General features: G+C 40.6%; 4 protein-coding genes across 4 annotated transcripts; 2 read left to right on the forward strand and 2 right to left on the reverse strand.

The window, feature by feature from the left end:
- Positions 1–5,387: 5,387 nt before the first annotated feature.
- On the reverse strand, positions 5,388–6,055 carry LOC106095453 (pupal cuticle protein Edg-78E). The gene is made up of 2 exons (XM_013262694.2): positions 5,936–6,055; positions 5,388–5,873 (listed from the first exon to the last, which is right to left on the reverse strand). Exons 1-2 carry the CDS (start codon positions 5,945–5,947, stop codon positions 5,505–5,507), a joined length of 381 nt encoding a protein of 126 aa, XP_013118148.2. The 5' UTR covers positions 5,948–6,055; the 3' UTR covers positions 5,388–5,504.
- Positions 6,056–22,706: 16,651 nt separating this feature from the next.
- Positions 22,707–35,045, reverse strand: LOC106089689 (transcription factor Adf-1). The gene is made up of 4 exons (XM_013255642.2): positions 34,376–35,045; positions 28,450–28,570; positions 28,195–28,379; positions 22,707–23,216 (listed from the first exon to the last, which is right to left on the reverse strand). The coding sequence occupies exons 1-4, from the start codon at positions 34,539–34,541 to the stop codon at positions 22,897–22,899; spliced, it is 792 nt and encodes a 263-aa protein (XP_013111096.1). The 5' UTR covers positions 34,542–35,045; the 3' UTR covers positions 22,707–22,896.
- A 4,900-nt stretch (positions 35,046–39,945) lies between these two features.
- On the forward strand, positions 39,946–63,089 carry LOC106089734 (glucose-6-phosphate exchanger SLC37A2). Its single transcript, XM_013255703.2, has 7 exons — positions 39,946–40,050; positions 40,814–41,068; positions 50,689–50,846; positions 50,906–51,453; positions 51,515–51,841; positions 62,188–62,389; positions 62,451–63,089. The coding sequence occupies exons 2-7, from the start codon at positions 40,950–40,952 to the stop codon at positions 62,612–62,614; spliced, it is 1,518 nt and encodes a 505-aa protein (XP_013111157.2). The 5' UTR covers positions 39,946–40,050; positions 40,814–40,949; the 3' UTR covers positions 62,615–63,089.
- A 17,271-nt stretch (positions 63,090–80,360) lies between these two features.
- Positions 80,361–116,176, forward strand: LOC106089403 (probable chitinase 10). The gene is given in 10 exon segments (XM_059369878.1): positions 80,361–80,489; positions 80,545–80,718; positions 85,717–85,987; positions 92,900–93,117; positions 93,186–93,824; positions 105,181–105,286; positions 105,407–105,597; positions 110,169–110,439; positions 115,232–115,449; positions 115,515–116,176. Coding segments are annotated over 10 exon segments (2,814 nt in total). The 5' UTR covers positions 80,361–80,425.
- Positions 116,177–144,179: the final 28,003 nt, after the last annotated feature.

A 144,179-nucleotide genomic window follows, 5' to 3' on the forward strand; every position in this document is an offset into this window, starting at 1 on the left:
AAAATGTATCTATAAAGAAATTTCCATAACAAATAGCCAAAATCCGAGTCTTATATACCACTCACCATGAGTTGCATCTAAAGACTTTCATACAATACTAGTTGTCCCGGGCCCGCTCCGAAAAGTTTCCTTGGAATATTTATTTTCGACAATTTGAACAGCTTTTAGTGAAATACCATGCAACGAAAATATTAGGTTGCCCAAAAAGTAATTGCGGATTTTTCATATAGTCGGCGTTTTTTTTCACAGCTTGTGACTCTGTAATTGCATTCTTTCTTCTGTCAGTTATCAGCTGTTACTTTTAGCTTGCTTTAGAAAAAAGTGTAAAAAAAGCATATTTGATTAAAGTTCATTCTAAGTTTTATTAAAAATTCATTTACTTTCTTTTAAAAAATCCGCAATTACTTTTTGGGCAACCCAATAGTATATCGCTTGACTAACAGTTTAACAATATAAGTGCCTTTATCTGAATCCCATATGATCTTTAATGGTCCACGAATTTAAGTTTGGATGTAGGGTGTACTCCATTCTTAAAATACTTCATTTCAGCCCGATATTCTCATGATGTCTGATTTAGGGGTGTTTTCGGGGGTGAGGTGGTCCCCCAGGCACTTGGCCGTGAAAAAATATGAGCATCGTGCTCTTCTCTCAAATAGCATTTATTTATACCCCATATTGCCATTGGTTTAAGAGGAGTTTACAGGATGAGGCGTCCCCCAAACACATGGCCCCAAAATAGGTTATCAAATTCGTTTTCTAATCTCAAATACCTTTCATTTGAGCCACATATTGGCATGGTCGAAAAATTTTTTCCCTTTTTGGGGGGGAAAGGAGTGATGCCCTAAATACATGGTCCTACATTTGGATATCAAATTCGTATTCTACTCCCAAATACCTTTATTTGAGCCCCATATTGTGATGGTCACTAAAAAATTGCTGTTTGTGGAGTATTTTGGGTATCAATTCTTGTGAAAATCGTTATCAATTCTTGCTCTACCCCCCAATACCTTTTATTTAAGCTCCACATTGACATGGTGGGTAAATATGCCCGATTTAGGGGTGTTTTGGCGATTGGGGTGGTCCGCCAAACACTAAGCCCCGAAAATATATCAGCAACCTACTCTATTCTCATATATCATTTATTTGAACCCCATATTGCCATTGCCCTCAAAATTGGATATCAAATTCGTTTTCTAATCTCATTGAAACTCCTCATTGCAAAATGTCGGGTTTGGGGTATTGACCCTAAAAACTATGAATATTCCACTCTCTTTAAGACCGAAATTGTTTTGGTGAGCAAATACGTCCTATTTGGGGGTTGTTATGGTGGTGGGACGTCCCTAATGTTGCTATCAGATATGTGGTGTACTCCCACATACCTTTAATTTAAGTCCCATATTTCCATAGTCGGCAAACATGACCGGCTTGGGGGGTGTTTTTTGGGGAGATGGGCGGCCACTCAGTGAGTTGGCCTTGAAAATGTATATCGGATTCGTGTTCTACTCTAAAAACCCTCTTATTTGAGACTCATATAGCAAAATTCAGCAAATACTTCCTATTTGGGTGGTGTTGTGGGGGTGGGGTGGCTACAAAGACACTTTTCTGAATATTGACATCACATTCACAATATTGACCTTACTTCCAAAGACCTTTCATTTGAGCCCCATATTGATATGATCGTAAATTTGTCCCCTTTGGGGGATGTTTTTGGGGAGAGGCAGCCTCCCAAACACTTGATCCCATATTTGGATATCAGATTCGTATTCTACATTCAAATACCTTTTATTTAAGCCCCATATTCTCATGGTCAGTAAATAAGTCCAGTTTGGGGGGTATTTTGGGCAAGGGGTGGACCGCCAGAAACGAGATCCCACATTTGGATATCAGATTCGTATTCTACTCGCAAATACCTTTCATTTGAGTCCCATATTGTCATGGTCGGTAAATATGTCCGATTTAGGGGTGTTTTTGGGCTTGGGGTGGTCCCCCTAGCACTTGGTCCGACAATTGGATATCAGATACGTTTTCTTATCCTAAATACCTTTCATTTGAGTCCCATATTGTCATGATTGGTCTCAATATATGTTTGGTAGGTTTTAGGGTGGGGCAGCCCCTCTAGGTACCCCATCCGAAATTTGGATACCAAATTTTTATTTTTAGGGTACTATATGAGAGCACACAAAATTTCGCTTAAATCGCACCACCCATCTCCGACATCTGGCGTTTCTGAAAATTAGGGTAAGGGGGAGGGTTCGCCCCCCCTTCAGTTATCAAAAAATGTAGTACCCTATTTTCACCACGGGGTCATTATGCACTATCTGTGAAAATTTCAAGAAAATCGGTTCAGCCGTTTCTGAGTCTATAAGGAACACACAAACATACAAACAAACACAAATGGATTTTTATATATAAGATTTCGAAAATTTGTAAAAAAGCAACAGTTTTTGGTCAGTCAATCGGAAAACGATCTCAGTGCATGGATCCTCAATGTAGACCCCCAGGGCCTCTCTGTCCTCTAGCTTTGATCCATCCATGTAGCATGAACTTCCAGATGGCAATACCAGAGTTCAGTCAATCCAAGACTGTGTTGTCTAGGGTTAGTGGCTAGTGTTATCTCAGGTATCGGGTCCCAAACCTCTTCCTTTCAGTTTGATGGTATTACCTGCTCCAATCCTATATTCATTCCCCCATCGCCCTGAGTCTCATAAGTGCGGTAGCCGCCACATACTTAATTCAGTAGGCCAGAGCGGCGTGCTATACACATCCCAATAAACTATGGCCCTTTTATGTTGTTGTTGTAGCTCCATTTGTTAGTGGTGGTAACGATCCTCGTCAAGCTCTTATAGGTGAGCAAGCTCGTTCCGGTACAAATATCGACATGGGAACAAGGAGTGGCGAAAAAATGTCCCCCTGTGGCGTGCCTTGTGCCACTTTCTCCCTTATATTTATGCCCATGGGACACACAATTTATCCACCTGTTCCTTAGCATATGGTTTATCCAGTCTCTAAGGACCGGGTCCACCCGGTACTGGTCTAAGGATTGGATCAGTTTGTCGCTCCGCACATTCTACTATTTTATGCACAACCTCGTGCAGGGCCGTCTCCACCGACCTTCCCTTGACATAGGCATGCTGTTTGTATTTGAGCAGTTCGCTGGAAGTCATACTCTCTATCATGGTGTCCACAATACGTTCCATGGTTTTGAGTAGAAAGGACGTAAGGCTTATAGATCTGTAGGGTCTTAAGCCCTACGTCCTTTCTACTCAAAACCATGCAACGTCAATGGGTCTATCTCTCTTCCTTTTGGGTGTTACAAACTAATTCACCAAGTTATAATACCCTGTACCACAGTAATGATGTAGGCTATAAAAAACTATGATATTTTGTTAAAGTTTTTCACAATAATTCCCAAAACTGAACAGAATACTCTGCTTAACTAAACTCCCTACAGGATACCGAATTAGAGGATATTCAACAGGCAACGCTAGCATTTGGCAGCGACATAGACACGCGTGGCAGTCCACCTTTGGGCTCATTTCCAACATACGACAATGGATCAGAAGAAAGAAATAACCTTCGATGTGAAACTGGCAATATCTTGGCAGGGATACTTTAGGAAAGGCCATCGTTAGAAGCGTTTTGCATTTCCCCAACTTAAGGGCGGTATGAATCTCGAAGGAAACAGTAAAAAGGCGTAAAGTTCGGCCGGGCCGTACTTTGGATACCCACCACCTCGTGTATATATGTAAACCGCCTTTCATCAAAATTCGGTGAAAAATTCATAACTTATGTCCCATATCAGTTATATTAAAATATGTTCCGATTTTGACCAAATACTAATAAGTACAGTAGATATATCTAAAAATAAACCGATCTGAACCATATACGACACGGATGTCGAAAAGCCTAACATAAGACTTTGTCAAATTTCAGTGATATCGGATTATAAATGCGAATTTTATGGGGCCAAGACTTTAAATCGACATATCGGTCTACATGGCAGCTATATCCAAATCTGGACCGATTTGGGCCAAGTTGCATAAAAATGTCGAAGAGCCTAACTTAAAGCACTGTCTCAAATTTCGGCGAAATCGGACAATAAATGCCTCTTTTATGGGCCCCAAACCTTAAATCGAGAGATCGGTCTATATGGCAGCTATATTCAAATCTAGACCGATCTGGGCAAAATTGAAGAAGGACGTCGAAGAGCCTAACTAAACTCACTGCCTCAAATTTCAGCGACATCAGACAATAAATGCGTCTTTTATGGCCCCAAAGCCTAAAACCTAGATATCGGTCTATATGGCAGCTATATCCAAATCTGGACCGATCTGTGCGATATTGCAAAAGTATGTCTAGGGGCTTAATTTAACTCACTGTCCCGAATTTCGGCGACATCGGACAATAAATGAGCATTTTATGGGCCCAAAACCATAAATCAGGAAATCGGTCTATATGGCAGCTATATCCAAATCTGAACCGATCTGGGCCAAATTGAAGACTGATTTCGAAGGGCCTAAGACAACTCACTGCCCCAAACTTCAGCAAAATCGGATAATAAATGTGGCTTTTATGGGCTTAAGACCCTTAATCGGAGGATCGGTCTATATGGCAGCTATATCCAAATCTGGACCGATCTGGGCCAAATTGACGAAGGATGTCGATGGGCCTAACACAATTCACTATCTCGAATTTTATCAAAATCGGATAATAAATATGGCTTTTGTGGGCCCAAGACCCGAAATCGGAGGATCGATCTATATGGCAGCTATATCCAAATCTGAACCGATCTAGGCAAAATTAACGAAGGAAGTCGAAGGGCCTAACACAACTCCCTGTCCCAAATTTCAGCGAAATCGGATTATAAATGTGGCTTTTATAGGCCTAAGACCCTAAATCGGAGGATCGGTCTATATGACAGCTATATCCAAATTTGGACCGATCTGAGCCAAATTGACGAAGGATGTCGACGGGCCTAACACAACTCGTTGTCACAAATTTCAGCAAAATCGGATAATAAATGTGGCTTTTATGGGGCTAAGACCCTAAATCGGCGGATCGGTCTATATGGGGGCTATATTAAGATATAGTCCGATATAGCCCATCTTCGAACTTAACCTGCTTATGGACAAAAAAAGAATCTGTGCAAAATTTCAGCTCAATATCTCTATTTTTAAAGACTGTAGCGTGATTTCAACAGACAGACGGACAGACGGACGGACATGTCTAGATCGTCTTAGATTTTTACGCTGATCCAGAATATATACTTTATAGGGTCGGAAATGGATATTTCAATGACAAAATGAATATAGCCCCATCCTTCGGTGGTGGGTATAAAAATAGGACATTACTCCGCTCTAAAATAATTAAATAAATACTCGCACATATATTTGGATGTGTATGCAGTTTTTAAGCGTAATTTATTAAATTTAGTAGCCATAGATAAAATAAATATTTTTTTTTAAATAATTATGAATAATGCCCCAACATTCATGAACTAATCACTAATTCTTGTGACCATCTTTATGCGAATTATCAGCATCCTTGTGGGGATGGGTTCTAATGTACTCCAAACCCTTGAGAATAGCTTCTGGAATTGGTGGGGCTACTGGTAAAAGATCACTGTGGGGATGGAAACCGTCCTTATCGGCAGTGTAGGTCACTTTCATGACATGACCGTCCTTGGTGACATAATGATATTCACCGGTGACCTCCTTCTCATCGCCCTTTTCGCTGGCTCCAATGCCATTGGTGACATCAAAGCCGAATGCAAAATGTCCATGACCATCGTCTTGTTTGAAAGCTTTTTCCACATGCGCATGGGCATCATCGTCCATGGCTGCCACCAAGGCAATAAAAGTCAATGCAAAAAGCTGAGAATTTAAAAAGAGATGATTTATGGCATTATTCAAAGCCTTTCAAGAGGTTTCCTTACGAATTTTATCATTTCTTCCAATCGATTTTACGACTCTAAACACTGATATTAAATTTTTAAATTGAACTGATTTAATTACCGTGCAAGTTAAATATTTATATACGAGTGAAAACAAAAACAAAATTTTGTAAATTTCGTTTTTTCTTAATGAGAACATCTACCGATACTTAGCTGGATTGACAGTTGAGTGTATTAAAAATGATGGGCATGTCATTTTTCATTTTAAAACCAGTTAAGGTTCAATGTTTTGTTACTCGCTTCATTTAATTGCTTATGGCTTTTTGTTGTACTTGTAAAAGATGTTTATATTTAGAACAAGTAAAAGTGTGCTGAGTTCGACGGGGCCGAATCTTATATACCCCCCACCATGGGTTAGGCATTTGTCAAGTTCTTTGCCCGATATCTCCTAATAGGCAAAAAAGGAATTGCTATACTATTGGAGCTATATCCGGTTATGAACCGATTCGGGTCATGGTAAGTTTAGGCTAGGTTTAAGTGACAGTCTTCCATCAGACTCACTTAGACGTTTTTGTCCATTGTGATATAACAACCACAGAAGAAGGAAAATGCCTTCTAGTTCCTACCGTTGAACCATCCAGATCGCTTTAAAAACCCCAATAACCCGCTAAATCAGACAGGCTCTCGAAGAAATGAGATCCTAAAGTGGAACTCCTTCTGACTGCTAGTGCGGGACACACACACAGAAGGTGTTCTATAGTCTAATCTTCTTCGATGTCCTCACAGTTTCTGCAAAAGTCGTTGCTGGCAACCTTCAGTCTGTCAGCATTTTTTCCCATTAGACAGTGACCTGTCATGGCGGACACAATGACTGAGACGTCTGTTCTAGCCGATGACAGCAAAGCAGTAGACCTCTTCAAGTCTAGATTAGGCCACATAGTTTTGGAATGCTCACATCCCCCTTTTTGTGACCATCTCCTATCTATCTCCTGCTGAAAGGAACTACTTCTTTTTTGCACGGATTTATACCTAGACCACTTTCGGTAGCCCACTTTGCTGTTGCACGTAGAGCTTCCTGAAGTATATCTCTTAGAGTGCTGGAAAACTTTCCCCTAATTCGGGCCATACTTGGTTTGGATGTTGAAAACGATAATAGAAGTCATTGTGCAAAATTTCAGCCAAATTGAATGAGAATTGCGCCGTCTAGAGGCTCAAGAAGTCAAGATCCGATATTGGTTTACAGGGGAGCTATATCAGGTTATGAACCGATTTCACCCATACTTGGCACAGTTGTGGGAAATCATAACAAAAAAACACCTCATGCGAAATTCCAGACAAATCGGATAAGAATTGCTCGATCTTGAGGCTAAAGAAGTCAAAATCCAGAATCGGTTTATATATCAAAGCATGGACCGATATAGCCTTCTTATAATCTCAACCGGCCTACACTTATACAAAGTATTCGTGTAAAATTTCGAGAGCCTAGCTTTATTCCTTCGAAAGTTAGTGTGCTTTCGACAGACAAACGGATGAACATAGCTTAATAGACTTAGAATCTCAAGGCGATCAAGAAAATATATACTTTATTGGGCCTCAGAGCAATATTTTGAGGATTTACAAACGGAATCACGAAATTAGTATCCCCTATCCTATGTTGGAGGGTATAAATTAAAAGGAGGCTATAATACTAAAGACTAATAGGGTGTACTCTAAGAATTCCAACTCTCGACAGACGAAGATTTCACTATACAAGACACTGATACTACCCGTGCCGTTATATGGTTCTGAAGCATGGGTACTTGTGAAAGCAGATGAGAGAAAAATTATACATTTTTTTTCGTGGATAGTTCGGCTAGAGGTACAATTATAAAAAAACAATTTTTCCAATATTTCGATTACCGCCGGTAATCTTCATCAGCGAATGGATAACTAAAAAGATTATGGTAACATAAAACTGAATTTAACAAAAGCACCGAAACAAAATATAAATTTGATTAAGTGAACTTATTTCTTACACCACACAAGAATGACTGAAGCTTATTGTTATTGCTTATATTAGTCTATTTGGTCAGAGTGGTATGTATCCGTTTTGTAGTTCATACGTTCGGCAGTTGTGTGCAGCATTTCTAATGTGTATCTTCTTTTGTAGTTAATATTCTTGGGCTAATATCTTGACGTCCTTGAAATTTGGAACATGTCCTTGAGTTGCACAGTGGGCTGTGAGTGCAGTCTTCTGTTCTAAAGGCTTATCCTTTGCCTTTTGATCCGATTTATGAGCGAAAACCCTTGTCTTCAGTTTTGTCCCCTTCGCAACTTATCTTGTATACCACGTTCGATTTTTCCTCTTTCCTTATCCTGGTTTTGGTCTTGCTGAATAGGTTGTTGACGGTATTGCCGCTTTTTAGTGCCAGTTGGTATGAGTCTTTGTTGTAAATGTCGGAATTACCAAATCTCTCCGAAAAGCCTGAAATATATGTTGTCCTTTTATAAATTCTTGGTGCAAGTTCCTTCGTATGCTTGTCCTTTTTGTTCTTCACGTGTTTTATTAGATCCGTTGCCGTTTTTCTTGGGAAAGCATTTTGCTCTAATATGTTTCGGATTCTCTTCTCATTTTCGAAGGATTTGTCGCTTATTTTGAACACCCTATCGAAAAAATTTGTGACAGTGTTGATATTTATCCTCCTTGGATGCTTTGAATAGAAGTTAATGAGTCTTCCCGATGCTGTTTCTTTTTGGTACCAATCGAGCTTCAATCTGTTGCCTTTCCTATGGACTACTGTGTCAAGGTAGGATAGCATGCCATTTGTTTCGCATTCCATTGTAAATTGGATCTGTTTATTGAATGAATTCAATATTCGGAGTGTGTTTTCTACTTTATTCTTGTCGATTATGCAAAATATTTCATCTACATATTTGGTCAAAAATCGCGGTTTGCTCGTCAGTTTATCAATACAATTGTCTAGTAGTTCCTCCATGATTATGTCTGCTACAATCGGCGATAATGGAGACCCCATTGACATGCCCCTTTTCTCTTCATAAAACCTGTCGTCATGCATAAAGTATCTGGAATCCTTTGTACATAAGTTTACCATCTCTATACGTACATCCATTGGAATTTTTGTATATTCTTGAATAATTGTCCATTTCTCCTTTATTGTCGATATTGCCAGATTGACAGGAGCACTGGGGAACAAGGATACAACATCGAACGAGACTAGTAATTCCGTGTCTTTAATCTTTTGGTCGTTGATTCTCGTTTTGAATTCTATTCCGTCCTTTATGTTGTATCTCTGTGATGTATTTGGATAATCCGTATGTAGGGGAGTTTATGGAGGAACGTATCGGCCTAAGTGAGGTGCCTGTTTGATGGATTTTTGGTAGTCCATATACCCTTGGAGCGTTAGCAGTTTTACTCAATAACTTGTTTCTTTTCGTCTTGTTTATGATGTTTTGATTAAAAAGGGTGTCCACAATTTTGTTGTTTTTGATTTGAATTCCTGATGTTGGGTCTCTTTTCAGTCGTCTATATGTGCAGATGTCCCCTAGGGTGCATCTCATTTTCGCGTCATATTCTCCCTTTTTCATTGCCACAGTTTTTCCTCCTTTATCTGCGCTCAATAGATAGAAAGATTCTTCATAAAATATATGGACCAGTTTGCTATAATGGAGAATATAGGCGACGTATGAACCACGAGCTGTGTGACGACGATAGCATAGTTACACACATCAAAATACAACAGCTGCTTTGGGTATGTCATGTTTTCAGAATGGATGAAGAAGCTCCAGCAAAGAAGTTTTTTGGAGACACACGGTGGTACACGCAAACCGGGAAGACCAAAAGTCCGATGGAAAGATCAAGTGGTGGAAGACACCTCGAAACTTGGTGTCAGAGATTTTAGAATGAGCGCAGAAGATCGAGGCGCTTGGAACGCTATTCTACTTTCCGCTAGTGGAACAAATATTCTGTCATAGCCAATTAAAGTAAGTATTAGGGTGTACTCTAGATTAAAAATGTAAGAAGTAAAACAGAATCATTTTGAGCATCTTCCAAAAAACAATTAGATTAGGTTAGGCTGAAAAGAGGATGCAGATATTAATCCGCCCCGTGCCACTATGAATAAACACCTAAGCTAGTAATCGGCTTGTTGTGCGCTTCAATTACTAAAAAGTAACCTCGCAAAAATCTAAGTCAGTTTTGTGCTACTAACAAAATTTTGAATTGTTCTCCATACCACTCCCCAAAGTCGGTTAAAGTCTGGTATTGTGTCCCCACCTAAGTGGAGACAACGTCTCATCATCTTCCCCACATGTTATTACTTGCCGCACCTATTCTGCAAAAGTGGACCCGTATTCCTATGTGGCCCGTTATCATAAAAAAAGTTATACTGAGCTCCTTACTTCCTCTTGGTAAGAGCCTCGTCTTCTGACGATACGGATTTCGCCATAGGATTTTCGTCGTCCACCTAACGTTTCGCCGTTCGTTGTCCTTGCCCTTAAGTCGGACTGCGACGCCTTGAAAGGCTTCTGATTAACCAAGTTTATTGAAGGCAATCCTCTGGCCATCCCTGCCAAACCGCCTGCTATTTCATTCCTCTTTACTCCGCTATGGCCGGCACCCAAACAATGCGGTTCGTGTCATCCTTAGAGAAAACGTTAATCTCCTTCCTACATTTCAGAATATTCGTGACCTTATGCTCCCGGTAATTATTGCCATGATGGCTTGTTAACTGTTCGTAACGCTGTTCACACTCGAGGTCCTTGCGTTAAGACCATACCACCTCACGCATTCCGTTATCGACAGGATCTCCGCCAGCAAGACCTATTATGGTCAGGCAGTCGGAAATAGAGTCCCTGGGTTCTCAATGTAGACCTCCAGGCCCACTCTGTCCTCTAGCTTTGATCCATCTGTATAACATGAACTTCCAAATCGCAATACCAGAGTTCCGTCAATCCAAGACTGTGCGGCTGGTAGTCTTGGTATCGTTTCAGGTGTCATCTCAGTTATCTGATGGGAAACCTCTTCCATTCCTACCAGGTTTCCAAACGTTACCTCGATTATATTGCGATGGTGTGATCTGATCCTATCCTCTATTCATTCACAGTGAAAGAAAATCGAAAAAAAAACTAGTAAAAAATATGCCGTGTGAGAACAGTAGAGACGTGTCTTTGAATGATCGAAGCTGAGGTGTTAGCGAGATCGTGCACAACTTTAGGGGCCAGTTCAGTTTCCCATCCAAAAGCACTCCTAGGTTAGGTTAGGTTTAAGTGGCAGTCTGCCATCAGACTCACTTATACGTTTTCGTCCAGTGTGATACCATAGGAACAGAAGAAGGAAGATGCCTTCTAGTTCCTACCGCTGAACCATCCACATCGCTTTTTAAAGCCCAACAACTTGCGAATGTTCACATCCGCTAGATCAGGCAGATTCTCAAATAAATGCGAACCCAAAGTGGAACTCTTTCTAACTGGCAGAGCAAACTTAAGTCTATCAGAATGTTTTCCGATTACACAGTGCCCTGTCACGACGGACAGATGTCTGTTCTTGCCAGTGACAGCAAAGCGGTAGACCTCTTCAAGTTTAGATTAGGCCACATAGTTTTGGAATACTTACAGCCGCCACTTTTGGACCATTTATCATTCGTTGTCCTTCGGGCCTGGTCCTGAAAACTTAGCTTACATGTCGCTAGAGACATACCCACAGATTCCAGTATTCCTGGAATGTGTAAGGTAGTCTCTAATCTCGCAAGTTTGACAATTCCTTGGGATATCTCTGTTGCCAGGCACCCAGAACAGGTGAATTTTAAACTGTTCAGCCATCTCGTTGAGAGATTTGCCACAGTCGAGCGCGATTTTTGTGTTCAGAAATACGTTATCCAGGGATTTAATGGCTCCCTGGCTGTCTGAGAAGATATTTATGCCAATCGTCGTTATGAAATTATATGTTTGCCATTCCACCACTTTCTTAATTGCAAGGATCTCCGCTTGATACACACTGCAGTGGTCGGGTAACCTCTTCGATATGCCCATCTGGTAGTCGAGTTTGGAACCATCCGTAACTTCTATTACCAAGGATATCGTAGTTCCAATCGGTTCCATCAGGAATAGAGGTACAGTACTTTTTGTCAAAAAGTGGCTCAAGTAGGGTCTTATCCATACGCCTGGAACATCGGATATTGTATCAAGGATAACACAGTGTTCGTAGCCGCCACATGAACAAAGAGAAAGCTCCCTTAGTCTCCCGGCAGTGGTCGCAACAATTTGTCTAGCCACAATGTCCAGAGGCATTAGATGTAGCATTAAATTCAGTGCATCATTTGGTGTCGTCCTCAGTGCGGCGGTGATGCTATCCTTTGGATCCGGTTAAGTATTGAACAGAAGGTGCACTTTTGAAGCGCCGTCCAACAGACCACAACACCATATGAAAATGGCCTTCGTGTCCTTCCATCCCACAGGTATATATGACATTCTGATACAAGCAGAGAATATCGCTCTAAGCCAGGGAACCAGTCTATCAGCACAGTTTGTAATTCAACCGGCGATACATCATCAAGGCCAAGCGACTTAAAGGAGTCAAAACTTTTTATCGCCCAAAGGATTTTCGACGAATGCATACCAGTGACAACCTCTTCTGGCGCCACGTTGTCCGTTGGAGAATTTTTCGGCAAATGTATATCAATGAGAAGTTGTAGTGTAAAACAAAATGGCAAATGACTGGAGATTGCTCTATATAGAGGATATATAAAACTTAAATCCGATTTTGAGATCAAAAGGTCAGGTTTATATACAAAGATTACGAAATAATAAAAAATTGGTTTGAAAATGTTTCTATACCCAAGATATCCGCAACATTCCCCAATAAATTCCCAAATTAATACCCAATAAATTCCCTATCGTTGGGTTTTTGTGAAAAATTTTCTGATGTTCTCGCTAGGATTCGAACCCAAGGTAGACCACGGATTGCAAGACACTCTGGTCGACAGAAGGCCAAAGGAACTGCTAGAGTTATAATGCGGTACTGTTTGATAAGCCATATGTCGGCGAAGGGAATGAGGTGAAGATCACTTGCTTCGTTCATGTCCTTGTCTAAAGAGGCAAGGCAAAAAAATGAAAATTTGCCCACGGGATGCAACGGGGATGCTTGTTGTCTCATTATTAAGTGTTGTCCCATACATGTTTAATCTAGACGACAAAGGGCCTCTCTTTATTGACGAGTCCAAACGGTTCGGCGCAGAGATACCACTTAGTAGAGAAGCTTATAAGGCTGAATATCTAAAGTAAAAACCTTACAAGTATCGCCAGCACTAGTAGGGGATAGCCATCACTGAAAAAGTATTCTTGTGTTCTCGCCGGGATTTGAACCCAGGCATTCGGCACCAAAGGCGGACATGTTGGCCTCTAAGCTACGGTACCCTCCGGGGTCTACAGAGGCACATGCTTTTTGTCTTGGGTAGGTAGTTATTCTTCGATATGGTGACCTTGCAGTGGTATTTTCGAAGGTTTTCATTGATCCATGGCAAAAATTAAGCTGTTCTCTCTTCGGTACTCCCTAATACATGTGTATATTAAAATTACGACTTAAATGGAGCAAACGAACTTGAATCTCTTTTCATTAGCATTTCATACTGAAATTACCATTAAAGTTACGCGGGATTACTAATGATATGTAATTCGTTGGAAAACAACCAATTATTAAAATGAAGACAGGTTTAGTAAGATAAACGGGACAATCTACACCTTATGTCGGTCATTCCCATGAATAAAAAAAACAAGTAAAAGCGTGCTAAGTTCGGCCGGGCCGAACCATGGATTCTGCTAAAAATTTATACAACCTAAATTTAGTTGAAGCGCATAATTCTACATACCAAACTTCTGTCAAACCAGCAAAAATTAACGAGAGACCAGTTTATATGGGAGCTATATCAGGTTATAAACTGATTTGGAATGAAGTCCTAACACATAACCGCATGGAAGATTTCAAATCGGACAAAGATTGCGGCTTATAAGGACTCAAGAGGTCAAATCGGGAGATCGGTTTATGTGGGAGCTATATCAGGTTATAGACCGATTTGGACCGTACTAGGCACAGTTGTTGGAAGTCATAACAGAACACCACATGCAAAATTTCTGCCAAATCGGACAAAAAATGCGCCTTATAAGGGCTCAAGAAGTCAAATCGGGATATCGATTTATATGAGAACAAATTGCAAATTTTGCCCATGAACATTCCACTAAGGAACAGGGGCAAACTTCTCACATATCAATGAGTGCAGTCCGATTCAAGTTTAATCTCAATGATAAGGGGCCTCCTTTTTATAGCCGAATCCGAACGGCGAGCCGCAGTGCGACACCTCTTTGGAGAGAAGTTTTGCATGGCATAGTACCTCACAAATGTCGCCAGCATTAAGAGGGGAAAACCACCACTGAAATTTTTTTCTGATGGTCTCGTCAGGATTCGAACCCAGCCGTTCAGCGTCATAGGCGGACATGCTAACCTCTGCGCTACGGTGGCCTCTATGAGCTATATCAGGTTATTGACCAATTTGGACCGTACTTAGCACATTTGTTGGAAGTCATCGCGGAACACCACATACAAAATTTCAGCTAAATCGGACAAAAATTGAGGCTTGTAAGGGCTCAAGACATACACACTGGCGGTGTGCATTGACAACGAGGGGGCTTTTAACAATGTGTGGACCGACACACTGATCCAATCCTTAAACCACCACCGCGGGAAACCGGTCCTTAGAGACTGGATAAACCATAAATGACCTATTACGGATGCTGACTGAAGAGGGATTTGAACCCGTCTGCTACGAAGACGATGTTATATTACTTCTAAGAGGTAAGGATTCGAACCAGCTATGCAGAAGGGCCGAAAGGGTCTTGCATATGGCATATGTCTGGGTTAGACCCAGATGTGTTCTCAATGTTAACCCAGAGAAGACTGAAATATGCCTGTTCACGAGGAAGACGAAGGTGGGCCAATTTAACGCACCACGTTTCCTCAGTAAAACGATTTCGATATCAGACAAGGTCAAATACTTAGGTGTGATCTTGGACAGGAAACTGAATTGAAAATGTCACATTCAGGAGCGTACTGAGAAGGCTCACAGATGTTGGACACTATGTATGTAGACTATGTAGAAATGGGGCCTGAATCCTAGGGTAGTCCACTAGCTCTACAGGAGCGTGTTTAGATCAATACTTACTGACGCCTCAGCAGTTTGGTGGACTGCTATAGAGAAAAAGTGCAACATAAGGACCATACAACAGGTCCAGAGAATATGTGGCCTTGGCATAGGCGGAGCGCCGCTCTGCTAAGACCAATACTTACTTACGCCTCAGTAGTTTGGTGGACTGCGATGGAGAAAAAGTGCAACGTTAGGATTATACAACAGGTTCAGAGAACATGTTGCATAGGCGGAGCGATGAGGACCACTCTAACTAGGGCATTGGAGACCATTCTAGATATCCGACCCATAGACGTACAAATTAATTGTGAGGCGGCTATGAGATTTAAGGCGATGGGAGAATGGATAGAGGATAGGAGCAGGTCATACCATCGCGGTATAATCGAGGCGACGATAGGAAACCAGAAGGCATGGAAGAGGTTTCCGATCGGATACCTGAGACGACACTTGAAGTCGTATGCCAGGCACTGCTGCCTGACCAAAATACGGTCCTGCAGGCGGAGATTCGGGCGAACACGGTAAGGTCACGAACAGTCTTGCAGTGTAAGAAGGAGATTAACGCCTTCTCTAAGGGTGGAAAAATCCGCATCGTTTGGTTGCCAGCCATAAAGGAGTAAGGGGAAATGAAAAGACTGACGATTTGGTAGTCAAGGCCAGAGAACTGCCGTCAATTAACTTGGTTAAGCCGAAGACATTCGGGTCGACTCAGTCCGAGTTAAGGGCGTGGGTGATGAATGTGCATGCAACCCTGTGGAACAGCGATGCGGTTGGTATGGCGACGAAAATCTTGTGGGGACATCCAGATCGTGACAAGACGAGACTATTACTGAAAGGAAATAAGAAGGAGGTCAGTATAGCTCTCGGTATCATTACGGGTCACATAGGCCTACAAGCTCACTTATGTAAAATCAGTGCGGCAAGTGATACCATGGGTAGGGCATGCGTGGAAGATGATGAGACGTTGTAGCATTTCCTAAGTCATTACCCGGCTTTCGCGTCTAACCGATACCGGCACTATGGTGGGGACACAATACCAGACATTAACCAACTTAGGGGCGTGACATAGAAAACAATTAAGGATTTTGTAAGTAGCACGGAACTCGTAACTTAGATTTTCTTTTCCAAAGTTACTTTTTTAGTATTTAGAGCGCACAACAAGCCGATTACTGGCTTAAGTGTATGTTTATAGGGGTATGAGGTTTTCAACCTGACCTAACATAACTTTAACTTTTCGGCGTTGCTTTTGTGGGATTTGTTTGCAGAGCACAACGTTTCTTAACACTCATTCCGTATTGGTCTTAAGAGTTTAGCTGTCAGTATTTGCCCCATTTTCGTTTACGTGCAAAAAATTTAAAAAAAAAGAATTGTATGGAAGACATGTCCCACAGTCGAAAAATCCTTGGAATAATTCTAAAACATTTGAACGGATAAGGATATCTACACGAAACTTGACATAGTGAATGTGAAGATGGTTCCCAAAAAATATACAAAATTTGGAGACAATAATAGGGGCAGAATGAATGGGGCATGAATGTAGTTCTCTTCTAGCATTTCAAAGTTTGAAGTAATACCAAACAGGCATTTATAGATGATCGTCATGATTCTTTTTGCAAAATATGGTAAATACTACAAAAAACATGCCTAGATGGAATATTTAGAATATCTTTAACGATTTGTAAGGTATTGGAGTTGCAATTTTTTTTTTAAAGATTTCAGTCAAGTTATCGTCGGCATTTTTGGAATTGTGGCACTATTTCTTTACTAATTGCAAATCTGATCACACCATTGGAAAGGTTACAAAATTCACCGAATAATAACAAACTAAGGGGTCGATTTTGGATGGCAACTTTCAACCGTACTTGGCACAGTTCTTGGGAGTCATAACAGAACACCATGTACAATTTCAGCCAAATCGGATGAAAATCGAGGCTTCCAGGTGCTCAAGAAGTCAAATCGGGAGATTGGTTTATATGGGAGCTATATCCAAATCTGAACCGATATGGCCCATTTGCAATCCACAACGACCTACATCAATATAAAGTATCTGTGCAAAATTTCAAGCGGCTAGCTCTACGCTTTCGACCTCTATCGTGATTTCGACAGACGGAAGGACGGACGGACATGGCTAGTTGGAATCAGATTATCGAGACGATCAAGAATATATATACTTTATGGGGTCCTACATCAATATTTCGAGGTGTTACAAACGGATGTTATACACGTGTGTTGAAGGTCATGAGAGAAGCCGTTGTACAAATTTTCTGCCAAATCGGATAAGAATTGCGCCCTCTAGAGGCTCAAGACGTCAGAATCCCAGTTCGGTTCATATCGCAGCTATATCAGGTTATGTAGCGATTTGCGTCATACTAAGCACAGTTATTGAAAGTCATAACAAAACACCTCATGCAAAATTTCAGCCAAATCGGAAGAGAATAGCGCCCTCTATTGGCTCAAGAAGTCAAGATCCACTGTGCGACGATGCTCTTGCGGTTAAGGGGAAGTTTCAAGGCACTTTTAGAGATATCTTTCAGAAACCTCTATATGGAAGTCTAGGCATTAAAATAAAATACATTTAAAGTTCAATCCCAGGGCAGCCGTTTGTACATACCGGATTGACCCGGGCTGCCGCCTTAGCGTATAACACTGCAACAACAACAACATTTAGAGTTATTGGGTTGCCCAAAAAGTAATTGCGGATTTTTCATAAAGTCGGCGTTGACAAATTTTTTTCACAGCTTGTGACTCTGTAATTGCATTCTTTCTTCTGTCAGTTATCAGCCGTTACTTTTAGCTTGCTTTAGAAAAAAAGTATAAAAAAAGTATATTTGATTAAAGTTCATTCTAATTTTTATTAAAAATGCATTTACTTTCTTTTAAAAAATCCGCAATTACTTTTTGGGCAACCCAATATAATATTTTAAAAGGAAAGAATCTCTCCGAACCATTTAATACCAAACGAGGTTTCAGACAAGGAGACATCCTATCGTGTCATCTCTTTAATATCCTGCTGGAGAAGATTAAACGAGTTGCAGATGTGAATAGATATGGCACACTAATGCTAGATGCTACTTTGGACTAAGCAAGCAATTTAGAAACAGGGCCACCACTCGACAGACGAAGATTCCACTATACAAGACACTGATACTACCCGTGCTGTTATATGGTTCTGAAGCATGGGTACTTGTGAAAACAGATGAGGCAGTGCTTGGAGTATTTGAGAGAAAGATTCTTCGTAAAATATATGGACCAGTTTGCGTTAACGGAGAATATAGATGACGTATGAACCACGAGCTGTATGACGACGATAGCATAGTTCCACGAATCAAAATACAACGGCTGCATTGGCTAGGTCATGTTGTCAGAATGGATGAAGAAGCTCCAGCCAAGAAGTCTTTTGAAGCTAAACACGGTGGTACACGCAAACCGGGAAGACCAAAAGCCCGCTGGAAAGATCAAGTTGTGGGAGACACCTCGAAACTTGGTGTCAGAGATTTTAGAATGAGCGCAGAAGATCGAGGCGCTTGGAATGCTATTCGGCTAGTGGAACAAATATTCTGCCATAGCCAATTAAAGTAAGTAAAGTAAATATTTTAAAAACTATAAATATTTTAAAAATTACATTTATTTATTTACTTGTTTTTTTTTTATTTTTAACTAAAACTTACTATGCTCGGACAATTCAAACTTATCGCAATTCAAATCTTATTAAACCAAAACTTAAGCTGATTATATCTAAAGAGACTATGAATAGGTCTAATAATAGTATGATAACAACATTTGTAAGTGATTATATTTCAAATATATAAATTGCACCTAATACATTATAGGAAAAAAATATTAATAATAAGAACTTAAAATGTGTCCTATCGAACCCTAACCGTCAAAAGAAAAGGAAACAATTTGGCGTTTTGGTCACTTTTTTAATTAGATTTCAGTTTTTGTGGTTTATGACATATGTCTATCATATTTATGAAGTAATCAAATTATAGAATAGGGAAATTGATATTTTTAAAACATCATTATTATAAGGAAAAGAAGAAAAAAGCACACATATTTAATAGAAATAAGGTAACATATAAATTTTTTTCAAAAATCCTCTCGATTGTGCCAAAAATGACCACTACAGACATTCTATGGTCCATTTGTTTTGCATGTTTAAGTGACAATTTTTTGTTAAAAATCGCCACAAGTCACAAGTAATATATGAAATATTGGGTTGCCCAAAAAGTAATTGCGGATTTTTTAAAAGAAAGTAAATGCATTTTTAATTAAACTTAGAATGAACTTTAATCAAATATACTTTTTTTACACTTTTTTTCTAAAGCAAGCTAAAAGTAACAGCTGATAACTGACAGAAGCAAGAATGCAATTACAGAGTCACAAGCCGTTGAAAAAATTTGTCAACGCCGACTATATGAAAAATCCGCAGTTACTTTTTGGGCAACCCAATATGTTCACTTGGTATCTATTAGAATAGAAAAATCTCAATACGAGACCAATGCTTTAATAATTAATTAATAATTCACGGCACAAGAACGCATCTATTTACACGCCACAAGTGTATTTTTTTTTTTTAAATAAAAAAAAAGTAAATTTGAATTTTTTCCTGTTTAATTTATATCCTTATGAAGATGAAAAAAAACGTTTAAATTCACTTAAATAAAAAAGAAATGTTACCTACATGAAATGGTTTGTTCTTTGTAGCCGTCTCCTTAATAATTAATAGTTTACAAATTCGAAATAATAGCAAAATTTCAAAAAACTTCTACTTTTTTATCTGTACATAATGAAAACTTAAAAAACAATAAATATATATATATACAGCCTTATTCACAAAACTTAAGGTAGATGTAAAGTAGGTTTTTTTGACTGTTCTCTCTATAAAGGAAATCTGTCAAATAAACCTATTTCAAATCTACATTAAGTTTTGTGAATAAAGCCCATGGTATATACAGTGGCATAAAAAGGTCTACATACCTCACTCAAAAAACACGTTTTACAAAAAACAATAAATATATATACAGCCTTATTCACAAAACTTAAGGTAGTTTTGAAGTTGGTTTATTTGACAGTTCTCTCTATAAAGGAAATCTGTCAAAGAAACCTATTTCAAATCTACATTAAGTTTTATGAATAAAGCCCATGGTATATACAGTGGCATAAAAAAGTCTACATACCCCACTCAAAAACAGGTTTTACACAACGAAAATTTTGTACCAATGTCGCATGTAGTTAAAATTATTTTTAATTTATTACCAGTACAATAAATAGTTAAATTTTATGGGATTAACTCATATTCTGTCTGCTAACGTAGCTGCCTTTTAAACAGAAACACAAAAAAATATCGCAAAAAAAATTTTTCAATAAAAATTTTTATGGAAAATAAAATCATTTTCAATAAAAAAAACCAGTAAGGAAGGGCAAAAGTCGGGCGGGTGATGACTGTATAATACCTTACATCTACTTATAGGGTAAGTAAAATGTGGGAGCTATATCCAATTCTGAAACAATTTTGATGGACCTCGGCGGATGTTTTCAAATTTCGAGCAAATATATTCAAACTGTAATAACTGCAAATGCAAATTTTCCCATGAACATTCCATTAAGGAACTGGGGCAAACTTCTCAAAAATCAATGAGAAGTTTGCCCCAGTTCCTTAATGGAATGTTCATGGCCAAGTCCGAACGGCGTGCCGCAGAGTGACCCCACTTTGGGGAGAAGTTTTTACATGACAAAGTACCTCACAAATATCGCCAGCATTAGGAGGGGATAACCACTGGTGAAAAATTTTCTGATGGTTGTGACAGGATTCGAACCCAGGCGTTCAGCGTCATAGCCGAGTCCGAACGGCATGCCGTAGAGTGACCCCACTTTGGGGAGAAGTTTTTACATGGCAAAGTAGCTCACAAATATCGCCAGCATTAGGAGGGGATAACCGCTGGTGAAAAATTTTCTGATGGTTGTGCCAGGATTCGAACCCATGCGTTCAGCGTCATAGACGGATATGCTCACCTCTGCGCTACGGTAGCCTCCGTAGTAATAACTACGATTGACTAATTCTGAACCGATTTGGAGCAAAATTCTCAGATAATGTGGTAGTCGTCGAGGAAAGCGTTGCGCAAAATTTTGGCAAGATTGGTCAAAAAATGCGCCTGCAGTGGCTTTTGGAAAGAAAATCTGGCGATCTAAATCTGAACCGATATCCATTAAATTCACCAGTAATGTCGAGAATCATACGAAAATCCTTCGTGCCAAATTTCGAGAAAATCGAAGTGGCTCTTGGAGTGAAAATCGAGCGATATATATATGACAGCTATATCTTAATCTAAACCGATTTCTATGAAAGTCACCAGTAATGTTCAGAGTCATAAGAAAATCCTTCCTGCCAAATTTCGAGAAAATCGTTTAAAAAATGAACACTTTATTGCAATATTTCTCAAAATCGGGCAAACATATATGGGAGCTATATCTAAATCTGAACCGATTGTGAGCAAAATTCTCAGATACTGTTGTAGTTGTCGAGGAAAGCGTTTTGCAAAATTTTGTTAAAAAGGGTCAATAAATGCGCTTGCTTTGACTCCAGAAGTGAAAATCGGGCGATATGTATATATATGAGAGCTATATCTAAATCTGAAACGATTTCTATGAAATTCACCAGTAACAACGATAATGTCCTTCGTGCCAAATTTCGAGAGAATCGTTTAACAAATGAACACTATTGCAATATTCAGGCGAACATATATATGGGAGCTATATCTTAATCTGAACGGATTTGGAGCAACATTCTCAGATATTGTTGTAGTTGTCGAGGAATGCGTTTTGCAAAATTTTGTGACTATGACTCCAGAAGTTAAAATAGGGCGATATATATATGAGAGCTATGTCTAAATCTGAACCGACTTCTATGAAATACACCAGTAATGTCGAGAGTCAAAGGAAAATCCTCCCTGCCTGCCAAATTCCGAGGGAATCGGTTAACAAAAGACCATTTTATTGTAATATTACTGTAAATTGGACGAACATATATATGGAAGCTATATCTAAATCTGGACCGATTTCGAGAAAACTCTATAGCCATTGTTGAAGTCGCCAAGGAAAGCGTTGTACGAAGTTTTGAGATGATTGGTCAATAAAAGCGCTTCAGTGGCTCTAGGAGTAAAAATCGGGCGATATTTACAATATGAGAGCTATATCTAAATCTGATCCTGTATCCATGAAATTCATCACTAAGGTCGGGAGTGTTCGAGAGAATCGGTTAACAAATTACCATTTTATTGCATTATTACTAAAAATCGGACGAACATATATATGGGAGCTATAACCAAATCTGAACCGGTTTTTTCCAATTTCAATAGGCTTTGTCTCTAGGCCGAAAAATTTTGCAACAACAACCCAAATTTTTTGAAGAAACCCCCGCGGGGCATTTTTTACTTAAGCCGGTGCTCGCGGACCTTACAACGCACCACAAGTTCATGTTCCAGGAGGTAAACATATGTGTACCAAATATAGATATTAATTGGAGTTTTCAAAAAATTTCAATAATTTTTTAATTGGATCAATTAAAAAATTCACGAAATCAAAAATCTCAATCATTTTTTTAATTAAACATGCAACTTTTTTAATTGAAAATCATTTCAATTACTTTTTCAAAAACCGTTATTGATATTATCATTTTCGTGAATGAAGCAGCTTCAATAAAAAAATTACTTGGATCAATTAATTTCGTGATTGAAACCGATTTTTTTCTGTGTACGAAAGGGTACGTAGACTTTTATGTACCACTGTATGTTTTTCCCTAATTTTTGCCTAATTTTAGTATTTATTATGTTGAGCCAGCAACTGCATGTCGGTAAGATACTTAATAATATGAACTTTGGCCTCAGCTTTTTGTCTCACGCCCAGCGTATTTAGCATGTCTGTTACTACGACGCCAAACGATTGATCCTCGGCACTAACACCCTGAGAGTTTTGTTTAAATTTAAGGCTATTCAGCATACTTTCATGAAATATTTCATCTTCGGTGCGTTCTCGCTTCATGGGTACTTCATAGTAAAAGGTTTGTTTGGTATCTTTTCCAGAGGCCGGTGTGGTGGTCGCTGTTAATTGATTATCGCCAGTAACTGTAATTTCGACTAAAAGATTAAAGAAAAAGATTAATAGAGCTAAGCTTAAGCTTGGTTAGCATATGCAGCTGTTTGTGATAGAAAAACGCAAAACATGATTTCAGTTCACCTAACGAAAATGAATAAAAGGTAATCGGTTTGGGCCCAAAGCATTTAATGGGGGAAACACAATCGAAACTGTGGCCAAATAACACGATTTTCTTGTTTCGGCATCTAAGAGTATTTTGAATTTATTAATAGGACAATAATAGCGCCCCTGGGGCTCGAGAAGTAAGATCAGGAGTTTAGTTTATGTGGGAGCTTTATCTGGTTTTAGAACGATTTAGGCCATACTCTGGAAAGATGATGGATTCCATACGAGAACTCATAGTTCGTTGTTAATTTCAGCCAAATTGTATAATAATTGCTCCCTCTAGAGGCTCAAGAAGCATAATCCAAAGGTCGTTTCTGGCAGCTATATCAGGAGATCAATCCCTTGGCAGCCGGTTGTACGTACCGGATTGACCCGTTAAGATCCTTCATCGGCAAGGGCTACTGACTCAGTGTACAAAACACTGCTACAACAACAACATGGAAGTCATTACGAAACATTACGTGCTATATTTCGGATATAACTGCACCTCTATAGGCTCAAGAAATATTCTATGAAAGCTATATCAGGTGATGAACCGATTTGTCCCGACACTGGATAGCTGTGAGCATCACACAGGCTGGAACATAGGTCCGATCTGTGTGGTGTTCATTGCTGTCACGAGAAGCTTAGCTGTGAGCCACCGGGCGAGTCCACAAGTAGCGGATAGTGGAATGCTCCAATGGCAGTCGCGAACAATCAGCGGCGGAAAATCTCTGAGAGACGTCGGGCGGCACCGGCTCTTGCGCAAACACTGAGTGCCTATGATGCTCGATATGACAAGGCGAGTTATTAGCGCCTTTAAACAACCAATGGCGATGAGTCCTTGGTACCGGAACGAGTTTGCTCACCTACAGGAGTATAACGAGGATCGCTACCCGCACATGCAGTGTGGCTACAACAACATGAACTGATTTGAACCATATTTGGTGCGTTTGGTTGTTGGAAGTCATAGTAAAACATCAGGTGCAACATTTCAACCAAATCGGAACATAATTGCGCCCTAAGAAGCTCAAGAAGTAAAATCGGCGGATCGGTTTATGTGGCAGCTGTGTGACATAGACCATTTACAATCCCAACCGATTTGTCCCGACACTGGATAGCTGTGAGCATCACACAGGCTGGAACATAGGTCCGATCTGTGTGGTGTTCATTGCTGTCACGAGAAGCTTAGCTGTGAGCCACCGGGCGAGTCCACAAGTAGCGGATAGTGGAATGCTCCAATGGCAGTCGCGAACAATCAGCGGCGGAAAATCTCTGAGAGACGTCGGGCGGCACCGGCTCTTGCGCAAACACTGAGTGCCTATGATGCTCGATATGATAAGGCGAGTTATTAGCGCCTTTAAACAACCAATGGCGATGAGTCCTTGGTACCGGAACGAGTTTGCTCACCTACAGGAGTATAACGAGGATCGCTACCCGCACATGCAGTGTGGCTACAACAACATGAACTGATTTGAACCATATTTGGTGCGTTTGGTTGTTGGAAGTCATAGTAAAACATCAGGTGCAACATTTCAACCAAATCGGAACATAATTGCGCCCTAAGAAGCTCAAGAAGTAAAATCGGCGGATCGGTTTATGTGGCAGCTGTGTGACATAGACCATTTACAATCCCAATCGACTTTCATTAGTTTTTGTTGTTGTTGGAGCCACATTTGCATGTGGATTTGGCGATCCTCGTCAAGCTCCTGTAGGTGAGCAAGCTCCTTCCGGTCCAAAAACCAACAGCCGCGGGAACATGTTGGCTATTGGTTATTTAAAGGCCCCAATATTACGCCTTGTCACATCGAACATCATAGGCGCGCAGTATTTATGCCGCCCGGCCTCTCACTGAGACTCCGCTCGATACCGCCAATTGTCCGCGACTTCACCATCCGCAACCTGTGGACGAGTCCGCAGCTAAGCTTCTCGTGACCGCTATGAACACCGCACTGATTGGACCTCATTGTTCCAGCCTGTGTCGTGCTCACAGATATCCAGTGCCGGGGTTGTTGTTGTTTTAGCAGTTTGTTGCATACTGAGTCGGTAACCCTTGCTCATGAAGGATTTTGATGTTGTAGCAGTGTGTTGTGTTTGCTTAGTTCTGTTGAATATCCATATCCAAGAACTCTGCGACTAAGGTGGAGTAAGTCCAGATAGATCTGGATCTGAGTCTAGTGGTTCTGTCTTGGCAGTTAAACAGGTGACCTGTGTGGTGTGGTTCCAGGTCAGAACCGGAACACACATCCTGCAAGTTGACATCAAACTCTGTAGGAGTTGAGGCGGCTGCCATAACAGCCCAGAAGGTATTACTTGGACAGCATCATGTAGTATATTTGCACGGGTAGTACATTTGTCTCCTATTGGTAGTCCTCCTAAGAACTGAGGGGACAACCTGTCGCACAAGACAGACAGTAGCCCACTTATGTCGGGCTTTTGGCGATTAACTAAGTCACAACTACCAACCGGCGGAATGTACACGTTATATAGCTCTATCTTGACAGTACCGGGCTGCTACCCCGTGCACTCCATTTTGGCGCAGGCAAGATGGGTCTATACTGCACGGAATGGTGTATCACGAAGGCCCCCACCTCCACTCCTTATTCTTACGTAGCACATTGTATCCGTTACAATTGTGCAGCCTACATGTGTTGATCAGATTTGTCTTCTGGATCGCCGTAGCCAAAATGTGCTTCTCACTCATTAAATCCAGAGATCTCGACGATCTTGCATCTCAGACCATTGCAATTCATTTGCAAAAAGATACTTCCCGGCACTGGCCCGGCAATGGGATGCTGCTATTGCGTAGATTGCCGCACGGGAGAGCTCGGGTGCCACATAGTCCGACGACGAGGAAGCAGAAGGCGTCAACGGCGACGCGTGTGACCCACTACAGTCTAAGTTCGCACAGCACCTTGCAAAGTGTAATTATATAACCGTACTGACGTAAGGCCAGAGCACCTGTTACACCTAACCGACACCGACCGATGATGGAGGAGGTTCCGGCAAACCGAATAGAATCAGGGTCCGGGGTTCTTTTCAATCTCGGCACATCCCGGAGTCCGGAAAAGGCACTCCGGGATGTGTCTCATGACGAAAAAAGGACGAACACGTACACTGAGGCGGCAGCCCTTGCCGATGAAGGACTCCAGCGGGTCAATCCGGTACGTACAACCGGCTGCCATGGGATTAGGTCAGCTTTGTCTTCTGGTTGGCTGCAATCAATATGTTCTTCCGACTCAAAAAATCTGCAATCTCGTCGATCTTGCCTCGGAGACCAAGAAAGATGCACTTCCCGGCAATGGTCCGGGAAAAGTTACAAATGGCAACATTAGGGCTGGGGTGCTGATGTAGCGTATATTAACGTTAGTGAGAAGTGGGAAGCGTCAAATACTCCAACAAGGAGGACGCGGAGGCGACGATGATGACGCTTCAGTGTGGCTATACTCTCTAATGACGTAATGCCAGAGTAAGTTCGGAAATGCTCCCGCTTCATGCAAAGGTTACACCTAACCGACCGGTGATACACGCGGGTTTTGCCTAACCGAACAGAACCAGGGTCCGGACCGACAAAGACCGAAAAAAGGTCGAACACATAGACTGAGACGGCAGCCCTTGGTAAACGTTGTACAACTCAATGTTTTAATTTTCATCGAAATCAGGTAATAGATGCGGGTTTTATGTATTTTTGGGCGCTCTTTCTATATAAGTCCGACCATAGTGCAATGGCTTTCTTCACTTTGTCTTTCCATTGATGTTTCAGTCTACCCTGTTTTAGCTGTATATTCAAGCGCGTTGTCAGGTGTAGAATCTTTTCTTTTCATTCTGACGTCTTGCCTTGGAACTTTATGCAATGCGAGGGTCGTTTTTTCAACTCGGGTGGGTTCCATCATAGTCTTTGGTTGCTGTTGTTGTTGTACCCACATTTTCATGGCCATTGGTTATTTAAGGCGCCAATAACTCGCCTTGTCGTATCGAGCATCATAGGCACTCAGTATTTGTGCAAAAGCACGTGCCGCCCGGCCTCTCACTGAAACTCTCCGCTCGATACCACTGATTGTCCGCGACTGCCTGCGTACTACTACTCCGTATCGAACATTCCACTATGCGCAAACTTTGGACGCACCCGGTGCTCGCAGCTAAGCTTCTCGTGACAACAATGAACACCACACAGATCGGACCTCAATGTTCCCGCCTGTGTGGTGCTCGAAATATAGAACACAATAAATTGCCACAACATAACAACCAAAGCCTATCCCGTCACGGGCTTTGGTTATTGTTTTTGTAGCAGTTTGTTGTGTTCTATCTTTCGTCTGCTTGTTTCTGTTACAGTGTCCAGATTTAGGATCTCCGCGATTCAGATGGGATACATCCAGAGGAATCTGGGTCTGAGTCTAATGTGCCTGGCTGGGCAGTTAAACAGGTGACGTGTGGTCCCTGGTCACAATCGGGGCATACATGTTACACGTCGGCATCAACCCTTGCTCTGTAGGAGTTGAGGCGGCTCCAGAGCCAGACTACTGTGTTTTACTTTGGTTATTATTGTTGTAGCCACATTTGCATGTGGAGGTGGCGATCCTTGTCAAGCTCTTATAGGCTAGCAAGCTCGTTCCGGTCTATACGACTGATCGCAGCGGGAATTGCATATCATGGTCCTTGAAGCATTTGCGGCATTTTCAAGGTTAGCGAGTCCATTTTTAATTTTCTTCGAAAACTGTACCATTGCATGGTACTTTGCATTTTTTTAATTGAAAACTGGATGTAGTTAACTATAAACTTCCTGTGTTCCTAATCGTCATGACAATTTAAGTCGATTTTTCCAAAATTTTGCGATTTTCTACACAAACCACACTTGAAAAAATAGTCTCCACCTACCATGATGATTGTGCAAGGCCTGGTTAGATGATGTTGGAGCACCATTGAGGGGAAATATGGCATCAACTACATGTTGCTGTTGTTGGGTCTGTTGTTGATTGGGATCAACTTGGGCTACCTGATTGTTGGCAGGTTGTGTAGTGGGCAAAGGGCCACATTTGCCCAATAATGATTCGCGATATTGTCTGCAACATATAAGGAATGGTACATATTAGAATTTATGGTTTATTAAAGAAAAAATTAATTTGACCTTACCTTATGGACTCTACTAGAAAACTCATTTGTTTGAAGTAGCGCCATCGTGATTCTGTACTCAATTTCATTTCTCTGGCAAATTTGTCGCGTAAACTTTTCCATCGTTTGGTACATTTTTGTTCTATAAAGAAGCAAAAAGTATTAAAAAAAATGTGACAAAATAATAATGTGCCTAATATAAAGTGTGGGTATAATAATAAGCGATAACTAACATTTCATTTTTTTTTTCATCCTTTTATTAGCCCATGGATAAACCATTTCTGTTTTAACCTGCCTCGTACAAGAGCTAGTTGCAAAACCCAAAAATAAAAACAAAAAACCATTGCAGGCAGGCAGGCAGGCAACCAAAAGTTGCTAGCCAGCAAGTGTAAACGAATACGACGTACACGACTGACGTCGTCTGAAGTCTGCAGCGCAAAAGAGATGAACGAAGCAAGCCGTGAAGTTGACTACCACCAACGCGACACTGCCACACCACACACAAGCAGCAAAGGCAAATGCAAAAACTACAAAATACGTAAAAGCAAAACACCACACAATGAGACCAAAAGACCAACGAAAACAGAAAAAAACACAAATAGTAAATAAACAACTACAAAGCAGGCCGAGAGGTAGCCGAAGAATAATCGAAACGTTCGTCATATACAACGACGCCACAAACAACGTCGTGATTCAAAAGTATGAACAAAAGCAGCAAAGACACACGACAGAGTGTAGTACATTCATATACTACTACAAGAGAAAGAGGTGGTTGGTGACGGCGACCAGAGTTGCCATTTAAATCTTTTTTGACATGGGATTGGCATATTATTCGGTAGGCATATTATATGGACAATGATCACATTTATTTCTGAATATTTTAATTTCTAAGACCTATTAAAGCCCATTCAATTAATTTACAATAAGTACTACTCTGGAAACTTCTCAAAGCAATTATATGAAATATAAATATTGCAACTTAAGCTAAATTATACGACAATTTGTATGTAGTGTGTAACTATTTATCAAATATACTAATTATCAACTACGATCTATTTAATTTTATATTAAATTAAAAGTAACGATAATCAGAACCAAAAAGAAGGAAACAGCAAAAATGTACAAAAGGAAAATAAAAAAAGAGAAATCATGGTATTGTTGTTGTTATTGTAGCAGTGTGTTATACAATACATTGAGGTGGTACGTACAACCGGCTGCCATGGGATTGTCATAGAATTGTATGTCAATGTATATTGATGACATATAGGCCCAATTCCCTATTTGAGTTCCCTGAGTCCTTTGAGTCTTCTAAAAGGCCTATTTATTACCCAATTTTGTTGAATTTCGGAACAGTGAGTGGTATTAGAACCCCATTTTACCTGACCAATATTTCGCAAATAAGTGTCTGGAATTGATAATTTAATGTAGGTCTAAATTTGGATAAGCTAAATCTTAAGTTTGGGCCAACCGATCATAATTTGTTTTAAAGTTTTGTTTAACCGGATTTAATTTGTTTATAAAGTCATAATTGGCTTGGCTGTTTGAAAGTCGACAGAAATTCATCTCTTGAGCCCATATCCATTAACGCCTAACAAACGATTCACTCAGCATAATTTCAGAGACTAGTACGGACGCATACCCAAAGCAGATATTGTAAAGCTGAAATTGAATATTAATAAATCCCCGCAACCGCTCATTTTAGATGGGAGATGTATCAGGCTATAGACTGTTATGGGTCACACTAAACTGATGTTGCAAGTCACAAATCGACTTATCTAGGGAATAAAAATTTCCCCTCAAGAAGTCTGAATGATTATTTGTATGGAAGCTATATAAAGTTACATATAAACCTACCTATTCTGCTTTGGGAATAGCCGCTGAAATTTTAAATGTGTTGCGAGCTAAATTTGACCGCAATCAGATGTTTTTGTTTCCATACCAAAACACGTTTCTTTATCTGCACGTATTGTTTTCTCTATTTAATTTATTTTTTCGCAAATATTTAAAGAAAAACGACTATGGAAACCAATAAAACAAACAAAAAAATGATGCCGGCAATGGTTTCAAGGGTTGCCACTCGATTTTTTCGCCATTTTCCTTATTAAAAGCAAAGTAATACTTTTACACCTTTTTTTGGCCAACGTTTTTTATATGGAGTTTAGCAGCGTTCCGCTCGAAAAGGTGAACAGAATAAAGAGTGCAAAGTACACATCTGAAAATAAATTTTCGGTTACAGCCAAGAAATGTATAGCTCCACTGGAAAATATTTGTGCACATTACAAGATGGCGACGAACATCGATTTATCGTACGATTTTGTAATCATGTTCGGCTATTTTTTTTGAAAATCAGTTATTTCACTTTCATTCGCAGTTGCAAGAAAAAATCGATATTTTCGGTAACGGTATAATAAAGAAAAATTTCGTTTAGGATATAACAATGTATTTCTTACGGCAAAATTTCGTTTGAGGTGCATACCGCCCTTTAATTTAGGTTTAAAATTTGAAAATAACTTTAAGCCACATAGACCAACTTCTTACGTGCCAATGAGTGCTGTCTGTATCAAGTTTAAGATCAGTGATAAGTGTCCTCATTTTTTTAGCGGAGTCCAAGAGGTGTGACGCAGAGCGATAACTCTTTGAGGATACGTTTTTACATAGCATTGTACATCACGAATTTCGCTGACATTAGAAGGCGATAACCACTGCTGTTTTATCTGATGTTCTCGCCAGGATTCGATGCCATGTTTTCGCTTCACTTTCGGACATACAAACCTCTGCGCTACGGTGGCCTTTCGGACCTTTATTGAGTCAAATCAGAAGTCTTCAGCAAAATTGCAGGAGTTGCGCTAAGGAAGGCAAAACAGAGAATCGGTTTATAACGGCAGTTGAGTACAGTTTTTGGACTGCCGGGTCTATACTCAACGAGGATGTTCAAGTCATAATAACCCGCTCATATCATATCATCATAGACATTCAGTATTTAAGCAAGAACCGTGTCGCCCGGCTTCAATGGGACATTCTGCTCGATACCGCTGATTGCTTGCGACTGCTGCTACTACGTATGGAGCATTCCACAATACGCAACCAGTGGACGCGTCAAGTAGCTCGCAGCAAAGCTTTTCGTGACAGCTATGAGCAACACACAGATCGAAGTTCAAAGTTTCAGCCTGTGTGGTGCTCATAATTATCCCGAAACGGGGGACAATAATAAAATCCTACAGGTGTCCAAAAATATAAAATCGGTTATATACCCACATTCGAAGCATAATTGTCATGTATCTTGGAAGCCATTACAGAATGCAAATGTGCAGATCGATTTAAATGGTAGCTATTTAAAATTTTTGACCGACTTGAACAATAAACTGCACCTGCAGACTTAAGAAGGTAATTAGGAAGATTGCCTTATAAAGCAGAACAGCTGCGCAAAGTTTTGACCTATTTGAGCCATACTCAATAAGGATGACGATTTTTGAAAACATTCCAGATATCTGTCGTTAAAAAAGAGTGCTTGGATTTTGAACTTAAGTGTTCTACGCAAAATTTCTTATAATTAATCATTTCATCATGATGTGAAAAAAATTGCCCCCCCCTAGGCCCCAGACCCAAAAAAGGCTAAAGTACAGTTTACGGCGAAAAAACCAATTTATTATATACCTTGCTAAAAACGCCAAGGAAGACGAATGTGACGTACGTTAAAAAAATTGTACCCTCTAATTTGGACCCAATTTTAAGAAATGAAAGAATCATAAATCATACTCAAATTTTCCAAGGAGCATTGGATTACCCTCTTATAAATATTTTTCCACCATATTGGTGTTCTACACAAAATTTTCCTTAATTTTAGTACCATATGGCCTTTTCGATGTCATTTCAGTTCGTTGGGGAAAAATTATATTCGTTTTCCTGGGGTCATTTCGGGAGCATATGCAAAGATACCATTTTTTGGTCATTTTCTCTGTAGTCTGCACATTTGCCATTTCTACATTAAACTGTCCCTTTGTCTTTAAAATTGCAGTTTCCCTTATAAGTATATCCAGGAATTTCTTTTGCATTTCCTTGGTTAAAACTGATGTTGGAAGGGAAATTAACAAACTCATGGCAACACTGGTAACGGGATTGAACGACAGCACGTTGGAAACAGAGGGAGGGCGGAAAAGACCGGACGACACACATACACAAGAGACCAACAACACTAACAAACATGTTCATTCTTTGTGGGGGGAGGAAATTTTTCGATGTTTCGTTCATTTGTTGGACTGACTGACTGATAGGCACGCATACACTACAGACCGATTCTACAGAGAATCGGTTTATAACGGCAGTTGAGTACAGTTTTTGGACTGCCGGGTCTATACTCAACGAGGATGTTCAAGTCATAATAACCCGCTCATATCATATCATCATAGACATTCAGTATTTAAGCAAGAACCGTGTCGCCCGGCTTCAATGGGACATTCTGCTCGATACCGCTGATTGCTTGCGACTGCTGCTACTACGTATGGAGCATTCCACAATACGCAACCAGTGGACGCGTCAAGTAGCTCGCAGCAAAGCTTTTCGTGACAGCTATGAGCAACACACAGATCGAAGTTCAAAGTTTCAGCCTGTGTGGTGCTCATAATTATCCCGAAACGGGGGACAATAATAAAATCCTACAGGTGTCCAAAAATATAAAATCGGTTATATACCCACATTCGAAGCATAATTGTCATGTATCTTGGAAGCCATTACAGAATGCAAATGTGCAGATCGATTTAAATGGTAGCTATTTAAAATTTTTGACCGACTTGAACAATAAACTGCACCTGCAGACTTAAGAAGGTAATTAGGAAGATTGCCTTATAAAGCAGAACAGCTGCGCAAAGTTTTGACCTATTTGAGCCATACTCAATAAGGATGACGATTTTTGAAAACATTCCAGATATCTGTCGTTAAAAAAGAGTGCTTGGATTTTGAACTTAAGTGTTCTACGCAAAATTTCTTATAATTAATCATTTCATCATGATGTGAAAAAAATTGCCCCCCCCTAGGCCCCAGACCCAAAAAAGGCTAAAGTACAGTTTACGGCGAAAAAACCAATTTATTATATACCTTGCTAAAAACGCCAAGGAAGACGAATGTGACGTACGTTAAAAAAATTGTACCCTCTAATTTGGACCCAATTTTAAGAAATGAAAGAATCATAAATCATACTCAAATTTTCCAAGGAGCATTGGATTACCCTCTTATAAATATTTTTCCACCATATTGGTGTTCTACACAAAATTTTCCTTAATTTTAGTACCATATGGCCTTTTCGATGTCATTTCAGTTCGTTGGGGAAAAATTATATTCGTTTTCCTGGGGTCATTTCGGGAGCATATGCAAAGATACCATTTTTTGGTCATTTTCTCTGTAGTCTGCACATTTGCCATTTCTACATTAAACTGTCCCTTTGTCTTTAAAATTGCAGTTTCCCTTATAAGTATATCCAGGAATTTCTTTTGCATTTCCTTGGTTAAAACTGATGTTGGAAGGGAAATTAACAAACTCATGGCAACACTGGTAACGGGATTGAACGACAGCACGTTGGAAACAGAGGGAGGGCGGAAAAGACCGGACGACACACATACACAAGAGACCAACAACACTAACAAACATGTTCATTCTTTGTGGGGGGAGGAAATTTTTCGATGTTTCGTTCATTTGTTGGACTGACTGACTGATAGGCACGCATACACTACAGATCTAATGGATGGCGTTGAGGAAAAATAATATTTAAATATTCTTTAATGCCGTTATCTGTTTCTAACATGCCCATGTATGTATGTACTTTAAACCCTCTGCACACGCACACATCTGCAGGCAGCCATGCCTTCCCACCCTCGCTATACCACCCACTCATTTTATTCGTCACAGGCCTAGATACTATTTTTAGTCCTTCTCCTCTTCATCATCTAACACTTACCAGGCATTCCTAATTGCTCCGAAATCTGTTTCCAAACTTGGGCCTTTCGCACAAAGTGCTTATAATTATAGTGTGAGCGATCATAAATGACCGGATTCACTTTTACCGCCTCAATGAGACTCAAATCGAACTGTTGTTCCATGTTTGCATCCATTTTTGTTTCCATATTTTGAGTAGTATTTTTTTTATTATTTTTTAAGTGGAATTCAATTAGGTTTGCTGCCAATTCTACAACCGAAAATTGATTGATTTAATTATGGTGATGGTTAACTTCTCTGTAAACTTTAGCGCCTTTTTTTCTTTGGCTAAAATTGAAAAAATTCTCTTTCTATGATGGGTAGATTGTACGATACAATTAACGGCGACGTCACTGCCTTGACTGGCCGATGATGTTATGCTTGGCTGTGCTTTGTAGCCAGCTTCAGACAAAAGTCTCACTTTTAATAGCGACAGCACTAATTCCAATTGGAATAAACAAAAGCACACCTAAAGCAGTAAGCTTGGGGTTTGGAGTGCGGGGGGCTCTCATTCGCGCACACACACACAATTCAAACAGGAATTATTTATTTTTTCCCCTTCTCCTTAATTTTAATTAACCGAAGAACCAAGGAAAGGAAATTTTTTCACTCGCGCGCTAGCTCAAAGCTGACAACTGACGTTAACGACGACGTGTACGCAACTGAATCGACCGAAAATGACATTTTGTACAGCATACACGAACGACGATGTTGACGTCGTTTCGTTAAAGCAACAAAACCCAAATGAAAACAAAAAAACACTTAGCACACGCACACACACACTCAAGCATGTCTCGGCCAATGTAGACGTCGCCGGGGTGTCAATGCTGGGGCACGCCTCCCACTCAGATTTGCTTTTAATATATTTTTGACGCTTTGTGTATAGACTGTCCGTACTATAACAAATTAAAATTCTGAAATGAAATTCTTTTGCCAGTAGGCTTCGAAAAACATCTGAACTGTTCATAGATATGTTTTGCTAGTTTGATTTTACAAGCGTTAAACATTAATTTGAAAATGTATTTTATTTTACTAAATTCACAACAATGAAGTAAATTGAGTTTTTTATAAGATATTAGTTTTAATACCCACCACCATAGGATGGGGGTATACTAATCTGTAAGACCTCGAAATATTCGTCTAAGACCCCAGAGACGAACAAGCAGTCACGACGCCCTGAGTCGATCTAGCCATGTCTGTCCGTCTTTCGGAATCACGATAGCGATCGAATGCGTAAAGCTACCCACTTAAAATTTTACACAGGTACTTAAGGTTGATGTAAGTCGTTGGGGATTGCAAATTGGCCATATCGGTTCAGATTTAAATATGGCTCCCATAAAAACCGATCTCTTAATTTGAATTCTTGAGCTCCTGGAAACCGCAATTTTTGTCCGATTTGGATAAAGTTTTGAATTTTTTTTTTGTGGTATTCTGATATTACTTTCAACAACAATGCAAATTTTGGTCCCAATCGGTCTATAACCTGATTAAGCTCCCATATAAACCGATCTCCAGATTTAACGGATACGACTTCCAACAACTTTGCCTAGTACGGTCTAAATCGGTCAATAACCTGATATAGCCTCCATATAAACCAACCTCCCGATTTGACTTATTGAGCCCTTACAAGCCGCAATTTTTTCCAATTTGGCTAAAATTTGGCATGTAGTGTTCTGTAATGACTTTCAATAACTGTGCCAGATCGGTCCGAATCGATTTATAATCTGATATAGCTCCCTTGAGCCCTTACAAGCCGGAATTTTTATCCGATTTGGCTGAAATTGAGCATGTAGTATTTTATTATGACTTGCAACAACTCTGCCAAATGCGTTCCAAATCAGCCTCTCGATCATCCTTGTTCTGTTCCTAGAAGCTTTAATATTTGTTGGTTTGACAGAAGTTTGGTATGCAGAATAAAATTAAGCCCTTCAACTAAATTTATTTTGTAAACATTTTTTGCAGAATCCATGGTGGTGGGTTCCCAAGATTCGGCCCGGTCGAACTTAGAACGCTTTTACTTGTTTTTTTTTTTTTTTTTTTTTTTTTTTTTTAAATTAAATTGAGTTATTGAATTGAAAATAAGAGAACATTACGTGGATTGAGTTAAGGGACGGCTGTTCCACAGTGTTGCATGCGCATTCGTTGCCCACGACCTTAACTCGGACTGCGTCGACCCGAAAGGCTTCGGGTTAACCAAGTTTAGTGTGGAACAGCGTAACGGTCGGTAGGACGGCGACAATCCTATGGGGGATGAAGATCTTGCGAAAACGGGGCTATTACTGAAAGGAAATAAGAAGGAGGTCGGTATACCTAGTGGTATCATAACGCTATTGGTAGCTCACTTATGTAAAATCGGTGCGGTAAGTGATAGCATGTTGTTGTTATTGTTTTAGCAGCGTATTGTACACTAAGGTGGCAGCCCTTGCCGATGAAAGACTCCATCGGGCCAATCCGGTACGTACAGCCGGCTGCCGTGGGATTGTAGGTGATACGTAGTGTAGGGCATGCGCGAAAGATGGTGAGACGTTAGTTGGCACTTCCTATGTCATTGCCCGGCTTTCGCGTCTAACAGATACCGGCACGTAGGTGGGGATACAATACCAAACATGAACCAACTTAGGGGTGTGACATGGAAAACAATTAAGGATTTTGGAAATAGAATAGGAAACAGAGACATAACATAGATTTTCTTTTTCGAGGTTACTTTTTTTTGTATTAATGATGTTTTTTCATGAACATAAATTTTTCCTTCGCTTTCATTCTACTGTACCTTTCCTTTTTCTCTTTCTCCTACTGCGAATACAAAGGACCAAAGGTAAAACGGTTTTACATTAAGGTTGCTAGACGCCTGCCCTTCTACCTAACCTGGGGGCCTTTGCTGTAGAGTTTTTGGACGAGCTCCCTCTCCAGTAGAAGTACTTCTAGGTCGCCATTGAAGAAAGATCCGCCGGGCCGTCGCGTCACCTATACCACTTAGTCGTTCCCCACCAGTGGCTTTTCGTCGCACAGACAAATGTTCTAAATTCGATAAGCGTCATGTGCCAGACCCGGAGCTCTCCTCGCCTCTGGCCTCAACATTCTTTCTCCAGTTCATGTTTTGGTCAAGAATAACGCCCAGTATTTAGCCTCCCGAGAGAGTGGTAGCTCTACTGCTTCCAGAACCGATCCCTTTAACTCGCCATTACTCCTCCTTCTGGAGAGTAGCTCCTGCTTAGTCGATCTAGACAGCTTCCTCAGCTTTGGTAAAAAAGATATAAAAGCGTCCACTTCGAATATTGACACATTGCAAATTTGCACTACATTCCATTAAGGAACAGGGGGCAAACTTCTCACATATCAATGAGTGCTGTGCGTTTCAAGATTCAGCTCAATGACAAGGTACATCCTTTTTATAGGATACCACTTTGGAGACTATGCCATTTGTTCAAATGATTGCTCAATAATGTCGCCAGCATAAGGAGGGATAACAACCGCAGAACATTTGTTCGGATGTTTTCATCACACAGAAAAAATATTGACCTATATTTAACCGATTAAATATGGTATTGGCTAAAAAAAAAACAGGTAAAAGCGTGCTATGTTCGGTCAGGCCGAATCTTATGTACCCTTCACCATGAATCGCATTTGTCGATTTCTTTTCCGGTTTCTCTTTTTAGGCAAACAAAGGATAAAAGAAAATAATTGCTATGCTTTTGGAGCTATATCAAGTTATGGTCCGATTCGGACCATAATCAAATCGAATGTTGTAGACCATAGTAAAAGAATAAAAATTGCGCCCTTTAGGGGCTCATAAAGTAAAAAGGGAAATTGGTTTATACGGAATCAGGCTTTAGGCCGATTTAGACCATATTTGACACGTATTTTGGAGCTCATGGGAGAAGCCGGTGTACAAAATTTCAGTTTAATCGGATAGGATAATTCGATTTTCTTTTGTATTACGCCAAGTGATTGCTAAACAATGCATGCATTGAACATATTTTTAGATGTACGAATTAAATTGTTATTTAATATTATAAATTCACTATATATTCCTATTCACAATATTCCTATTGAAGTCCTTTGCTAGTGGTACGTTAATCATCCTGCCCATCAACATCGTATGAACTCAATTCAGGAGGCCACCAGAGAGTCATGCATTTGACACATGTAATGTGTGATCCCTGGCTGTAACAGAGACAAAAGTCTATGATGTTGGAATCAATCCCAGCCCCTTTGGAATTAGGCTAGAACTACCCTGGTCTACCGTGGAAGGTTAAATGCATTCTTGGTAGCTAGTTTACCGCTACAACAACCTAGTTAAAACTATATAAACCTGCCATCTTGATGATTTTGTCTGGGGCTAATAGGATTTTTTAAAATTTTTTCGTTTCAAGGTGAAAAATTTACCGAAATGTGTTCGTTTCGTCATAACATGTTTTTTCATCTAGGGAAAATTTACATTTCGGGACGCCCATTTAGAGCACCACCACAGTCGCTGTGCAACAAGTCATTATTTTACACAAAATAAACGCGTTCGCCAAACTTCTAGTTGTAACTAAGTGTTTGTTAGTGTAAGTGATGTTGCTTACATGTATTTACTCTGGGTGGAAAAAAATAAAGTATTTGCGGAGGCATAAATAAGAAAGTATTTTTTAAATATAAATAAATATACTGGAAAGAAAAATAAATATTTCTTTCACAACAAGCAACTAAATCAATCTGTACGAAATAAAAAGAAAGAATGTGATGAGTTTTTGGTCTGCAATTACAACAACAATATTTGGATAAAAGTGGAAGATGCTGACAAAGGCTTTTGGAAAGTTGCGCTTATTTAACTTATAACAGTAAAATACTACAAAATCTAAATATATGTACAATGATGAATTTGTCTCTTTTCAAATTGTTTTGTATTTAATTGGTTGAAATTTTAACAACATGCATGATTTTATGTACGACCCAAACACATGTGGTAACCTTGACAAATCACCGAAAGAACAATTTTCGTAATTTTTTCCACAAAAAAGAACGTAGTATCAGCCTTGACACTCAAATACTAAAAACTTCTTTCATTCGAACCAAATTTGCCGAAAATTTTAAATGTCACGACGAATTGATTTTTCTTTGCCCTGTTTACAAATTTTGACATATCAAGTTCTCAAAAACAGATGCTTTGTGGTAGCAATTCGCCGATGCGGCTATCTTATAAATACGCCTTGGTTTCGCCTAGTTTAAAGATTCCTTTAAAGTAGCTTATTGTGATTGTAACTATTGTGAGTTATTCGTTTGTCTTTGCTGTCAAATTTTGTTGACATTTCCATTGTTTTTGTTGTCCACAACCAGCTGCAAAGCTAGTTATAATGCAAAGAGGTATCAAACATTCAAAACTTTGAAAATATTTGTAAAAACTCTCTAAAAAATAAAAGCCAACAATTTATGATTTAATATAAATAAAACATTTGTTAAGCTTAAAGTGAAATGTCCTTTGATATGTAAAAGCGCTACCTATTGACTAGTTTTTATGTTGGACTCCAAAGTCGAGGTCTTAAAACTCCATGACACCTCTTTCGCATACACCTATTCGAAGATTTCTCTTTAGTATCGTGTAATCATTGAAAACATTAAACGATTTTCATTGCGGGCTTATCCTCATCTTTCTCATAATTATTATTACGGATGTGTGTAAGCAAATACATTTTATATAAAATGCAAAATAAAAATAAGCTTTGATTTTTGTGCAAGTTGTCGACAGAAAATGCCAACAAAGCATTATGAAAAAGAGCGCGTTTTGTTATTTGTTAGAGAAAAACTGCAATAAAAATGTAATTCTGTGAATACAATCCCAATCCACTGTCCATTGTCACATAATCAAGTGGGGGAGTGCATATAGTGGTATTGTTTGATAATTTTGCAGTGTGAGTTTCAATGTTGAAAAAGTGATCCAAATGAATCATTGCAATGAAATATGTTTTAATATAAACAGTGATAAGCCTTAGCAGCTCCAATGGCGTATATGTCATCGCAGTTGTGCAGTTTTGTTGTTTCCTTTGTTTTTTTTTTTTGTATGAATTTGAGTTTATCATCAGTTTTTAAGCGCTTTAGAAAAGGAATGCTGACGTTACCATCTTCACCATCACACACCCCCACCGACAGCATTTCTGTCACCATTGTCAACAGCGATAAGATAACTAAGAATCAAGTTGAAAACAAATATGCGGGAGTTTTCCTAATAAGCCAACAACAAGTGACACAAACAAGACCCCCATTTTTGCTGGCTGTTTGGTGTTTAGTTCTCAATCATATGCGAGCGGGCCACATTATCTCTTTGGCAATAGCGTCACAAGTAATCAAGCGGCACATTACTTATCGAGCTTCTTTTGCATTTATTTCGAAAAATAGATATTTAGCTATAATGGAGCCATTAAATTAATTCTATTTCTTGCAGATTTATAAAAATTTGAATTAAATCGTTTAGTAATTTTGACAATAACAACGGCTGTTACCAGTGTGTGTCTGGGTTTTGGACCAGTAATTCTCACTGGTCGTTATAGGAGATACTGTCGCCGCCGCTATTGAGCTCCATGAGCCCTCGTAGCCGAAGGATGAGCCACAATTACAATGACATCCCAGTGGGTGTATTGGCTGTTAAAGCATTAGCACACAAATGTTGTCCACAGCTAAGATGGAAAAAAGAGACTGTGTAAGTAAAACTATTTTTTTAAATTATTTTTTTTTATCGTCCCATTGAACAACATAGAATAGTGAGGAACAAGGAAAGACCTTCCTCACATCAATGAGGTTTTAAGGCAAAATTTTAGAGCAATAAAAGTAATATGATGTCAATTTTCGATCCCAACCTTTGTGTGATGTAGAATAATAGCTCTTGCAAAGAAAAGTCTGTCTTCAATAGCTGAGGAATCGCCGGTAGGATTTAAGTGAAAGTGTATCCGGCACGAAATAGCTGTGAGCAACACACAGGCTGGAACATTGAGATCCGATCTGTGTAGCCCGGGCTACCGGGCGCGTCTACAGGTTGCGGATATTGGAATGCTTTATACGGAGTAGCTGCAACGGCAGTCGCGAACAATCAGAGGCATCGAGCGGAGAGTCTCAGTGAGAGGTCGGGCAGCACCGGCTCTTGCACAAATACTGAGTGCGTATGATGATCGATATGACAAGGCGAGTTACTGACACCTTTAAATAACCAATGGCTACCATGTTCTCGCGGCGATCGGTCTTTGGACCGAAACGAGCTAGCTCACCTACAGGAGATTGACAAGGATCACTACCTGCACATGCAATGTGGGTACAACAACAACAACAATAAGAGAAAGTATGCAGTGCGCTGGCTGCACCGTGGATCTATAAATACGAGGCTAATGCAAATTTGCCCATGAACATTCCATTAAGGAACAGTGACAAACTTCTCTCATCAATCAATGAGTGCTCTCCGATTCAGGTTCAAGCTCAATGATAACTTACTTTGCTTTAATTGGCTATGACAAAATATTTCTTCCACTAGCCGAACGTAGAATAGCATTCCAAGCGCCTCGATCTTCTGCGCTCATTCTAAAATCTCTGACATCAAGTTTCGAGGTGTCTCCCACAACTTGATCTTTCCATCGGGCTTTTGGTCTTCCCGGTTTGCGTGTACCACCGTGTTTGCCTTCAAAAGACTTCTTTGCTGGAGCTTCTTCATCCATTCTGACAACATGACCTAGCCAACGCAGCCGTTGTATTTTGATGCGTGTAACTATGCTATCGTCGTCATACAGCTCGTGGTTCATACGTCGCCTATATTCTCCGTTAAAGCAAACTGGTCCATATATTTTACGAAGCTCAATGATAAAGGGACTCTTTATTACAGCCGAGTCCGTCCGGCATGCCGGTTACATGGCATAGTAACTCTAAAATTTTGCCAGCATTAGAGAGGGATAGCTACTGCTGAAAAATGTTGTTCTTGTCAGGAATTAAACCCAGGTGTTCTGCGTCATATGCGGACATGCTAACCTCTGCACAATGGTGGCCTCCTAGTGGCTATAGATTCCTTTATTCTGCCAGTGACAAAGTTGATCATGGAGTAGAGCTTCTAATAACCAATAAACAGATTTCTTGTCGTCTTTAAATCTGCCTCGGATCGGGCTATCGTAGCTCGATTCAGCAATTGTGCAACAGCGACTCAGCAAAATACGGCTTCTTTTTAAGACCCTCCACCATAGGATGGGGTTTATTCTTATTTCGTCATTCTGTTTGTAACTCCTCGAAATATGAGTCTAAGACCACATAAAGTATAATGTTCTTAATCGTCATGACATTTTAAGTCGATCTAGCCATGTCCTTCCGTCCGTCTGTCTGTATGAAATCGGTCCATAAAACCGATCTGGGAACTTGACTTCTGGAGCCTCTAAAGGGCGCAATTCCCATCCGATTTGGCTGCAATTTTGCCTGACGTGTTTTGTTATGACTTCCAACAACTGTGCTATGTATGATCCAAATCGGTCCATAACCTGATATAGCTGCCATATAAACCGATCTTAAATCTTGACTTCTTCAGCCACTAGAGGGCGCTTCTCTTATCCGATTTGGCTGAAATTTAGCATGACGTGCTTTGTTATGACTTCCAACAACTGTGCTAAGTGTGGTTGAAATCGGTCCATAACCTGATACAGCTGGCCCATAAACTCTGCAGGGACACGGCATTTTATGTCCGCATTAATGGAGCAGAGGGCTTACCCTTCTCAACAACTCCAGAGATAAAATAGAGCTGTGTCCAGCTTTTACCAACATAAAACCAACAGTGAAGCTCCAAGAGTTTAAACATTCGGTTTAATGGCATTGACTACTCAGACGACATCAGTCTAATGTCTAAACGTTTTGAGGACATCCAAGATAAACTCAACAGTCTAGCAGAGAACGCGGCAGTTATTGGGCTTCGAATAAACATCAAGAAGACAAAATTAATGCGATTTATCACAAGCGTCACAACACCTCTGATAATCAACGGCGAAACTATCAATAACGTTGAATCATTTTGCTATCTTGGAAGTTTAATATCAGCAAACGATGGATCTTACGTCAAACAATATTAGCCGCAAAATCAAAGTCTGCTTCTTTAATGGCAGCGTTAAATCATTAGGGATCTGCAACATGGGGCCTTACTCAAACGAATATGAAAAAATTGCAGGCATTCGTTAACCGATGCCTAAAACGTTTATTGCGCATGTATTGGGTTGCCCAAAAAGTAATTGCGGATTTTTTAAAAGAAAGTAAATGCATTTTTAATAAAACTTAGAATGAACTTTAATCAAAGCACTTTTTTTCTAAAGCAAGCTAAAAGTAACAGCTGACAACTGACAGAAAAAAGAGTGCAATTACAGAGTCACAAGCTGTGAAAAAATTTGTCAACGCCGACTATATGAAAAATCCGCAATTACTTTTTGGGCAACCCAATATTAACCCAGTTCCTTGCAGACTCACTTTGGCAATTCGTTCCTCATTGTATTACCACAATAGCGAAGGGCCTCTGGTGTGAATCAAATCCCCACCAGAGGATTCTGACTTAGGCAATTCGTTACCCATTGTCTTACCACAATTGTGAAAGGCCTCTGGTGGGTATCAAATCCCCACTCTGACAAATAAATATCAACTCCACCTCAGCCTCCACGGCTCTTGCTGTTGGGCATAAGATGCCATAAATTAAGAATTTTTTTACATTTCTTATCAATTCTTATTTATCTTGCCCATTTGATATTTTTATAGGAGCTCAACAGGTCTATTGACCTTATTCTCATAATTTATTAGATAAAACATTTTATTGTTTAATTTTTTATATATATTCACCCTGAATATTTTCGTATGCTTTGGAAATTAAACAAAGGATAAAAGAAGAGAATTAAAGGGTGATTTTTTTGAGGTTAGGATTTTCATGCATTAGTATTTGACAGATCACGTGGGATTTCAGACATGGTGTCAAAGAGAAAGATGCTCAGTATGCTTTGACATTTCATCATGAATAGACTTACTAACGAGCAACGCTTGCAAATCATTGAATTTTATTACCAAAATCAGTGTTCGGTTCGAAATGTGTTCATTCACCGTAACGTTGCGTCCAACAGCATCTTTGAAAAAATACGGTCCAATGATTCCACCAGCGTACAAACCACACCAAACAGTGCATTTTTCGGGATGCATGGGCAGTTCTTGAACGGCTTCTGGTTGCTCTTCACTCCAAATGCGGCAATTTTGCTTATTTACGTAGCCATTCAACCAGAAATGAGCCTCATCGCTGAACGTTGAATGAACACATTTCGAACCGAACACTGATTTGGGTAATAAAATTCAATGATTTGCAAGCGTTGCTCGTTAGTAAGTCTATTCATGATGAAATGTCAAAGCATACTGAGCATCTTTCTCTTTGACACCATGTCTGAAATCCCACGTGATCTGTCAAATACTAATGCATGAAAATCCTAACCTCAAAAAAATCACCCTTTACTTTGCTAATTGAATTGAATGTTGGAGACCACAGTAGAAGTATATGGGTAAAATTTCAGCCAATTCAAATAAGAATTGAGCCTTTTAGGGGCTTAAGAAGTAAAATAGGGAGATCGTTTTATAGGGAGCTGTATCAGGCTAACGACCGATTCAGACCATATTTGACACGTATGTTGGAGGTCATGAAAGAAGCTGTTGAACAAAATTTCAGCCAAATCGGATAATAATTAGGCCTTCTTGAGGCTCAAGAAGTCAAAATCCCAGACCGGTTTATATGACAGCTATATCAGGTTATAGACTGATTTGAATCATATTTGACACAGTTGTTGGAAGTCATAACAAAACAACACATGCAAAATTTCAGCCAAATCGGATAGGAATTGCGCCCTCTAGTGGGTAAAGAAGTCCAGATTCAAGATCGGTTTATATGGCAGCTATATCAGATTATGAACCGATTTAAGCCATTCTTGGCACATTTGTTGGAAGTCATAGCGGAACACGCCATGCAAAATTTCAGCCAAATCGGATAGGAATTGCGCCCTCTAGAGGCTCGAGAAGTCAAGACCCCAGATCCGTTTATATGACAGCTATCAGGTTATGCATCGATTTGAATCATTCTCAACACAGTTGTTGGAAATCATAACAAAACACCTCATGCAAAATTTCAGCCAAATCGGAGACGCATTGCGTCCTCTAGTGGTTCAAGAAGTCAAGATCCCAGATCGGTTTATATGGCAGCTATATCAAAACATGGACTGATTTGGCCCATTTAAAATCCCAACAGACCTACACTAATAAAAAGTATTTGTGCAAAATTTCAAGTGCCTAGCTTTACTCCTTCGAAAGTTAGCGTGCTTTCGACAGACAGACGGACGGACGGATATGGCTAGATCGACTTAAAATGTCATGAGCATCAAGACGAGGTCTTAGACGCATATTTCGAGGTGTTACAAACAGAATGATGAACTTAGTATACCCCCATCCTATGGTGGAGGGTATAAAAACGGGGCTCCCATGAGCTGGGGACCAAATTGAACACTTAACGGTTGTAAAAACCAAACCAGGATTCGAACCCAGGCATTCAGCGTCTTAGGTGGACATGCTAACCTCTGCGATGCGTTGGGTTGCGGTAAGAAAGAAATGTGGGAGGAATTTAGAGAAGATATATGACCAAAACCTATGGGGACTCAGCTTTAAAATTGTGATGGAAAAACACGGAATTCTTTTGAGAATTTTCAACCGGTGCCCAGGTGCTGAAAGGAGTTTTTCCGGATGTATGGAAGAAACAAAAGCTGGTACTCATAAGCAACGGCAATGGGTGCCGCGGTAGCCGACTTGGTAGCGTGCTTGGATTACCAGTGCAGGGGTCTGGTGGGAATCAAATTCCCACACTGGCAAATAAAGATCAACGCCAACTCAGCCTCCACGGTGTTTGTTGTTGGGCATAAGATGCCATAAATTAAGACATTTTTTACATTTCTTTTCAATTCTTATTTATCTTGTGCATTTGAGATTCGAACCTAGGCATTCAGCGTCATAGACGGACATGCTAATCTTTGCGATGCGTTGGGTTGCGGTAAGAAAGAAATGTGGGAGGAATTAAGAGAAGACATAAGACCAAAACCTATGGGGACTCGGCTTTAAAATTGTGATGGAAAAACACGGTATTTTTTATGAGAATTTTCAACCGGTGCCTAGGTGCTGAAAGGAGTTTTTCCGGATGTAAGGAAGAAACAAAAGCTGGTACTCATAAGCAAGGGCAATGGTCGTGAGTTCGATACCCGCCAGAAGCCTTGGTCTGTCGCTACTGTGGTATCACAATGGACTTAAAATTGTCTAAGTGAGTCTATAAAGGACTGCCACTCTTACCTAACCTAACCTAAGCAAGGACTAATGTGATCCCACATACTTATATAGGCTCCTCTGTATGCTGGATGCCGAAACCCATGGGCGGTGGTAATAAAGATAGCTGAAAACAGACCGGAATTTCCTCTGTGATTGTTCAACCGGTGCCTACTGGAAGGAGTTTTTCCGAATATATAGAAGCAAAGGTGATCCCACATCCTTATACATGTTCCATCAAGCCTAGGATGCCATTATTATAGTGGGTGCACCCTCAATGAGACAAAATGGCTTAAGGATGGTAATGTCTACGATCAGAGCTCTCAGATATGTAATGGGAATAGTAGAGGCGTCTAATACTTCGGGGCTATTGTGTCTGCATAAATGTTGTCTAGACCCGCTTCATACGTCGCTTGATCTGGAGGCTTTATTGCTTAGAAAGCATGCAGTTATGTCTTCGGGCGGGTAGGATCTTTTTCTCCTGATGGAGGTGGTCCACATGAGAACTGAGAAGATATCCCGTCGCAGTTCGAAGAGCGGGATTCTGACACGATCTGTATACGAGTATTATGGAGGCCACCGTGGCGCAAAGGTTGAGCCGAAAGCCTGGGTTCAAATCCCGGCATGACCATCAGAAAAATTTTCAGCCGCGGTTATTCCGTTACTAATAATGGCTACATTTGTGAGGTATCCTGACATGTTAAAACTTCTCTTTCAAGTGATGACACACCGTTCGGACTCGGCATAAAAAGGAGGGCCCTTATCATTGAGCTTAAACATTAATCGAACTGCACTCATTGATACGAGAGAAGTCTCTCCTGTAAGTGGAATGTTCATGGGAAATTTTATAGAGTCATAGAGCTGACGAGACCACACTGACGCTGCATAACTGACCACAGACCGGCCAATTGCTTTGTACGTGGTCAACAACGTTTCTTTGTCAGCACAGCAGACGCAGCACCCCAAGTGATGTCGGAAAGTGACTTGAGGACCTTGTTTCTACTTTTGGCCTTATAGCAAATTGCTGTGGCATATGGGGAGAATGTGTAAGTTAGGTTAGGTTTAAGTGGCAGTCTGCCATCAGACTCATATAAACGGTTTCGTCCATTGGAATACCACAGGAAAAGAAGAACATTCGCAATAACTTGCGAATGTTCAAATGCGCTAAGTCAGACAGGTTCTCAAAGAAATGAGAGCCTAACGTGAAACTCCTTTTAACTGCTAGTGCGGGACACACACTCAGAAGGTGTTCTATAGTCTCTTCTTCTTGGATGTCCTCAAAGCTTGTGCAAAAGTCGTTGCTGGCAACCTTCAATCTGTCAGCATGTTTTCCGTTTAGACACTGACCTTTCATGACGGACACAATGAATGTTCTAGCCAATGACAGATCTGCGACAGTCGAGGACGGTTTTTGTGTTCAGAAATTCGTTTTCCAGGGATTTAATGGCTGTCTTAGAAGATAGGAGAATGTGTAAGAGCTACCAAATATAATACCAAGTATATTAGGACACTTGATAGTCGGACTCGTTGCTCCATCGACTTCACATTCAGCTCGTTTTTTTTAGTGAACCATGTGGCTGAAGATTTGGTGGCAGATGTCTTCAGATCTCTTGCAGCGAAATAAGCGACAAGTTCTTTGAAGTAAGTGTTTACCCTATCGTAGATGCCAACAATGGTTGTTGTTGCAGCAGTGTGTAGTACACTGAGGCGGCAGCCCTTGCCGATGGAGAACTCCATCGGGTCAATCCGGCATGGGATTGCCAACAATGGTTGGGTGGCCTGATGCATATGATACCATCTCTATGCCGTATGGAGTGAGTGGAATGGAAGATAGGTAAAAGTTAAACTATGCCGGAGATATCACCCTGTCTCCCTGTTTCAATCTACGGTGTTTCAACTTCTTATTCCCAAACTCCTCAAATGAATGGCGACCACACAGGATAATTTGCGAGCCAGCGTCTCAGGGGGAGAAATCCCTCAAGCATCTTGGCTACTGATGAAAGAAGGGGAAATCGGCCTGTACGGCTTCCCCTTACTCGGATTCTTTTCAGGCTTCACTAGCGGGGTCAGCCTGTCCATCTTCGAGACATCTGGTACCATAAGAGTGTTGAAAGATATATTGAGGACAGTTGTATTCGACTCCAGGTAGATCCAGGTTCTTCAGAATCAGTGCAGAGATTCCGTCGGGGACCAACGCCTTGGATGACTTAGCGCTATGGATGACATTCGCAACTTCGTCCATGTTTATTGTTTTTGTTGAAGCCACATTTTTGTATGTGAGCAAGCTCGTTCCGTTCTATATGACTCATCATCGCGGAAACATGATGGCCATTGGTTATTTGAAGGCGCCAAAACTCGCCTTGTCAGATAGAGCATCATCGGTACTCAGTATTAAAGCAGGAACCGGTGCCAGCCGGCCTCTCATTGAGACTTTCCACTCGATACCGCTGATTGTCCAAGACTGCAGTTGCAGCTACTCCGTATGGAACATTTCACTATCCGCAACCTGTGGACGCGCCCGGTAGCTCCCAGCTTAGCTTCACGTGATCATCCTCTCCAACCTTCCACCCTTCTTATTGGAGGGTTTCTTGGCGATGCTATTACGGGCGCCCCATCTCTGTAGTGGCGATGCTATGGCAGTCAAATCCCTCTATAATGGAGCACCTACGAGTTTTGCGGCCGCATTGTTCAATTGATCGTCTATAGAGGGGGATTGGACTACAAATCTTTGAGTTCTTTTACACTTCAGGATATGTCCCCTTGCACCGCTGTTCAGTTAAGTAAGATTAGTCGCTTCTCCTTCTATGTGATCTAGTTTTCGCTCATACCTACTTCCCTTCGCAGGTGAGCCAAGTCCTTTATACCTCTCTTTTCTAGCCTTCGACTTGTTTTTACCTTTTGGGTGATCTTCACTTGACATGTCAAGATCCAGTGAACTTTGACTTGTGAGAACTAGCTTTCGATCGCTCGGTAGCCACCTAGGCGGTTGGCAAGACTTTTAGAGATGAAAGACACGCCATTGCAAACCTACAAAATGCATGATTTGTAGATTTTAATTTTGCAGAATAGGAAACTGGGATCATAGGGAACTCCAGATCCTCTTTTGACAAGTTTATATAATTCTGCATATCCACTGGAACTCTCACTACTTGATTGATTTCAAATGAAGACTCATTGTTATTCTTCTCTAAATGACGCTTCTTTGGCTCGGTATATTTTGAGGTTAGGTCCATGTTCAACATCGCAAGGTCTTTTAGGACAGGTAGTTACGCTCTAAGTGTCTCAAATATTGTGAGATCTGGAGGAAACAGGCTCTTGTCCTTCAAGCAGATGGGCTGCGAGGTAGGGATAATACATCTCAAGTGTATTTTTTAGGCTCAAGTTTCTAAACGCCACCTATCGAATAGGTTAGGTTAGGTAAGGTTGAAAAGAGAGTGCGGATATTAATCCGCTCCATGCCAATATGAACATACACCTAAGCGAGTGTCAGGAATTACTTGCTACTAACAAAATCCCTAATTGTTCTCCATTCCATGCCCCTAAGTTGGTTCAAGTCTGGTACTGGTACTGTAACGTCTAATGAGAAACAGCATTAATAGACCGCACTCAGTCCCTTCTTGACTCTCTTCTTCTATAGAGGAGCAGCTGCGAGTTTTGCGGTCGCATTGGTCAATTGATCGTCTATAGAGGGGGATTGGACTAAGAAAGCCAGTGTCAGGAATTACTTGCTTCTAACAAAATCACTAATTGTTCTCCATTCCATGGCCCTTAGTCGGCTCAAGTCCTGGTACTGTAGCGTCTACCGAGTAACATCATTAATAGGCCGCACTCGGTCCCATCTTGACTCTCTACTTCTACTCTACGTTTCTTTTGCAGCTCAATATTTGTTCGAGAATTGCGCCTGGATTTTACTTCCTTGATTGCCTCTCTAAAGAGGCTAAAGTTCCGTTATATTTGCTAATTTCTAGTTTTTTCCCATTTCAGATTTAAAATCTCCATCTTTGCACTGACTTACATGGCCTACACCTGCTATCATATGGCACGTAAACCAATATCGGTTGTGAAATCGGTATTACATACAAATTGCAGTGAAACAGTTGTGCATAATTCCTCCTCCAGTGATTGTGGCTATGCTCCATTTGGTAACTATTGACCAGGTATTGGCGTGTCATTCTATTTTAATACTCAAAAATATTTAAAGATGACTCCAATGCTCCCGCTTTGTTTGCTGCCTTGGATTCAGCTTTTCTATTTGCCTATGCTGGGGCAATGTTTTTGTCTGGATTTGTGGCCGAACGAGTATCGTTACGCTACTTTTTGGCCTTTGGCATGATCTTATCGGGAGTTTTTTCCTATCTCTTTGGAGTGGCCAAGACATGGGGTGTTCATGCCATGGCATATTTTGTTCTTGTCCAAATATGTGCGGGCATTACACAAACAACTGGTTGGCCCGGTGTGGTCACTTTGATTGGACGATGGTTTGGCAAATCTAAACGTGGTCTGGTTTTTGGCATATGGAATAGTCACACATCGATTGGCAATATTCTGGGTACCCTCATTGCGGCCTATTATGTGGAAAGAAATTGGGCCATGTCATTTATTGTGCCGGGTATAATCATTGCCATGGTTGGATTTATTCAATTTCTGTTTGTGGTTGATTGTCCGGAGATGGTGGGTGTCAATCCCGAAAGTACTCCCCACCATGCAACAGACGTATCACCGCCCAATGATTCCGATATAGAAGACTACGTAAGTACTGGAGAATATTTTGAACATGAATATAACTAAAAAAAGTTTCTCATTTGTACAGGATTCAAATGGCGCAGAACGTACACCAATTCTTAGTGGTCATGCCAGACAACGTCCCATAAGTTTAGTCAATGCCCTTTATATTCCTGGTGTTGTGGAATTTTCTTTGTGCTTATTTTTCTCAAAGTTGGTGAGTTATACATTCCTCTATTGGCTGCCCTTGTACATTCAATCATCGAGTACATTGGGACCCAGTCTATCGGCTGATCTCTCCATTTTGTTTGATGTTGGTGGAATATTTGGAGCTATTGTTGCTGGCATGATATCTGATGCCACGGGCATGTCAGCGACAACCTGTACCGTGATGTTATTGCTCGCATCACCGGTGGTAAGTATATAAGAATAATGAATGAACGAAGATCCAATACCCCAGGCTAAGTTATGTTGAAATAAGGACCTACACCTATGCAGGTGATGTTTTTGTAGCCACATTTTCATGTGGAGGTAGCGATCCTCGTCAAGCTCCTGTTTGTGAGAAAGCTCGTTCCGTTTCAAAGGATCGATCGCCGTCGGGAACAAGGTGATCATTGGTTATTTAAAGGCTCCAATAACTTGCCTTGTCATATCGAGCGTCATTTCACTAAGCATTTGTGCAAGACGTGGTGCCGCCCGGCCTCTCACTGAGACTCTCCGCTCGATACCGCTGATTGTTTGCGACTGCCGTTTCTGCTACTCCGTATGGAGAATTCCACTATCCGCAACCTATGGAGGCAACCGGTAGCTCGCAGCTAAGTTTCTCGTAACAGCAATGAACATCACACTGATCAGAACTCAATCTTCCAGCCTGTGTGGTGCTCACCGTTATCCCGAGCCAGTGATCGGCATGTTGTGCGCTCTGATGGGGTTTATACCAGACGATAAGCCATGATCGAATGGTAGTTGAGCCGAAACTACTCTAGTTTCTTGTTGAGATTAACTTCTTCAGATGCTATGTCAGGCAGATGGTCTCCAAGAACGCGGATGGAGGCGACGTCGGAAGGAGGTGAAATATGTAATAGGCATAAAATATATGGACCAGATTGCGTAAATGGAGAATATAGGCATCGTATGAACCACGAGTTGCATGAGGTATATGACTACGACATTATTGTTACACGTATCAAAGTATAACGGTTAAGTCATGTTGTCAGAATGGATGAAGAAGCTCCAGCAAAGAAGTCTTTTGAAGGCAAGGACGAGAGACACCTAAAAACTTGGTGTCAGAGATTATAAAATGAGCGCAGAAGATCGCTTTCTACATTCGGCTAGTGGAACAAATGTTCTGTCATAGCGATTTTAGGAAAGAAAGAAACAGAGTTGGAAGTATCGCCCACCTTAGGTTATGTTGAAGTAGTTCTGCCCTTTAACCTCGTCTTCACTCAGAGAAATTAAGTCCATCGTGTACGCCCAAGATAATGAAAAAGTATAAAAAAGTAGAGTGAGAGAGAACCTGAGCGCGAGGCAAGAACGAAGAAAGAAATTCAATCCCATGACAGCCGTTGTACGTACCGAAATGAAGCGATGGAGTACTTCATGGACAAAAGCTGCCGCCTCAGAGTACAACACACTGCTATCCCGGCACCCTGTCACGAGAAGTATTGCTGCGATCTAACGGGGGCGTCCACAGGTTGTGGATAGTGGAATGTTCCATACGGAGTAGCTGTAATGGCAGTCGCAGACAATCAGCGATATCGAGCGGAGAGTCTCAGTGAGAGGCCGGGCGGCACCGGCTGTTGCACAAATACTGAGTGCCTATGATGCTCGATATGACAAGGTGAGTTATTGACGTCTTTAAATAACCAATGGCCACCTTGTTCCCGCGATGATCGGTACTTTGGACCGAAACGAGCTTGACCAGAATCGCTACCTCCGCATGAAAATGTGTCTACAACAACAACAAGAAAGAGTAAGATTCCGGCAAATCGAAAGAGATGTCTGATCTGTGAATCCGGTAAGCAATTTTAAACCCTCACAATGGTGCTGAATGACGGGAAAGCTATGTGTCTGAAGAGAATCTAGACAAGAAATACCAATCTTCAACTCCTCATCCCTACAAGCACTGCAGAAGTCTTCCTCTCCTTTCGTCCAGAGCTACATCAGCGAACTGACTCTGCAATGACCAGTCAAGGGGTCTGTCTGTAGGCTGAGGTCATGATTTCTTAGCCCTAAGATAAGCGGCGTTCTTTTTCATAGGAATCACAACCAAAGTGCCTTGGCGACTTTGACACACATAATGCACATCCTCCGGCATCAATTTGCACTGTAAAAGTTGAGGCGGCTGCATCTATCGGAACGTAATTGAGCCAGAACTACTCTGGTTTGCCGGGGCAGGTCAATTTCTTCAGGTGCAATGGGAGGCGGTCGTTCTCCAAGGACTACATTCACCCGGCAGGCATTTACCGCATCTGCTACTGTGTCCGCGTGAATGTTGTCTAGACCTGTTTGATATGCCGTTTGATCTAGAGGTTCTCTCTTGTAGCGCTGAAGATCTTGAGGTATCCGGACGGGTAGATACCTATCTCTAAGATTATGATGCGGATGATCCCTGCGATAACAGCTCAGTAGGTTTTGCATGTAGTTACGTCTTCGTACGGGTAAGATTTTCGTCTCCGGGTGGTGGCGGTCCACGTGCGAACTGAAGAGACAGCCCTTCGCGGTTCGAATAGCGGCATTCTTACAGATCTGAATATTGGTCGGTCTGTGGTTAGACCGGCCACTTGCAGCTCTTTCAGCGAAATAGGCGACAAGGTCGTTGTGGTAGACATTTAATCCTTCGCAAATGCCAAAAATGGGTGAGAGGCCTGATGCCATGAACGTACAATCGTCCGCATATGATACGAACTCAAAGCCATCTGGGGGGTGTAATAGAGGATAGGTAAATATTAAATACTGCGAAGATATCACCCCGCCTTGGGGAACACCCTGTTGCACTCTACGGGGAATCGACTTCGTATCTCTAAATTCCTCAAACAACTGGCAATCACACAGATAATTCGCGAGCCAGCTTTTCAGGCCTGGCTGGAGGAACGTGTTGGCGATGTTCTTAAATAGTTTGGCATGGCTGACTGTGTCGAATGCTTTTGATAGGTCTATCATGGCATGGGCTGATTGAAGCCATGGCAAATGTGTGCGGTGATAGTGTAGGGCATTTTAATTGCCGCAGTTTTAACCTCTCTGAGAGGTCATCTAAAATTAACGAAATAAGAAATGTTGTTGTTGACAGTTTGTTAAGTGTAGTAGGTGTTTCCGAAACTTGGCTAAAACCAAGTATACCGTCTAGTCGATTTGAAATTTCGGGATATTCTTGTTGCAGAAATGATCGTCCATGTGTGAGAGGTGGGGGCGTTGCTTTGTTTGTCTCTAAGTCTATTAAGTACAAAGTTGTTTATAGTGGTAGTCAATATGGGATTGTTGAATGTTTGTTTGTAGAACTTTTACTTGGTTCTAGAAATGTTCTTGTTGGTGTTGTATATCTTCCGCGGGGAAATTTTCGGGCATTTGAAAGTGAAGTTGCTGATGTTTTGGTGAGATACTCTGACGTCATAATTTTAGGAGATTTCAATAATAATCTTTTTGATCTGTCGTCTTCTTATAGTGTGCGCGAAAGTTGTAGGCGGCTTAATGTTTCAATTGTCCACAACTCTATACCTACTCATTTTAGTGATGTACATAATTCTACTTCTTTACTTGACTTTGTTCTTGTAAGTGATCGTAGTTGTGTCTGTGTTTCTAACCAGGTTGTTTGTCCCAGTATATCGGATCATGCGTTTATTTTCGTGTCCCTTAACGTTTCAGTCCTTAATGTTTTGCAGTTCTATGAATATGTTGATTATAATGCTTTGAGTTGTGATGATTTGCAGGAAATTGTTTCGTCTACTGATTTTTCCGCTTTGTATTCCACTAGTGACGTTGATTTTCAATGTAGTAGTTTTAGTAGCTGTCTTGGGTCTATCCATAATGCGTTTCCTATAAAAAAAAGGGTGATAAGGGCTAGGAGTGAGGATTGGTTTAGCAATCCCCTCATTTCATATCATCTATCGCTTCGAGATTTGGCTTTTAAATCTTTCTTGGAGAATAGATCCAATGTTAAGTGGCGAATTTATTGTAGAGCCAGGAATAAAGCCAAATCTGTTATAAGAAAGGTTAGAAGGGAAGCGAATGTACTGCAGTTTGAGGGCAATAAAAGCACAAAGCAGTTATGGTCGTTGTTAAAATCCAATGGACTTGGCAGTTGCAAGTCGTATGATTGTGATTTGAATGTGGAGGATTTGAATACGACCTTTAATAAAAACCAATTGGACTCCCAAAGTAGTTCTCTCGGGGAGTATGACTATAGTGGTTTTGCTTTTCAACGGGTGGAGTTGTGGGAGTTGGATAAGGCTTTTTCTGCCATTAAGTCCAATGCAGCAGGTGTAGATGGTTTCTCATTAAAATTTCTTAAGAAAGTCTATCCTCTTGTGTCTTGTCATCTGTTACATCTTGTAAATTCTATTTTGTTAACTTCTTATTTTCCGTCCGATTGGAAATTAGCCAAAATAGTGCCCGTTGGGAAAAAACAGTCTTGTCACGCTCTGAAGGAGTTCCGTCCGATTTCTATTTTACCTATTTGTTCTAAGATTGTCGAGCATGTTATTAAATGTCAAATGTCTGGCTATTTGGAAAGTAATCGTTTTATTTGTGATGCCCAGTGTGGATTTAGGCGAGGTAGAAGTACAGCCTCATTGTTATTGGGTTTGACATTCTATCCGGTCAAACATGGGTGGAACACGTTTTTGCGTGCTATTGTCTTTAGATTTGGAAAAGGCATTTGACAGAGTGGATTTTGGCCTTCTTCTTAGTAAATTAAAGTCCGTTTATAAGTTTTCGACCAGTGCATGTACATTGTTATGCTCGTATCTTACAGGTAGGAGCCAGTTTGTTTGTGTTGATGGTAAATGTAGCAGTGTTCTTTCTGTAAGAAGCGGTGTTCCTCAGGGTTCAGTATTAGGTCCACTTCTTTTTGTGTTATTTGTCAATGATGTTTTTTCTCGTCTGGATTGTTGGTGCACTCCATTTGCATATGCTGATGACATCCAATTGCTTTTTAAGGGTGATAATCGTTTTTTGAATGTTTTTCAGACGAAAATTAATTTTGCGATGGAGTCGTTACGTGAGTGGATGGCGGAGAATAGGTTCAGTGTTAACGCTTCTAAAACTAAAGCCCTTTTTTTATCTTCGGGCTGTCACAATCATGTTAGTGTTAGATATAATAATGTAGATATTGAATTTGTGCAAAGCATTGATTGTCTTGGTGTTCAGCTGGATGACAGGCTTCGGTTTGATCGGCACGTTAGTTCCGTGGTGTCTAAGGTTAACTTTTCTTTAAGAAGCCTGTATACCACGAGTTTATATTTACCGCTCTTTGTGAGGGAGCGTTTGGCGCATGCATTAGTTTTGCCGGCCATTTTATATTGTCTGGAGGTGTACTCAAGTGCGTCGCAAGGGAGCATGCATCGTATTCAGGTCGCTTTTAACAATATGATTCGTTTTGTTTACGGTGTAGGTCGTCGTGTTCATATAACTCCCTATGTGTGTCGTTTTCTCGGTTGTGATTTCCCGTCGTATGTTAATTATCGTTTGCTTTTGTTTCTCTTTAAGTTATTGAAATGTCGGTCTCCAATTTTTCTTGTTAATGAATTTAATTTTTGTCATTCTACCAGAACTAATCAGTTGGTTCTTCCGAGGGTAGATAATTTTTTGAGTAGTACTTTTTTTGTAAGGGTTGCACGTTTGTACAACTCCTTGCCTACGGATTTAAAGAATTTCAGTTTGTCAACAAGATCTTTATCAAATCGTCTTCGTCTACACTTTCAGCGCTTTTAATTTTTGTGTCAAATTGCCAACAACTTTAACGGAATGTTTTTATCGTGCGTATTATTGGTAATTTATTTATTTTTTGATTTTAGTATTACTTATTTTTTTCCATTTTGTTTAAATCTTTTTTTTTGTTAAGTGATATTTTTTAATTATTTTTTTTTCAAGCTCTTTTATTTATAATTCTTGATAATTTGTTTTCAAAGCCAAAAGTATTATTGTGATTTTTTTTTTTTTTGTATATTTTGGTTTAAGTATTACTATTTTTATTATGCTTTAATCATTTTTTTTAATTTATTACGTTGATCTTTTTTGAGTAGGATTTTTTTTAATCAGTTGCTGCTTATAATTTTTAGTAATTTGTTTTTTATTTGTTATTTAGTTTTATCTAGATTCAGAAAGTGTTAAATAGGTTAAATATTTTTTTCCATTTTCTAAGTTTTTGAGTTTTTTATTTTTAATTGAGTAGTTTTTTAACTTATGTTAGAAAAAGTACGTCTTATGCATAGTGTGATTATTTATAGGCCTGATGGCTTCGCATTGCATGAAATGAAATAAATAAATAAATAAATAGCATGCAAATCAGTTTTTGTGCTGTGCAGTCTTCCAAATCCATGTTGATGCTCGGCGAATGGATATTCTCCAATGAGGCTCGGGAGGAGTGGTCGCTCAAGCGTCTTGGCTACTGGAGAGAGAAGGGAGATCGGTCTGTACGACTGCCCCTTGCTCTTGTCCTTCCCAGGCTTCAGTAGCGGGATCTCTCTGCCCATCCAGACATCGGGAACTATAAGAGTGTTCAAAAACAGATTGAGTTGTAAGGTTCTCGACTCCAGGTAGATACAGATTCTTCAGCATACGTGTAGAGATTCTGCCTTGGATGACTAGGCGCCGTGGATGACATTCGTAACTTCGTCCACGGTAAATTGTGTTAGTTGTCCATCGGGTCGTAGAGCAGGGATATGACAAATGGCTCTCCTTCTACTCTTGCCACACTGGAGATACGCAATAAATTGAGGGTTAACAATGTGGCGCATCTCTTCGGGTCAGTCACAGTTAAATCCTCCAAAGGGACTGAGGTTCTTTCAACAAAGAAAGCAGCTATCCTACAAAGCAGCTCCCTCAAGGGGTTCTCATTGATTCCCTAGCGTAGAAAAAACCCATCAGTGACCCATTTCTGTCTGGCTCATCACCAGCCTTATTTCCCACAAACAGAGCTTCCGTCGTAGACCAAGGCCACAGCTTGCAGTGCCGCCTTATTGTCCACTTATAATATGGTAGGTTATAGGCAGTCGCTTCTGTCAAAGAATTGTCTCTAGATTCTTCAAGAACGTGAAGATCTCCGCCTGAAAGACAATGCAATTCCCAATTCCTTAGAAATCAATGAAGACTTCCTGCTTTCATCCCACCTGGGGCTTTTCCGTATATATCGAAGGTCCAAAGAACACCTTAACTCTCTCTATATGAGAAAACGAGTTACACTGTATGTTTGAAGAAACATTTTCCTGACGCCTGGTTTTAAATCCCGGTGAGAACATCAGACACCATTTTCAGCGAAGGTTATCCCCTCCTAGTGCTGGAGGGGAGTGCTGTGTAAACTTCTACACTTGGTTGTTGTTGCTGTAGCCACATTTTCATGTGGAGGTGGCGATCTTCGTCAAGCTGCTGTTGGTGAGCAAGCTCGTTCCGGTCCAAAGGGTCGATCGTCACGGGAACAGGTCGGCCATTGGGTATTTAAAGGCCGCTAATAACTAGCCCTGTCATATCGGGCATCATAGACACCCAGAATTTTTGCAAGAGCCGGTGTATTCTATCTTTCGTCTGCTTGATTCTGTTGAGTGTCAAGACCCAGGAGCTCCGCGACTAAGATGGGGTGCGTCCACAGGGATCTGGGTCTGAGTCGAGTGGGTCTGGCCGATCAGTTAAACAGGTGACTTGTATCGTGCGGTCCCTGGTTACAATCGGGACATACATCTTGCACGTCGGCATCAATCCTAGCTCTGTGGGAATTGAGGCGGCTGCATCTGCCGGAACGTAATTGAGCCAGAACTACTCTGGTTTGCCGGGGGAGGTCGATTTCTTCGGGTGCAATGGGTATCGATCGTTCTCCAAGGACTACATTCACCCGGTAGCCAATTACTGCGTCTGCTACCGTGTCTGCATGAATGTTGTTCAGACCCGCTTGGTATGCCGCTTGATCTAGAGGTTCTCTCTTGTAGCGCTGAACCTCACGCTCTAGATCGTGTAGATCTACCTTAAGGCTTCTGGGCGGTGGGTATCTATCCACAAGATGATGATTTGGATGATTTCTGCGATAACAGCCCAAAAGGTATTGCTTAGACAGCATGTAGTTATGTCTTCGCAGTGGTAGGATATTTGTCTCCTGATGGAGGTGGTCCACATGAGAACTGAGGAGACAGCCCGTCGCAGTTCGGAGGGCGGCATTCTGACAGATCTGAATATTAATCTACTGCGTGTCACAAAGTTGACGTGACCACACTGGCGCTGCATAACTTACCACAGACCGGCCAATTGCTTTGGCCGACAAGGTTTCTTTGTCTGCACCCCAAATGCTGCCAGCGAGTGACTTGAGGACCTTGTTTCTGCTTTTGACTTTATTGCAGATTGCTGTGGCATGTGGGGAGAAAGTGTAGGAGCTGTCAAATTTATCTCGCCAAAAGTGACTGAGGTCCTGACGTCCCGTCTACCGGGGTCCGAGAGAGACTTAACAGTGGCCCACAGTTTGCCTGCACCGGTGCCTAAGTTACATTGCTCCAAGTGTTCCAGCCACAAATTCCGCTTATGTTCGTTGACTACCCTGTTTATTTCCAGATTCAGCTCGCTGATTCTGGGGTTAGCGGGGTCCATAGCACGAATCCCATCACGCTCGTCTGCGAGTACCACTGCTTGCGCCGGGTCGCACTTGTGGTATTCGACTGGCTGGTATAAAGCGAGCGGCTGCTGCGTTGATGATGTCTCGGAAATTCCTCTCGTCCACAAGCACATCAGAGGGGGGTGGCAGTTCACTGAAGCGGCGATTGGTATACTCTCTGAAGCCAGTCCAATCGGCCTTCTTATAATTGATGAACGTCCGGCGCTCAGAGGTTATGAAGTCGGGTGGTCGGTCGATGGTGAGAACTATGGGGAGGGGGTCTGACCCCAAAGAGATGACGGCTAGCCAGGAGACGTCACTCAGGAGATCAGGGGATGCAATTGAGATGTCTGGCTAGCTGCTGCACCTCCTCGTAATCCTAGTGGGGGCATCTTCATTCACCGTGCAAAACGTGGAGCTATCTATTTGCTCTGCCAAAGCTATGCCACGCTGGTCGTTACCTAGGGGAGAATGCCATGACGTGTGATGTGCATTAAAATCCCCCAGAACCAGACGATTATGGCCAGATAGCAACCCACATATGTCGGGGTTGTAAGCCTGGCCATTAATCCGGATACAGCTACTAACCGGCGGTATATAGACGTTGTATATCTCTATCTCGGCAGTACCAGACCTGACTGCTACCCCCATAAATTCCATGTATGGGTCATGGGCGTCAAGCGCAGGCGAGATAGGTCTATACTGCACGGAATGGTGTATAACGAAGGCCAATCCCCCACTTCCATTCCTTGAGCGATCCTTACGTAGCACATTGTAACCGTGACAAATGTGCAAGCTGCAGGTGTTGGTCAGCTTTGTCTCCTGGATCGCTGCGACCCAAAATGCTCTTCCGACTCATAAAATCTACAATCTCATCGATCTTGCCACGCAGTCCGTTGCAGTTTAACTGCAAGAACGATACACTTCCCGGCACTGGCCTGGCAATAGTAGGGCTAGGGTGCTGTCGTTGCATAAATTGACGTACGGGAGAGGTCGTGGGGGTCACATAGTCCGACGACGAGGACGCCGAAGGCGACGCTTGTGACCCACTGCTGGCTATGTTCGCACAGCACCTTGCGACATAGCCAGTATGACTATACTCCCGTAGTGAAGTTAGGCTAGAGCAAGAACGGAAATGTACCCACTCCATGCACAGGTTACACCTCACCGACACCGACCGATGATGAAGGCGGTTCTGGCAAATCGAACAGAACTAGGGTCCGGGGTTCTTTTCAATCCCGGCACGGACCAGAAGCGTGCGGAGAAGGCACTCCGGGATGTGCCTCTCCCATGACGAAAAAAGACGAATACGTACACTGAGGCGGCAGCCCTTGCCGATGAGGATTTCATCGGGTCAATCCGGTGCGTACAACCGGCTGCCATGGGATTGTGCACGACTGCAGTTGCAGCTACTCTGTATGGAGCATTCCACTATACGCAACTTGTGAAACACCCGCTTGCTCTCAGCTGTGCATCTCATGAAAACGATGAACACCCCAAAAATCGGAGCTCAAAATTCTTACCTATGTGATACTCATAGCCATCCCCTGCCACGGTGCTTGGGGGTATTGGGATGGCTTCTTAGATAACACCTTAGAAGATACTGCATATAAATATGTCGGTGGCACTATACAAATTAAGTCGTTATACATTTATAATATTGGGTTGCCCAAAAAGTAATTGCGGATTTTTCATATAGTCGGCGTTGACAAATTTTTTCACAGCTTGTGACTCTGTAATTGCATTCTTTCTTCTGTCAGTTATCAGCTGTTACTTTTAGCTTGCTTTAGAAAAAAAGTGTAAAAAAAGTATATTTGATTAAAGTTCATTCTAAGATTTATTAAAAATGCATTTACTTTCTTTTAAAAAATCCGCAATTACTTTTTGGGCAACCATAGTTTGTTTACACTTCACATCCTTCATATATAATTTCTTGATTTTAATAAAAACAACCGTTTTTTTCTACTTTGCAGCTTTTGTTATATCAAGCATACGGAGCTGTATCTGTTTTTGTCAGTGTGTTCCTTTTGTTGGTTGCTGGCTTTCTAGTAAATGGACCCTATGCTCTCATCACAACATCGGTCAGTGCTGAATTGGGTCAGCACAGTTCATTGGAGGGCAATGCCAAAGCATTGGCCACAGTAACTGCTATTATAGATGGAACTGGTTCAATAGGTAAGATGAAATTAACCCATGACATGTGTGGCTTTCATTCAATTATTCCTTTTATTTCCAGGAGCCGCCATTGGCCCCCTTATGGCCGGCATGATTTCCTCTCATGGCTGGCAAAATGTCTTTTATATGCTGATATTATCAAATATTTTTGCTATGATACTGCTGCTAAGATTGGTGAAAAAAGAATGCACAAGAGTTGTCAGATCACGAATACGTATAGAATAATAGATTTGAATTTTTTTTCCTCCACTTCAATATATATGCGTGTATTGTCGTTGTGTACTATAAACAAGAATCTACAAAAAAATGCCTTCTCAATCATATCTCTGATCATCCATCGTCTGTTTATAAATAATTTAGTGTACTGTGTATAAAGGATGTATAGGATTTGTTGTGTTTTATGATGACGATTTTAGCCATTACGTTTATTTGATATATAAATGTTTTAAATCGAATTTGTATTTATTTTTTGAGGCTTAGTTTTACCTTGTATTTGTACATTACACCCATAAAGATAATGAAAAAGCCAACACCCTCCCTTTTGTATTGAGTAAATTATGAAATAAGTGACTATGGATACTGCATTCGTACAAAGTAATATGTTTTTGTAAGAAACTCCCCCCCCCCCCCCACACACACACACTTTTTGATATATAAAAAAAAACCAAAAAAGAAAATAAACTAAATACATTTTAAATTACTTTTAAATTGTGTCTTTTTTTTACCGGGAGGACGAGGAGAGTGTCTCAGTGAGAGGCCGGGCGGCAACGGCTCATGCCTAAATACTGAGTACCTATGATGGTCGATATGACAAGGCGAGTTACTGGCTCCTTTAAACAACAAATGGCCATCACTTTCCCCAGCCAATCCCATGGCAGCCGGTTGTACGCATCGGATTGACCCGATGGAACCCTAATCGGCCGCCTCAGTGTACGTGTTCGTCTTTTTTTTTTGGACATGGGAGAGGCACATCCGGGAGTGCCTTCCCCGCACTTTTCTGGTTCGTGCCGGGATCGAAAAGAACCCACGTGGGCCACCTCCATCAGGAGACAAAGATTCTACCCATGCGAAGACATAAATACATGCTGTCTAGTCAATACCTTTTGGGCTGTTATCGCAGAGACCATCCAAATCATCATCTTGTGGATATGTATTCACCGCGCAGAAGCCTTAACGTAGATCTACATGCTCTAGAGCGTGAGGTCCAGATCTAAAAGAGAGAACCTCAAGATCAAGCGGCATATCAAACGGGTCTAGACAACATTCATGCAGACACAGTAGCAGATGCGGTAAATAGCTACCGGGTGAATTTAGTCCTTGGAGAATGACCGCCGACCATTGCAGCGGAAGAAATTGACCTCTCCCGGCAAAGCAGAGTAGTTCTGGCTCAATTACGTTCCGGCAGATGCAGCCACCTCAACTCCTACAGAGCAAGCATTGATGCCGACGTGCAAGATGTATGTCCCGATTGTGACCAGGGACCACACGATACACGTCACCTGTTTAACTGCCCAGCCAGACCCACTCGACTTTGACCCAGATCCATCTATGGGTTGCCCAAAAAGTAATTGCGGATTTTTCATATAGTCGGCGTTGACAAATTTTTTCACAGCTTGTGACTCTGTAATTGCATTCTTTATTCTGTCAGTTATCAGCTGTAACTTTTAGCTTGCTTTAGAAAAAAAGTGTAAAAAAAGTATATTTGATTAAAGTTTATTCTAAGTTTTATTAAAAATGCATTTACTTTCTTTTAAAAAATCCGCAATTACTTTTTGGGCAACCCATAGACGCACCCAATTTTAGTCGCAGAGGACCTTTAAACAACAAATGATCGAAAAGAACCCCCGACCCTGGTTCAGTTCGGTTTGCCAGAACCGCCTCCATCATCGGTCGGTGTCGGTGAGGTGTTACCGATGCATGGAGTGGGTACATTTCCGATCTTGCTCTGGCCTCACTTCACTACTGGAGTATAGTCATACTGGATATGTTGCAAGGTGCTGTGCGAGCATAGCCAGCAGTGGGTCATAAGCGTCGTCGTTGTTGTTGTTGTTGTTGTAGCAGTTTATTGTGTACTATCTTTCGTCTGCTTGATTCTGTTGAGTGTCAAGACCCAGGAACTCCGCGACTAAGATGGGGTGCGTCCACAGGGATCTGGGTCTGAGTCGAGTGGGTCTGGCCGGGCAGTTAAACAGGTGACGTGTATCGTGCGGTCCCTGGTTACAGTCGGGACATACATCTTGCACGTCGGCATCAATCCTAGCTCTGTGGGAATTGAGGCGGCTGCATCTGCCGGAACGTAATTGAGCCAGAATCACTCTGGTTTGCCGGGGGAGGTCGATTTCTTCGGGTGCAATGGGTGGCGGTCGTACTCCAAGGACTACATTCACCCGGTAGCCAGTTAATGCGTCTGCTACCGTGTCTGCATGAATGTTGTTCAGACCCGCTTGATATGCCGCTTGATCTAGAGGTTCTCTCTTGTAGCGCTGGACCTCACGCTCTAGATCATGTAGATCTACCTTAAGGCTTCTGGGCGGTGGGTATCTATCCACAAGATGATGATTTGGATGATATCTGCGATAACAGCCCAAAAGGTATTGCTTAGACAGCATGTAGTTATGTCTTCGCACTGGTAGGATCTTTGTCTCCTGGTGGAGGTGGTCCACATGAGAACTAAGGAGGCAGCCCGTCGCAGTTCGGAGGGCGGCATTCTGACAGATCTGAATATTATTCCACTGCGTGTCACAAAGCTGACGTGACCACACTGGCGCTGCATAATTTACCACAGACCGGCCAATTGCTTTGTACGTGGTCAACAAGGTTTCTTTGTCTGCACCCCAAGTGCTGCCAGCGAGTGACTTGAGGACCTTGTTTCTACTTTTGACTTTATTGCAGATTGCTGTGGCATGTGGGGAGAAAGTGTAGGAGCTGTCAAATGTGACGCCAAGTATTTTGGGACACTTGATGGTCGGAATCAATTCTCCATCGACCATCACAGTCAGCTCAGAATTCACCTCACGCGTATTTGTAGTGAACAGTGTGGCTGAAGATTTGGTGGCGGATATCTTCAGATTTCTTGCAGCGAAATATGAGGCAAGCTCGTTGAGGTAGACGTTCAACCTATCGCAGATGTCATCAATGGGAGGGGGGTCTGATGCCAAGATCGTACAGTCGTCCGCATATGATACGATCTCTATGCCGTCTGGAGGAGGTGGGATGGAGGAAAGGTAGAGGTTAAACAGAGCCGGAGATATCACCCCGCCTTGGGGAACTCCCTGTTTCACTCTACGGTGTTTTGACTTCTTATCCCTAAATTCCACAAATGACTGGCGGCCACACAGATAATTCGCGACCCAACGTTTAAGGCCTGGCTGGAGGGACGTGTTGGCGATGTCCTCAAATAATTTGGCATGGCTGACCGTGTCGAATGCCTTCGATAGGTCCAATGCCACGAGGACCGTCCTATCACATGGCCTGGGTTGATTGAAGCCACGGCAAATGTGTGTGGTGATGGCATGCAAAGCTGTTGTTGTGCTGTGCAGTCTCCGAAATCCGTGTTGATGCTCGGCGAATGGAAATTCTCCTACGAGGCTCGGGAGGAGTAATGCCTCAAGCGTCTTAGCCACTGGTGAGAGAAGGGAGATCGGTCTGTACGACTCCCCCAAACTCGGGTCTTTACCAGGCTTCAGTAGCGGGATCACTCTGCCCATTTTCCAGACATCGGGAACTATAAGAGTGTTCAATGACAGGTTAAGGACAGTGGTAAGGTACTCAACTCCAGGTAAATCCAGATTCGTCAGCATCAATGTAGAGATTCCGTCGGGGCCCAACGCCTTGGAAGATTTGGCGCCACGGATGACATTCGTAACTTCGCCCACGGTAAATTGTGATGGCTGTTCATCGGCTCGGAGACCACGAATACGGCGAATGGCTCTCCTCCTTGCCCTGTCTCTCTCGGGATGCACGATAAATTGACGGTTGAACAACCTGGCGCATCTCTTCGGATCAGTCACGGTTAACTCGCCAAAAGTGACTGAGGTCCTGTCGTCCCGTCTACCGGGGTTCGAGAGAGACTTAACAGTGGCCCACAATTTGCCTGCACCGGTGCCTAAGTTACATTGCTCCAAGTGTTCCAGCCACAAATTCCGCTTATGTTCGTTGACTACCCTGTTTATTTCCAGATTCAGCTCGCTGATTCTGGGGTTAGCGGGGTCCATAGCACGAATCCCATCACGCTCGTCTGCGAGTACCACTGCTTGCGCCGGGAAATTGGGTCGCACTTGCGGTATTCGACCGGCTGGTATAAAGCGAGCGGCTGCTGCGTTGATGATGTCTCGGAATTTCCTCTCGGCCACAAGCACATCAGAGGGGGGTGGCAGTTCATTGAAGCGGCGATTGGTATACTCTCTGAAGCCAGTCCAGTTGGCCTTCTTATAGTTGATGAACGTTCGGCGCTCAGAGGTTATGGAGTCGGGTGGTCGGTCGATGGTGAGGATTATGGGGAGGTGGTCTGACCCCAAAGAGATGACGGCTTGCCAGGATACGTCACTCAGGAGATCAGGGGATGCGATTGAGATGTCTGGCGAGCTGCTGCACCTCCTCGTAATCCTAGTGGGGGCATCCTCATTCACCGTGCAAAACGTGGAGCTATCTATCTGCTCTGCCAAAGCTATGCCACGCTGGTCGTTGCCTAGGGGAGAATGCCATGACGAGTGATGTGCATTGAAATCCCCCAGAACCAGACGACTATGGCCAGATAGCAACCCACTTATGTCGGGGCTGTAGGCCTGGCCATTAATCGGGACACAGCTGCCAACCGGCGGTATATACACGTTGTATATCTCTATCTCGGCAGTACCAGACTTGACTGCTACCCCCATACATTCCATGTATGGGTCACTAGCGTCAAGCGCAGGCGAGATAGGTCTATACTGCACGGAATGGTGTATAACGAAGGCCAATCCCCCACCTCCATTCCTTGAGCGATCCTTACGTAGCACATTGTAGCCGTGACAACTGTGCAAGCTGCAGGTGTTAGTCAGCTTTGTCTCCTGGATCGCTGCGACCGATATGCTCTTCCGACTCATAAAATCCACAATCTCATCAATCTTGCCTCGCAGTCCATTGCAGTTTAACTGCAGGAACGATACATTTCCCGACACTGGCCTGGCAATAGTAGGGCTAGGGTGCTGTCTTTGCATAAATTGCCGTACGGGAGAGGTCGGGGGGGTCACATAGTCCGACGACGAGGACGCCGAAGGCGACGACGGCGACGCTTGTGACCCACTGCTGGCTGTGTTCGCACAGCACCTAGCGACATAGCCAGTATGACTATACTCCCGTAGCGAAGTTAGGCCAGAGCAAGAACGGAAATGTACCCACTCCAAGCACCTGTTACACCTCACCGACACTGACCGATGATGAAGGCGGTTCTGGCAAACGGAACAGAACCAGGGTCCGGGGTTCTTTTCAATCCCGGCACGGACCAAAAGCATACGGAGAAGGCACTCCGGGATGTGCCTCTCCCATGACGAAAAAAGACGAACACGTACACTGAGGCGGCAGCCCTTGCCGATGAAGATTCCATCGGGTCAATCCGGTACGTACAACCGGCTGCCATGGTACGTATCGTCGCCTTCTGCGTCCTCGTCGCCTTCTGCGTCCTCGTCGCCTTCTGCGTCCTCGTCGCCTTCTGCGTCCTCGTCGCCTTCTGCGTCCTCGGCGCCTTCTGCGTCCTCGTCGCCTTCTGCGTCCTCGTCGTCGGACTATGTAACCCCCCGACCTCTCCCTAACGGCAATATACACAACAGCAGCATCCCAGCCCAAAAATTGCCAGACCAGTGCCGGGAAATGTATCATTTTTGCAACTAAACTGCAACGGTCTCCATGGCAAGATCGATGAGATTGTGGATTTCATGAGTCGCAAAGATATATTGGTCGCAGCGACCCAGGGGACAAAGCCGACCAACACCTGCAGCTTGCACAGTTGTCACGGATACAATGTGCTACGTAAGGATTGCTCAAGGAATGGACAATCCCATGGCAGCCGGTTGAATGTACCGGATTGACCCGATGGAGTTCTTCATCGGCAATGGCTGCCGCCTCAGTGTATTACACACTGCTACAACAACAACAAGGAATGGAGGTGGGTGATTGGGCTTCGTGATACACCATTCCGTGCAATATAGACCCATCTCGCCAGCGCCTGGCGCTAGTGACCCCATACATGGAGTGCATGGGGATAGCAGTCAGGTCCGGTACTGTCGAGATAGAGCTATACAACGTGTACATACCGCAGGTTGGTAGCTATGTCCCGATTACTGACCAAGCTTACAACCCCAATATAAGTGGGGTACTATCTGGTCATAATCGTCTGGTTCTAGGGGTCTTTAATGCGCATCACACTTCATGACATTCTCCGCTAGGTAACGACCAGCGTGGCCTAGCTTTGGCAGAGAGAGATTAAAAGCTCCACGTTTTGCACAGTGAATGAGGATGCACCCACTAGGATTACGAGGAGGTGCAGCAGCTCGCCAGACATTTCCATTGCATCCCCTGATCTCTTGAGTGACAAGCCGTCATCTCTTTGGGGTTACACCACCTCCCCAAAATTTTCACCATCGATCGGTCACACCACCTCCCCATAATTCTCTCCATCGATCGGTCACACCACCTCCCCATAATTCTCACCATCGACCGACCACCCGACTTCATAACCTCTGAGCGCCGGACGTTTGTCAATCAGAAGAAGGCCAATTGGGCTGGCTTCAGAGAGTATACCAATCGCCGCTTCAGTGAACTGCCACCCTCCTCGGATGTGCTAGTGGCCGAGAGGAAATTGCGAGACATCATTGACGCAGCAGCCGCTCGTTTTATACCAACCAGTCGAATACCCCAAGTGCGGCTCAATTTCCCGGTGCAGGCAGTGGTACTCGCAGACGAGCGTGATGTGATTAGTAGTATGGACCCCACTAGCCCCAGAATCAGCGAGCTGAATCTGGAAATAAATAGGGTAGTCAACGAACATAAGCGGAATTTGTGGCTGGAACACTTGGAGCCATGTAACTTAGGTACCGTTTTAGGCAAGCTGTGGGCTACTGTTAAGTCACTCTCGAACACCGGCAGGACTTCAGTCAGTTTTGGCGACGTAACCGTGACTGATACGAGGAGGTGCGCCAGGTTATTCAACCGTCAATTTATTGTGTATCCCGAGCGTGATAGGGCTGGGGGAGAGCCATTCGCCGTATTCGTGGTCTCCGAGCCTAAGAACAGCCATCACAATTTACCATGGACGAAGTTATGAATGTCATTCGTGGCCCCAAATCATCCAAGGCTTTGGGCCCCGTGGGAATCTCTACAGTGATGCTGAAGAATCTGGATGTACCAGGAGTCGAGTACCTTACGACTGTCCTCAACCTGACTTTGAACACTCTTATAGTACCCGATGTCTGGAAGATGGGCAGAGGAAAGGATCCCAGTAAGGGGGAGTCGTACAGACCGATTTCCCTACTCTCACCAATAGCCAAAACGCTTGAGCGACTACTTCTCCCAAGCCTAGTTGGAGAATTTCCATTTGCCGAGCATCAGCATGGATTTCGAAGACATAGCATAACAACTGCTCTGCATGCCATCACCGCATACATTTGCCGTGGCTTCTTCAATGAGACCAGGCCATGTGATAGGACGGTCCTCGTGGCACTAAACATATCGAAGGCATTCGACACTCAGCCATGCCAAATTTGAGGACATCGCCAATACGTCCCTTCACCCAGGGCTGAAACGGTAGGTTGGGACAGAGTGATCCCGCTACTGAAGGCTGCAAAGGATACGAGTAAGGGGAAGTCGTACAGACCGATCTCCCTACTCTCACCAATAGCCAAGACGCTTGAGGGGACTACGCTTCCTGAGGCTCGTTGGAGAATTTCCATTCACCGAGCATCAGCATGAATTTCGAAGACTGCATAGTCCAACAACTGCTCTGCATGCCATCACCGCACACATTTGCCATGGCTCCTTCAATGAGACCGGGCCATGTGATAGGACAGTCCTCGTAGCATTAAACATATCGAAGGCATTCGACACTCAGCAATGTCAGCCAGGGCTGCAACGGAGGGTTGCGAATGTCATTAGTAGCGCCAAGTTATTCAAGGCGTTGGACCCCGACGGAATCTCTACACTGAGGCAGCTGCCCAGCCAGACCCACTCGACTCAGACCCAAATCCATCTAGACGCACCCAATCTTAGTCGCAGAGTTCCTGGATTTTGACACCCAACAGAATCAAGCAGACGAAAGATAGAACACAACAAACTGCTAAAACAACAATAACAGCAAAAAGAAATAAGTAAAAATGTGCTATGTTCGACCGGGTCGAATCTTGGGAATGCAAAAGATTCTGCAAAAAGTTTGTACAATTTCTCTAGTTGAAGACATTTTCATTGTCAAATCTGCACTAATCGAAGCAATCCCCAACACCCTCCGTGCAAAATTTTAAGCCAAAATTAAATAACAATTTCGGCTTCCAGGGATTCAAGATGCGAAATCAAGAGATCGATTTATATGGGAGCCATATCAGGTTATAGACCGATTTGGACGGTTGTTGGAAGTCATAACAAAACATTTCGCGCTGAATTTCAACCAAAAGGGATAAGAATTGCGGCTTCCAGAGCCTCAAGATGTCAAATCGAAAGATCGGTTTATATGGGAGCTATATCAGGTTAAGGACCTATTTGGACCGTACTTGGCGCAGTTGTTGGAATCATTACATGTGAAAAATTTCAGTTAAATCGGACAAAATTGCGGCTTGTAAGGGCTAAAGAAAACAAATCGGAAGATCGGTTTATATGGGAGCTTTAGCAGTTTAGAGGCCGATTTGGACCGTACTTGGCACAGTTATTGGAAAAAATTGCGGCTTGTAAGGGCTAAAGAAGTCAAATCGGGAGATCGGTTTACATGTAGCCATTGAAAAAGTATTCTGTTTTGCTAAAAGTGATTACATCAAACTGAACTCACTACTCTCATCTGTTGATTGGAATGAAATTTTCAGATCTAAAGATATGAATGAAATGATTTCAACTTTTTATACTGTGCTACTTGACTTTATTTCTCAATCTGCCCCTAAAACTACTTTTTGCAACGCATATGGTCCTCCATGGAATACAACCAATCTTTCTAGGCTGAAGAACAAGAAGAATAAATTCTATAAAAGGTTTAAACGCTCTGGTCAACGTCTGAATTTTCGATGTATTCATTAACAAGATGCGAATATAATAAAGAAAACAAATTGGCGTATGCTAGTTATTTGAATAAAATTAGAAATCAATTGAAATCAAATCCTAAATCCTTCTACAAATTTGGGAATTCAAACGCCGTTGTAATATCGGGTTGCCTAAAAAGTAATTGCGGATTTTTTAAAAGATAGTAAATGCATTTTTTGTAAAACTTTGAATAGATGAAAATTTAAGGTCACTGAAGATAACTTTTAATCCCGGTCCAGATGGAATTCCATCGAACATTTTAAAGCATTGCGCTCTCGAACTTTCGTATCCCCTTTGTACACTTTTCAACAGTTCATTAAAGCATGGATATCTACCGGAATTGTGGAAGCAATCTTATATAAGACCGTTATTTAAAGCCGGAAATCGCAATGAGGTTTCTAATTACAGGGGCATTTCAATTTTGAATGCTATTCCGAAGCTATTAGAGAAAATTCTGACTGACTCTAATTCACATCAAGTCTCTTCTATATTGTCTCCCTACCAACATTGGTTCCGGAAATCGAAATCGACGAAAACAAATATTTTAGAATTTACTTGTTTGGTCAACGATGGCTTTAGGGAACGCTACCAAACGGATACTATATATACCGATTTTAGTAAAGCATTTGATAAAGTCAACCACAACCTTCTGCTAAGATAAATAGTTCTTATTGGTTTCAGTCCATCTTTACTAAAGTGGATCAGATCATATCTGACTGGACGTACTCAAAGAGTTAAATTTGGTACTGCAGTTTCCAAATCAATTGTTTTCTCTTCAGGTGTTCCACAGGGTTGTCACCTTGGCCCTGTGTTGTTTTATTTGTTCATAAACGATCTCCCTTTTACTTTAAAACACTCGAATATTTTGATGTATGCAGATGATGTTAAGATCTTCAGATCAATGAGAGACTCTGATGAACAGTGTTATCTTCAGTATGACCTTGATACTCTTTACGAATGGTGCAACCAGAACTTTATGGAACTTAATATTTCCAAATGCAAACACATATAATTTTCAAGAATAACCTCTCTTAAAACTAGCTACTTTTTGGGTTCCAATCAACTTGAAGTAGTCTATAGCTTTAAAGACCTTGGATTTCTTCTAGATCAACGCTTAAACTTCCGTCAACACATCTCAATGGTTGTAAACAAAGCAAGTAGTGCTCTTATAGACTTTATGGGGTCTTAGACGAATATTTGAGGTGTTACAAACGGAATGACAAGATTCGTATACCCCCATCCTATGGGTATAAAAATTTGATTCTAACAGGATGAAAATTGCGTCATCTACAGACGAAATATATCTTTAATACCTTCAGTGTCGGATCGCCTATTATTGTCAAATTTTACAAAAAAAAACTTCCTGAACCAGATCTGTAATAGTAGAGTGAAAACGGCCATCCACTCCATCCCACTCGAAAAACCGGAACGGGCCTTAGCGAAACGGCGGTGGGGGCCAGAGGGCTGTCATCCGTATACTTGATGAATCTGAAGACATTCGGGGTGACGAAAGCCTGGCAGGAGTGAAGGGTGGTGTTTATACCCAAGCCTTACGTTATACTTAAATCCATGGGACGCATTGTGGATACCATGATAAAGAGTAGGACATCCAGCGAAATGCTTAAATACAGCCAGCATGCCTATGTCAAAGGAAGGTCGTTGGACCGCCCTGCACGAGGTTGTGCATAAAAAAGAGGAAAACCCTTCGATGCCAAGACGTAAAAATTGGCAGTTTGTATTGTCATCGAGGGGGCGTTTAATAATGTGCGGACCGACACATTGATTTAATTCTTTTACCAGTACCGCGTGGACCGAGTCCTTAGAGACTGGATAAACCATATGCTAAGGAATAGGTGGATAAATTGCGAGTCACATGAATGACCTATTACGGATGCTGACTGAGGAGGCATTTGAGGCTGTCTGCTATGCACACGATGTTGTAATACTTTCAAGGGGTAATGATCCGAACTAGCTTTGCAGGAGGGTCGAAAGGATCTTGCATATGGTATATGACTGGGCTTGACCCAGAGGTCTCAATGTTAACCCAGAGAAAACTGAAATATGTCTGTTCACGAGGAAGACGAAGGTGGACCAATCTGACGCACCACGTTTCCTCAATAAGACGATTTCGATCTCTGAGAAGGTCAAATACTTAGGTGTGATCTTGGACAGGAAACTCAATATTGGAAGTGTTACATTCAGGAGCGTACTGAGAAGGCTCACGGATGTTGGGCACTATATAGATGGCCGTAGGCTCGAAATGGGGCCTGAATCCGAGGATAGTCCACTGGCTCTACAGGGGCGTGATTAAACCAATACTTACTCAGTAGTTTGTTGGACTTCTATAGAGAAAAAGTGCAACATAAGGACCATACAACAGGTTCAGAGAACATGTTGTCTTGGCATAGGCGGAGCTATGAGGTCCACGCCCACTAGGGCACTGGGGACTATTCTAGATATACGACCCATTGACATACACATTAAGTGTGAGGCTATGAGACTTAAGGCGACGGGAGAATGGATTGAGGATGGGAGCAGCTCATACCATCGCGGTATAATCGAGGCAACGATAGGTAAACCTGGAAGGAAGGGAAGAGGTTTCCGATCGGATACATGAGATGAACCTTGAGGTCGAGTGCGAGGCTCTGCTGCCTGCGGCACAGTCTTGGGTTGACGGAACCCTAGTATTACCATCTAGAAGATCATGTTACACGGATAGTCAAAACTAGAGGACAGTGTGGGCCTGGGGGTCTACATTGAGAACCCAGGGACTGAGTTCTGTTTTAGACTGCCTGACCATAATACGGTCCTGCAGGCGGAGGTCTGAGCGATCACGGAATGCGTGAGGTGATGTGGCGATAACGTGAGAACGTAGAGTGTGAACATCTTTTTGGACGGTAAAATTGCCATCAGGTCAATAACAACCAGGACGGTAAGGTCACGAACAGTCTTGCAGTGTAAGAAGGAGATTAACGCCTTCTCTAAGGATGGCAAAATCCGCATCGTTTGGTTGCCGGGCCATAACGGTGTAAGGGGGAATGAATGTGCCAGCGGCACAGTCATGGATTGACGGGACCCTAGTATTGCCATCTAGAAGATCATGTTACACTGATGGCTCAAAGCTAGAGAACAGAGTGTGCCTGGGGGTCAACATTGAGAACCCAGGCACAAAGATCTGTTTTAGACTGTTTGACCATAATACGGTCCTGCAGGTGGAGATCCGGGCGATCACGGCATGCGAGTGTGAACATCTTTACCGACAGTAAAATTGCCATAAGGGCAATAACAACCAGGACGGTAAGGTTACGAACAGTCTTGCAGTGTTAGAAGGAGATCAACGCCTTTTCTGAGGATGGCGAAATCCACATCGTTTGAGTGTCGGGCCATAACGGTGTGATGAAAGGGCAGACGGTTTGGCTTTGAAGGCCAGAGAACTGCCGTCAATAAACTTGGTTAAGCCGAAGCTTTTCGGGTCGACACAGTCCGTGTTAAGCGCGTGAGCGACGAATGCGCATACAACCCAGCGAAACGGTGGGTAGTCGGCGAAAATTCCTATGAGGGGTCCAGATCGTGAGAAGACGAGGCTATTACTGAAAGGAAGTAAGAAGGAGCTAAGTATAGCTATTGGTATCATAAAGGGACACATAGGACTACGAGCTCACTTTTCAAAATCGGTGCTGCAAGTGATAGCATGTGTAGGGCATGTGGGTAAGATGATTAGACTTTGGAGCATTTCCTTTGCCATTGTCCAGCTTTCGCGTCTAACAGATACCGGGACTTAGGTGGGGACACAATACCAGACATAAACCAACTTAGGGGTGTGGCATGGAAAACAATTAAGGATTTTGTAAGTAGCACGAAATTCCCAACTTAGATTTTCTTTTTCGAGGTTACTTTTTTTTTGTATTTAGAGCGTACAACAAGCCGATTACTGGCTTAGGTATATGTCCATCATGGGATGGGACGGATTAATGTCTGCATCCTCTTTTCAACCTAACCGTTTTTTTATAACTCTCCACATTACTGATGATAATGTGGTCATTTGGTATGAGGGTTTCTCTTTTGATTGTCATCTTTACTAATGAGTTCCATAGATATCGGTTCAGATTTGGATACAGCTCCCATATATTGCTCGATTTTCATTTCTGGAGCCACTGCAAGCACATTTATTCACCAATCTTCTCAAAATTTTGCGCAACGCTCTTCTCGACGACTACCACAATACCTAAAGAGTTAGATATTGCTTCCCTATATGTTCGTCTGACTTTGAGTAATATTTCAATGGTGGGGTCATTTGTCAATCGATTGTCACGGAAATTTGCAAACGATTTATAAGTCTTTTATGACAATACACATGTTTGTTAAATTCTATCAAAATCGATTCAGATTTCCATTTAGCTTTCATACCCATACATTTGCACAAATAGAGCCATAGTCATTACAACTTTAATCACATTTGCTCGAAATTTTGATGGTTTTATAACCCATTTGAAGTTCAATCAATTCGGTTCAGAATAAGATATAGCTCCAAATTTTCACTTATAGGGCAGGTGTAGGGGATTATATAGTCGGCCCCGTCCGACTTTTGCCTTTCCTTATTTGTTTTTATATAACTTTCGTATTCTATTGGTTGCCCAAGAAGTAATTGCGTATTTTTTAAAAGAAAGTAAATGAATTTTTAATAAAACTTAGAATGAACTTTAATCAAATATACTTTTTTACACTTTTTTTCTAAAGCAAGCTAAAAGTAACAGCTGATAACTGACAGAAGAAAGAATGCAATTACAGAGTCACAAGCTGTGAAAAAATTTGTCAACGCCGACTATATGAAAAATCCGCAATTACTTTTTGGGCAACCCAATACTTTCAATTACCTTTCATTTGATACTCATATTATTCCAATCGGCAAACATGTACGTTTGGGTGGTTTCTATGGTGGCATCCCCACGTTTATTTGACCCTAAAGTTTTATGCCAATTTAGACTGTTCGGGTGAACATAGTCCTAATGGTGATACAAAATTTAGCTTAAATCAATGCACCAATTCTCAAGATCGGACGTTTTTGAAAATTGGGGTAAGGGGGAGCGTCCGCCCCTCCCCGATATCATAAAATGGGGTTCCCCTTATTCATCGGGAGGCCATTCGCTATCATCTGAGACAATTGCATGAAAATTGGTTCACCCGTTTTTGAGTCTTAGGTAACACAAACAAACTAACAAAGCGCAACATTTTAATTTTTATTTAAAGATTATTAGCATAGATAGATAGATAAGGTACACAGAACTAATTTTTGTTTGAACAAATTTTGAGGTTTATTTTTTCTTAAACAAAGATATATAAACAAAATTTCATATTTTGTATGTACGGTTATGTACACCGTGCTACAATGTTTTTTAAGATTCTTCAGTTTCAACCTTATATTTTTATACCCACCCTTAAAGGATGGGGGTATATTCATTTTGTCTTTCCGTTTGCAACACATCGAAATACCCATTTCCGACCCTATAAAGTATATATATATTCTTGATCAGAGTAAAAATCTAAGACGATCTAGCCATGTCCGTCCGTCTGTCCGTCCGTCTGCCTGTTGAAATCGCGCTACAGTCTTTAAAAATAAAGATATTGAGCTGATACTTTGCACTGATTTTTTTTTGTCCATAAACAGGTTAAGTTCGAAGATGGGCTATATCGGACTATATCTTGATATAGCCTCCATATAGACCGATCCACCGATTTAGGGTCTGAGGCCTATAAAAGCCACATTGATTATCCGAATTTGCTGAAACTTGGGACAGTGAGTTGTGTTAAGCCAGTTGACATTCTTCTTCAAAACTTTAAATCGAGAGATCGGTCTATATGGCAGCTATATCCAAATCTGGACCGATCTGGCCCAAATTGAAAAAGGTGTCGAAGAGTCTAACACAACTCAAATGCAAATTCAAGTTTAAGCTCAATCATAAGGGGCCTCCTTCTTATAGCAGAGTCCGATCGGCGTGGCGCAGTGTGACACCGCTTTGGAGAGAAGTTTTACATGGGATAGTACCTCACAAATGTTGCCAGTATTAGGAGGGGAAAACCACCGTTGAAATTTTTTTCTGATGGTCTCGCCAGGATTCGAACCCAGACGTTCAGCGTCATAGGAGGACATGCTAACCTCTTCGCTACCGTGGGCTCCGGTGGCAATAAGTAATATATCCAATTCTCATTGGTTTTGGGGAGAACTTAACTCTTCCTTAAGAATTAAAAGCCGTTATAAGCAGTTTGTACTGTTGTTTACTGGAACGGGGAAGTAATTAAAATACACTGGTCTTCTCCAATTTTTATGGAAATAATTTTAAAGCAGTATTTTTATACCCTCCACCATAGGATGGGGGTATATAGTATTCTCGTCATTCCGTTTGTAACACCTCGAAATATTCGTCTTAGACCCCATAAAGTTTATATATTCTTGATCTTCAAGACATTTTAAGTCGATCTAGTCATGTCCGTCTGTCTGTCGAAAGCACGCTAAATAAACAAACTCGGGATATCGGTTTATATGGGAGCTGTATTAAGGTATAGATCGATTCCGACCATATTGGACACGTATGTTGAAGGTCATGGGAGAAGCCGTTGTACAAAATGTCAGCCAAATCGAATGAGAATTGCGCCCTCTGGAGGCTCAATAAGTCAAGATCCAAGATTGGCATATACGGCAGCTATATCAGGTTCTATACCAATTTACGCCACACATAGCACAATTATTGGAAGTTATAACAAAACACCCTCATGCGAAATATCAGCCAAATCGGATGAGGAATGCGCCCTCTAGCGGCTCAAGAAGTCAAGATCTAAGATCGGTTATATGGCAGCTATACCAGGTTATGAACCGATTTCAACCATACTTAGCACAGTTGCTGGAAGTGATACCAAAACACCACGTGCAAAATTTCAGTTATATCGGATATAAATTGCGCCCTCTAGAGGCTCAGGAAATCAAGACCCAAAATCGGTTTATATGGCAGCTATATCAAAACATGGACCAATTTGGCCCGTTTACAATCCCAACCGACCTACACTAATAAAAAGTATTTTTGCAAAATTTAAAGCGCCTTGCTTTACTCCTTCGAAAGTTAGCGTGCTTTCGACAGACGGACGGACAGCCGGACATTGCTAGATCGACTTAAAATGTCTTGAAGATCAAGAATATATATACTTTATGGGGTCTTAGACGAATATTTCGAGGTGTTACAAACGGAATGACGAAATTATTATACCCCCATCCTATGGTGGAGGGTATAACAACTTAACATACTACATTTCCAAGTCAATGATGATTAAAAATGTCTTCATACTGTCATAGATGTATGTCCATAGTGGCATGGGGTGGATTAATATCCGCACCCTCTTTTCAACCTAACCTAACCTTCTGAAAGACCAAATCCTTCCAAAGACCAAAACTTTTGATTCAATGAACTAAGCACTAAAAATATTGCTTTATAACTATTTCCATAAAGATTGGGGCAGACCAGTGTATTATAATTACTTCCCCGTTCCAGTAAACAACAGTAAAAACTGCTTATAACGGCTTTTAATTTTTAAGGAAGAGTTAAGTTCTCCCCAAAACCTATGAAAATTAGATATATATCACTTTTGACCACCGGAGCCCACCGTAGCGCAGAGGCTAGCATGTCCTCCTATGACGCTGAACGTCTGGGTTCGAATTCTGGCAGGACCATCAGAAAAATTTTTCAACGAAGGTTTTCCCTTCCTAATGCTGGCAACATTTGTGAGGTACTATCCCATGTAAAACTTCTCTCCAAAGAGGTGTCGCACTGTGGTACGCCGTTCGGACTCGGTTTTAAAAAGGAGGCACTTTATCATTGGGTCTAAAACTTGAATCGGACTGCACTCCTTGATATGTGAGAAGTTTGCCCCTGTTCCTTAGTGGAATGTTCATGGGCAAAATTTGCATTTTACTTGTGACTTAATATGAGGAAAATTGCAAATTTTGCCCATGAACATTCCACTAAGGAACAGGGGCAAACTTTTCACATATCAATGAGTGCAGTCCGATTCAAGTTTTTTTTATGATAAGGGGCCTCCTTTTTATAGCCGAGTCCGAACGGCGTGCCGCTGTGCGACTCCTCTTTGGAGAGAAGTTTTACATGGCATAGTACCTCACAAATGTTGCCAGCATGAGGAGGGGAAAACCACCGTTGAAATTTTTTTCTGATGGTCTCGCCAGGATTCGAACCCAGGCGTTCAGCGTCATAGGCGGACAAGCTAACCTCTGCGCTACGGTGGCCTCCTTAATATGAGGACCTTTAGGATACTTTCTGTGCACGGGTGCTATATCACACTTTCCATCTGCTTGATGATGCATTCGGATAGTTGCGATTATGACTTTATTGTCGGATTGCCCTTAAGAGTGATATCGCGATATTCAAGCGCAGTCGTTATAAGGGATTTTCACTGTAGTTTGGTGCTATGACTAATTATGTATTTGTTTAATTCGAATTAAGATAAAATGTACATCAACAAATAATAACCATTCATGCACCATAGAATCACTTAATGCGAAAAAGACTTTATATCTTGATTTAGCATTTTTTCTTGAAAATTCTTAATCAACAAATAATATAAAACAATATTTGTGGATCGTGCGGTGACAACTGTAGCTCATAACAATGGCGAATTAATTGCAACAACAATTTAAATGACGCACAAAGGCATAAAAACACCAGTTAGGACAGAAATGTGGTTATAATGTTGAAGTTAAAGAATGAGGAAACAAGTTAAACCATGACGAGCTTGAGGTTATTTCTAAACGTTTTTCTATGCCTTGGCTTAGCGGCAGGCATTAATGGTAAATACGATTCTATTGGGAAACTCTGGACTGTTTAACATCCCCATTTATCTAGGCAAGATTATCAACTGCTACTTTGGTACTTGGGCCAATTGGCGCCCCGGAAATGGAAGATTTACGCCAGAGAACATTGATGCGAATCTTTGCACACATTTGAGCTATTCCTTCTTTGGCATTACCGATGCGGGAGCTTTTAAGCAGTTGGATTCCTGGCTGGATTTTGAAGTGGGTAAGGTGGCATACTATATAAGTTGATTCGGTTAAGTTGAAAAGAGTGTGCGGATATTAATCCCTCGTGCCGCTATGGACTTATACCTAAGTCAGTAATCGGTTTGTTGTGCGCTGTAAATACTAAAAAGTAAAGTGCAAAAAAATTTTAGTCTGAAATTTTGTACAGTCAAAACCGCATAACTGTAATACGCTTGAGTAAAAAATCTCGCTTAAGTGAAATCTCGCTTAAGTGAAATCTCGCTTAAGTGAAATCTCGCTTAAGTGAAATCTCGCTTAAGTGAAGGAATCATTAATTTTTGATGTGAAGTGAAAATTCGTTTAACTAAAAATATCGCAAAACTGAAAAAGTTTTTGCTCCCCAAATTCCGTTTTTATATGAAACTGAAATCGCATAAGTGAGAAAGAAAATGGAAACCTATCAGCACATGGAAAAACTCGCGTCATCAAGAAAAGTGGAGGCCACCGTGGCGCAGAGGTTAGCATGTTCACCTATGACGGTGAACGACTGGGTTCGAATCCTGGCGAGAACATGGGAAAATTTTTCAGCGGTGGAAAGACCTTCTTAATGCTGGCGACATTTGTGAGGTACTTTGCCATATAAAAACTTCCGCCCAAATAGGTGTCGCATTGCAGCAGGCCGTTCGGACTCAGCCATAAAAAAGAGACCCCTTATTATCTTGTTTTGATTGTTATTGCCCTGATGGCCTGTTTACTGTCCATAAAGATGTTCGGCGTCCTCGCGTTAACACCACACCGCTTCACGCATTACATGATCGCCCAGATTTTAGCCTGCAGTACCGTTTTATAGGCGACGTATAAACCACGAGCTGTATGACGACGATAGCATAGTTAGTTGGCTAGGTCATGTTGTCAGAATGGATGAAGAAGCTCCAGCAAAGAAGTCTTTTGAAGGCAAACACGGTGGTACATGCAAACCGGGAAGACCAAAAGCCCAATGGAAAGATCAAGTGGTGGGAGACACCTCGAAACTTGGTGTCAGAGATTTTAGAATGAGCGCAGAAGATCGAGGCGCTTGGTTCGGCTAGTGGAACAAATATTCTGTCATAGCCAATTAAAGTAAGTTAAGTAAGTACCGTTTTATGGTCAGGCAGTCGAAAACAGATTTCAGTCCCTGGGTTCTCAATGTAGATCGCCAGACCCACTCTGTCTTCTAGCTTTGATTCATTCGTGTACCATGAACTTACAGACGGCCATACCAAAGTTTCGTCAATCTAAGACTGTGTGCTGCTGAAAGCAATGCTTCGCACCCGACCTCGAGTGTCGTCTCAGGTATCCAATTGGAAACCTCTTCTATTTTTTCCCCAATGAAAAAATTTTGTCCTAATTTTAAAGATTCGAGCCAAAGATTTGCATACTTAATTTAAAGATTATACATTTTCCAAATTTTTATTTTTTCCCTTGGTGAACAAAAAATATTCTTCATATTAAGGATTTTTTTATTTTAAATGGTAGGTTAAATTAAATCCTTAACTTTGCGTCTTGTTATTAAAGACAAAAATCTAAAATGAAGATCAAAATATCTTTGAAAATAAAACAAGTAAAAGCGTGCTAAGTTCGATTCTGCTAAAATATGGGAGCTATATCTGGTTATAGACCGATTTGGACCGTACTTGGTACAGTTGTTGAGTCATAACATAAAATTTCAGCCAAATCGGATAAAAATCGCGGCTTGTAGGGGCTCAAGAAGTCGATCGGTTTTTATGGGAGCTATATCATGTTCTTGACCAATTTGAACCGTACTTGGCGCAGTTGTTGGGAGTCATAACAGAACACCATGATCTAAATTTGAGCCAAATTGGACAAAAATTGAGGCTTCCAGGGGCTCAAGAAGTCTAATCGGGAGGTCGTTTTATATGGGAGCTATATCAGGTTCTTCTCCCATTTGGACCGCACTTGATACATTGGTTGGAAGTCATTTTGTTCAGACGCCAGTTCTCGAATGCCTTTTCTTTCACTGAAGGATAAAACTGGTTTATTTGTGGACATGAAGACAAGTGCCCATGGATTTCTTGTTCAACTATTTGAAAAAATTGCTTATTGTCTGTGCTTTAGGTGTCAAATGGGGGATTTATAGAGGGTGGCCGCCCCCCGGACGCTCGGGCCAAATGACCCATTTTGTATTTATTTAATGAATACCTACACAACAAGATTAAATGTTATTGTTATAGTGCAGGCTTATGAGAACAGTCATATATCCTTCTTAAGAAATAATAAAACAATTTTCAAAAGAACAAACATTTTCGAATATCATTAGAGAAAATATTGGGTTGCCTAAAAAGTAATTGCGAATTTTTTAAAAGAAAGTAAATGCATTTTTAATAAAACTTAGAATGAACTTTAATCAAATATATAATTGCCATTTTGTTCGATAACCTTTTGCCATCTTCCTGGCAAATTTGGTATTCCACGCTCATAGAACTTCTGGCCTTTATATGCAAAAAACTGAACCAAGTACGATTTTATAGCCTCATCATTGCCGAAAGTTTTACCATTTAAGGAGTTCTGCAAAGATCGAAATAAATGGTAGTCTGATGGTGCAAGGTCAGGGCTATATGGTGGATGCATCAAAAGTTCCCAGCCAAGCTCACTCAGTTTTTGGCGAGTGGCCAAAGATGTGTGTGGTCTAGCGTTGTCCTGGTGGAATATGACACCTTTACGATTGACCAATTCTGGTCGCTTCTCCCTGATGGCTGTATTCAATTTGTCCAATTGTTGACAGTAAACATCCGAATTAATCGTTTGGTTCCTTGGAAGCAGCTCAAAATATACCACACCCTTCCAATCCCACCAAACAGACAGCATAACCTTCTTTTGGTGGATATCAGCCTTTGAAGTGGTTTGAGCTGGTTCACCATGCTTGGACCATGATCGTTTCCGACTAACGTTGTTGTAAACAATCCATTTTTCATCTCCAGTTATGATTCGTTTTACAAACGGATCGAATTCATTGCGTTTAAGGTGCATATCACAAGCGTTGATTCGGTTTGTTAAATGAATTTCTTTCAATACATGTGGTACCCAAATATCAAGCTTTTTCACCAGTCCACGACTTTTTATGTGATAATGAACGGTTTATTTTGGTATATTTAACTTCTCTCCTATCTCACGCTCAGTTACATGACGATCCAATTCGATTAATGGTTTAATTTGGTCATCATAAACTGCATTTGGCCGACCTGAACGTGGCTCATCTTTAAGTGAAAAATCTCCAGAACAGAATTTGCGAAACCAATTTTGACACTGTCTTCCTTTTAAGGTGTATGGTGATACACATCTCGTAACTTTTTAGCAACCTGCTCCGCGTTTTTTCCTTTACGGAAATAATAAAGTAAAATATGACGAAAATGCTCCTTTGTGGGCTCCATATTAAAATTGACGCCAAACAAACAAATGTAAACAAAATTTCGGGCACTTTTTTTCTAAAGCAAGCTAAAAGTAACAGCTGAAAACTGACAGAAGAAAGAATGCAATTACAGAGTCACAAGCCGTTGAAAAAATTTGTCAAAGCCGACTATATGAAAAATCCGCAATTACTTTTTGTCATTGACACTGTCATTGACACAGTGAAATTGTAAGCCAGATAAATCAAATCATGTCTTGAGAAACAAGTGACAGATATTTGGTTATAGAGCGAAATATTAGAAGTATTATTTATAAATAACATATCCAAAAGGGTATTAACAGTTGACGAAAAATGAGTGGGGTTTCTAGAATAGGTTTAGGAGAAAGCCATTGTCAACATATTGTCCATCAATTTGGAATCTACAAGAATATTGGAATTGAAGTCCTCAGCTATAGTAATATCGTTATATCCCAATGTTATGGTCTCTGAGACGTTATGGATTTGATTCAGATTTATAGTATGGTTTGGCTGGTAGATACAATCAATTTTTCAAGTTAGATAAAAGCTTCATGAATATGTTGGGTTGCCCAAAAAGTAATTGCGGATTTTTTAAAAGAAAGTAGATGCATTTTTAATTAAACTTAGAATGAACTTTAATCAAATATACTTTTTTTACACTTTTTTTCTAAAGCAAGCTAAAAGTAACAGCTTATAGCTGACAGAAGAAAGAATACAATTACAAAGTCACAAGCTGTGAAAAAATTTGTCAACGCTGACTATATGAAAAATCCGCAATTACTTTTTGGGCAATCCAATATATTCCGATTGATCCTCAAGATTAAATTTTAATCGGAATGTGGCTTTTAACGTGTTCATCGCATATATGGCAACATCACCCCCACGACGTTCTCTAACAGATCTGAATACAGTATATTCATCCAAGTTTATTAAGCTATCTAGTATTGCAGTGTGTAACCAAATATCTGATAGACATATTTTATCAATTTTCGCATTTTTGAATATGTACTTGAACTCATCAATCTTGTTTACAATACTTTGAGAATTAATGTGGCATATTTTCAAAACATTTCTTTGTCTTGTTAAAATATGCATAAGATTTCGAGTTACGTCTTTAGAGTCTCTATCTACACCAATCATGTGTGTCGTAGAGAGTAATAAATAGAGAAGAAATAACATCCGCATCGCGTTAGAAAAAGCATATTCCTGCTTGTATTAACCAAAAAACATAAATAAGATGATGAAAGTTGTATATCAAATTTGACAACCATATTTTCTTGATCGAGTTACACGGCAATATATTATTGGGTGGCCCAAAAAGTAATTGCGGATTTTTAAAAGAAAGTAACTGCATTTTTAATTAAACTTAGAATGAACTTTAATCAAATATACTTTTTTTGCACTTTTTTTCTAAAGCAAGCTAAAAGTAACAGCTGATAACTGACAGAAGAAAGAATGCAATTACAGAGTCACAAGCTGTGAAAAAATTTGTCAACGCCGACTATATGAAAAATCCGCAATTACTTTTTGAGCAACCCAATAGTACAAACAATCAAACAAAGCGCAATAGTTCCATTTTTATAAAACAGATTCTTTATCGCATCTTCCAAATAGGTTTCATTAGTCGCACCATGGCTTTGAAAAAGACCAATCCCAACTTAAAAGTTTTGGCTGTTGTTGGTGGATGGAATGAAGGTTCTGTGAAATATTCTCAAATGGCCGCCGATTCAAATAAGCGAAAGAACTTCATACAAACAACATTGAATTTCATTCGTCAGTATGGCTTTGATGGTTTGGATTTGGATTGGGAGTATCCAGTGCAGCGTGGTGGTTTAGCTGCGGATAAACAAAACTTTGTAACCCTATTAAAGGAATTAAAAGAAGAGTAAGTATAGCAGAATTAAACTAAAAATAGGTTAGGCAATAAAAATCAAACCTATATCGGGTTTTCCAAGAAGGACTTGACAACTGTGAAAACTTGACAACCCAAAGAAAATAGTCTAGAGGCGCAAAATTGCACGAACGAAGTGGCTAATCGACGGAGCCGTTTCTGGAGATGACATGCTCATTAAACTTACTCTTAAATAAATCGATTGTAACGTGTGCTGTGTGGTTTCTGGACCTGGACCTGGACGACAACATATGGTTTCGTCCAGGTCCATATCTTCCAATTCAGTTACGCTAGCATTATCCATTTACGGTAACGTGACGATTGGCATGGTCGATGAAGAGTTATGGCCCAAATAACGCCACTGACAAGCAAACCGCATCAGATAGTTATTTTTTGCTGATGAAGTGTAGATTGGTGAAAAACAAGTAAAAAGGCGGGTATATATGTAAACCTCGGGTTTATATGTAAACCACCTTTTATTCCGAATCTCGACCGATCTGGACCAAATTGACGAAGGAAGTCGAAGGGCTTGAAACAAATTATTGTCCCAAATTTCATCAAAATCGGATACTAAATGTGGCTTTTTTGGGCCTAAGACCCTAAATCGGAGGATCGGTCTATATAGCAGCTATATCCAAATCTGGACCGATCTAGGCCAAATTGACGAAGAATATCGAAGGGCCTAACACAACTCACTGTCCCAAATTTCAGCAAAATCGGATAATAAATGTGGCTTTTAGGGGCCTAAGACCCTAAATCGGAGGACCGGTCTATGTGGCAGCTCTATCCAAATCTGGACCGATCTAGGCCAAATTGACGAAGGATGTCGAAGGGTCTAACACATCTCACTGTCCCAAATTTCATCAAAATCGGATACTAAATGTGGCTTTTAGGGGCCTAAGACCCTAAATCGGAGGATCGGTCTATATAGCAGCTATATCCAAATCTGGACCGATCTAGGCCAAATTGACGAAGAATATCGAAGGGCCTAACACAACTCACTGTCCGAAATTTCAGCAAAATCGGATAATATATGTGGCTTTTAGGGGCCTAAGACCCTAAATCGGAGGATCGGTCTATATGGCAGCTATATCCAAATCTGGACCGATCTGAGCCAAATTGACGAAGGATGTCGAAGCGCCTAACACAACTCACTGTCCCAAATTTCACCAAAATTGGATAATAAATGTGGCTTTTATGGGCCTAGGACACTTAACCGGAGGATCGGTCTATATGGCAGCTATATCCCAATCTGGGCCAAATTGACAAAGAATGTCGAAGGGCCTAACACAACTCACTGTCCCAAATTTCATGCGCCTAAGACCCTAAATCGGAGGATCGGTCTATATGGCAGCTATATCCAAATCTGCACCGATCTGGGCCAAATTGACGAAGAATGTCGGAGGGCCTAATACAACTCACTGTCCGAAATTTCAGCAAAATCGGATAATAAATGTGGCTTTTATTGGCCTAAGACCCTAAATCGGCGGATCGGTCTATATGGGGCTATATCAAGATATAATCTGATTTAGCCCATCTTCGAACTTAACCTGCTTATGGATAAAAAAGAATCTGTGCAAAGTTTCAGCTCAATATCTCTATTTTTGAAGACTGTAGCGTGATTTCAACAGACAGACGGACGGGCATGTCTAGATCGTCTTAGATTTTTACGCTGATCAAGAATATATATACTTTATAGGGTCGGAAATCGATATTTCGATGTGTTGCAAACGGAATGACAAAATGAATATACCCCCATCCTTCGGTGGTGGGTATAAAAACTGGATCTTATGGATTACGTTTGCCAAGTTATTCGTAAAGAACTGAATGAGTTTTCATTTTGAAAGTGGGGAAACCAGTAATATACAGTAGTTCAAGCCTAGCTTGTGGCACAGAGACCTGTTGTGACTCCCGTTAGATTAGTTCGCCGACTGAACTGACTGACCCTTTAACGGCAATGACATATCGATATCATGTGCTTCGGATGGGATCCTGTTTCTCAAAACCAACATCAGCCGTTTAATTTACCCTTTTGGTTATGGGTATGCTGAAAATCTTATCCTGAATTAGCCTTGGTGGCAGCTTATCTCAGAACTCTCCTTAGCTTATCCTGGGCATAATTATATCCAAAATGGACCACAGTGCATGTACCTGTCCTCCTTTAACATATTGAGTTTCCTTAAGATAAAGCTTGACGGTACTGCTCTGACCATAAACCTCACATATTCAGCATTGCCTACAGTTCTGCCTGCGGTGTAGATCTCAGGGACCCGTGATTTCGACTGAGGCCCTTGCACCTTCTCGAACTTTCAAATACAAGTCTTTCTATCGGAAGCCTTCTAACTTAGCACTGTCCCATTTAGCTCTGACATTGCCACCTGGATGTTCATGCTACACGGATGGATCAAAGCTAAAGGACAGAGTGGGACTGCGAGTCTATATTGACGACTCAGGGACTGAGATCTCTCTTCGACGACCTGACCATAATACGGTATTGCAAGCTGGGACCATCAAATGCAAGAGGTGAACAATGCCAACTAGGGCACAGGACACTATTCTAGATTTCCGACCCACAGACATACAGATTAAGTAAAAGGCAGTCTCTGCGGCTATGAGACATAAGGCGAAGGGAGAATGGATAGAGGATAACAGAAGGAGAATGGATAGAGGATATGGCCGCAGGCATGGGGTCCCGCACAGCGACTGCTGCAGACTTTGTCTTTAAGAGGAAGAGGAGATGATTGAAAACTCACTCTGCTCTTGTCCGGGTCTAAAGCGTCACAGGCTTTCCATCCTAGGGAGGCGGGTTTTCGCCGATTTCGGCGATTAATAGATGTGTCTCTAGCGAGTCTCCTCAGATACGTTAATAAGACGTGTTTGTTTCAACGGGGGACGCCATACAATTCTAAACATGTGGTCAGGCATGTGCGGACGCGAAGTAACAATGCTTGCAGAATGCACTTGGCGGGCTACAACTTGAGTGAGTGTGGGTCGACGCTCCGGTGAGCCATATACGTGGTGGTGCGATGGATAGCCGCTTGCTCCCTATTCTATTTTCATAGTTCTTATATTTTTATATCCATCGCCATTATATCCACCTCGAAATATTCGTCTAAGGCCCCATAGTATACATATTCTTGGTCGTTTAAACGTTCTGAGTCGATCTAGCCATGTCCGTCTGTCATCAAGATAGCGTTCAACTAGCCGTTTGAAATTTCGTACAGATTCATATCGGTTCAGATTTAGATATAGCTCCCATATAAACCTATCTCCCTATTTGACATCTTGAGCCCCTGGAAGCCGCAATTATCATCATTTGGCTGAAATTTTGCATGTGGTATTCCGTTATGACTTCCAATACCTTTGCCAAGTACGGTTCGAATCGGCCTATAACATGATATAGCTCTCATATAAACCGATCTCCCGATTTGACTTCTAAAGCCCTTACAAGCCGCAATATTGATCTGATTTGGCTGAAATTTTGCATGTAGTGTTCTGTTATGACTTCCAAAAAATGTGTCTAGTACGGTCCAAATCGTGCTATAACTTGATACTGCTCTCATATAAACCGATCTCCCGATTTGACTTCTTGAGCCCTTGCAAGCCGCAACATTGGTCCGATTTGGCTGAAATTTGGCATGTAGTTTTGTGTTAAGACTTCCAAAAATTGTGCCTGGTACGGCCAAAATCGGTCTATAACCTGATATAGCTCCCATATAATCCGATCTCCCGATTTGACTTCTTGAGCCCTTACAAGCCGCAGTTTTAGTTCGATTTGGCTGAAATTTTGCATGTGGTGTTCCGTTATGACTTCCAATTACCAATTCCAACTACCCCTCTCCCTTTCTCTCCTTCCCACATAGTCTTTCTTTTTCTTACTAGGGTATCTCAATGGGCTGGACTGTCCTTCGAGTTAACTCACCCTTTCGGGTGGGAGACGACATTTGAGGTCGAGTGTGCTGCCAGCGGCACAGTCTTGGATTGACGTAAATCTGATGTTACCATCTGGAAGTTCATGCTACACGTATGGATGAAATCTAGAGGATGGGCCTGGGGGCCTAAATGAAGGACTCAGGGACGGACATCTGTTTGCGACTGCCTGATCATAATATGAAACTGCAGGCGGAAATCCGGGCGGTCACGCATTGCGTGTGGTGGTACGGTGCCAACAAGAGAACATCGAGTATGAACTTCATTACGGACTGTCAACTGGACGGTAGGGTCAAGGATGGTCTTGGAGTGTAATAAGGAGATAAACGACTTTTTTGAAGATGGTACGACCTGCATCGTTTTGGTTGCTAGGCCATAGCGGAGAAAGGGAGAACAAAAGGTCAGACGAATCAGAGGATTGCCATTCGCACTTATGCAGAATTGGTGCAGCAAGTGATGGCAGAACATTTCTTATGTCAATGTCCAGCTTTAGCGGGTAACAGACTCGACACTAAGGTGCGGATACGATACCATACTCGATATGATACCACACTTGATACCGGATATGACACTTGAACCATGGCTATGGGCATGGAATGGAGACGATTAAGAACGATGTGAGCAGCACGAAATTCTTGAAAAAGATTCTTGGAGTCACTTTTCGGATTTAGAGCCCACAGACAGCTATTTACTGGCTTAAATGGATGTCTATATGGCCCACCCTCATTTCGAGCTTAACCTAGATCTATAAGTAAAAAAACTTAGTTTCGTCTTCATCATCTTTCTCCAAACCGACAGTCGCTTTCCATGATTTAACTAGGTTAGGTTTAAGTGACACTGCCATCTGACTAACTTAGACGTTTTCGTCCATTGTCATACCACAGGAACAGAAGAAGGAATATGCCTTCTAGTTCTTACTTTTGAACCATCCAGATCGCTTTAAAAAGCCCAAAAACTTGGGAAGGTTCACATCCGCCAAATCAGACAGGTTTTCAAAGAAATGAGAACCTAATGTGGAACTCCTTCTGACTGCCAGTGCGGAACACACGCACAGCAGAAGTTCTCTAGTCTCTTCTTCTTCGATGTCCTCACAGCTTCTGCAAAAGTCGTTATGGGTAATCTTTAGCCTGTCAGCATGTTTTCCGATTAGACAGTAATTTATCAGAAGGGACACAATGACTGAGACGTCTGTTCTGGCCAGTCTCTTCAAGTCTAGATTTGGCTACATATTTTTGGAATGCTCACAGCCCCCTGTTTGTGAGCATCTGTCATTCGTTGACCTTCGGGCCTGGTCCTGAAAACTTAGCTTACATGTCGCTAGAAGTATACCCATAGATTCCAATATTCCTGGAATGTGTAACGTGTTTCCTAGTTTCTCAAGCTCGTCCGCTTTACAATTGCCTGGGTCATCTCTGTGGCCTAGTACTCAGAACAAGGGCATTTTGAACTGTTCAGCCATCTCAATGAGAGATCTGCGACAGTCGAGGGCGGTTTTTGTGTTCAGAAAGACGTTCTCCAATGATTTAATGGTTGCCTGGCTGTATGAGAAGATATTTATGCTAATTGTCGTAATGAGATTATAGCTTAGCCATTCCACCACTTCCTTAATTGCAAGGATCTCCGCTTGATACACACTGCAGTGGTTGGGTAATCTTTTCGATATGACCAGTTTTAAATCTTTAGAGTACGCCCCAAAGCCCACCTGGTCGTTTAGTTTGGAACCATCCGTATAGAAATCTATGTAACTTCTGTTTCCAGGGATATCGTAGTTCCAATCGGCTCTATCAGGAATAGTGGTACAGTATTTTTTATCATAAAGCGGCTCAGGTAGGTGTAATCCACATTGCCTGGAACATCAGATATTGTATCAAGGATAACACAGTGCCCGAAGCCGCCACATGGCTAATGAGAAAGCTCCCTTAACCTCACGGCAGTGGTCGCTACAATTTGGGTAGCCACAATGTCCAGAGGCATTAGATGCAGCATTAAGTTCAGTGCCTCAGTGCGGCTGTGATGCACAAACAAGCCATCCCTTGGATCCGGTTAAGTATTGAGCAGTGGGTGAACTTTTGAAGCGCCGTCCACCAGCCCACAACACCATATAGCATTATAGGTCTAACAACTACAGTATATACCCAATGCATGACACGCGGTCTAAACCCCCCAACTTTTGCCAATGGCTCTCTTGTAGGTGTATACGGAAAGAGTTGCCTTTCTTGCCCCTTCCAAAATGTTAGATTTAAAGTTCAATTTCCTGTCCAGCAAAGCACCCAGGTATTTTGCGGTTTATGTAAATGGAACATTCTCTCCTCCCAAAGAGACAGGTTCCACTGTAGGCAACTTGTATCTCCTGCTAAAAAGAACTACTTCTGTCTTGCACGGATGTATACCTAGACCACTATCGGTAGCTCACTTTACTGTTGCATGTAAAGCTTCCTGAAGTTTACATCTTAGAGTGCTGGGAAACTTTCCCCTAACCGCAATAGCCACGTCATCAGCATACGCGACCACTTTTACACATTTTTCTTCCAGGGACAATAATATACTGTTAATGGCTATATTCCAAAGTAGAGGAGACAGTACACCTCCTTGAGATGTTCCTCTGCTGACTCATCTTTTTAGATTCACAGATCCCAAGCCTGCCGTAATGCATCTTTTAGTAAGTAAGTTATTAATGGACTTTCTTACGGTAGAGTTGATACCTAGAAACTCCAACTTCTTCATGATTGACGTCGGTTTTACATTATTGAAAGCATCTTCAATGTCAAGAAATGCTACCATTGTATGTCCCTTGAAAGCGAGAGAACCCTCTATGTAGCCGACTAGGGCTGTTTCAGTGAATTTTCCTTTAGGATCTTTGCCCTAAGATATTTTTCTATGAACCTATGAACTATGAACCTCTCAAGAAGAATTTTCAGCAGCAAAATTCATATGCTAACATCTTATTTCATTTCCTTTTTCAATTCCTTCTCCCAGACTGGGTCGGTATAACTTGGAATTGGGCATTGCAGTAGGAGCATCAGCCGATACGGCTACTATATCCTATGATATACCAAACATTGCTAAACATGTGGACTTCATCAATGTTATGACATACGACTTGCAACCACGCAATATTTTAGGATTTAATGCTCCCCTCAGAGGGCAAGGTGAACACAATGTTGAAGCCTGTATTAATTACTGGCTACAAAAGGGTAAGTGAGCAAATCCTCAAATATTTGAAAAGAAAGTTAATTATCATACAACTTTTCCCCACATATAGGTGTTCCAGCTTCAAAACTAATACTGGGTTTGGCCTTCTATGGTCGCTCTTACACATTGTCAAATAATCAAAATACTATCCCTGGCTCAGCAAGTTCAGGTGCTGGAGCAGCAGGTCCATTTACCCGTGAAAATGGCTTCTTGGGTTACAATGAAATCTGCAGCAATGCACCTACATGGACCAAAGTTTTCGATAATGTGCACTCGGTACCCTACATGTTCAGAGACAATCAATGGGTGGGCTATGATGATGTTCAAAGTATTAATTTGAAATTGGATTTTATGAATTCGAAAAATCTTGGAGGTGCCATGTTATGGTCCATTGAGACCGATGATTTCCTAGGACAATGTGGTGAGAAATATCCCCTTTTAAAGGCAATCAACAAAAAAGTAGCCACAAATACAGGCAACCCCACAACTACGACCCAACGTCCCCCCACTGTAAGTAGCACAACTTCCAAACCCACCGTAAAGCCGCCACCATCAACGAACTGTGCCAATGATGGTTTCTATGCTGATCCTAATGATTGCAATAAATTTTATAGATGTGTGAATGGCGTTCGATATGCGTTCACATGTCCAGCGGGATTACTTTTCGATAAGAACTCATCCAATTGTCTTTGGCCCCATGAGGCTATATGTTATTAAATATAAAAAATTATATAATATAAATGTGTATAGAGCAAATAATGGCTTTTATTTATAATGACGCCGGGTTGGGATAAATTTCGACACAAATTCTGCACGTCTATCCTTTCTAGACTAGCAAAGGAAGTGGTAACTGAGCAGAAAATAGACATAATGGTCAAGCGAATCACGAAGGCCCTGAATGACTCGCTTATGTCAGCATGTACAAGTGCCAAGCCAAGGGGCAAACAGCGACCGCCATATTGGACCACAGAGCTGGTTGGTCTAAGGAAGGACTGCAGAAAACTCTTCAACAGGGCGAAAGCCAAAAGATCACCACACGATTGGGACATCTTTTAGGCTGAGCTAAGAAAATATGAGGGCGAGCTGAGAAAGGCTCAGAATAAATCCTAGGTGGAATTCTGTAGCTCAGTGGAGGATACATCTGAGGCCTCTAGGGTAAGGAAGATTCTGCCCTCGAGACCTATTACGGTGGGTTATATTCAAAAGTCAGAGAATGTATGGACAATGTCTAGTGAGTAAACACTAGACCCCCGGGAAATTCTCTTACGGACAACGTGGCGCCAGAAGAGGTTGTCACTGGTATGCATTCGTTGGAGGTTATTTGGGAAATTGTGTATGAGCCGAAACTTCTTTGGGCGATAAGAAGTTTCGACTCCTTTAAGTTGCCAGGCCCTGATGATGTATCACTGGTTGAATTACAGGCTGTGTCTGATAAACTGGTTCCTTGGCTTAGTGAGATATACTCTGCTTGTATCAGAATTTCCTATATATTCCTGTGGGATGGAGGGACACGAAGGTAATTTTCATTCTGAAAGCAGGAAAACCCTACCAAACGAAGGCGAAAGATTTTCATCCTATTAGTCTATTATCCTTTATGCTGTAGACTCTTCAGAGGTTGATATAAACACATCTTAGGGCAAAGATCCCTGGAGATCGTCTGTTTCGGCAACAACATTCAGTAAAGGCAAATCCACTGAAACAGCCCTTCACGACCCAGTCGACTACATAGAGGGTTCTCTCGCTGTCAAGGAATATACAATGGAAGCATTTATTGACATTGAAGGTGCTTTCAATCATGTAAAACCAACGTCAATCATAAATGAGTTGGAGTTCCTAGGCATCAACCCTACCGTAGAAAGGTTATCAATAACTTATTCACTAAAAGAAGCATTACGGCAGCCTTGGGATCTGTAGATCTTAAAGGGTGGGTCCGTAGAGGAACTCCTCGAGGAGGTGTACTGTCTCCTCTACTTTGGAATACAGCCATTAACAATATATTATTGTCTCTGGAAGAAAAAGGTGTAAAAGTGGTCGCGTCTGTTGAAGACGTGGTATTTGGGGTTAGGGGAAAGTTTCCCAGCACTCTAAGAGATATACAATACTTCAGGAAGCTCTACGTGCAACAGTGGGCTACCGAAAGTGGTATAGGTATAAATCTGTGCAAGACCGAAGTAGTTTTTTTTCAGCAGGAGATACAAGTTGCCTACAGTGGAAACTCTCTCCTTGGGAGGAGAGAATATTCTATTTAAAGAAAGCGCAAATTTCCTGGGCGTTTTGTTGGACAGGAAATTGAACTTCAAATTCAACATTTAGGAAAGGGCAAGAAATGCAACTCTTGCCCTATAAACCTGCAAGAGAGCTATTGGCAAAAGTTGGGGTCTAGACCGCGCGTCACGCATTGGGTATATACTGCAGTTGTCAGACCTATAATGCTATATGGTGTTGTGGTCTGGTGGACGGTGCTTCAAAAGTCCACCTACTGTTCAATACTCAACCGGATCCAAAGGATGGCTTGTTTGTGCATCACAACCACGCTGAGGACGACACACCTGATGCACTGAATTGAATGCTACATCTAATGTCACTGGACATTGTGGCTAAACAAATTGCTCCGACCACTGCTGTAAGGCTAAGGGAGCTTTCTCTTTGGTCATGTGATGGCTACAGACACAGTGTTATTCTTGATACAACGTCCGATATACCTGGCAGTGTGGATCACACCCTACCTGAGTCGCTTTTTGATAAAAAAGAACTGTACCGCTATTCCTGATAGAAACGATTGTAACCTCAAGATTCCTGGTAATAGAAGTTACATAGACTTCTATATGTATGGTTCGAAACTAGACGACCAAGTGGGCTTTGGGGTGTACTCTAAAGATCTAGAACTGGTCATATCGAAAAGGTTACCTGACCACTGCAGTGTGTATCAAGCGGATATTCTTGCATTTAAAGAAGTGTTAGAATGGCTAAGATATAATGTCATTACGACGATTGGCTTAAATATCTTCTCAGCCAGCCAGGAAGCCATTAAATCCCTGGAGAACGTATTTTTGAACACAAAAACCGTCCTCGACTGTCGCAGATCTCTCAACAAGATGGTTGAACAGTTCAAAGTGCACTTGTTCTGGGTGCCGGGCCACAGAGATATCATAGGGAATTGTAGAGTGGAGACGCTTGCGAGACTAGGAACTACCCTACACATTCCAGGGATACTGGAATTTGTGGGTATGCCTCAAGCGACATGTAAGCTAAGGTTTCAGGATCAGGCCCGAACGGCAACGAATGATAGAAGGTCACAAAGAGGCACAAAGAGGGGACCACATAATTGTGGAATTCTCAATTATGTGGCCTAATCTAGACTTGAAGAGGTCTACCGCTTTGCAGAAATTGGCTAGAACAGACGTCTCAGTCATTGTGTCCGTCATGACATTAGTAAACATGCTGACAGACTGAAGTTTGCTAGCAACGACTTTTGCAGAATCTGTGAGGACATCGAAGAAGAAGAGACTATAGAACATCTTCTGTGTGTGTGTCCCGCATTAGCAGTCAGAAGGAATTCCACTTTAGGTTCACATTTCTTTGAGAACCTGTCTGATTTAGTGGATGTGAATAGTCGCAAGTTGTTGGGCTTTTTATAGCGATCTGGATGGTTCAACGATGGGAACTAGAAGGCATCTTCCTTCTCCTGTTCCTGTGGTATCACAATGAGGGAATCCTTGATAACCACAAGGTGAAAGGTTTTGGATAGTAGAATTCAAATTTTCGATTCAAATTAAAAATCGGTCTTAAATACCCAAGTGGCCGCTCCATCCTCAAAACTCCTCCAAACAGACAAATTGGATTTTCATGCCAATATGGTGCACGAATGAAAAGCATTGAGGGGAAGATTACGAGTATGGCATAAAAAATGGGGAGTCGCTCCACCTCCAAAAATTCTCCCCATATGGGCATAATAGCCGATCAAGGCTATATTTAACTCAAATAAAAGGTAATTGGGAGTATATTACGAATATGACATTAAAATTTGTGTACAAGTCGCCTTACTTCCTAAAATCACATTAAATAGGTTAATTGATCCATCATGATAATATGGAACTCAAATGAAAGGTATTTGAGAGCAGACAATGAATCTGATATGCAATTGCAAGGCCAAGTTTTTGGGGGGGTCGCTCCACCACCAAAACACAGCCAAATACGACATATCTACCTACCATGGAAATATGGGCCTCAAATGAAAGGTATTCGGGAGTAGAACACGAATTTGATATCCATATTTGGGGAGAAAAGTATAACGGGCCATCTCACCCCCAAAAATTACTCCTCATTATCCTAATTTTCAAAACGCCAGACCTCGGAGATTGGTGATGCGATTCTAGCAAAAATGATTTTGCTTCTTATATACCCTCCACCATGGATCACATTTGTCGAGTTCTTTGCGCGCTATCTCTTTTTCGGCAAACAAAGAATAATGAATAAGAACTGTTATGCTATTAGAGCAATATCAAGTTATATTCCGATTCGGACCGTAAATGAATTGAATGCTGAACGTTGTAGAAGTCATTGTGTAATATTTCAGTCCATTCGGATAAGAATTGCGCCTTGTAGGGCCTCAAGAAGCAAAATCGGGATACCGGTTTATATGGGAGCTGTATCAAGCTATAGATCGATTTCGACCATATTGCACACGTATGTTGAGGGCCATTGGAGAAGCCAGATCGGTTTATATGGCAGCTATGCCAGGTTATGTACCAATTTGCGCCATACTCATTACAGTTTTTGGAAATCACCTCAAAACACCTCATGCAAAATTTTAGCCAAATCGGGTGAGAATTACGCCCTCAAACGACTCAAGAAGTCAAGATCCAAAATCGGTTTATATGGCACCTATACCAGGTTGTAGACCTATTTGGACCATACTTCTCACAAAGGTTGGAAGTGATACCAAACCATCATGTGCATTACTGTTAAATCGGATAAGAATTGCGACCTATAAAAGCTGAAGAAGTCAAGACCCCAGATCGGTTTATCTGGCACCTATCTCATGTTACTAACGGACCCCAACTATGCATAGAACAGTTTTTGGAAATGATATCAAAACACAACGTGCAAAATTTCAGTCAAATCGGACGAGAATTTCGCCCACTAGAAGCTCAAGAAGTCAAGACCCAAGATCGGTTTATATGACAGCTCCTTCAAAAGTTAGCGTCCTTTCGACAGACAGACGGACGGACGGACATGACGATCAAAAATATATCTACTTTATGGGGTCTTAGACGAATATTTCGAGGATTTACAAACAGAATGACGAAATAAGTATACCCCCATCCTACAGTGGAGGGTAAAAAAAGTATCTGAAAATAATTGACGGTTTTACCAAAAGCTCACATAGATTTGTTTTGTATTCTGATTAAGAACTTAATCGAGTTGTGAACCCAATTAGGGCATACTTGGCGCAGATGATAAGTCATAACAATTGTACTAAAAATTGCGTGTCATGACAATTAAAATAAGTAATACCAGTAGGGAAAAGCAAAAGTCGGGAAGATCCGACTATATAATTTACTTTATGGAGTAGCAGATTTCGAGGTGTGACAAACGCTGGCTTCTGCTGATAGACGCCAAACAATTAAATTTTAATAATAATTAAAAATGCTCACAAAGTCGAAAATATTTTTGTTTTAAGTCGAAATTTTGATTTTTTTAGGCGAAAACTCGAATTTTTTTATGATTCGACTTTGGTCTATTCAGAGGACTATAGTAGAATTTTCCGAATAATAATTTTTGTGGAATATTTTGATAGAAAGGATCCTGTTTCCAAAAAGGGTCCAAAAATCATTTTTACAAAATAACCCAAAAATATTGAATTTATGCAAGTTTGTGCAGCTAAAGATGAGCTTTTTTGATTCAGGATGTTTCACTTAATAACACAGAATAAGAACTAGGGCACCCCAATTAAAAAAAATCTATTTTTCTTACATAAAAAAATTTTAATTTTTGGGAAAAAATATGTAGCATTCATTTGTAAAAAAACTTTTCGTATTATAAATAGGTTTTTTTTTAATTTTCTTATTTGAAGGGTTTTTTAAAAAAATAGTAAAAAATTTCATAACAATTTTCATTTTTGATTTTTGTCCACCGCGGCAAAACTATGCGCCATCCTTTTGGAACCAGATGTCCTTCAAGTCCATGTAACCAAATTGGTTTCAAAAATATTCTGTTTTCATTGAATGGTAGAGATTCCCATTCACATTAACGTACCGGTCTTGATCATCTCGGTAGAAGTACGGCCCAATGACATCGCCGGCCCATAAACCGCACCAAACCGTAATTTTTTCAGGAAGTAATAATGACTCATGGAGTACGTGGGGATTGCTGTCTGACCAATAACGCATATTTTGCTTATTCACGAAACCATTCAACCAGAAATGAGCCTCATCGCTGACGATGGTTTTTCAGCGAAAACGATGAGGCCACTGACTCCGAAATTCGGTAGTAAATTTTAAAAATTTCGTATCGTTTTAGGCTTGTATTTCCATCATGAAATGGCAAAACTTACTGAAGAGAAGTGTCAAAGGAGCGGCAAACAAATGGCGTCGTTAGTTGTCCCTATTGGTCTACTTTTGTAGCGTTCCTGAAAAACAAACCCTGTATATGGTGTTGTGATCTGGTGGACGGCGCTTCAAAAGTCCACCTATTGTTCAATACTCAGCCAGATCTAAAGGGTGGCTTGTTTGTGCCTCAAAGACGCACTGATGCACTGCATTTTATGCTTCACCTAATTCCTCTGGACATTGTGGCTGAACAAATTGATGCGACCACTGATGTGAGACCAAGGGAGCTTTCTCTTTGGTCATGCAGCGGCTGCGGACTCTGTGTTATCTCTTCATACAATGTCCGATGTTTCAGGGCAGTGTGGATTACACATTGCCTGAGTCGCTTTGTGATAAAAAGTAACTACAATTCTTGATAGAACCGATTGGAACTACAATATCCCTGGTCAATCCCATGACAGCCGGTTGTACGTACCGGATTGACCCGATGGAGTTCTCCATCGGCAAGGGCTGCCGCTTCAGTCTACAACACAGTGCTACAACAATAACAATATCCCTGGTAATAGAAATTACATAGACTTCAAAACGGATGGATCCAAACTAGATGACCAGGTGGGCTTTGGGGAACTCTGCGACTAATGGGGTGCGTCCATAAGGATCTGGGTCTGAGTCGAGGGGGTCTGGCTGGGCAGTTAAACAGGTGACATGTGGTCCCTGGTCACAATCGGGTCATACATCTTGCACGTCGGCATCAATCCTTGCTCTGTAGGAGTTGAGGCGGCTGCATTTGCCAGAACGTAATTGAGCCAGAACCACTCTGATTTGCCGGGGGAGGTCAATTTCTTCAGGTGCAATGGAAGATGGTCGTTCTACAAGGACCCCATTCATCCGGTTGCTATTCACCGCATCTGCTACCGTGTCTGCATGAATGTTGTCTAGACCTGCTTGATATGTCGCCCGTTCTTCTCTCCTCTACCTTAAGGTATCTATCTATCTTAAAGCTATTGGGCGGTGGATATCTATCCACAAGATGATGATTTGGATGGTCTCAGCGATAACAGCCCAAAAGGTGATGCTTAGACAGCATGTAGTTATGTCTTCGCAGTGGTAGGATATTTGTCTCCTGATGGAGGTGGTCCACATGAAAACTGAGGAGACAGCCCGTCGCAGTTCGGAGGGCGGCATTCTGACAGATCTGAATATTATTCCACTGCGTGTCACAGAGCTGACGAGACCACACTGGCGCTGGATAACTTACAACTTAATTTGCGACACAGCGTTTCAGGCCTGGCTGGAGGGACGTGTTGGCGATGTCCTTAAATAGTTTGGCATGGCTGGCCGTGTCGAATGCCTTCGATAGGTCCAGTGCCACGATGACCGTCCTATCACATTGCCTGTGCTGATTGAAGCCACAGCAAATGTGTGCGTCGATGGCATGCAAAGCAGTTGTTGTGCTATGGAGTCTTCAAAATCCATGTTGATGCTAGGCGAATGGAAATTCTCCTACGAGGATCGGAAGGAGTAATGCCTCAACGACTCCCGCAAACTCAGGTCCTTTCCAGGCTTCAGTAGCGGGATCACTCTGCACATTTTCCAGACATCGGGAACTATTGATTGGATGGATGATTTTGCGCCTCGGATGACATTCGTAACTTCGTCCACGGTAAATTGTGATGGCTGTCCATCGGCTCGGTGACCATGCGACGAATGACTCTCCTCCTTGCCTTGTCAATCTCGGGATGCACAATAAATTGACGGTTGAACAATCTGGCGCACCTCTTCGGATCAGTCAAGGTTACGTCGCCAAAAGTAACTGAGGTCCTGTTCGAGATTTACTTAACTGTAGACCACAGCTTGCCTAAACCGGTGCCTCAGTTACATTGCTCCAAGTATTCCAGCCACAAATTTCGCTTATGTTCGTAAGTACCCTATTTATTTCCAGATTCTGGGGTTAGTGGAGTCCGTACAACGAATCCCATCACGATCGTCTGCGAGTACCACTGCCTACGCCGGGAAATTGGGCCGCACTTGGGATATTCGACCGGCAGGTATAAAGTGAGCGGCTGCTGCGTTAATCATGTCACGGAATTGCCTCTCTGCAACTCTCTGATTAGAGAAGTGTTGGAATGGCTCAGTTGTAATACACAACGACGATTGGCTTAAATATCTTCTCGGACGGCTAGTCAGTCATTTAATCTCTGGGGAACATATTTCTGAATTCAGAAACCGTTCACGACTGTCGCAGATCTCTCAACAAGATGGCTGAACCTTTCAAAATTCGTCTATTCTGGGTGCCGAGCCACAGATATATCCGAAGGAATTGCAGACGACCTTGCTAGAACTCGGAACTACTTTACACATTCCAGGGAAACTGAAATCTGTGGGTATGCCTCTAGCGATATGTAAGCTAAGTCTTCAGGATCAGGTCCAAAGCGCAACGAGTAATACAATAGATGATCACTAGAAGGGGGTTGTGAATATTCCGAAATTATGTAGCCTAATCTAGACTTGAAGAGGTCTACCGATATGCTGTCACTGGCTAGAACATACGTCTCAGTCATTGTGCCAGGTCACTGTTTGACCGGAAAACATACAGACTTTTGGACCCAACTTGGAATCCCTATTGCAGATGGTCTTACAAGTTGAAACAGAAATAGTAGACTGTGGATTATATATTAGAATTCCGTCTCTGACGGAATGGCTTAAGGGAGGGATGAGGTTTAGGGATGTAAATATATGAACATATGAATCTAAGATAGAGAGCGGTACAAGTTGTGGCATATATTGCAGTGAAATTGACATAAACGCCTCTTTGCGAATGCGTGATGACTGTAGCATTTTCCAGCTAGAGGTCTTTGAGATAACTTGGGCAGTAGAGATTGTGCTTTCCACAGCAATAGATAGATCTAACATCTGTATCTACAGCGATAGTCAAGCAGCATTGAAAGCTCAAATTGGCACGAGTATAAGATCTAAAGTTTGGGTCGCTGTAGAGAGGATTTATCATAATCTGCCTTTATGATGGGTTCCTAGACATTGGTTTGTTATAGGAGACAAGAAGGAGGGCATACAAGCTTCTGTGAAGCGAACGGTTAAAATCGTACATAGATAGCCTGTTGAAAATGGAAAATACATATCCGAGTATGGTTATCGGAATTATAACAGGTCATAATAAGTTAAGTAAACATATGTCTCGTAATGGCATTAGAAATGATGACATCTGTCGGGGGTGTTCTGAGATTGACACCACGGTGGACAACATTCACTTTCATTGTCAATGCGCTGTTTTATGTCAAAGTAGCAACAGGATACTAAGTTCTTTTTTCTTTCAGGCAGCAGAAGAACTGAAAGGCGTAAATTTGTGCAGGCTCAGAACGTTTACCTTTTTCATTCGCAACATCCAAATATAGTCCAACTTGGTCCGTTCAAGAACTTATCCAGCGTATTGAAGAAATATGGATTGGTGCCAAATTTTAGGTCAATATCTCAATTTTTGAAAGCTTTTTTGAAAGCGGTAGCGGGGTTACAACGGACGGATAGACAGACATACGGATATCGTTAAATTATGTCAAAATTTCACAACGCAATGACGAAATGAATATACCCCCCTATCCTATGGTGATAGGCATAACTTGAATGTTCATAAATAAAATGTATGTTTTTGTTAAACTTAAAGTTTGATAAAACACTCCCACGAAATACAAACATTTAAGGCCCACATAGAACTGTTTATTTATTGACTATATTTATACCCTCCACCATAGTTTGGGGGTATACTAATTTGGTCATTCTGTTTGTAACACCTCGAAATATGCGTCTAAGACCCCACAAAGTGTATATATTCTTGATCGTCATGACATTTTAAGTCGATCTAGCCGTGTCCGTCCGTCCGTCTGTCCGTCTGTCTGTTGAAAGCGCGCTAACTTTCGAAGGAGTAAAGCTAGAAGCTTGAAATTTTGCACAAATACGTTTCTTTAGTGTAGGTCGGTTGGGATTGTAAATGGGCCAAATATGTCCATGTTTTGATATAGCTGCCATATAAACCGATCTTGGGTCTTGACTTCTTGAGCCTCTAGAGGGCGTAATTCTCATCCGATATGAATGAAATTTTGCATGAGGTGTTTTGGTATGACTTTCAACAACTGTGCCGAGTATGGTCTAAATCAGTCTATAACCTGATATAGCCGTCATATTAACCGATCTTGGGTCTTGACTTCTTGAGCATCTAGAGGGCGCAATTCCTATCCGATTTGGCTGAAATTTTGCATGAGGTGTTTTGGTATGACTCTCAACAACTGTGCCGAGTATGGTCTAAATCAGTCTATAACCTGATATAGCCGTCATATAAACCGATCTTGGGTCTTGACTTCCTTAGCTTTTAGAGGACGCAATTCCTATCCGATTTGGCTGAAATTTTGCACGGGGTTTTTTGGTATCACTTCCAACAACTTTGCTGAGTATGGTTCAAATCGGTTCATAATCTGGTATAGCTGCCATATAAACCGAACTTGGGCCTTAACTTCTTGAGCTTTTAGAGGGCGGAATTCTTATCCAATTTGGCTGTAATATTGCACGTGTTATTATGGTATCACTTCCAACAACTGTGCTAACTATGGTTCAAATCGGTTCATAGCTTGGTATAGCTGCCATATAAACAGATCTGGGATCTTGACTTCTTGGGCTTCTAGAGGGCGCAATACTCACCCGATTTGGATGAAATTTGGCATAAGATGTTTTGTTATGACTTTCATCAACTGTGCTTAGTACGACGCAAATCGGTACATAACCTGATATAGCTGTCATATAAACGGATCTTGGATCTAGACTTCTTGGGCCGTTAGAGGGTGAAATTCTCATCCGATTCGGCAGAAATTTTGTACAACGGCTCCTCCCACAACCTTCAATAGAGGGCGCAATTCTCACCCGATTTGGCTGAAATTTGGCATGAGATATTTTGTTATGACTTTCATCAACTGTGCTTAGTACAACGCCAATCGGTACATAACCTGATATAGCTGTCATATAAACGGATCTTGGATCTGCCATATAAACGGATCTTGGATCTTGGCCGCTAGAGGGCGCTATTCTCATCCGATTTGGCAGAATTTTTGTACAACGGCTTCTCCCACAACCTTCGATATACTTGTCCAATATGATCTGAATCGATATATTGCTTGATACAACTCCCATATAAACCGATCTCCCGATTTTGCTTCTTGAGCCCCCCTACAAGGCGCAATTCTTATTCGAATGGACTGAAATATTACTTAATGTCTTTTACAATGTTCAGCATTAAACTTATTTATGGTCCGAATCGGACTATAACTTGATATAGCTCCAATAGCAGTTCTTATTCATTATTCTTTGTTTGCCTAAAAAGAGATACCGCACGAAGAACTCGACAAATGCTATCCATGGTGAAAGGTATATAAGATTCGGCCCGGCCGAACTAAGCACGCTTTCACTTGTTAGGTACTATTAAATCTACAAGATATGCTCGTATACCAACAAAAGGGAGTACTGTTTGCTCCAGCAGTTTTCAACTCAAAACAGAGAAGCATATAAAAGCTTGTTATGTCACAAATGGCTTTACAATTGAATTTTTTGAGCTAAGGCTTAAGTAAGTGCAAAGTATGGCAAGCTTCAAGTATTTTTTGGGCGCAATTTTATATTTTGGCTTAGCAGCAATGGCACATGGTAAATATTGAAGAAAAATTGTTATAAGACCTAAAACTAAAAGCTCCTCTATTTGTTCAGGAAAAATGATCAACTGCTATTACGGTACATGGGCTTATTTTCGCCCAGGTGATGGAAAATTCGAACCAGAGAATCTAGATGCGAAACTCTGTACCCATTTGAGCTATGCTTTCTTCGGTATTAGAGATTCGGGAGAATTTATGTCAACGAATCCCTATGTGGACATAGATAACAGTAAGACTATTTAAATAATTCTCAACGATATGTGCAAAATTTCAGCCAAATCGGATTATATTTGCGGCCTCTGCAGGCTCAAGAAGTCAAGACCCAGATCGGTTTATATTGCAGCTATATCATGTTACGGACTGATTTAGAGCATACTTGGCACGGTTGTTAGAAGTCATTCTTCAACTGCAAATTTGCCAATTTTGATCAAGAACAATCCATTAAGGAACAGGAGAAAACTTCTCACATATCAATGAGTGAGGCTCAATGATAAGGGGCCTCCTTTTTATAGCCGAGTCCAAACGGCGTGCCGCAGTGCGACACCTCTTTGGAGAGAAGTTAAAATGGCATAGTACCTAACAAATATTGCCAGCATTAGGAGGGGAAGCCACCGCTGAACATTTTTTCTGATGGTCCCGCCAGGATCTGGTTGAAATTTTGCATATGGTGTTCTGTTATGACTTCCAACAACTATGCTAAGTACCGTCTTAATCGGTCTATAACCTGATATAACCCCATAAAACCCGATCTCCCGATTTGACCTCTTAAGCCGCTGGAAGCCGCCATTTTTGTCCGATTTGGGTGAAGTTCTGCACATTGTGTTCTGTTATGACTTTCAACAACTGTGCCAAGTGCGGTCAAAATCGGTCAATAACCTGATATAGCTCCATATAAACCGATCTCCCGATTTTACTTCTTGAGTCCCCGGGAGCCGCAATTTTTATCCGATTTGGCTAAAATTTTGCATTTAGTGTTTTTTTATGACTTCCAACAACTGTGTTCGGTACTTTTGAAATCGGTCTATTACCTGATATAGCTCCCATGTAAACCGGTCTCCCGATTTGACTTTTTAAGCCCCTGTGGGAGCTTAACAGCCTTGCAGTGTAAGAAGGAGATTAACGCCTTCTCTGAGGATGGCAAAATCCGCATCGTTTGGGTGCCGGGCCATAACGGAGTAAGTCGAAATGAAAGGGCAGACGATTTGGCGGTGAAGGCCAGAGGACTGCCGTCAATAAACTTGGTTAACCCGAAGCCTTTCGGGTCGACAGGGTAGGTGTAGGGTATTATACAGCAGGCACCGTCCCACTTTTGTCCTTTCTTACTGATTTTCTAATTAAAAATGGAAAAAATGTCAATTCAATTAAAAAAACGATTAAATCAATTATTTTTTAATTAAAAATTGGCTAAATATCAGTCACGGCCGTAATTGAAAAAAAACCGGATTCAAAAAAAAAAATAATTGATTCAATTAAAAAAATGATTGATGCAATTAATTTTTAAATTGAAATCATTTTTCTTTTCAATTAAGTTTTTAATAGAAAAAAAATTGTGATATATTTTTTCAGTGTACGGTATCACAATGGACGAAAAGTTTAAGTGACTTTCATGGCAGACTGCTACTTAAACTTATACCGAACCTAGTGAAGGGAAAATAACCCTGAAAATTGTTTTTGATGATTTCGGCAGGATTCGAACCCAGGCGTTCAGCAAATCTCTGAGCCACGGTAGCCCCCTATAATGCGGCTTTACACTTGTTGAATGCACCAAAGTCATACTTCGTGTAACTGTGTTTTCTGAAGACTTTTACCGTAAACCTCCTTGCATTAACTTCCAACCGAATGCAAGCATGTTGCCCCGTTTGGTCTTGCATGTAGATTACCACACTAAGAGGTTTGTGTCATCTTCAGCTGTTTCCCATTTTACAATTTACATATTTTGCCGGTGCCATTTGTATAAAGCTCAGAAGTCGATAAATGGGTTGGCCTTTGGATCCCGCATTGGCCCAAGTCTCCCACATTTCCATTAGGTTAGGTTAGGTTAGGTTGAAAAGAGTGTGCAGATATTAATCCGCCCCATGCCACTATGGACATATACCTAAGCCAGTGATCGGCTTGTTGTACGCTCTAAAAACTATAAAGTAACCTCTAAAAAGAAAATTTTAAGTTAGGAATTCCGTGTTACTTACAAAATCCTTAATTGTTTTTATACCACTCCCCTAAGTTGGTTCATGTATTTGATATTGTGTCTCCACCTAAGTACCGGTATCTGTTGGACGCGAAAGCTGGGCAATGACAAAGGAAATGCTCCAACGTCTCATCATCTTCCCCGCATGCCCCACACATGCTATCACTTGCCGCACCGATTTTATATAAGTGAGCTCATAGTCCTATGTGTCCCGTTCTGATACCAATAGCTATACTGACCTCCTTCTTGCTTCCTTTCAGTAATAGCTTTGTCTTCTCACGTTCTGGATCCACTATAGGATTTTCGCTGTCATACCGACCGTTACGCTGTTCCACAATGTTGCATGAGCATTCGTCGCCCACTCCCTTAACTCGGACTGCGGTGACCCGAAAGGCTTTGGGGTAACCTAGTCTATTGACGGCAGTCCTCTGGCCTTCACTGCCAAATCGTCTGACCTTTCATTTCCCCTTACTCCGTTATGGCCCGGTACCCAAAAAATGCGGATTTTGTCATCCTCACAAATGGCGTTAATCTCCTTCTTACACCGCAAGACTGTTCGTGACCTTATTGCCCTTAAGGCAATTTTACTGCCGGTAAAGATTTTCACATTCGACGTCCTCGCGTTAGCACCTCACCATTTCACGCATTCCGTGATCGCCCGGATCTCCGCCTGAACGACCGTATTATTGTCAGGCAGTCTAAAGCAGATCTCAGTCCCTGGGTTCTCAATGTATACCCCCAGGCCCACTCTGTCCTCTAGCTTTGATCCATCCGTGTAACATGATCTTCCAGATGGCAATACTCTAGGGTTCCGTCAATCAAAGACTGTGCCGATGGCAGCAATGCCTCGCACTCGACTTCAAGGTTCAGGTATCCGATCGGAAACCTCTTCCCTTCCTTCCAGGTTTCCTATCGTCGCCTCGATTATACCGCGATGGTATGAGCAGCTCCCATCCTCAATCCATTCTCCCATCGCCTTAAGTCTCATAACCGCAGTGGCTGCCTCACACTTAATCTTTATGTCAATGGGTCGTACATCTAGAATAGTCTGCAGTGCTCTAGTGGGCGTGGTCCTCATCGCTCCGCCTATGCCAAGAAAACATGTTCTCTGAACCTGTTGTATGGTCCTTATGTTGCACTTTTTCTCAATAGCAGTCCACCAAACTACTGAGGCGTAAGTAAATATTGGTCTAATCACGCTGCTGTCGAGCCAGTGGACTACCCTAGGATTCAGGCGCCATTTCGAGCCTACGGCCCGTCTACATAGTACCCAACATCTGTGAGCCTTCTCAGTACGCTCCTGAATGCGACACTTCGTATTCAGTTTCCTGTCCAAGATCACACATAACTATTTGACCTTGACAGATATCGAAAACGTCTTATTGATGAAACATTAAATTGCGTTAAATTCGCCCACCTTCGTCTTCCTCGTGAACAGGCATATTTCTGTCTTCTCTGGGTTAACATTGAGACCACTGGGTCTAGCCCAATCATATGCCATATGCTTCTGCATAGCTCGTTCGGATCCTTACCCCTTAGAAGTATTATAACATCGCCTGCGTAGCAGTCGGGTTCAAATCCCTCCTCAGTCAGCATCCGTAATAGATCATTTCTGGTGTGGCGATAAAAATGCCCAACATCTGTTAGCCTTCTCAGTACGCTCCTGAATGTGATACTTCCAATTCAGTTTCCTGTCCAAGATCACACCTATGTATTTGACCTTGTCAGATATCGAAATCGTTTTATTGAGAAAACGTGGTGCGTTAAATTGGCCCACCTTCGACTTCCTCGTGGACAGGCATATTTCAGTCTTCTCTGGGTTAACATTGAGACCCTTGGGTCTAGCCCAGTCATATGCCATATGCTAGACGCTTTCGACCCTTCTCCATAGCTCGTTCAGATCCTTACCCCTTGGAAGTTTTATAACATCGCCTGCGTAGCGGACGGGTTCAAATCCCTCCTCAGTCAGCATCAGTAATAGGTCATTTATGGTGGTCACCTATAGGAGTGGCGATAAAATGCCCCCTTGTGCCACCTTCACAAAATTTATCCACCTGCTCCTTAGCATATGGCTTATCCAGTCTCTTAGGACCGGGTCCACCTGGTACTGGTCTAAAGATTGGATCAGTGTGTCGGTCCGCACATTGTTAAAAGCCCCCTCGAAGTCAACGCATACCGCCAGTGTGAACGTTTTGGCATCGAAGGATTCTTCTATTTTATGCACAACCTCGTTCAGGGTAGTCTCCACCGACCTTCCCTTGACATAGGCGTGATGTTTGTATTTGAGCAGTTCGCTGGATGTCATACTCTTTATCTTGGTCTCCACAATACGTTCCATGGTTTTGAGTAGAAAGGACGTAAGGCTTATGGGTCTGTAGGCCTTTGGTGGCGCATAACTTGCCTTGCCGGGCTTGGGTACAAACACCACCCTTGCCACATTTCCATTAAGACTATGTGATATGCTAAAACTGATATTTTGCACAGCTCAGTCCCCAGCACCATTTCGGTATGTCCAAAGGTCGATCCCATATATTTTAACTTGTGAGATAGCACGCGAAAGCGTATTCAATACTGGTATTTAAAAGATAAATTTAAAAAATAAATAATTTTTTTAGAAATGATTAAACGCTCTATGGATTTGAAAAATATAAACCCTAATTTAAAAGTTCTTGCTGTTGTTGGTGGATGGCAAGAGGGTTCCATCAAATATTCCCGAATGGCTGCTGATTCCCAAAAACGGAAGACTTTCATACAGACATCAGTGAAATTTATACAAGATCATCATTTCGATGGATTGGAATTGGATTGGGAATATCCAGCACAACGTGGCGGTTCAGCAGCAGATAAACAAAGCTTTGTAACATTATTAAAGGAACTGAAAGAGGAGTAAGTATTGCAGAATTTAAATTAGTAAATAGTATGTCATATTTTAAAATCCAATTAGTTTAAACAAGTAAGTCGGCCGGTGCTGACTACATAATACAGTTGAACCTCGATTATCCGGCTCGCTCGGGACAGAGCTTAGCATGGAAAATCGACAAACACGGATAGTAGAAAGAAATCAATATATTCGTTCAATACCATACAGAGCTCTATGACGTTATATACATCCATCGGTATATATACGGGAGCAATCTTTTTCAAGATTGGGAAGATTATGATAGGCAGAAGTCCTCATATTGAAACATCAGGCCCTGCAGTAGCAGGTGATCCAATACCGCCCAACAAACAGGGGGTTGACGATGAATATTGGAAAGACTAGGATAAGCAAATATCCTGCTTCTAAAATATCAGGCAGTGCACTGGCGAGAGACCTAACATAGCCTAACAAACAGGGACCCGATGTCGCACGCATCACCGATTTGAAGATTCCGAAGACTAGGATAGGTAAATATCCTAATATTGAAACATTAGGCAGCGCTGCGACTGGAGTCTCAATGCAGCCTAACGAACATGGAGCCGACGTTGGTGCCATCACCTACTCCCAAGAAGTCCATTTACTTAAGATTTGGAAGACTAATATGGGCAAAGACCCTAGTATTGAAACATCAGGCAGTACAGCTAATGGAAACTCTATAAAGCTTAACGGACAGGGACCCGACAATGGAACCATTACTTACTTAAGACTAGGCAAAGAACCTAAAACGATGACATCAGACAGTGCAGTGACAGGAAAGTCAAAGCAGTCTAAAGAACAGAGAGCAGACGATGAGATCATCACCTACTCCCAAAATACCCATGTACTGGAGGACCAATGATTGAGGTAATCCAGATAAACCTCCACCGGAGTGAGACAGCTACCACGCTCTGATGGAGAAAATCAGAAAGGGCAAGATTCATATTGCCTTAATCCAGCAGCCATGAACGTCCCGGAACAAAGTTTCTGGACTGTACCATATCAACTACCAATTACTCTATGCTAACACTGGTACTCGGCCGAGGACCTGTGTTATTTGTCGTAAAAATTTTAGATATATATTTTCCCCAGAGTTGTCAACGTCGGATGAAACAGTGAGGAGACAGGGAGACGGTGAAGCATACCTGGAATCACTTTATCTGCCTTTCGACTCTCCGACACAGCCACCCACTTCGGAGCTGCAACGGCTAGTGATGAAAGCAAAACAGACAGAAAATGAGGAACTAATAGGGTGCGATGCGAACTTTCACTACATTTCGTGGGGCATTGCGGGACCAAGCCCTGGCAGAATTCTTGAATACTAACGACCTAATAACACTTAATATTGGTAACACCGCTACCTTTGTTAGAGATTAGGGAGGAGGTATAAGATGTGACGATATGTCCGGAAAATCTAATCGGTGAGGTTCAGGATTCGAGGGTCTTAATGGAACACTCTTTCTCTGACCATCGCTACATTAGGTTTAGAATAGCACGGCCAGCCCGAAGCTTCCGGAATAAGTTGAAAACCAACTGGACAAAACTCGGAAGGCTACTCAGAAGAAGACTTGGGCAAGATAATTTAGATTGTCCAAGCATAGAAGACATTGACGAAAATGTCAACAGGATTACGACTGCACTGATGGGGCCCTTCGAAGATAGTTGTACTCTTCGGGAAAGGAAATCAGCCTAAGAAAAATCCTGGACGACCGGGGAGATTCGCAATATTGGGAAAGAAGTCCGCCGACTTTTTAACGGAGCACATCGTAAATAAGCGAAAGTTTATTAGGATGTATATTACAAACAGCTAAAGGAATACAAAAAGAATACCAGAGCGGCCAAACCTGCCTCCTAGAAGCTATTCTGCGTACAGGTCGATAACGTTAATGGCGCCGTCATGATAAAAAAGTTTCTCTCAAAAACCCATGTCCAAACTGATATTTTAGTAGACGAAATAAGGGTGAGAGCAGATACAACGGAGGTCATGTTGAGGCTTTTAATGAAAATCCATTTTCCACAGGATACGACAGGACTCACCGAAATCTTGGAATAATGAAATTGATCGAAGGTTTATAATTACGGAATTAATGGTGAAGGAATCCTTGAGGAGCTTCAAACCATTTAAGTCACTCGGACCTGATGGAATATTTCCATCGTTATTACAGAAGGAGGCAGACTATCTGGCGCCCCAACTGGACAATATTTTCACTGCGTGCCTGGGCCTTGCATATACTCCGAAAGTCTGGCAGGAGGCAAAGATGCATTACGGCAGGTTTGGAATCTGTGGATCTAAAATAATCGGTCAGCAGAGGAACACCGCAAGAAGGTGTACTGTCTCCTCTACTTTGGAATTTAGCTATTAAAAATATATTATTGTCTCTGGAAGAAAAGGGCGTAAAAGTGGTGGCGTCTGCTGATGACGTGGCAATTGTAGTTAAGGGAAAGTTTCCAAGCACTCTAAGAGATATATTTCAGGAAGCTCTACGTGCAACAACGAAGTGGGTTACCGAAAGTGGTCTAGGTATAAATCCGTGCAAGACAGAAGTAGTTCTTTTCAGCAGGAGGGAGGAGAGAATGTTCCATTTATAGAAAGCTCAAAATATCTGGGTGTTTTGCTGCACAGGAAATTGAACTTCAAATCCAACATTTTGGAAGGGGCAAGAAAGGCCACTCTTGCCCTTTACACCTGCAAGAAAGCCATTGGCAAAAGTTGGGGGGTTTGGACCGCGTGTCATGCATTGGGTATATACTGCAGTTGTCAGACTTATAATGCTATATGGTGTTGTGGTCTGGTGGACGGCGCTTCAAAAGTCCACCCACTGCTCAATACTTAACCGGATCCAAAGGATGGCTTGTTTGTGCATCACAGCCACACTGAGGACGACATCATTTGAGGCAGTGAATTTAATGATACATCTAATGCCTCTGGACATTGTGGCTAGACAAATTGCAGCGACCAATGTCGTGAGACATTGATCTTGTGGCGACTACGGATACTGTGTCATCCTTGATACAAAATCCAATGTTCCAGGCAGTGTGGATTACACCCTACCTGAGCCGCTTTTTGATAAAAAGTACTGTACCTCTACTTTTGATAGAACCGATTGGAACTACGATATCCCTGGTAATAGAAGTTACCTAGACTTCTATACGGATGGTTCCAAACTAAACGACCAAGTGGGCTTTAGGGTGTACTCTAAAGATCTAGAACTGTTCATATCGAAGAGGTTACCCGACCACTGCAGTGTGTATCAAGCGGAGATCCTTGCAATTAAGGAAGTGGTGGAATGGCTACGATATAATGTCATAACGACGATTGGCATAAATATCTTCTCAGACAGTCAGGCTGCCATTAAATCCCTGCAGAACGTATTTCTGAACACAAAAACCGTCTTCGACTGTTGCAGATCTCTCAACGAGATGGCGGAACAGTTCAAAATACACCTGTTCTGAGTGCCGGGCCACAGAAATATCCCAGAGATTTGTAAAGCGGATGAGCTTGCGAGATTAGGAACTACCCTTCACATTACAGGGATACTAGAATCTGTGTGTATGCCTCTAGCGACATGTAAGCTAAGTTTTCAGGACCAGGCCCGAAGGACAACGAATGATAGATGGTCACAAAGAGGGGGCTGTGGGCATTCCAAAACTATGTGGCCTCATATAGACTTGAAGAGGTCTATCGCTTTGCTGTCATTGGCTAGAACAGATGTCTCAGTCATTGTGTCCGTCATGGCAGGTCACTGTCTAATCGGAAAACATGCTGACAGACTGAAGGTTGCCAGCAACGACTTTTGCAGTAGCTGTAGGGACATCGAGGAAGAAGAGACTATAGAACACCTTCTGTGTGTGTGTCCCACACTACCAGTTAGAAGGAGTTCCGCTTTAGGTTCTCATTTCTTTGAGAACCTGTCTCATTTAGCGGATGTGAACCTTCGCAAGTTATTGGGATTTTTAAAGCGATCTGTATGGTTCAACGGTAAGAACTAAAAGGCATCTTCCTTCTCCTGTTTCTGTGGTATCACAATGGACGAAAACGTCTATGGGAGTCTGATGGCAGACTGCCACTTAAACCTAACCTAACCTAACCTTATGGGACGAATATTTCGAGGTGTTACAAAGGGAATGACTAGATTAGTATACCCCCATCTTATGGTGGTGGGTATTATAATTCCTTTCAAATTTCTTTCGCATCCGAAACGGCCAACGAAATGATTTGGTATCGTATATGATTAATGATTGTGTGTCATATACATATTGGCCAATAGTAAGATTTACAACAACAATCATGCGTTATGATGAGTTAAACAAACAGTGCAAAACTACAAAATGTTGTGGTCAGGCGATGATATTCTAATGTAACCCTCTAAAGAAAAAATTTTAAATAAAATTTTTGGTAGGAATGAGAGATGAAATCTCCCAATTCCAGATAACGGGAAATATGCCTCTAAATGATCAATATTTTAGTATATTCAATATATTGGGTTGCCCAAAAAGTAATTGCGGATTTTTTAAAAGAAAGTAAATGCATTTTTAATAAAACTTAGAATGAACTTTAATCAAATATACTTTTTTTACACTTTTTTTCTAAAGCAAGCTAAAATTAACAGCTAATAACTGACAAAAGAAAGAATGCAATTACAGCGTCACAAGCTGTGAAAAAATTTGTCAACGCCGACTATATGAAAAATCCGCAATTACTTTTTGGGCAACCAATAGTACTGCCCCACTGAGATGAGGAGGATTTACCATTATTGATTCCTTTCTATTTCCTGCTCTTAGATTATCTCGTCTGAACTTGGAACTGGGCATTGCTGTAGGAGCTTCGCAATATACTATTGAAAAATCCTATGATGTGGCAAATATTTCCAGATATGTTGACTTCATCAATGTTATGACCTACGATTTTCATGACTTCACAGTTTTGAGTTTTAATGCTCCTCTCTGGGGACAAGGTCAAGACAATGTTGATTATTGTATTAGGAATTGGCTAAATCATGGTGAGTGAAACAGTTCAATAATGTTTAAAGGGTATTAATTACTTTTGGATTCCCCTTTCCTTTAGGTGTTCCTGCTTCAAAACTAATTCTAGGTTTGGCTTTCTTTGGTCGCACTATGGAAATGAAGGATAGCCAAAGAACTACGCCTGGCTCACCATGTTCAAATAGTGGAGACGAAGGTCCATATACTCGTTAAAGGGGCTACTTTGGCTATAACGAAATTTGCGCATTTAGATCCTCTTGGCCCAGAGTCTTTGATAGTGAGCATGGTGTACCCTATAAGTTCAAAGGCAATCAATGGGTAGGCTATGATGACGAACAAAGCATTAATATGAAATTGGATTATCTGAAACAGTTGAATCTTGGTGGCGCTATGGTTTGGTCTATTGAGACCGATGATTTTCGCGGAATCTGTGGTGAAAAATTTTCCCTTTTAAATGCTGTCAATAGAAAATTGATTGGCGGTGGCACCTTACCGACAACCAAGCCTGTAACCACCACCAAACGTCCCACCATAACAACAAGTCGCACCGTCGCACCCACAGCAATTCCACCATTTTCCTCGGTTTGTAGCCAGGATGGTTACTTTGGTATTCCTAATGACTGTTATAATTTTTATCAGTGCGTCAGTGGTAAAAGATATGACCGCCCATGTCCCGCAGGATTAAAGTTTGATATATCTTCGTTAACCTGTACTTGGCCAAATCAAGTAGAGTGTTACCACTAGTCTAATAATTGAACCTAGAAAAATAAGTTTGCTGATATCAGCAAAGAAAGTTTGCTGATATTTGCAAAGTAAAATTGTTTTACTGTTGAAGGAAACCTTACTCAATTTTTAAACTCCTAAATGTTGAAGAATTTTTGATATTTTTTGGGCACGCATTTGTTGTTTATAAATATAAATTTTATGTTGTCGTTGTATAATTAACAAAATGAAGAAATATAAAAAATTGTACCCTATCAATATGCAAATTTTGGAGGCATTTCGGCTACTTTCATCTTTTAATAAGTTGCAATCTGGCAATTTGTAATATAGAAATAAATCGGTCAGGAACGGTCAGGTGGCACTAGATGTTGCCTTTGTGTCAGAGAGTATCTTTGGAAGGATATGTGACTGAGAAGGGTTGAATGATCCCAGCTTCTTTGATCATGGTTATATTAACTTCAGCTTTGGAGAAAAAACTGCACGACTATCCCTAGTAGGCCTGAAAAGGAATTGGAAACTGTGGAACACATAGACATAATGGCTAAGCGGATCACGAAGGCCCTTAACGACTCGCTTATGTCAGCATGTCTTACAGATTAACAACTACCACCAAGGTGGACCCCAGAACTGGTTGATCTAAGTAAGGATTGCAGAAAGCTTTTTAAGAGGGCGAAATCCACAAAGACATCGCACGATTGGGACATCTAAAAGGCTGAGCTAACGACTCGCTCAGCATGTCTTACAGATAAACAACGACCACCAAGGTGGACCCAGAACTGGTTGATCTAAGTAAGGGTTGCAGAAAGCTCTTAAAGAGGGCGAAATCCACAAAAGGCAACACACAATTGGGACATCTATAAGGCTGAGCTAAGAAAATACAAAGGCGAATTTAAAAAGGTTCAGAATAAATCCTGGCTGGAATTCTGCCGTTCCGTAAGCATACCGCTGAGGCCTCTAGTCTGTGGAAGATCCTATCCTCGAAATTTATTATGGTAGGATACATTCAAAAGTCCCAGAATGTGTAGATAATGACTAAGCTGATAACACTGGACAACCATTTTCCGGGAAACTCTCCAACGCACAACGTGGCGCCTGAAGAGGTTGTCACTGATATCAAATCCAAATATGACCATTAAGAAACAGGGCAAATTTCTCACATATCAATGAGTGCTGTCCGATTCTAGTTTTAAGCTCAATGATAAGGGGCATCCTTTTTAAAGCCGAGTTCGAACAGTGTACCGCAGTACGACACCTCGTTGGGGAGAAGTTGTTAACTGTCGTAGTACCTCACAAATGTCGCCAGCATTAGGAAGGGATGACCACCGATGAATTTTTTTAAGGTGTTCTCGTCTGTATTCGAACTGAGGCTTTAAGCGTCATAAACTGACATGCTAACCTTTGCGCTACGGTGGCCTCCTCCAGCACCTTCTGATAACATTATCAACGGTCGAATTACAAGCTGTGTTCGGTAGACAGGTTCCATCGAAAGTGTCAAGAGTCAAATGTAAAAAAAATCGCTGGCGGCGAAATCAAATGAAAGACGCGAAGTCTGGAGTGAAATTTAAGGGATGAACGAGAAACATTGAGATTGATGGTAAAGCTTTATTGACTTTTTACATTTTTATACAAATTAAATGCATACGGAAGTGCCTTGAAACAGCATTGCAATAATCTTATATATAACAAGTAAAAGCGTGCTAAGTTCGGCCGGGCCGAATCTTGGGAACCCACCACCATGGATTCTGCTATAATATGGGAACTATATCTGGTAATAGACCGATTTGGACCGTATTTGGCATAACAGAACACTATATGTAAAATTTCAGCCAAATCGGATAAACTTGGCGAATTGTAAAAACTCAAGAAGTCAAATCGGGAGATCGGTTAATATGGGAGCTATATCATATTCTTGATCTTACTTGGCACGGTTATTAAGAGTCATAACAGAACACTTTGTGCAAAATTTCACCCCAACCGGATGAAAAGTAAGGCTTACATGGAACTCAAGAAATCAAATCGGGAGATCAGTTTATATGGGAGCTATATCAGGTTATAGACTGATTTAGACTCTACTTGGCACAGTTGTTGTAAGTCATAGCGTAACCCCATATGCGAAATTTCAACCGAATCGGTAACCGAATTGCGGTTTCCAGGCACTCAAGAAGTCAAATTGGGAGATCGGTTTATATGGGAGCTATATGAAGTCATAGACCGATTTATACCGTGCTTTTCAAAGTTGTTGAAAATCAACACCACATGCACAATTTCAGCCAAATCGGACAAAAATTGCGGCTTACAGGGGCTAAAGAAGTCAAATCGGGAGATCGGTGTATATGGGAGCTATATCAGGTTATAAACCGATTTGGCCCGTACTTAACACAGTTATTGAAATTCATAACAGAACACTATGTAAACAATTTCAGCCAAATCGGATGAAAATGGAGGCTTTCAGGGACTCAAGAAGTCAAATCGAGAGATCGGTTTATATGGGAGCTATATCAGGTTATAGACCGATTTAGACCGTACTTTTCACAGTTGTTGAAAATCATAGCCAAACACCACATGCACAATTTCAGCCAAATCGGAGAAAAATTGCGGCTTGTAAGGGCTCAAGAAGTCAAATCGGGAGATCGGTGTATATGGGAGCTATATCAGTTTGTAGACAGATTTGGACCTTACTTGATACAGTTGTTGAAAGCCATAACAGAACACCGCATGCAAAATTACAGCTAAATCGGACAAAAACTGCGGCTTCCAGGGGCTCAAGAAATCAAATCGGGAGATCGGTTTATACGGGAGCTATATCAGATTATAGACCGATTTGAACCGTACTTGGCACAGTTATTGGAAGTCATAACAGAACACTATATTCAAAATTTCAGCCAAATCGGATAAATATTGCCACTTGTAAGAACTCAAGAAGTCAAATCGGAAGATCGGTTTATATAGGAGCTATATCCAAATCTTTTCCGATATGGCCCATTTGCACTTCCTAATTACCTACATCAATATTAAATATCTGTGAAGAATTTCAAGCGGTTAGCTCCACGCATTCGTCAGCTATCGTGATTTCGATAGACGGATGGACGGACATTGGTAGTTATACTTAGACGTCGAGACGATCAAGAACATATATACTTTATGGGGTCTTAGAAGAATATTATGAGATGTTACAAGCGGAATGACTAGATAAGTATACCCCTATCCTATGGTGGTGTGGATATTAATCTGTCCCATGGCAATGTATAAACACACCTAAGCCAGTAATCGGCTAGTTGTGAGTTCTAAATACTACAAAGTGTCTCAAAAAAGAAAGAAATCTAAGTCAGGATTTATTATTCAGCGCTACCTACAAAAACCCTAATATTAAATTTGTTTATAACAGACTCAAAAACTGCTAAACCGATTTTCATGAAATGTTCACTGATGGTAGAGTTTGAGAACCGGTAAAAATAGGTTACTACATTTTTTGGTTTCCGAAGGGGGGCGGACCCTCCCCCTTACCCCAATTTTCAAAAACGCCAAATCTCGGAAATGGGTGCACCGAAATTTTGTATGCCACCTCATGGTACGAAATTAGTATAAAATTTTGGGGTCAACTAACTTGGGGGGGATGCGCCACCTCAAAACCCACCCGAACGGACATTCTTACCGACTGGCGCAATATATTGGGTTGCCCAAAAAGTAATTGCGGATTTTTTAAAACAAAGTAAATGCATTTTTAATAAAACTTAGAATGAACTTTAATCAAATATACTTTTTTACACTTTTTTTCTAAAGCAAGCTAAAAGTAACAGCTGATAACTGACAGAAGAAAGAATGCAATTACAGAGTCACAAGCTGTGAAAATATTTGTCAACGCCGACTATATGAAAAATGCGCAATTACTTTTGGGCAATCCAATAGGTATCAAATAAAAGGTATTTAAGAGTAGAGTAGGAAATGTGTTTGGAAGTTGAGATAAAAATGTTACCCTTACTGTCGGGGGGGGTCCCCCAGCCCCAAAAACAACACCCTACAGGCCACTTTAACCGCTTTGGGCAATATGTGTATCAAATGGGAAGTATTTAAGTGTAGAGTACGTACTTGGCATACAAATGTCATCATAAGTGTTGCGGGGGTTGCCCACCCCAAAAAAACCAACCAGCAGGACACTTTTACCTCTTTAGGCAAGATGACTATCAAATCAAAGGTATTTAAAAGTACAGCATAAATCTGACATAAAAGTGTATTCCTTTGTATCTGAGGCGCCCCCAATCCCCCAAAAATCTCTCAACAGGACATATTTACTGATTGTGTGTTTGGAAGTTGAGTACACATCTGAATTTGGTCCCAGGTCTCTATGGGGCCTCTCCAATCCCAAAAACTCCTAAAACGGGCATGAATGTCCAATGTCACAAAATGAGTATAAAATGAAAGGTTTTTGAGAGTTTACCACGAATTGTATGTAAAGGGTGATTTTTTTGAGGTTAGGATTTTCATGCATTAGTATTTGACAGATCACGTGGGATTTCAGACATGGTGTCAAAGAGAAAGATGCTCAGTATGCTTTGACATTTCATCATGAATAGACTTACTAACGAGCAACGCTTGCAAATCATTGAATTTTATTACCAAAATCAGTGTTCGGTTCGAAATGTGTTCATTCACCGTAACGTTGCGTCCAACAGCATCTTTGAAAAAATACGGTCCAATGATTCCACCAGCGTACAAACCACACCAAACAGTGCATTTTTCGGGATGCATGGGCAGTTCTTGAACGGCTTCTGGTTGCTCTTCACTCCAAATGCGGCAATTTTGCTTATTTACGTAGCCATTCAACCAGAAATGAGCCTCATCGCTGAACAAAATTTGTCAAAATTTGAACACATTTCGAACCGAACACTGATTTTGGTAATAAAATTCAATGATTTGCAAGCGTTGCTCGTTAGTAAGTCTATTCATGATGAAATGTCAAAGCATACTGAGCATCTTTCTCTTTGACACCATGTCTGAAATCCCACGTGATCTGTCAAATACTAATGCATGAAAATCCTAACCTCAAAAAAATCACCTTATACATATTTGGGACAGAGTCTGGGACCGGCCCACTCACCTAATACGCTTCAAAGAGATGTGTAGTTCGATCGGGATAACATGGGATTTAAACGAAAGGTCTATGACAATAGAGTTTAAATATAATGTTGCGACAATAAAGGACTCAAATAAATTGTCTTTTGGGTCTTAGCGTCGGGGGGACCGACCCTTACCTCCCAATAGAATGAACACCAAACTGTCATGTAGGACTACCGAGAAAATATTATACTCAAATGAAAGGACGTGTCAGAGGGCAATCCTTATGCTCGTTATCTCTTTTAAGGCAAATAAAGAATAATGAATAAGAACTGTTATGTTAGTGAAGCTATATCGAGTTATAGTCCGATTCGGACCATAAATGAATTGAATGCTGAACATTGCAGAAGTCATTGTGTAATATTTCAGTCCATTCGGATAAAAATTTCGCCTTTTAGGGGCTCAAGAAGCAAAATCGGGAGATCGGTTTATATGGGAGCTGTATCAAGCCATTGATCAATTCAGACCATATTAGACACTTATGTTGAAGATCATGAGAGAAGCCGTTGTACAAAATTTCTGCCAAATCGGATGAGGATTGCGCACTCTAGAGGCTCAATAAGTCAAAATCCTAGATTGGTTTATATGGCAGATATATCAGGTTCTATACCAATTTACTCCATACTTGGCACAGTTATTGGAAGTCATAACAAAACGCCTCATGCTAATCGGATGAGAATTGTGCCCTCCATCGGCTCAAGAAGTCATGATCTAAGATCGGTTTATATGGCAGCTATATCAGGTTATGAACCGATTTAGATCATGCTTAGCACAGTTGTTGGAAGTAATACCAAAACACTTCAAGCTAAATAACAGCCAAATCCGATAAGAATTGCGCCCTCTAAAAGCTGAAGAAGTCAAGATCCCAGATCGGTTTATATGGCAGCTATACCAGGTTATGTACCGAACCATATTTAGCACAGTTATTGGAAATGATACCAAAACACCGCGTGCAAAATTTCAGTCAAATCGGACTAGAATTGCGTGCTCTAGAGGCTCAAGAAGTCAAGACCCAAGATCGGTTTATATGGCAGCTATATCAAAACATGGACCGATTTGGCCCATTTACAATCCCAAAAGACCTACACTAATAAAAAGTATTTGTGCAAAATTTCAAGGTCCTAGCTTTACTCCTTCGAAAGACTGCTTTCGATCGACAGACGGACGGACGGATGGACGAAGGGACGGCCATGGCTAGATCGACATAAAATGTCGCGATGATCAAGAGTATATATACTTTATGGGATCTTAGACGCATATTTCTAGGTGTTACAAACAGAATGACGAAATTAGTATAGCCCCATCCTATGGTGGAGGGTATAAAAAGGAATAAAAAATGATACATTAAGGCCGATCAGTATAGAATAGGACAGCAATAAAAGATCTTTGGTAGTAGAAAAGACTTTTTGCCCTCAAATTGTGATAGACATAGGAAGGACCTGTGGATTTTTAAAAATTTGCTATCCAGAAAGGTAGCTTTGAAATATAATTTTGAATGTGGATAACCAATACAAAAAAAATTAATTTGCGTTGATATTTCCAAACAAAATCTTGCTCTATCACGAGGCAGATATTATTTTATGAACCCATGAAAAAAGGGGCTCAAATCTAATATCTGTTTTATGGCCAAGTGTTTTAGGGGCGACTAATCTCATATTTGATAGTAGAAAATGGATTTTATATCCAATTTTTAGACCAAGTGTTTGCGGGTAGTCTCACCGCATAAACTCCCCCTAAGCCAATTGCAATTGCGATGCTGATATTTTTTTAGGGCTATGTGCGTGGGTGGCCGCCCCACTCTCAAACTGAACATGTTTGTGGCTTATGGCAAAAAGGGGCTCAAATCTGATTTCTATTTTATGGCCAAGTGTTTTAGGGGCGACTCATTTCATAACTCATCTCATCTCCCCTGAACGTGTGGTTCAGGGTATATATACCGACTATAGCAACATGTAGCTCTGATATCCACTTTCGGGGCAAATGGTTTGGCTACTTCAATTCACCAACATAACCAAGGGAATGAAGTAGATCTAACATCCAAACTTCAATGGGCGGACCCTCCCCTTACCATATTTTCAAAAACGCCATGGGTGGGGCGATTTATGCGAAATTTAGTTTGTTTATAATAACTCAAAAAGAGAAATTTGGTATATTTATTTAAGGTGGGATGGGATCTAGGGCGGCCCATCCCCAAAGCCCGCCGAATTAAAATTTTAACCAAAAATGACAATTTTAGGCTCAAATGATAACAACAACACTCCCATACCGGAGATATTTACCGACCATAGCAATATAAGGCTCAAATGGAAGAAATTTCGTAGTAGAGCACCAATATGAAATCTGAAAGGCCATCCTAGCACCTCCAAACAGGAATTTTTTCCTGATCGTGCCAGTATAGAGCTCAGATAAAATAAGAGAGTTAAAGAAGGCGCAGCGGAGCGGGCCCTGTCCAGCTAGTTAGTAATAAAGTAATGATTCGCTGGCGTTGCTTAGTACCCCCAGCAACCCCCCGTTTAAACAAAACCCCTGTTAATCAACCTACAATGGTTTCTATATTGGCCTAAAACTGAGTTTTCCTGCTTCTATTTCTATTTTATTTTGCTAGAAACAAAACAATTTTTTTCTTTTTAATCGCAGACCATTCTTAGCATAGTTTGTAGCACCTTTTACAGAACCCATTTATCCGGTGCCAAAGAAATAGTTTTTCAAGTAAATATACACTTACCCGTTATTTTGTGTTGTTGTGCTTGGTGACTTCTGGTTCGCAATCGAATGTTGTCTCTTGCCGTTTCATTAGTGTGACATCAAAATAAATAAACACTCATTTACTCGCCCCATTGTGAATGATCAAATTTCTTACACACCGCAAGTTTCCTGCAAATATGTAAAGCCCGTGTCATTGTAAATTTCATTTTCCATTCCATTCTATTCCGTTTTCACTTTCCAACGACACTATTCCACAAATGTATTTGACACAATCAACAGACTCCCATGACAAAAAGAGAGTTAATGAGAGCAAACACCTAAATGGAATTTACATACACATGTACATATTGTGTTGTTGTTGTTGTCGCTGATTTTGTTTTTGGGCAGCATTCAATTATTATTTTTTTCCTTTTCCTTTAAGGGGCTTTCGAACTAAACACTAATTTTTTTAGCAACACACCAAAGAGAAAGAGAGCACACACTATCCGAAATTTGCTTTGTGTTGCAGTTGGGTTTCTTCTTTTAATGCTAAACACTTTCGGACACAAACACTTCAAACCCTTTTATACAGTTACCCACACACTGCAACGAACTGTTTTAAAATTTTGTACAGCAACTGCTTTGGTGAGTTAGCAAACGAAGAAATACACTCCCGACCGAATGCAAGAAGGCGTTTTGTTAAAAACAGTCGCAATTTTTGCCAACAAGACTCTAAGAACAAATCACACACATAAACACAAACAAATATATGTATGTTGTTGGCTGCATTCCATTGTTGATTCCTTTAAATTAATTTCAACAAATGCCCGAATAGAACCAACCCGCCGCGCATAACCAAATAAATAGAAGATGCGTGCGCGCCGATCGCTCAAACAAAACTAAGGCAACATAGCCAAAGTAAAATCGTGACACCATCGTAATACAACAACAATGTTAAGAGCCCCAAAATCAATAAGCCAAGAGCATACACGTACTCACAATAGGACATTGTCATTTTCATTATAAGGTGAGTGAAGAAGAGCTTTCGCTAAAACTCAGTTGCTCAAGGTTCAGTGTTACCAGATTTAATGTTATATTCGAATTTTTGGCGTTTTAATAAATCGACATTTTATGCACCCAAAAAAAAAAGCCCAGAAGGGTTTTCCTTATAGGGGAAAAACTAGGACTTCAATGAGAGGTCATTGTGAATAGAATCCAAACAGAGCACACAAAAACATTGTGGGTCAAGTTGGCACAGGAAGGCCGTGTGAACCTTGCATTCGATTTGGTATATAAATGGCTTGATATTGAAGCAAAATTTAGATTGATTAAAAGTTAGGAAAGCAAAAGTATTTAAGTTTTCTTATTTTATGTTTATTTTTGCAAAAAAATCAATCGTTTAGTCCAAAAAACTTTTTTTTGCATATTGAGAGAACTAAAAATACTTAAAGAGAGTTTTTCAGAGTAAGGTCCACAAAAGCTGTATTTTTTACCCCATTTCACTGAAATTTAAAACAATCAGTTATTGTAAGCCTCTTGTCATCCGACCCAAGTATAGTTCAGATCGGACTATATTTGGATATAGCTGTCGTATAAACCGATTTGCCGATAAAGAATCTGAAGCCCATGTAAGCTTTATTTATAACACGATTTCGCCGAAATTTGAAACAATGAGTTATTTGAAGCCTTTCGCCATCTGACCGAAATATTGTAAAGATCGGACAATATTTAGATATAGCTGTCATATAGACCGAAATGCCGATCAAGGGTCTGAAGATCATAAAATCTTTAATTATTTCGCTTAAACACGAATCAGTGAGTTGTCTAAAGCCTTCCGCCATGTGACCCAAATATTGTTAAGATCGGACGATATTTAGCTATAACTGCAGATATAGAGCGATCTATCGGTTAAGAGTTCGACCCCATAAAGTCTTTAATTATTACCCGATTTCGCCTAAACGTGAATCATTGTGTTGTCTTAAGCCTTCCGCCATCTGACCCAAATATTGTAAAGATCGGACGATATTTAGCTATAACTGCAGATATAGAGCGATCTGTTGGTTAAGGGTTCGAGCCCATAAAGTCTTTAATCATTACCCGATTTCGCTTAAACGTGAATCAGCGAGTTGTTTTAAGCCTCCCGACATCCGACTCAAATATGAATCAGATCAGACTATATAGATATAGCTGTCATATAGACCGATCTTTCAAAGTAGGGGCTCCCACATCCCACAAAAAGCGGAATTATTGCCCCTATTTAGATATAATTATGGATATAGTAGTGGAGCTATAATAAAATAAGATGATTATTAAATTCTTGTTGGAGGGTATCCACGCATTTTCACTTGTTTTAAATGAAATTAAATTGACATATAAAAGGATTTTCTGTGGTATTATAAACAAACTAAATTTCTCATAAATCGCCCCACCCATCTCCGAAATGTGCCGGTCCCAGACTCTGTCCCAAATGTGTTTATCAGATTCCTAGTCAACTCTCAAAGAACTTTTATTTTATGCCCATTTTGTGACGTTGGATATTCATGCCCGTTTTGTTGTTTTTTGGGGTTGGAGAAGCCTCGTAGATACCTTGGACCAAATTGTTATTACATATGTACGCAACATCCAAACACCTTTCATTTGATCCCCATATTGGCCCAATCGGTAAATATGTCCTGTTGAGGGGTTTTTGAGGGTTGTGGAGTGCCTCAGACACCAAGGAGTAAATTTTTAAATCAGCTTTGTTCTATACTTATAAATACCTTTCATTTCATATCCATATTTTCCCAGTTGGAAAATGTGACCTGCTGGAGGGTTTTGAAGGGGGGGGGGGGGGGGGGGGGGGAAGCCCCTCTGACATCAAGGAATACGTTTTTATGTCAAATTTGTACTCTACTTTAAATACCTTTCAATTGATACCCACGTTGCCCAAAGCGGTAAAAGTGTCCTTTAGGGTGGGGTTTTTGGGAATGGGAGACCCCCTCGACACTTAGTGTCACATTTTTATGCCAAGTTTTTACTCTACTCTTAAATACCTTTCATTTGATACCCATATGGGTTTAGGGATGGGCAGTCCCCCAGGTTATTTGATCCAAAACGTTTATACCAATTTCGTGTTTTTGGGGTACCATAAGGTAGCATACAAAATTTCGCTTAAATCGCTGCACGCATATCCGAGATCTTTTTGAAAAACAGACAAACACACAATCAAACAAAGAAATAAACAAAAAAAAACAAACAAAGCGCAACATTTTATATATCAGATTCGTTTTCTACTCTCCAATATCTATCATTTGATACTCACATTGTCCCTATCGGTCCAATTTTGATTTTGGGTTGCATTTTTGGGGTAACGTGCGAGGATCCGCCCCCTTCCAATACTAAAAAATTATATTGCCTATATCTCCTTCCGGACCATATTTATAATCTACTCCCGAATACCTTTCATTCGAGCCCCATATTGTCATTATCGTCCAATAAAACTATTTTGGGGGGTTTGGGCGGCCCCCAATTACTTGGACCAATTTTTATACCCTCCACCATAAGATGGGGGGTATACTAATTTCGTCATTCTGATTGTAACTACTCGAAATATTCGTCTGAGACCCCATAAAGTGTATATATTCTTGATCGTCGTGAAATTTTTTGTCGATCTAGCCATGTCCGTCCGTCTGTCCGTCCGTCCGTCCGTCCGTCTGTCGAAAGCACGCTAACTTCCGAAGGAGTAATGCTAGCCGCTTGAAATTTTGCACAAATACTTCTTATTGGTGTAGGTCGGTTGGTATTGTAAATGGGCCATATCAGTCCATGTTTTGATATAGCTGCCATACAAACCGATCTTGGGTCTTGACTTCTTCTCTAGAGTGCGCAATTCTTATCCGATTGGGATGAAATTTTGCACGATGTAATTTCTTATGATTTCCAACAATTGTGCAAAGTATGGTTCAAATCGGTTCATAACCTGATATAGCTGTCATATAAACCGATCTTGGGTCTTGACTTCTTGAGCCTCTAGCGTGCGCAATTCTTATCCGATCAGAATAAAATTTTGCACGACGTGTTTTGTTATGATATCAAACAACTGTGCCAAGTTTGGTTCAAATCGGTCTATAACCTGATATAGCTGCCATATAAACCGATCTGGGGTCGTGATTTCTTGAGCCTCTAGAATGCGCAATTCTTATCCGATTAGAATGAATTTTGGCACGTAGTATTCTGTTATGATATCCAACAACTGTGCCAAATATGGTTTAAATCGGTGCACAACCTGATATAGCTGTCACATAAACAGATCTGGGGACTTGACTTCTTGAGCCTCTAGAGGTCGCAATTATTATCCGATTTGCCTGAAATTTTGCACGACGGATTCTCTCATGACCATTAACATACGTGTTTATTATTTTACTTCTTGAGCCCACAAAGAGCGCAATTCTTATTCGAATTGGCTGACATTTTACACAGGTCTCCAACATAAACATAATTTAACTGTGGTCCAAACCGGACCATATCTTAATATCGCTCTAATAGCAGAGCAAATCTTTTCTTATATCCTTTTTTTGCCTAAGAAGAGATGCCGGGAAAAGAACTCGACAAATGCGATCCATGGTGGAGGGTATATAAGATTCGGCCCGGCCGAACTTAGCACGCTTTTATTTGTTTAATATGAAATTCGCACTCTACTCTTGAATACCTTTCATTTAAGCCCCATATTGTCCCGATCGGTTCACTTTTATTTTGGGGCCGTACTTTTGGGGTAAGGGGGAGGGTCCGCCCACCTTCCGATATCAATAAATTATATAACCTATTGCTCCTTCCGGACCACTCCCCACAAACTGGGAAAATTTCAAAGAAATCGGTTCAGCCGCTTTTGAGTATTTACGGAACAAACAAATTTACAAATCATACAAACAAATAAACAAACAATCACAAATTCATATTTATATGTATAGAAGATTACAAATTGTTAAATAAATAATAACTGCTACAAGAAGATTGGGTGTGTTTTGATTTAGTTTACAATTTTGGTCGAAAAAACTTTTTTGTAGTGGCAACACTGAATCTCACATCAGTGCCAACTGTTTCCTTCCCCACTGATAACATGGATATTGGGAAAGCAGATTACTAAAGCTAAAATACCCTCTCTTACTTTTTACATTTTGGAGTGTCATGAATGTGCATAAAAAGTAGAATGTTGAGGAGAGCATCTGAGCTCTTTGAAAACGTCTTTAATGGTGTTCTATAAAATCAATGAACTTCTTGCAAACTCTTTAGTTCTTTATAAGCATTCGGCGGGCGAACATTAAATAATCGGAATTTGTGTCGGTTTTCGGGTTTCGGTCTCCCTTCTGGTCTCCTATCCCCTATGAATTTACTATAAACTTTTAAAATATATCTTTTCCAATTTTTTTTATTTAAATTATAAAAAGGCTTTGCCATGCATATTTCATTTCGTTCGTTAATAAGTGTGTGTTGGAACAAAAAAACAAACAAAAAATTTGAAAAGACTACGGTTGGTCTTATTTGTGTTCGGTTTTCGCGATAAATGATGGCTAGCAAAAAAGGAAGCAAGTTAAACGTAAATCTTTGGATTCAAATATCCAGTAAAAAGTGGCAAACAATTGGAAATGCTTATTAAGGGTAATACTCAAATAAACAAAATTGAAGTATTTTGCTACTAACTGCTAAATTTCCCATGAACATTCTATTAAGGAACAGGGGATAGGGGAAAGTGTTTTGCTAATAGGCATACTAATGCCTTTCATTTAGTTTTTCTGCAACTGCAATACAAAGTTCACATACATAAAATTTGCAATATCAGTACAGTAGGACTCAAAATATGAATCAGTTAAAATATGCCAATTGTTTGGAGTCAACGTGTATTTGTGTTCGTGTGCATGCAGTTCTGCCGGCAGAACTGTTGACGTTGTCGTCTCGTCGTTGTTGACATCGTTTCGCGCTGCGCGTGTGTATAAGAAAACCCAACCAAACCAAAAAGCTTTTGTGTATGCGACTGACTCATGGCAACTGGTTAGCTAGCTAGTGTTTACGAATGAAAATAAGTGCAAGTAAGAGGATGCGGAAAAGCAAAAACAAAAACAACACAGCTGCTTTGTTGTTGCGTTAGTATGAAGAACAGATCATCGTATAACTTGTTGGCAGAGTGTTTTTGCAAGACAAAAAGCAGAGAGTGTCAGTGGTTGAGTGAACGTTGAATAGTTAGAACGAAGAAAAGTGACAGTGGTTGGTTACGGTTACAGAGGCACAATGTGGTCTTGAATAAATATGAAATTATAAAGGGTGATTTTTTTGAGGTTAGGATTTTCATGCATTAGTATTTGACAGATCACGTGGGATTTCAGACATGGTGTCAAAGAGAAAGATGCTCAGTATGCTTTGACATTTCATCATGAATAGACTTACTAACGAGCAACGCTTGAGATTTTTTTAGTGCATGTCTCGCATAAAAAAAGCATGTGAAGTGAGTCTTTTTGTACTTAAAAAATTGTAGTAGAGTGTGCTATTCATTTAACAAGACATTAATATTGGAATATACATACCTATAGTATGTTATCTACAGATATACGGAGGTGAATATATGGAGCGACATGAAATCCTTGTTGTGAAGCCGGTTCGAATGGGGATGTATATTTCAGGACCATGTTATGAACTTAAAGGTCAGTATCAATAAACGCCATGATTTAATAATAATTTTTTTATATTTTTCTTAACTTTCTGAAAATTTGTGATTTTTATACCCACCACCGTAGGATAGGGGGTATAGTCATTAAGTCATTCCGTTTGCAACACATCTAAATATCAATTTGCGACCCTACAATGTATAAAAATTTCGATCGTCGTAAAAATCTAAGACGATTTAGCGATGTCCCTGTGCCTGTCCGTATGTACGTCCATCTATTGTAATCACTCTACAGCCTTCAAAAATTGAGATATTGAGCTGAAATTTGGCACAGATACGTCTTTTTGATGCACGCTAGTTAAAGTCTTGAACGGGTCAAATCGGACCATATTTGGATATAGCTGCTATATAGACCGATCTGCCGATAAAGGGTCTAATGCCCATTAATGCTTTATTTTTTATCCGATTTCGCTGAAATTTGAAACAGTGAGTACTTTAAGGCTTTCCGATATCTGATTCAAATATGGTTCAGATCGGACTATAATTATATATAGCTGTCATATATACCGATCTGCCGATTAAGGGTCTAATGTCCATAAATGCTTTATTTTTTATCCGATTTCGCTGAAATTTGAAACAGTAAGTAGTTTAAGGCTTTCCGATATCTGATTCAAATATGGTTCAGATCGGACTATAATTATATATAGCTGTCATACATACCGATCTGCCGATTAAGGGTTTAAAGACCATAAAAGCTTTATTTATTACCCGATTTCGCTGAAATTTAAAACAGTGAGTAGCTGAAGGCTTCCCGACATCTGACCCAAATTTGGTCCAGATCGGACTAAATTTAGATTTAGCTGCCCTATAGACCGATCTCCAGATAAAGGGTCTGAAGCCCATAAAAGCTTTATTTATTACCCGATTTCACGGAAATTTAAAACAGTGGGTTAATTTAAGCCTCCCGATATCTGACCTAAATATGGTTCAGATCGGACTATATCCAGATATAGCTGCCATATAGACCGATCTGCCGATTAAGGGTCTGAAGCCCATAAAAGCTTTATTTTCTGTCCGATTTTGCTGAAATTTGGAACAGGAAATAGTTCTAGGCCTCCCAACATCCGACCTAAATATGGATTAAATCGGACTATATTTAGATACAGCTGTCATATAGACCAATCTCCAAATAAAGGGTCTGAAGACCATAAAAGCATTATTTTTTAACCGATTTCGGTGAAATTTGAGACAATGAGTAGTCTAAGGCTTCCCGGTATCTGATTCAAATATGGTTCATATCGGACTATATTTATATATAGCTGCCATATATAGCGATCTGTCGATAAAGGGTCTAAAGCCCATACAAGCTTTATTTATTACCCGATTTCGCTGTAATTTAAAACAGTGGGTTATTCTAAGCCTCCCAACATCTGACCTAAATAAGATTCAGATCGGACTATATTTAGATATAGCTGCTATATAGACCGATCTCCAGATAAAGAGTCGGAATCTAATAACAGTTTTATTTTTTAACCGATTTCGCTGAATTTTGAAACAATGGGCAGTTTTACGTCTCTCATCACCTGACCTAAATATAGTTTAGATTGGACTATATTTAGACATAGCTGCCATATAGACCGATCTGCCGAAAAAGGGTCTGAAACCCAACTTTATTTTTTACCTGATTTAGCTGAAATTTTAAACAGTGGGTAGTTTTAGGTCTCCCAACATCTGACCTAAATATGATTTAGATCGAACTGTATTTAGATTTAGTTGTCATGTAGACCGATATGCCGGTTAAGGGTCTGAAGCTCATAAAAGCTGTATTTATTACACGATTTGGTTGAAATTTAAAATACAATATTCAACAGTGACTTTTATTTATTAGACCACTCAATGTTCACGCCGAATTTGGATGCATAAGTTGTCCGATTTTCACCGGATCGTGACGAAAGAAGGATTACATATACACCCGAGGTGGTGGGTATACAAAGTTCGGCCCTGCCGAACTTAATGCCTGTTTACTTGTTTATTATATGTATAGAAAACTAAGTTCTCATCCGAATGCCTTTACATTTTAAGGGCTCATGATCTTTTGAACACATTTAGCTCTAAGTACAATTGCAAATTTTGCCCATGGACATACCACTAAGAAACAGGGGCAAACTTCTCACATATCAATGAGTTCAGTCCCATTCAAGTTTAAGCTCAATAACCACCATAGAGATTTACTAATTTAGTCATTCCGTTTGTAAAACCTCGAAATATTGGTCTAGGTTGCCAAAAAGTATATATATTCTTGATCGTCTCGACATCCTGAGTCGATCTAGCCATGTCCGCCCGTCCACCCGTCTGTCGAAATCACTATAGCGGTCGTATCCGTAAAGCTAGCCGCATGAAATTTTACACAGATACTTTATATTGATGTAGGTCTTTGGGGATTGCAAAAGGGCCATATAGGTTCAGATTTAGACATATTTTTCATATAAACCGATCTCCCGATTTGACTTCTTGAGCCCCTGGAAGCCACAACTTTTGTCCGGTTTGGCTGAAATTTTGCACATAATGTTCCGTTATGATTTACAACAACTATGCCTAGTACCGTCTAAATCGATTAAGAACCTGATATAGCTCCCATATAAACCGATCTCCCGATTTGACTTCTTGAGCAACTGGAAGCCGGAAGTTTGTAGTGTTTTGTTGTGACTTCCAACAACTGTGTCAAGTACGGTCCAAATCGGTCTTTAACCTGATATAGCTCCCATATAAACCGATCTTTCGATTTGACTTATTGAGCCCCTGGAAGCTGAAATTTTTGCCCGATTTGGCTGAAATTTTGCATGCAGTCTTACATTATGACTTCCAACAATTGTGGCAAGTACGGTTTAGATCGGCCTGAACCTGATATAGCTCCCATATTAACAGATCACACAATTTGATTTCTAGAGCCCTTACAACCCACAATTTTAGTCCGATTTGGTTGAAATTTGCATATAGTGTTCTGTTATGACTTCATATAACTGTGTTTAGTACGGTCCAAATCGGTCTATAACCTGATATAGCCGATTTCCCGATTTGACAACTTGAGCCCCTGGAAACCGCAATTTTTGTCCGATTCGGATGAAATTTTGCATTTGGTGTTCCGTTATGACTTCCAACAACTATGGGAAGTACAGTCTGAATCGGTTCATAACCTAATATAGCGGCCCGGTCGAACTTAGCACGCTTTTACTTGTTTTTAACTGATAATACTATCTTATTTTACATACATATAGAAGGATTTTCCATTTTAAAATTATACTTGAAATATTCTTATTTGCTGTTTGCCTCCTAAAATACTTCCACAGTTTATTTATGTTGTCAGAAAAAGATGCATAAGAAAATGTGTCACCTTTGACAACTCAGTATACCGTAGTGAAGTGTTACCAGATTGATTTGTTTTTTATTTTTAAGTATTTCAGAGTGTTGATAATACAATTCCGTTATTATTTTGTTTAAATTCTTCACTTGAAAAATTCACTTTTTGCCTCGAAAACCTTTCATTGGTCCCATAGTGCGTTGCCTTGATCTCGATGGTGTGGTCTTCTCCTATCCTCAATCTATTCTCCCATCGCTTTAAGTTCCATAGCCGCAGTGGCTGCCTCACACTTAAACTGTATGTTTATTGGTCGAAAATCTGGAAGTCTCCAGTGCCCTAGTGGGTATGGTCCTCATCGCTCCGCCCATGCCAAGACAACATATTCTCTGAACCTGTTGTACTAACCTTACGTTGTACTTGTCTTTCCATCGGATCGCATCATTAGACTATCCTCGGATTCAGGACCCTTTTCGAGCCTATCCCCTAGGTCTAGCCCAGTCCTATGCCGTCTGGAAGACCTTTTCGGTCATTCTGTATAGCTGATTCGGATCCTTATCCACCGTCTGCATTGCATGCGGGTTCAAATCCCTCCTCAGCCAGGTTATTTATGCTGATCACCCAAAGTAGTGGCGATAAAATGACCCCCTGTCGTGTGCCCTGTGCCACTTTCACCATTATATTTATGTCATGGGACTCACAATTTATCCACCTGTTCTTTAGTAAATGGTTTATGCAATCTTTAAGGACCGGATCCACCCGGTACTGGTCCAAGGATTGGATCAGTGTGTCGCTCCGCACATTGTTAAAAGCGCCCTCGATATCAATGCATACCGCCAGGGTGCACGTTTTAGCATCGAAGGATTCTTTTATTTTTTGCACAACCTCGTGCAGGGCAGTCTCCACCGACCTTCCCTTGACATAGGCATGCTGTTTGTATTTGAGGTGTTCACAAAACGTTCCATGGTTTTGAGAAGAATGAACGTAGGGCTTATGGGTCTGTAGGCCTTTGGTGTCGCATAACTTCCCTTGCCGGGCTTGGGTATAAACACCACCCTTGCCTCCTGCCAGGCTTTCGGAGTATATGCAAGTCCTAGGCACGCTGTTAAAATATTGGCCAGATGAGACGCCAGATAGTCTGCCTCTTTCTATAGTAACGCCGAAAATATTCCATCAAGTCCGGTTGACTTAAATGGTTTGAAGCTTCTCAAGGATTCCTTCACCATAAATTCCGTAATTATAAACCTTCGATCAAAGTCATTATTCCAAGATTCCGGTGTCTCCGTGAGTCCCGTCGTATCCTGCGCGTAAAATGGGTTTTCATCAAAAACCCCAACATGTCCTCCGTTATCTCTGCTCTCACTCCCATGTCGTCTACTTAAGTTTCAGTTTGAACATGGGTTTTTGAGAGAAACTTTTTATCTTGTCGGCGTCATTAACGCTATCGACCTGTTTGCAGAAAATCTTCCAGGAGGCACGTTTTGTCGCTCTTGTAAACTTATTGTATTCCTTGAGCTGGGTGTAGTACACATCCCAGTAAACTTCCGCTTTTTTACGACAAGCTCTGTTATAAAGTCTGCGGACCTCTTTACCAATGCTGCGAATCCAGTTATGAAAATCGAAAATCGGTTTCTTGGGCTAATTTCCTTTCCCGAACAGGACAACTATCTTCGAAAAACCCCACCAGTGCAGTCGTTATCCTATTGACATTGTCGTCAATGTCTTCTATGCTTGAACAATCTAAATTTTTTTTGCCCATGTATTCTTCTGAGTAGCCTTCCGTATAGTGTCCAGTTGGTTTTCAACTTATTCCGGAAGCTCATCGGATTTGGTGCTGGCCGTGCTATTCTAATCCTAATGTAGCGATGGTCTGAGAAAGAGTGTTCCATGGAGACCCTCCAATCCTGAACCTCATCGATTAGATTTTTCGAATATATCGTCACATCTAATACCTCCTCACTAATCCTATAAACAAAGGTAGCGGTGTTACCAATATAAAGTGTTATTAGGTCGTTAATATTCAAGAACTCTGCCAGGGCTTGGCCCCTCTTATTAGTGATGGTACTACTCCTCGAAATGTTGTGAGAGTTCCCATTGCACCCTATTAGTACCTCGTTTCCGGTCTGTTTCGCTTTTCTCACCAGACGTTGCAGCTCCGACGTGGGTGGCGGTGTCAGAGAGTCAAATCTCAACACTGCTGCATCCGATGATGACAACTCTGGGGAAAATACACAATTTAAATTTTTATGACAAATGACGTATGACCTCGGCCGAGGTCCAGAGCTTTCATAGAATAATTGGTAGTTGATATGGTTAAGGCCAGAAACTTTGCTCCGGGTCGTCCATGGCTTCTCAATTAAGGCAATATGAATCTGACCCTTGCTGATTTTCTCCATCAAAGTGTGAGTAGCTGTCTAGCTCCGATGAAGGTTTATCTGGAAGGCCTTAATCCTCCTCCAGTAGATGGTCCTCCAATAAATGGGCGTGGGTGATGGAATCATCGTATGCTCCCTGTTCTTTATGCTGCATTAAGTTTCCCGTCATTGCACTGCCTGATGTTTTAATATTACGAACTTTGCCTATCCTAGTCTGCCGAATCTTGAGAAAATCGGTAATTGTTCCATCATATCTCCTTAACTAAGCCTCGTAGAGCAAAAGTAAGGTTAATTCGTGATCACTTCCGAAAATTCAAAAAATTAACGACAATCGGCCATAAACTTAATTTTTTCCTAATAAAGCTTAAAATGGCCATATCTCCTTAACTAAGCCTCGTAGAGCAAAAGTAAGGCTAATTCGTGATCACTTCCGAAAATTCAAAAAAATTAACGAAAATCGGCCATAAACTTAATTTTTTCCTAATAAAGCTTAAAATAGTCATATCTCCTAAACTAATCTTCGTACAGCAAAAGTAAGGTTAATTCGTGATCACTTCCGAACATTCAAAAAATTTATGAAAATCGGCCAAAAACTGAATTTTTTCCTAGGAAAACTTAAAATGACCATATCTCCTTAACTAAGCCTCCTAGAGCAAAAGTAAGGTTAATTCGTGATCACTTCCGAAAATTCAAAAAATTAACGAAAATCGGCCATAAACTTAATTTTTTCCTAATAAAGCTTAAAATGGCCATATCTCCTTAACTAAGCCTCGTACAGCAAAAGTAAGGCTAATTCGTGATCACTTCCGAAAATTCAAAAAAATTAACGAAAATCGGCCATAAACTTAATTTTTTCCTAATAAAGCTTAAAATAGTCATATCTCCTAAACTAAGCCTCGTAGAGCAAAAGTAAGGTTAATTCGTGATCGCTTCCGAAAATTCAAAAAATTTATGAAAATCGGCCAAAAACTGAATTTTTTCCTAGGAAAACTTAAAATGACCATATCTCCTTAACTAAGCCTCCTAGAGCAAAAATAAGGTTAATTCGTGATCACTTCAGAAAATTCAAAAAAATATGAAAATCGGCCAAAAACCTAATTTTATCTTAGTAAAACTTAAAATGGCCATATCTCCTTAACTTAGCCTCGTAGAGCAAAAGTATGGTTAATTCGTGATCACTTCAGAAAATTCAAAAAATTTATGAAAATCGGCCAAAAACTTAATTTTTTCTTAGTAAAACTTAAAATGGCCATATCTCCTTCACTAAGCCTCCCAGAGCAAAAGTAAGGTTAATTCGTGATCACTTCAGAAAATTCGAAAAATTTATGAAAATCTGCCAAAAACTTAATTTTTTCCTAGGAAAACTTAAAATGGCCATATCTCCTTAACTAAGCCTCGTAGAGCAAAAGTAAGGTTAATTCGTGATCATTTCAGAAAATTTAAAAAATTTATAAAAACGGCCAAAAACTTAATTTTTTCCCACGAAAACTTAAAATTGCCATATCTCCTTAACTAAGCCTCGTAGAGCAAAAGTAAGGTTAATTCGTGATCACTTCCGAAAATTCAAAAAATTAACGAAAATCGGCCATAAACTTAATTTTTTCCTAATAAAGCTTAAAATGGCCATATCTCCTTAACTAAGCCTCGTACAGCAAAAGTAAGGCTAATTCGTGATCACTTCCGAAAATTCAAAAAAATTAACGAAAATCGGCCATAAACTTAATTTTTTCCTAATAAAGCTTAAAATAGTCATATCTCCTAAACTAAGCCTCGTAGAGCAAAAGTAAGGTTAATTCGTGATCGCTTCCGAAAATTCAAAAAATTTATGAAAATCGGCCAAAAACTGAATTTTTTCCTAGGAAAACTTAAAATGACCATATCTCCTTAACTAAGCCTCCTAGAGCAAAAATAAGGTTAATTCGTGATCACTTCAGAAAATTCAAAAAAATATGAAAATCGGCCAAAAACCTAATTTTATCTTAGTAAAACTTAAAATGGCCATATCTCCTTAACTTAGCCTCGTAGAGCAAAAGTATGGTTAATTCGTGATCACTTCAGAAAATTCAAAAAATTTATGAAAATCGGCCAAAAACTTAATTTTTTCTTAGTAAAACTTAAAATGGCCATATCTCCTTCACTAAGCCTCCCAGAGCAAAAGTAAGGTTAATTCGTGATCACTTCAGAAAATTCGAAAAATTTATGAAAATCTGCCAAAAACTTAATTTTTTCCTAGGAAAACTTAAAATGGCCATATCTCCTTAACTAAGCCTCGTAGAGCAAAAGTAAGGTTAATTCGTGATCATTTCAGAAAATTTAAAAAATTTATAAAAACGGCCAAAAACTTAATTTTTTCCCACGAAAACTTAAAATTGCCATATCTCCTTAACTAAGCCTCGTAGAGCAAAAGTAAGGTTAATTCGTGATCATTTCAGAAAATTCGAAAAATTTATGAAAATCGGCCAAAAACTGAATTTTTTCCTAGGAACACTTAAAATGGCCATATCTCCTTAACTAAGCCTCGTAGAGCAAAAGTAAGGTTAATTCGTGATCACTTCAGAAAATTCGAAAAATGTATGAAAATCGGCCAAAAACTGAATTTTTTCCTAGAAAACCTTTAAATGGCCATATCTCCTGAACTAAGCCTCGTAGAGCAAAAGTAAGGTTAATTCGTGATCATTTTAGAAAATTCGAAAAATTTATGAAAATCGGCCAAAAACTGAATTTTTTCCTAGGAAAACTTAAAATGGCCATATCTCCTTAACTAAGCCTCGTAGAGCAAAAGTAAGGTTAATTCGTGATCACTTCAGAAAATTTGAAAAATTTATGAAAATCGTCAAAAAACTGAATTTTTTCCTAGGAAAACTTAAAATGACCATATCTCCTTAACTAAGCCTCGTAGAGCAAAAGTAAGGTTAATTCGTGATCACTTCAGAAAATTCGAAAAATGTATGAAAATCGGCCAAAAACTGAATTTTTTCCTAGAAAACCTTTAAATGGCCATATCTCCTTAACTAAGCCTCGTAGAGCAAAAGTAAGGTTAATTCGTGATCATTTTAGAAAATTCGAAAAATTTATGAAAATCGGCCAAAAACTGAATTTTTTCCTAGGAAAACTTAAAATTGCCATATCTCCTTAACTAAGCCTCGTAGAGCAAAAGTAAGGTTAATTCGTGATCACTTCAGAAAATTTGAAAAATTTATGAAAATCGTCAAAAAACTGAATTTTTTCCTAGGAAAACTTAAAATGACCATATCTCCTTAACTAAGCCTCGTAGAGCAAAAGCAAGGTTAATTCGTGATCACTTCAGAAAATTCAAAAGAATTATGAAAATCGGCCAAAAACTGAATTTTTTCCTAGGAAAACTTAAAAAAAAACAGAAAAATCAAAAAATGTATGAAAATCGGCCAAAAACTAAATTTTTTCCTAGGAAAACTTAAAATGGCCTTATCTCCTTAACTAAGCCTCGTAGAGCAAAAGTAAGGTTAATTCGTGATCACTTCAGAAAATTGGAAAAATTTATGAAAATCGTCCAAAAACTGAATTTTTTCCTAGGAAAACTTAAATGGCCATATCTTCTTAACTAAGCCTCGTAGATCAAAAGTAAGGTTAATTCGTCATCACTTAAGAAAATTCATAAAATATTATGAAAATCGATCAAAAACATAATTTAATCTTATGAAAACTTAAAATGGCCATATTTCCTTAACTAAGCCTCGTAGAGCAAAAGTAAGGTTAATTCGTGATGACTTCAGAAAATTGATAAAATTTATGAAAATCGTCAAAAAACTGAATTTTTTCCTAGGAAAACTTAAAATGGCCATATCTCCTTAACTAAGCCTCGTAGAGCAAAAGCAAGGTTAATTCGTGATCACTTCAGAAAATTCAAAAGAATTATGAAAATCGGCCAAAAACTGAATTTTTTCCTAGGAAAACTTAAAATGGCCATATCTCCTTAACTAAGCCTCGAAGAGCAAAAGTAAGGTTAATTCGTGATCACTTCAGAAAATTAAAAAAAATTTATGAAAATCGGCCAAAAACCTAATTTTTTCCTAGGAAAACTTAAAATGGCCATATCTCCTTAACTAAGCCTCGTAGAGCAAAAGTAAGGTTAATTCGTGATCACTTCAGAAAATTCAAAAAATTTATGAAAATCGGCCAAAAACTTAATTTTTTCTTAGTAAAACTTAAAATGGCCATATCTCCTTAACTAAGCCTCGTACAGCAAAAGTAAGGCTAATTCGTGATCACTTCCGAAAATTCAAAAAATTAACGAAAATCGGCCATAAACTTAATTTTTTCCTAATAAAGCTTAAAATAGTCATATCTCCTAAACTAATCTTCGTACAGCAAAAGTAAGGTTAATTCGTGATCACTTCCGAACATTCAAAAAATTTATGAAAATTGGCCAAAAACTGAATTTTTTCCTAGGAAAACTTAAAATGACCATATCTCCTTAACTAAGCCTCCTAGAGCAAAAATAAGGTTAATTCGTGATCACTTCAGAAAATTTAAAAAAAATATGAAAATCGGCCAAAAACCTAATTTTATCTTAGTAAAACTTAAAATGGCCATATCTCCTTAACTAAGCCTCGTTGAGCAAAAGTAAGGTTAATTCGTGATCACTTCAGAAAATTCAAAAAATTTATGAAAATCTGCCAAAAACTTAATTTTTTCTTAGTAAAACTTAAAATGGCCATATCTCCTTAACTAAGCCTCGTAGAGCAAAAGTAAGGTTAATTCGTGATCACTTCGGAAAATTCAAAAAGTAACGAAAATCGACCAAAAGCTGAATTTTTTCCTAGGGAAACTTAAAATGGCCATATCTCCTTAACTAAGCCTCGTAGAGCAAAAGAAAGATTAATTCGTGATCACTTCAGAAAATTCAAAAAATTTATGAAAATCGGCCAAAAACTTAATTTTTTTCTAGGAAAACTTAAAATGGCCATATCTTCTTAACTAAGCCTCGTAGAGCAAAAGTAAGGTTAATTCGTGATCACTTCAGAAAATTGGAAAAATTTATGAAAATCGGCCAAAAACTGAATTTTTTCCTAGGAAAACTTAAAATGGCCATATCTCCTTAACTAAGCCTCGTAGATCAAAAGTAAGGTTAATTCGTCATCACTTAAGAAAATTCATAAAATATTATGAAAATCGATCAAAAACATAATTTTATCTTATGAAAACTTAAAATGGCCATATTTCCTTAACTAAGCCTCGTACAGCAAAAGTAAGGTTAATTCGTGATGACTTCAGAAAATTCAAAAAATTTATGAAAATCGTTCAAAAACTGAATTTTTTCCTAGGAAAACTTAAAATGGCCATATCTCCTTAACTAAGCCTCGTAGAGCAAAAGTAAGGTTAATTCGTGATCACTTCAGAAAATTCAAAAAATTTATGAAAATCGGCCAAAAACTTGTATGAAAATCGGCCAAAAACTAAATTTTTTCCTAGGAAAACTTAAAATGGCCATATCTCCTTAACTAAGCCTCGTAGAGCAAAAGTATGGTTATTTCGTGATCACTTCAGAAAATTCAAAAAAATTATGAAAATCGGCCAAAAATTTAATTTTTTTCTTAGTAAAACTTAAAATGCCCATATCTCTTTAACTAAGCCTCGTAGAGCAAAAGTAAGGAAGTTGACTTCAGAAAATTTAAAAAATTTATGAAAATCGTCAAAAAAATGAATTTTTTCCTAGGAAAACTTAAAATGGCCATATCTCCTTAACTAAGCCTCGTAGAGCAAAAGCAATGTTAATTCGTGATCACTTCAGAAAATTCAAAAAAATTATGAAAATCGGCCAAAAACTGAATTTTTTCCTAGGAAAACTTAAAATGGCCATATCTCCTTAACTAAGCCTCGAAGAGCAGAAGTAAGGTTAATTCGTGATCACTTCAGAAAATTAAAAAAAAAAAAATATGAAAATCGGCCAAAAACCTAATTTTATCTTAGTAAAACTTAAAATGGCCATCTCTCCTTAACCAAGCCTTGTAGATCAAAAGTAAGGTTAATTCGTGATCACTTCAGAAAATTCAAAAAAATTATGAAAATCGGCCAAAAATTTAATTTTTTTCTTAGTAAAACTTAAAATGGCCATACCTTCTTAACTAAGCCTCGTAGAGCAAAAGTAAGGTTAATTCGTGATCACTTCAGAAAATTGGAAAAATTTGTGAAAATCGGCCAAAAACTGAATTTTTTCCTAGGAAAACTTAAAATGGCCATATCTCCTTAACTAAGCCTCGTAGATCAAAAGTAAGTTAATTCGTCATCACTTAAGAAAATTCATAAAATATTATGAAAATCGATCAAAAACATAATTTTATCTTATGAAAACTTAAAATGGCCTTATTCCCTTAACTAAGCCTCGTAGAGCAAAAGTAAGGTTAATTCGTGATCACTTCAGAAAATTCAAAAAATTTATGAAAATCGGCCAAAAACTTAATTTTTTCCCACGAAAACTTAAAATTGCCATATCTCCTTAACTAAGCCTCGTAGAGCAAAAGTAAGGTTAATTCGTGATCACTTCAGAAAATTCAAAAAAATTACGAAAATCGGCCAAAAATTTAATTTTTTTCTTAGTAAAACTTGAAATGGCCTTACCTCCTTAACTAAGCCTCATAGAGCAAAAGTAAGGTTAATTCGTGATCACTTCAGAAAATTGGAAAAATTTATGAAAATCGGCCAAAAACTGAATTTTTTCCTAGGAAAACTTAAAATGGCCATATTTCCTTAACTAAGCCTCGTAGAGCAAAAGTAAGGTTAATTCGTGATCACTTCAGAAAATTGAAAAAATTTATGAAAATCGTCAAAAAACTGAATTTTTTCCTAGGAAGACCTAAAGTGGCCATATCTCCTTAACTAAGCCTCGTAGAGCAAAAGTAAGGTTAATCCGTGATCACTTCAGAAAATTCAAAAAATGTATGAAAATCGGCCAAAAACTTAATTTTTTCCTAGGAAAACTTAAAATGGCCATATCTCCTTAACTAAGCCTCGTAGAGCAAAAGTAAGGTTAATTCGTGATCACTTCAGAAAATTCAAAAAAATTATGAAATTCGGCCAATATTTAATTTTTTTCTTAGTAAAACTTAAAATGGCCATATCTCCTTAACTAAGCCTCGTTAGAGCAAAAGTAAGGTTAATTCGTGATCACTTCAGAAAATTAAAAAAAAAAAAATATGAAAATCGGCCAAAAACCTAATTTTATCTTAGTAAAACTTAAAATGGCCATCTCTCCTTAACCAAGCCTCGTAGATCAAAAGTAAGGTTAATTCGTGATCACTTCAGAAAATTGGAAAAATTTGTGAAAATCGGCCAAAAACTGAATTTTTTCCTAGGAAAACTTAAAATGGCCATATCTCCTTAACTAAGCCTCGTAGATCAAAAGTAAGTTAATTCGTCATCACTTAAGAAAATTCATAAAATATTATGAAAATCGATCAAAAACATAATTTTATCTTATGAAAACTTAAAATGGCCTTATTTCCTTAACTAAGCCTCGTAGAGCAAAAGTAAGGTTAATTCGTGATCACTTCAGAAAATTCAAAAAATTTATGAAAATCGGCCAAAAACTTAATTTTTTCCTAGGAAAACTTAAAATGGCCATATCTCCTTAACTAAGCCTCGTAGAGCAAAAGTAAGGTTAATTTGTGATCACTTCAGAAAATTCAAAAAATGTATGAAAATCGGCCAAAAACTTAATTTTTTCCTAGGAAAACTTAAAATGGCCATATCTCCTTAACTAAGCCTCGTAGAGCAAAAGTAAGGTTAATTCGTGATCACTTCAGAAAATTCAAAAAAATTATGAAAATCGGCCAAAATTTAATTTTTTTCTTAGTAAAACTAAAATGGCCATACCTCCTTAACTAA

The sequence above is a fragment of the Stomoxys calcitrans genome, chromosome 5 (genome assembly GCF_963082655.1).
Source record: "Stomoxys calcitrans chromosome 5, idStoCalc2.1, whole genome shotgun sequence".
Taxonomy (NCBI): Eukaryota; Metazoa; Arthropoda; class Insecta; order Diptera; family Muscidae; genus Stomoxys; species Stomoxys calcitrans.

Coding starts and splice junctions, on each gene's coding strand:
- LOC106089689 (XM_013255642.2), bottom strand. CDS start 34,541: ATGGAAACAAAAATGGATGCAAACATGGAACAACAGTTCGATTTGAGT. Junction 28,380..28,449: donor TTTCTAGTAGAGTCCATAAG/GTAAGGTCAAAT, acceptor TATATGTTGCAG/ACAATATCGCGAATCATTAT. Junction 23,217..28,194: donor GGCCTTGCACAATCATCATG/GTAGGTGGAGAC, acceptor TTAATCTTTTAG/TCGAAATTACAGTTACTGGC.
- LOC106089734 (XM_013255703.2), top strand. CDS start 40,950: ATGAGCCCTCGTAGCCGAAGGATGAGCCACAATTACAATGACATCCCA. Junction 41,069..50,688: donor AGATGGAAAAAAGAGACTGT/GTAAGTAAAACT, acceptor TTCCCATTTCAG/ATTTAAAATCTCCATCTTTG. Junction 51,454..51,514: donor ATTCCGATATAGAAGACTAC/GTAAGTACTGGA, acceptor TCATTTGTACAG/GATTCAAATGGCGCAGAACG.